This window comes from Dromiciops gliroides, chromosome 6 (genome assembly GCF_019393635.1).
Source record: "Dromiciops gliroides isolate mDroGli1 chromosome 6, mDroGli1.pri, whole genome shotgun sequence".
In the NCBI taxonomy this organism is placed as follows: Eukaryota; Metazoa; Chordata; class Mammalia; order Microbiotheria; family Microbiotheriidae; genus Dromiciops; species Dromiciops gliroides.
In genome coordinates, this window is record NC_057866.1 from 167986124 (window position 1) to 168130302 (window position 144179).

Consider the following 144179-nt stretch of genomic DNA (forward strand, 5'->3'; position numbering starts at 1 on the left):
CAGATTATAAGGAAATTTAACATGATCTATATGTAAAGTCACTGGTTTTTTTCCTTAGCCCAAGACCTTGAAATCCACACCTCCCTTGATGGAATGCCAGATAAATGATACTTACCGGGCACTACCTTGTAGTGGTCCTTATAGAAACTCATATGCATAAAAATGCCAAATTGAAGAAAGGTCTTGAAACAAAAGAGAAAACCACAGTTAAGATTAAAGGACAAAATTTTCCTGGTTTGAAAGTCCCAGATTTGACCCCAAGGAAACCTCCTTTTGTTTCTTTTCTATCCCCTCTTCCTCCCCCTCACTCCACTCCCATAGCCTCCAGGCAAAGAGAGATCCTAATGGGTAGTAATTGCAATGGTAAATATTTTGGTGGGGAGGTCCTTTTCTGCCTAAGGCCATCACTTGTAAAGTAAATTTAAACTGGCAACCAGAATAATTCTCCTTTGCCAAGAGCCAAAACTTGTTTACCATCTACTTACTATCTTAGTCAGGAAAATTATCCTGACTCCAATTATTAATATCGTTAGCATCCCATTTCTTGTTCAATTCTATTCAAGAAGCATTTATTAAATGCTTATTACGTATGCCCTGTGGAAGATGGTTGTTGTTGGTCCTTCATTCTTGAAGAGGATATCAGGAGGTGGTGTCATGACTTGCTGTGAATTGGATTTAAGTGAGGGAGGGCTGAGCAAAATCACCAACCTCAAGATATACATCTGGATGCTTAAAGCAATTAGGATTAAGTGACTTGCCCAGGGTCACACAGCAAGTGTCTGAGGTGACATTTGAACTCAGGTCCTCTTGACTTAGGGGCCAGCGCTCTATCCCCTTCACCACCTAGTTGCCCTTTCTTTCTATTTAGGGTACCTGGGATGAAAAAGCAATGAAACTGCCTCTGTCCTCAAGAAGTTTACATTCTACTCTGGAGTTGGGATAAAGTGGGGTACACTCTGGGATGGAGCTTCAGCATCTACGCCAATTAAAAAAAAATCAAGCAGTTTCCAGAGAAGAGCATTACCAACCTCGAGGATTCTGGGACCCCCCAAGGCTTGCCTCAAAGGAAGGTAGGATTTCATTGTGGTAGATAGAGAGAAGTTTTTGTTTTATTTTGCTTTTAAAGAAATACCAATATAACTAGTCCTGTGCTCCCAAAGAGTTCAGAGAATGAGGGAAAGGACACATAGGAGACCAAAAATATTTGGAACAGCTCATTTCACAGTAGCTCAAAGCTGGAAGAGATGGGGGGTGCCCACCTACTGGGGATGGCTAAACAAAGTATGGCATATGAACGTAATGGAATATTATTATGCCATAAGAAATCAAAGGGACCGGCTCAGAGGTAACTGTAAAGACCTATATGCAGTAATGCAAAGTGAGATGAGTGGAAGGAGACCAAATTATACGACAACATTACAAAGAAAAACAACTGGGAAAGACACTTTAGAACTCCAATTAATGCAATAATAAAACAAAAATCCAGAGGACTGAAAATGAAATAAGCCACCCACCTCCTGATAAAGGGGTGATGGACTCCGTGTGGAAAATGACACGTACATTTTTGGAGAGAACAAATGTGAATTTGGTTGCTGGACTATGCACATTTGCTATGTGGTTTTATTTTTCTTTTTTATTGATTTTTAAATTTGCTTTTGGTTTTGGGTTTTTTAGCCACAGCAATTCAATTAAGGCAGCAGTTGAGGTCTACATCCGTAGAAGTACCCATCAGTGAAATCACTATGTCTTGATGCTAAAATATAATGATAATAGCTTGTATTTATATGGTGGTTTAAGGTTACAAAGTACTTTACATATTTTATCTCATTTTTCTCTCATAGCAGCCTAAGGGAGGTAGTGCTATTGATGTGGGATGAAATTAATTGACTGTGAGTTGTCCCAAAAGAATTACAAGACTCTGTGACTCAGTTTCCCAAGTTTTATTGCAATACTGTGAGTGATCACAGGGAGAGCACTATGGAGGTGCCTCTCAAATAAGGAAAGAAAAGACAGCTATATTTATAGTATGGATAAACGACCAGTCTCATTATAATCATCTCCACCTTAGGGAGGTAGAGGGGAGGGCTTATTCTAATTTGGAGTTCCTGGGGGCTTGCAACCCCCCCCCCCCCAGGAGGGTAGCTATTTCCATGGAGGTGTGGTTTTGGGGTTTACATGTCATAAGGTGAATCTGGGGACAACTTTGGCCTTTTCTGTGCATGTCACCTTTTCATTCCCATGCCTAGTTTCAAAATATTTTCTTTTATCAGAATTTCTATACCCTGTCTGTGTATCATTGTTATAGTTAAGGTCTCTATGACCTGCCTCTTTATGTTCTTGTTATGAGTGCTGATTAATGTGGGTAATGAGAACCTAGGCTCTGACTTGTATTAATTAATGAAGACTCAAGCCTTAAGTTATCCATTAACTGGGGTCTGAATCTCTCTTAGAGCTCAGATCTAAATTAGAGCTTGGGTCTTAGGTTTTTCTGTTAACCCCTTTTTTGGCCTCCTACATCTCTACTATTATCCCCATTTTGCAGACTAGAAAAGTGAATGAGAGAGGTCACTCAGCCAATAAATGTCTGGGTCAGGAGTTGGGTCTTCCTGATTTCAAGTCCAGCACTGTGCCACTTAGATATCAAGTATTTAGCCCTTATATATGTACTCTGATCGATCAATCAATAAACACGGATTATGCATCTACCATGTGCCAGACACAAAAGACAGTCCTCTGCCTTTGAAGAATTTACAATCAAATGTGAAGACAACATGCAAACAAATATGTTCAGACAAGCTATATAGAAGATAAAATGGGACTATCAGTATCAGAGGGAAGGTGCCAGAATTAAGAGGGGTTAGGAAAGGTTTCCTGTAGAAGGTGGAATTTCAGATGGGATTTAAAGGAAACCAAGGAGATTAATTGGTGGAGTTGAGGAAAGAGATTAATCCAGGCCTGGGGACAGACGGAGATAAATGCCCAGAGGCAGAGAGATTGTCTAGTTCTTGGAACTAGAGGAGACCAGTGGATCAAAGAATCCATGTTTGGGAATAGAGTTTAAGAAGAATAGAAAGGTTGGAGGGGATTGGGTTATATTTGATCCTAGAGGCCACTGGGGATTATTGAGTAGGGGGAGTGACAAGGGTGGACCAGTGTTTCAGGAAAATCACTTTGGTGGCTGAATGGAAGATGACTTGAAGGGGGGAGAGACCACAAATGAAGCTGTGACCCAGCACATTCATCCTCTAGAAGTTGCGTGTTTTTCACTCATTTCAGTGGTGCCTGATTCTTCATGGCCCCATTTGGAGTTTTCTTGACAAGGATATTGGAGTGGTTTTGCCATTTCCTTCTCCAGCTAATTTTACAGATGAGGAAAGGGAGGCAAACTGGGTTAAGTGACTTGTCCAGGGTCACACAGCTAGTAAGTGTCTGAGGCTGGATTTGAACTCAGGAAGATGAGTCTTTGGGATTCCAGGTGGAACATTTATCTACTGCACCACCTACCTGCCCTTATATAGTACCACCAGGTTTACATCTTGCATTTGACATTTACTATGTACTTTATAATCTTGAGTGCCTTTCTCACCTCCTCCAATTGAATGTAAGATCCATTAGGACAGAGACTTGGTTGTGGTGGTGGTGATGATGGTGGTGGTGTCCGTGGTGGGGACGACTCTGTATTTCCAATGACAACCACAGTGTGTGCCACATGGCGAGAGCTCATCAAACGCTTACTGAATTGTCCAGATATTGAAGTTTGGTTTATTTTAGACACAAATGTCCTCCCTCTTCTCCCCGCCCCTCCATTTTCTGTTTTTTAGTGCAAAGATGCCCGCTGACCTTCTCACTAGTTAGGGGATTGAAAGGAGAAATACTTAAAGCAAAACAAATCCCTATATGTAGCTGCAAAGGGCTGAAGGGATGTTAATGAAACTGATTTCAAAATCAGGTTAGTACATCAACCCTGTGCCCCAGGCAGCTATTTTAATGCATCCAAAATGGCTCCCAGAGGGCCAGGGAACAGTGTGAAGTCAGGTCATGGGTTGAGGTTCATCCCTGAAGCAAATTTCAGACATGGTGATAACACTATTTCAGGATTGACAGAGCAGTCTTAAAAATAATGGTTATCATTTATAAAGGACTGTAAGTTCCACATACACAGATCTTGATTTATTTCACTTTGACAGAAGCCTTTGCTTAAGTTATTTTTGTAGGCAAATTTAAAAGTAAAATGCTTGCTATAAGAGGAATGGAAGGATATGGGAAGAGAGGCAGCAGCATTTGTTTAGAACCTGTCAAACCAGAAGACTTGGGAATGAGAAATAAATGCCTTAGAGAGTAGAGCAAGAAGAATTTATAAATTTGTTTTTCAATTAGCAAGTATTTATTTTCTTTCCTTCATGTCCTATCCCCTCCCCCACTGAATAAAAAGAAACGTAAAATCCTGGCACAGAAATACAAAACAAATATTCACATTCCCACATCTAAAAATGTGTCTCAATCTATATATTTAGATGATCACTTCTCTGTGGAGGTACACAGCATGTGTAATCACTGGTCCTCTAGGATTGTTGTTGGTTACTGTGTTGATCAGAGTCCTTAAAGTTTTCCAAATTGTTCCTCTTTGTAACGTTGTTATACTATAAATTGTTCTGGTTCTGCTTACTTCACTCTGTATCAGTTCATTAAAGCTGTCCCAACTTTCTCTGAAACTGACCCCTTTGTTGTTTCTTACAGTTCAATAGTATTCCATTATGGGGCAGCTAGGTGGCGCAGTGGATAGAGCACTGGCCCTGGAGTCAGGAGTACCTGAGTTCAAATCTGGCCTCAGACACTTAACACTTACTAGCTGTGTGACCCTGGGCAAGTCACTTAACCCCAATTGCCTCACTAAAAAAAAAAATAGTATTCCATTATATTCATTTCACATTATTTGTTTCATTAGTTTCCAGTTCTTTGCCATAACAACAACAACAACAACAACAAAAATGCTATAAATCTTTTCTTTGTGTGCATTTAGGATGTTTCCTCTTTTTAATTTTTTTTTCTTTGGACTATAGGCTTAGTATTGCCAGGTCAAAGGGTAAGCATAGTTTAGTCACTGGGGTCATAGTTCCAAATGAACAGAAAGAGATTAGATTTAATATGCAGATAGGGTGTGGGTGTTGGGGAGGAACATCTTCCAAAGAGCTTGGTTAAATGTCAGTGCTGATGCTGGTATCCAGTGAGGTGGGCAAGAGTTGAGGCCTTGGAGTAAGGCCTTGGAGACTGGTTTGATCCATAACTAAGTTAGGAATAGCAAATGTGATTATCTGTATTTTTTTCATGTGAATATAACTTTAATTAGCATCATCCATCTGTACCAACAAAATAACTTCTCCTGAAGATCCCAGCTGGCCCTTGTAGCGGTGATGACAATGCTTTAGTCTTCATCATCAGGGGGAATACCCAATTCTTCATCTGTCCATTTAGAAGGATCTGGATATGGAAAATGACCCAATACACCATCTGAGTCATGCCCAAAACGCCAGAGAATCCAAAACCACATTGTAGCACTTAACAGCTCAGCTTGGAACACTTGTCAGTTGGGGATACTGCGGGTAGCGAGGTTGAATGTGGACACCACCTCCAGCATGCTGGACTCCTCCGATGCAGCGACCAGCAGTCCGCTCGCTCAGACCCTCCAGAAAACAGCGACCTCCCTGGCGAAGGAAAGGGCCCAGCCGCCTCAGCGCCGACACGACCGCAGGAGTCCGCAGAGCCGGAGCCCGGACACTGCGGAATTCGATTATCTGTATTTTATAGAAGTGATGCAGCTAGTCCTGGTAGGCTGGGAACCCTGTTCCCCTGATTCCAAATCTAGGGCTTGCTTCACCATACCACAGATAAGGCAAGAGGGATGTCTGAAGAATTTGGAAGCAGAGGCTTTGTTAGGTCAAAAGGACCAGGACTAGTGGAATGACCAGTAGAAGGGTGTTCTAGCAGACCGGCAAAGACAGCTACAATATTCATCTAGCAATGGATAGAGGTGCAGCCAGGCAGTGTTACTTGAATGCATAAAATAAAATACATAGCATTAGAAAGGAAACTAAGGGAGGAGCTAGGTGGCGCAGTGGATAAAGCACTGGCCCTGGATTCAGGAGGTCCTGAGTTCAAATCCAGCCTCAGACACTTGACACTTACTAGCTGTGTGACCCTGGGCAAGTCACTTAACCCTCATTGTCCCGTCAAAAAAAAAGAAAGGAAACAAATTCTGCTGAAATACAGTTAGAATATATGCATATATCTCTGTATATCCATATACATCCATATATGTGTAATAAATATATATAGACATATACACACATGAATATATTTAATTTACAAAACCTCAGCTTAAGAGACCCTGGACACTGAGGCAAAACTACCTTCCCTCTCCCCTTTGGTGAGTTTCTGGGTGAACCTGGACAAGAGCTGCATGGGATGAGTCTCAGACTTTGTTGTTGAGGGGAGTGCCCACGTGGATGAGATCCCAGACCCATCCAAGTATGGAAGTGACCATACATAGGGTATGCATCTGTCTTTCACTCTCCTCAAGCTTTAAGCACAGGCTTTGAAAGGATAATTTTTCAGTAGTACAAAATACAGTTTGGTGCTTTGGGGCAATACAGGAAAACTATAAGATCCCATCTCTGCTGTCCTGGAAAATCTGGTTGAGGAAGCAAGCCATCCAGCCCTGCATTGTTCCTGAACTATCTCATGTGTGTACAAATGCCAAAATGAACAAAGGCCAAAATGAGTGGTACAGACAAAAATGCTATCAGAATGAAAAGGAGGGGGAGATCAGTACGGACAGGCCGATGTGGTTGGGGATGGCCTTGTCACAGAGAAAGGTGGAACTTATTCTGTCCTCCAAATATGGGTAAGATTTGGATGGACACATAGGTGAGGGAAGGGACCTCTGGATGGTAGGCTGCTCTGTGTAATGAAAAAGGAACTGGGTTTGGAGAGAGAGCTGAGCTCACTAACTTGCTGTATGAGTTTAAGCAAGTCATATTGACCTGGCTTCAAATGATAAGAGTGTTAAATTTTCAGTGTGAGTATTTGTACCTTGGGCAAGTAAGTGGGGTGGGGGCAAAATGGCATGAACAAAGGTACCAAGTTAAGAATGAATTATTGGTATAATCTATGGCTCAAGGCCCCTGGCATTCAGCTTACTTGTACCTGGTCCAATCCTGGGTAAGTCCTAAAAGATCACTCTTACTCATTAGGACCCACTCATAATTTACTCCGAGAAATCTCTGAATATAGTTTATATCTAGATTTCACAAATATGGTTGAAAGGGGACCTCAGCTTTCATATAAGCAGTGAGGGTAGGGGGCAGCTAGGTGGTGCAGTGGATAAAGCACTGGCCCTGGATTCAGGAGGACCTGAGTTCAAATTTGACATCAGACACTGGACACTTACTAGCTGTGTGACCCTGGGCAAGTCACATAATCCCCATTGCCCTAAAAAAAAAAAAAGAAGCTAAAAATAAATAGCTGTCCCAAACCTAATTCCCCAATACTTTCCTAATCTTCCCAGGAGATAGTAGAAGTGAGTCAAACCTAAGAATTAAGTAATTTTTCCTAGAGTTCAAGATCTGATGTTCTAAGAGCCAATGAGACAACAAAACAAAAAACAAAGAAACAAAAGCCTGACCTCCTCCCTCTCTTTGGAATTTCTGTTAGTAGCATGGAGGGTGGATTCTAAATAGGAGACACTGGGGGCAGGGATAATTCAAGTAGAGATATTCTCTGGGCAGATAGAAGTTTCCTTAAGCTGGATCTCTAGTGAGAAGTCAAGGCATGAGCCATTGCCATGGAGATGCTAGCAGAAGCTGTGAGAAAGGATCAATTCAATAAATGAAAGAGAAAAGAAGAAAAAAGACAAGAGAGGGAATTGTTACAAAGAGGAAGGTTCAAGGAGGCTGGAATGGAGAGGGTACACAGCAGTATTCAATGCTGCAAAAAGGTCAAGGAAAATTATATTTAGAAAAAAAGTTCCTTTGCAGAATCAGGATGATGAGGGAGACATTCAGAATTTTGAGGGGTGTGGAGGCAGAGACAATGAGCATAGGTAGGTTTAACAGTTAGGTGTATGTGGAAAGGGTGTGACCAGGAGGAACTAGGTCAAGATTTTAGTCTTGAAGATATCTCCAAGTACAATATATGAACGTTCCACAGACACCACATTTGGGACTTTGTCACCTGTCCTTGCCCTGTGTGTCAGCAGGTTAAGAACTCCTGGTTTAAAGAGTTTTCTGGAGGCCTGGCTGGAAGGAGCCCAGAGGCCCAAGGTTGTTGGAAACACAAAAGTCAGCAATAAATGGCACCAGAGAAAGGAGAAGCCCTTGCTGCTTATCTGGACTCACAGGGATAATGTCAAAGGTAGCAATGACTTCATCACAGAATTCCTCCAGTGGGCATTGTTTCCTTTTGAACAGCAGGTTGCTTCGGGGTTAGTAGTTTGCACTGAACTGCTTCTCACTGACTGTTATCAGAAGTCATAGTAATAAGGGATAAGAAATTGAGCTATCTCCCCCTCCCTGTCTGAAGAATGTTTCAAACACAGTGGCAGAGTGAGGCTGCTAATACCTGGATTCTCTTGTACTTTGTTGTTGTGTTGAAAAAGGAAACATTCTGCCCCATTCCACCTGAAGCCCAGCCATCAATTTGGGGAAAGGAATGGGAACCACGAAGAAGTAACCTGACATGGTTATAGGCTCCAACTCAGGCAGGAATTGCTTTTTGTGTTAGGTTATAGAAAGAGCATTGAATTGGGAATCAGAGAACCTGGGTTCAATTGTTGGCCCTTCCACTTACTACCTATACATCCTTGGACCAATCAAGAAACTGAGCCTTAGTTTCTGCTTGGATTTGGTCAATCAATAAACATTTATTAAGTACCTACTATGTGTCAGAGAAGGGCAGGTAGGTGGCACAGTGCCGGACCTGGAGTCAAGGAAGACTCATCTTCCTGAGTTCAAATCTGACCCCAGACACTAGCTGTGTGACCCTGGGCAAGTTACTTAACCTTGTTTGCCTCAGTTTCCTCATCTGTAAAATGAGCAACCACTCCAGATATCTTTGCCAAGACAATCCCAAATGGGGTCATAAAGAGTCAGACATGACTGAAAAATGACTAAACAACAACAATGACAACAAAAATAACAATATATGCCAAGCACTAGGGATACAAAGAGAACCAAGATAGTCCCTGTTCTCTGGGAGCTCACAACCTGATGGTGGAGACCACATGCATGCAAACAATTATGTACAAAAAAGTTATGTAGTAAATAAACTAAGAAATGATCAACAGAGGAAAGGCACTAGAATTAAGAGGGCTTGGGAAAAGCTTCCTGTAAAAGGTAGGCTTTACACTGACACTTGAAGGACCCCAGGGAAAAAGCCAGGAGGCATAGTTTGGGCATTCTTAACTGTCATGTTCCCTGTTCCATTGGCAGTCTGCGGAAGTCTATGGGCCCTTTCTCAGAATGAAATTTTCAATGAATAAAATAAAATACATAGGGGGCAGCTAGATGGCGCAGTGGTAAAGCTTCGGCTCTGGATTCAGGAGTACCTGGGTTCAAATCCGGCCTCAGACACTTGACACTTACTAGCTGGGCAAGTCATTTAACCCTCATTGCCCTGCAAAAAACCAAAAAATAAACAAAAAATAAAATACATAGGATTATAAAAGAAACTAAAGGTTAGTGAAGATAAAAATGTATTCCCTCCCCCCCTTCAAAGTTCATGAACCAGGTTTAAGAAGTCTGGGACGGGGGCGGCTAGGTGGCGCAGTGGATAAAGCACCGGCCTTGGATTCAGGAGTACCTGAGTTCAAATCCGGCCTCAGACACTTGACTTACTAGCTGTGTGACCCTGGGCAAGTCACTTAACCCCCATTGCCCAGCAAAAAAAAAAAGAAGTTAGGTGGCGCAGTGGATAGAGCACCGGCCCTGGAGTCAAGAGTACCTGAGTTCAAATCCGGCCTCAGACACTTAACACTTACTAGCTGTGTGACCTTGGGCAAGTCACTTAACCCCAATTGCCTCACTAAAAAAAAAAAAAAAAAAAGAAGTCTGGGACCAGATTCCCCCCCCCCCCATGAGGGTTAAGTGATTTACCCAGGATCACATAGCTAGCAGACTATCTCTTGAGCTCCTTGACCCTCTGAACTCTACCAGCCTGTCGTTCTTTATAATGCTAGACCTCTTCACCGGTTTCAGTGCATTGGCATGAAATAAACATTAAGAGGAAGAGAGAAGAGGGGGAGACTGATTTTTTTTTTGTAGTGCTTTGGGTAACGTTTGTTTATGTCAGGAGGAAGGGGAGGACTGAACGGCTTCAATATCACTGGTTGTATGTTTTGAGTGGCATGTCAGGGTGGAGCTCACCTTTGTCCCTTCCATGGGGGCACCTTTTCCTTGTCTCTATTAATAACTAGTCTTTGTTTCCTGTCTCTGTCTCTCCCCGTCTCTAAGTCTGTGTGTGATTGTCAGTGCTACACGCAAAGCCAGCTCCAACTCCCCTCAGTGGAAACTGAGGCCCAGAGGCAGGAGGCCAGGAGGCAGAACCTGGTCTAATCCAGGTCTTCACCTGACTCCAAAGCCAGTGCTTCCTGTAGGCAGCTTCTTTCCGGGAGCCTTTTTCTCATCCTAGGTCTGTCTTTGTGCTTGTACGGTGTGGCTCTCTGTGCCTGGATCTGTATGTCACACACACACACACACACACACACACACACACACACACACACACACACACACACACACACAGAGGCAGGGGCTTTCCTCCACTCTTTGTGTCCCTGTAATTTTTCTTCTGAGGCTTCAGATCCTTCTAGGCTATCCTCCAAGGTAAAGATGCCCGCCGAGCTCAGCAGGATGCAAACGGGGAGGTCGGGGAGAAGAAAACCGGTTAAAAAAAAAAAAGGGCGTTCTGCCCTTCGACAGATCACTTGGGAAAAGAGGGAGGCGTATTGTTACCTGGAGAAGGGAAGGAGGCAGGCTGGCAGCCCCGCCCATCGCCTGCGCCCTACCCCCCCCCCCCTTCTCTCCTCCCCTAGGCTGCCGGGTCCCCGTCTACTGGGAAGCTGCAGTGACATGGGAAGAGCCGGCCTCGGCGGTGGGAGGTAGTGAGTGAGACGCTAAGCTCTACGATCCGGGCAAGGGAAGGGGAAGGAGGAGGGAAGCCGATCTGCCGGCTGGCTGCCGAGAGGGTAGAACTGCATCGGAGAGGGGAGCGTTGGCGAGGTAAGTCCAGGCTGCCGGCGGCGAGCCGGCGACTGTGCTTGGCTGGGGGCGGGGGTGAGGTGGAGGGAATCCAGGCTGGGAATGGAACGACCCTGGGAATTCACACCCCACTGCCTCCCAGGAGGGGCCAAACTCAGGTCAGGGCAGCGCAGCGCAGTGCGGCTCGGGGCGGGAATAGGGGCTGGTTTGCGGCCAAGACAGAAGGGAAATAGAGCCCTGGAAAGTGGTGGCGGGGTCCCGGCCGTCCTTCAGTCCCCGCCCGGGTGGGCAGTAGGAGGGGGAAGAGTCTTTGGCCCTAACTTGACCTGCCCCCACCCCACCAGCTCTGCGACTAAGGCTTTTTCCACAGCCGTCCCTACTGTTCCCCAATCACCGGGAGCAGGAGTTGGAGCTCGGAGCTCCCCCGAGGGCTGTTAATCCCTGTGGCTGCGAGGCATCTAGCTTTTCTTTACACTCCACCTCCCTCCCAAAGCAGTGATAGCTACGCGGCGGGGGAAAAGCAACCGTGCATCTGCAGATTGGAATCTAGTCCCATCTCCTCCTCCCTCCACCTTCCCTTTTCTGGAAAGAGAGAACAAACAAAGACGCATTCTTCCCGAGTCCGAACATCATTTCTTTCTGCTGCCAGACTAGGTTTAGGTTGGTTGTGTTTGGCTTTAGATTTTGGAGAACGCTGTTCCCTTCCACAGCCTGGCCTCCCTCTCCCCGTCCTCCCTTGCATCCCTGGCCAGTCCGAAAGATTTGGGTTGGAGGGGAGATGGGAGCTCTTCCGAGCGCACGGTGCAACTTTCTGCGCGGAAATCGGCAGTTACACTTGACTCTCCCTTCTCCCTGGAGCTGCATGCCCCACGCTCCCGGCGCCGCAGTGCCCCGACGACTTCCATTCTTGGAAGTGGGTGCGGGAGGCGGGGGCGGGGCGCGGGAACTCTGTCCTTGGGATATTGATGAGGCGACGCACGCTTTTCTGGATTGATTGGGCGGCGCGGAGTTCGGATTTGGAGTAGTAGCTTACGTTGGCAGAAGTTTGGGTGAGGAGGAGGGTGGGGGTAGGAAAGAGGGTGTGTGTGTACGCGCACTAAATCGCCACCCACTCCTACCCACCCAGCAGTGTTGGAGGAGAACAAGCTCTTTATTGATTCCTCCTCCTGATTCATCCGTTGCGAGCTTCCCGCGGGTATTGGTCCCCTGGCTTCCTTCTTCCCCCAGCTCCAGCCCCAGCCGAGCCCCATAGTCAGGGATGCTGGAAGTGCTGTCTGCTGCTCCCTCGGAGGAGCGAGCCTTTCTCTCGGCTCCGCGAGCCATCCGAAAGGAGGTGGGGGAGGGGGCCGAAGGAGCGAGGGGCGGGGTAGACGCGGCGGTTAGCTCTGCGGGGTCGGCACAGCCCGGGAGCTGCAAAGCCGCGTGTGGGCATTGTTAGAGAAGGCGGGGAGAGACCCTTCACCTTCCCCTCGGCCAAGGAGAAAGGGAGACGAACACCGAGCCTTTGCCCGCCTCCCTCACGCCCCCACTACACTTCACGTGGCGCTTGCTCCGGACTTGGTTGGGGGGGGGGTGCTGCTCCCACCTGGTGCTTAGTCATGCTGGTCTCTCCCCCCTTTCCCCGCTGGCAGGACGGCTCCGTGGTGGGCTCTCCTTGGGATGAGGAACTAACCTATGGGCCTGGCCCGGTTCGACTGGGAGGGGAGGTGGAAGCGAGGAATCCCGACCCTTCCCCACGCCACTGCCCCCTCCCCCAGCCCAAGTCCGCCAATTCCCTGCGGGCACGGTGGGAGGTTGCGATGAGGAGGAGCCCCCACGCGGCGAACAGCTGCCCTCCCCCCTCCCGTGCGCCGGGACCCAGGGGACCCAGGGCTCGGGGAGGCCCTTGCGGCTAGTAACGGAGAGAGCTGCAAGGGCAAGACAGGAGGCCATGAGCGAAGAAAGTTCTTCCCCCACCTAACTACTGCTGGGACTCCCACTTTTGCCTCGGGGTTAGGGGTGTCTTCTAGGTTTTGCCCTCCTACCCTTACCAGAGGTTTTGAAAGATAGCGCTTTGCAAACATCAAAGCGTGATAGAAATGGTGTCTGTCTCCCCTCCCCCCCCACGCCCCCGAAACGCCTGCCTATACGAGGGCGATCATCCCTGGAAGCCGGGGCTGCCCGCTGACCCCGAGCGTGATCGCTACCCCAAATTGGCCCTGCGCCTTCCTCTGAGCGTGTGTGTGTGTGTGTGTGTGTGTGTGTGTGTGTGTGTGTGTGTGTGTGTCTATCTCTGGAGCAAGGACTCCCCCACCCTCTGCCACCCCTCCCACGTGAGACCTTAACGCCTTGGAGGAGCGATCCGGCTCCGCCAAGATAACAAACCCGAGGAGGGGAAGAGAGAGGGACAAAGTTGACATCATCGGGCGAGCAGCCGCCATCGCTGGGGTCCTCCCTGCCCCCGAGCGCTTGGCCGCGGGGGGAGGCTCCGTGGAGGCAGGCTCTGTCCAGTTTGGGTCACCAACTAACTCTTAAGCATCCCATTCCTCCCTGTTCCCCGGATTCAGAGCGCCCAACTTTTCCCCGTGGTTATCTATCGCCCAACAAGTTATGTACGGGTCGGGGCTTGTGCCCACCCACCAGTTGAGTGGGGGTTTTATCTGAATGAGTTGCCGGTGTTTGTCGCTGCTGCCTCTGGGATTGGTCACGAGATGCTTCATTGATTCCTTTGTGTCGCTTTTATTGAGTTCCATGCTTCGGAACACTGCTGTGCTGGGGTGGTGAGTGAGCCGGGAGGGCAGGTAGCTAAAAGCGCCACTCTTTGGTGCAGGAGTGGTATGCACCTGACTGACTCCGAGAATTGGAAGGATTGAGGGAGACAGATAGCTAGTAAATATGGATCACCTAGGAAGGCACTGGCTTTCCAGAGTGGCTTCCATCAAATATCCGTGATTGCCCCTACTTGTAGATTTCCTTTCCAGCAAGCATCTGTTTTGCTCAGAAAGTACCTCTCTAGTGTACTTCCTTTGGGGACCGCTTTTTATTGACAAATAGGCGTTCTAGGAATTTTTAAGTAGAGTTTTCTTTCCATTCCCTTCCTGGGAAATCCTTAGAGTTTCATTCCGCATGCTTTGTGGGATGGATCTCTGTAAAGTTGAGACAAAGAGAGAAATGGGAACTGTAACATTCAAGTACAGACGTTTCTCTTTTACTCCTGTTTTGCTCTCAAGCCATTAGCATTTGAAAAATGTTTATGTTGTATATATAGGTTTAATATGTTGACCAGAAACACACATTACCTTTAGTTAAGTTCTTTCATTGCTGAGCAGTGCAGGTTTTTGTAATTATGCCAAGAAAAATTGGACATTGGCAGCCCTGTTGCAGTTGTTGCAGTTGTAGTGAATGGCATTCCCTGCTTAAAAAGTTGTGTGTGAGAGGGACTTTTTCAGTATAAATTGGAATAGAATAGGAGCAAAAATTCTGCTTTTTATTGTTGCCCAGTTTTCTTTCACTTCCTTTCTCCCTTATCTATAAAACCCTAGAGCTGTGTTTTTATGCACATGAATCCTAATGGATCTTTCCTTTCCTCTTCTGCTCAGATTTTGTTCTTTTTCATTTATCTTCCAAAGGGTGTGAGCTGACCCTTTTTGCCACCCTCTGAATCTGTGACTCATTTAATGAGATGATGGTGCAAGGTTTTCTGATGGATTTTTTTTTTTTGGCACTGCTCTTGATCCACCATCTTTGTAGTCAGAGGATAGATGATAGGCCCAGCCTACTGACCCTCTTGGAGGAAAGCCTTTGAACTAAACTGAGCATCATTAACACTATATTATGCTTAGCCTCTCTCTTAGCCTGTATATTCCCTTGGAAATATGATCACTTCACAAAACATTATTGGCCCAAAGAGTTGTAATGTGTGGTATTGGCTCAATAAGTAGGTGAGAACATTTTTTCTTGGGAAGGTAAAACTTAATGTTCCCTGAAGACGCTTCTAGCAGTATTTATTCTGAGGCCCTTTGGTGGTTTTTTGTGTTTTTTTTTTTCAATCTAACCAGAGTCTAAGTAAAACTATTTTTTAATACTCCCTAAGTAAAAGTTGGCAGAGCTGAAAGTTATGATCCTGAACTCTAGGCACGATTGCAGAGTAGAAGAGAGCTGGGCTTGGAGTCAAGACAGCTGGGTTTGAATCCCTGTGCAGACACTTATTAGCTGTGGGCAAGTCAGAGCTTCTCACAGCCTCAGTTTCTTTATCTATGAAATGGGGATAATGATACTTCACAGGGTTGTTGTGAGGAAAGGGCTGTGCAAACTTTTCCATATAGATGTGAATTATTATTTTTATCACACTAAGAGGGGCCACTCCTAGAAATTGCCTCTGTGTGATGGCTAGTATTCAGGGTGTTAGAAGAAAAAATGATCATCTTGCTTCGAAGACAATCAGTGGCAGGCTGAAGCTTCACCCTGTTCTGTGAGTTGCTTTGTAAACATAATGGGCAGCCTTGGTGAGATTCTTCTCTGCTTTAAGACCCTAAACTGTAGAGGCGATATCATATACAAGTCTTTCAATGTGTCTGGTAGAGATACCTCACATTTTCCATACCAGTCAGCTGCTGGTGTGTTCCATTTTCATGATGAGCATTCCTTAGCACAGAAAAATAGGCGATAATACACTGTCTATATAGAATCTGTTCTTTAACGTGTGTGTGTGTGTGTGTGTGTGAGTGAAAGAGGGGTAAATGACTTGCCTAGAGTCAAACAGCTAGTAAACGTCCAGTGTCTGAGGCTGGATTTGAACTCAGGTCCTCCTGAATTCAGGGCTGGTGTTTTCTCCACTGCACCCCACTCTAGCTGCCCCCAAATGTTCTTTCAACTTTGGCTCTTGTTAAGATTTTTGAAGCCTGGTTCTCAGAGTGCCCGGGTGCCTGATTGCAGGGCACTTTACTCCTTCCCTTCTGTATCATCAAAATCTAGTTCTCCTAAGGTCAGTCAAGGACCCACAAGCAAATTAGTACGTCATAAAATAGCCTTCAGGTTTTAGCTACTCATTCCTGGTGAACTAGATTTATGAGAAGGTGCTGGGATTCATGTGTGTGGCCCCGGGGAAAAAAGAATCTAGGCAAGGTGGTGCTATGTTGTAAAAGATGGGAGAAAAGTCATGCTTTGTCAAGTGTGGGACCAGGGAATGACTCCAGCCACCTGACACCTTTTATCCATCCCTTTGGGTCCTTGATGGTAAAGATGATTTCATTCTTTGTGCCAGTGCCTGGAACATAGGCTATGCACTTAATAAATGCCTATGGAACAACTGGTTGACCATAGGTATTAGAAGCTGTATATGTGTGCATTCATATTTCTGTGTGTATTCTTTCTTGTTCTTTTCCAGTTCTCTTCCACTGCATGTTTGTATGCGTGTATTTTAATATCATAGTTGTGCAAGTAGACAAAAGTAAAGGAGCTTTTGATTTGGGGGTGTCAAGAATTGCATTATATATTATTTTTTAATTTATTTTTTATTTTTGTATATTTTTTGCAGGGCAATGAGGGTTAAGTGACTTGCCCAGGGTCACACAGCTAATAAGTGTCAAGTGTCTGAGGCTGGATTTTAACTCAGGTACTCCTGAATTCAGGGCTGGTGCTTTATCTACTGCATCACCTAGCTGCCCCCCCCCCCAACTATTATATCTCTTCTTTTTTTTTTTTAAGTATCTTTGTTTGTTTGGGTTTTTTTGCAGGGTAATGAGGGTTAAGTGACTTGCCCAGGGTCACACAGCTAATAAGTGTCAAGTGTCTGAGGCTGGATTTTAACTCAGGTACTCCTGAATTCAGGGCTGGTGCTTTATCTACTGCATCACCTAGCTGCCCCCCCCCCCCAACTATTCTATCTCTTCTTTTTTTTTTTAAGTATTTTTGTTTGTTTGTTTGGTTTTTTTTGCAGGGTAATGAGGGTTAAGTGACTTGCCCAGGGTCACACAGCTAGTTAAGTGTCAAGTGTCTGAGGCCAGATTTGAACTCAGGGAGTCCTGAATCCAGGGCCAGTGCTTTATCCACTGCGCCACCTAGCTGTCCCCTTTTTTTAAGTATTTTTAAAAAATTTTTTCCAGTTACATATAAAGATAGTTTTCAACTTTTGTTTGTACAAGCTTTCCAATTTCAGATTTTTTTCCCTCCCTCCCCCCTCCCCTAGACAGCAGGTAATCTGATATAGGTTTTAAATATATATGTGTGTGTGTGTGTGTGTGTGTGTGTGTGTGTGTATGTATATGTATATCTAATCTTAAGGACAATAAACTCTATACAAATAGAGGTACATGTGGCATATATCAAAATAGATGGCACAACTGCAATGAATGGGATATTTTCTATGCAAAATAGCTTTAAACACATTGCAAGGATGATCTGCCAAAATTGCCTGTGCTTTCTTGAAAAAAGAAGAGTTCAAATATAACTATAAACTGTAATTGACAATGAGTCATTTGCTTTAGGGGTGCCAACCATGAAAATAACATAGCTAACATCTTTTATTTATTTATTTTTTTGGTGAGGCAGTTGGGGTTAAGTGACTTGCCCAGGGTCACACAGCTAGTAAATGTCAAGGGTCTGAGGCTGGACTTGAACTCAGGTACTCCTGAATCCAGGGCCAGTGTTTTATCCACTGCGCCACCTAGCTGCCCCATAGCTATCATCTTAATGATAATTCAGAACACTTTATTAAAGAGTCAGATACTTTTCAAGTGACCTATAAGTATGCTTAGAATCAATGTTAACAGTTTTGTCCATGTAAAGAAATTAGTTTGAAATATTTTCAAGATTGACAATATTGTGGTCCTTCAGGGTAGAGGTAGGACTTGGGCCATAGACTGTCTAAAAAAACTTTATATTCAGATGGTCTTATAAAAACTTATGTTTGTGATATATGGAAAATCTGATATGTAATTATAAGCAATGAAGGAATAAAAAAAATCTAACATCTTCTGATAAATTTAGATATCAGATGCATACATCTAGTTGCCAGGGATGGGGACAGTCCTGTTTTATATTTGTAAACATAATGAAGTAGCTTGGAATAGAGGATAGAGGAGAGGTTTCAGGAATCAGGAAGAACTGAATTAAAATTCTTCCTCTGACATACACTGGCTGTGTGACCTTGGGCAAGTCACTTAATAGAATATCTGATCTGCCTTTGTAAAAAGAACTTTCTCACTTGTAATTCTCTGCAATGAAACAAAAAAAAACCCAGCAAACCATAAAGTGCATTTTTAAAGCAAATGAAATTCTTGTAGAGAAATGATACATAGGAACCAGCTTAAAGATAATATTGTATAAGCATTGTATAAGTATAATATTGTATTGTTGGATTAAATGACGTGATTTATCAATCTGAAAATCAAAATAGAGCTTATACTACTACATGTGCCTAACCAAATTACATCTGACAGCATTGATTTTGATAATTGATGCATTAGAAGTACAACTTTCTCTTATTTGTCTACTTTAAACATTCATTTAAAAAAAATTTGAGTTCTAAATTCTCTCCTTTCCACCCCTCCCTTAGCCATTGAAAAGACAAGCAATATGATATCATTTATACATGTGAAGTCATCAAAAACATATTTTCTTGTTAGCTAGAAACATAGCTCTTTAATAACAACTCAGATTTACATTGTGCTTTAACCTTTGCAAAGCCCTTTACTCACTGGGGAAAAATCAAGTGTTACTAATCTCATTTTACAGATGAGGGACTGAGGCCAAGAGAGGTAAAGTGACTTGTCAGAAGTAAATTAGGGAGCTGGGTGGGGTTTGCACCCCGGTCACCTGACTCTAAATCCAGGGCTTTTCCCACTGTAACAGATTATCTTTCTGTCACAGTATGGGGATGAAAATTTAAATTTAAACTAAAAAAAAAAAAAAAGATCACATATAGTTAGTTCTTGGACATGATTTATTTTGAAGGAGAAATAGCATGCCGAATAATAATATTGAAATCCCGTCAAGTACATTTGACTTACTTATCTCAATTTTTTTTTTCACATCAGAGTTACTAGTAATGGAAATGGAAAACAAAAATCTAAAAAAAAAAATAAGATAATGCCATTAAGAATTGGAAATGAAAGGAATGCCCATCAATTGGGAAATGGCTAAACAAGCTGTGGTATATGATGGTGATGGAATATTATTGTGCTATAAGATGACAAGAAGGATGATTTTGGAAAGTCCTAGAAAGACCTGTATGAAGTGAGCAGAACCAGGAGAATGTTGTACATAGTGACAGCAATACTTTTCGATGAAGAACTGTGAATGACTTAGCTATTCTCAGCAAAAAAAGATCCAAGACAATCCCAAAGGATTAATAATGAAGCATACTATCCACCTCCAAAGAAAGAACTGATATTGAACACAGACTGCACCATGCTGTTTTTCTCTTTCTTTCATTTTTTTATTCAAATTTCCTTATACAAAATGACTGATACGGTAATGTTTTACATAATTGCACATGTATAACCTATATCTGATTGCTTACTGCTTCAGGGAGTGGCAAGGGGAGGAGGGATAGAATTTGGCATTCAAAACTTTAAATAAAAATCTTTATTATTAAAAAAAGAGATAATGCTAAATGAAAGTAAAGGTTAACAAGATAAGTTTAGGAAAGCATTTGCTACAGTGTTAAATGTGCACTATGCTATTTGTGGTATGAGTGACTGTGCCCTGCTTTCTTGTAAACTTTTTGAAGGCAAAGGAATTGAGGGAATTTCCTAACTTGAAAGGACCTTAGAGATTATCTAGTCCACTGTTAATTGTATCCCTGATTGTATCACACTACTAACCCCGAACCTTTGCCTTTTGATGGTTTCAGGGGCCCTCCACAACCTGGCTTCCAACTCTTCCATCATCCCCTTTGATATACTTTGTATTCTAGCCATACTGGGTCCTTAAACTAAGTTCATCATGTCATTTCCTGACTTCATGTTTTCTTAGAAGCCATTACCTATGCCCAGGAGTGTACACTTTCCTCATCTCTGCTTTGTGGAATCTTTTTTTTTAAATTGGATTTGTTTTAAATGATAACCTCTCCTATGAAGCCTTTCCTGATTCCCCTTGAATGAAAATATTTTGTACCTCTTCAAATATTCCTTCAGCACTTTGTCTGGACGTGTACTTTCTTGCTCCAGCAGTCATTTCCCACCTCCCCACCTCCCTCTGCAAAGGAGACCATGAGCTCTTTGAGATCAGGGGCCTGATCCCTTAAAAATCTTTGGACTATTGTGCCTTACAAAGAATAGTTGCTAGGGGCAGCTAGGTGGCACAGTGGATAGAGCACCGGACCTGGAGTCAGGAGTACCTGAGTTCAAATCCGGCCTCAGACACTTAACACTTACTAGCTGTGTGACCCTGGGCAAGTCACTTAACCCCAATTGCCTCACAAAAAAAAAAAAAAAACAACAACAAAAACAAAGAATAGTTGCTTAATAAATATTGTTTTTTTTTTAAAGATGAATATCCAGTATATTTCAGATGATTTAAATATTGACTATCAAGTGGAGGGAAAAGGGCAGGGGTCAACATCCTGATGGATCTTAAAAATCGTGCTCTTGAATCATAGACCCTCAGAATAGGAAGGGACCTTAACCTTAGACCTGGAAGGTTCTGACTTCATTTTAAAGTTGAGAAAACTGAGGTGGCTCAAGTTCATCAGGGGTTCCCACGTGAAAGAACCAGGACTAGATTTGGATCTGTTCACTCTCATACACCAAGATGGGTGAAGGGAAGGCAATGTGGGCTTGAAGACTGGCCCCTTGAAGCTAAGCTGGTCAACCTAGTATGGAGTCTTTTGTATACCACTTAAAGGTGCCATGTTCCCCATGGATCATTATCGGGGAACTGCTGTCTGTCTGTCCATCTCTGTCTCTGTCTCTGTCTCTGTCTCTTTCTTTGTCTCTGTTATGAAAAGTAGATGTTTTCTGTAGGCCTAGGGCCTACATACCTTCCCTGAGATTCTAGAGCAGATGATGAGCATAAGTAAGTTATAAGTCATATGATGAGTAATAGGGCCCTCCACACAGTAGGCACTCAATAACTATTTGTTGATTGATTAAGATCAGGAGTAATGAATGAGTAAATGGAATTTATTGCAACACCTTTGGCAGCATGCCTAGGGAACTAGATTCAATTCACATCAAGGGAATTACTATTCCTAGTTTATATATTTCTTTTTGCCATTTGGGACTTGATCATCAGGGATCTTGATGTCAATTAAAGGACAAACAGACAATTTAGGGAGGGCACATATTTTCTTCTAATAGTGTGGGGGGTGCTGTTGTTAATCTTTTCTTGTACTGACTCAGATACTGTTTTTTTATTGCTGCAGATTTGGAAGATGACACCCCAGAATTTGTGCTTTTCTCATGGATAGTTGATTAGAGTTTGGAAGAGTATGACGGGAGTGGCAATTCCATTGTTGGATGTTTCAAGCCACTCCTCCAGAGCCAAGAAATTACCTCCCTCAAAGGCTACAATACGATGCATGTTATGAATTGTGTCTCCTTGGCCAGTGAAAAAGAAAATGGGGATCTCTCTGCTGCAGCTGGATTAATGATTGGGCAAACACCCCCACCACCTCCACCACCCCCGCCACCACCCCCTCCACCATTACCATGTTCAGACAATGGGTGTCCTATTCCTCCCCCTCCACCTCTGCCAGGGGGTCCTCCTGTACCACCACCCCCTCCAGGACTACCTCCTTCTTATGTGAATGGACACGGCCACCTTAGTAAGAAAAAGAAAATGAGGAGTTTTTTTTGGAAAACAATTCCAGAAGAGCAAGTTCGTGGCAAGACTAACATCTGGACAATTGCTGCAAGACAGCCACAAAAGTATCAGATTGACACAAAGACTATTGAAGAACTCTTTGGGCAGCAAGAAGAGAACAAATCACCGGTTTCTAGAAGAGGTGGATCTTTAAATGCTTCCTTCAAAGACACGAAAGAAGAGGTAAGAATGGAGCCTGGAGGAATTAACCTTCACTAACCCCCACTGTGGGCGTGCAAGCATATAGTCTTCCAACTTCTGCCATGATTCTATAATTCCACTAGGGAAAAGGTAACGTTTGGCTTGGTGATTTCTCTTCCTTGTGGATCCACTGGTGACTTTGGCCTTAGTCATTGATAAGTCCATTTTGTAGGTGGTGATTTTACCCTGCTACCCTGTAGCATCATCACATCATGGAAAGAGTATTGCTTTAGAAGTTAGAAGTGCTGGGTCCTGGGCATTTTCATCTGTGAGATCTGTGAGATCATGTGGGATCTGGGTCTCAATACCCTCATCTGTAAAATGAAGGGGTTTGGCTAGACAGCTTCTAGGGTCCCTTCCAGAATGAACCTTCTGTGTTCCAGTGGCTTGTAGCCAGCCTGTGCTTTAGTCAATAATTTCCTTTCCTGGAAAGTGCTCTTCTTCCTTTCTCATGTGTCTGTCATGTATCGTTTTGTATCATGACTGCTTGTGCACATAGGAGATTCCCCTGCTGTATCGTGGATTTTGCAAGGACGGAGACTGTGGCTTCTTTCAGTTTTCTGTCTTTCCTAGTGCCCAACTCGGTGATCTTAGGTAACGGGGACTTAGATGCTCCTTGAAGGGAACGTTGGCGAGATCCTCTTGCATTCATTTCCATTCACTCCAACATGCTTTAGGATTTTGCTATGATTTCCCCCTACCCTTCTATTGCTGGCTTTAAGGCAATTTAAGTAACACATCAGTGTGCAAACAGAGCATGTCGCAAAGAGTGAATTGCCTGAAGAGGAAACATGATGAAGGCTAAGAATTTTAAGGAGGCAAGAACCTACAGCAGCCTTTAGATGTCTGTTGCAGATGCAGAATTGGGAATTGTATGTCTAGGTACACAGCTAGTCATAAAAAAAGAATGAAGAATTCTCCTTATTAAATGGAATGGTAGGGTAATTGAGAATATTGCATCTTCACTAAGGATAAACATGGGTGATGTCAAATCATTTCACCTTTTATCCATTGTAAACAAGGAAAATGGGTCAGAGATGGGGCTGGCAAGATAAGGTTTGGGTAGGGCCTGGAGAATGCAGCAGGAGCGATGTAGATGTACTGTGTATGCATTATTGAATTTTGGGGCTAACAGACTTGACCTCTTTCCTTTCTGGCCCAGGAACTCGTTAACTCACTATAGCCAAGCCCATACTAGGCCAGCAATTCACTTGGGAACTCTTGTGTGATTCTGCTCTCTGACTAAGATTTAAATAAAAATGCTTTATTACAAATTTGTTATTGAACATCAATACAACTCATTAAACTTGCTCTGTAACTATTGACATTTAAATTAATTTCAAAGAATCAAATATCATAACTTTTCAGGCTCTCCCTTGAGGACTCCCATCAGGATTCTTTGTCCATTCTAATTTATTTTTTCTCTTCTCTTCCCTTGTGGTAGTTAGTGTGTACTCTCATCTCGTTCTGCTTTTCCTCTTTTGCATTATTTCATCAAGGTCTTTGCAGGTTTCATTATAGACCTCATATATGTGAGTCTTAATTACATAATAGTATTCCATTACATTAACGTACCTTTCCCTTATTTTTGGACATTTAGGTTGCTTCCATTACAAATAATTCTGTGAAAACCTTTGAACAGATTGTTCTTGTTTAATTTTTTAATAACAATTTCTTGGTTTATTTATGGTAATGGAACTGTTTGGTCAAAGGATTGTTTTTGTAGCTTTTTCTGTGGTCAAAGATTTTTTTCTTAAATTAGACTGTAAACTATACCAGAACTGTGACTGTTTATACTTAAAGTAGATCATTGTTATTTGTAAGAAACACCCACATAGTAAAACCAAGAGACTTTTGTTTGGGTTAATACAGGCTAACAGACCAAATTAGGCATCAGGAAATTTCTAGGAGAAATCTTTTCATTTTTCTTTTTCATTAGATTGTAAGCTCCTTGAGGGCAGAGACTGCCCTTTTTTTGTACCCTCAGTTAAGACATAGGGTTAGGCACATAGTAGCACTCAATGTTGATCGACTAATTTATTGATTTTAATTTTGAAAGAACAAGTAAGTTATTTCTTCTTCAGTTCCCTCACCCATGCTTCATCAGGGAAACAAAAATACTGTAGCCTACAGTATCTCTGCACCTGTAGATCTCCTCATCATTTAACAAATCGTTCCCTGGCTCCACTTATCAGCCAGAGCAATAGGAAAACACCAAAGATTGGATCTGTACCATGTGAAAATTAGAGTGTACATCCCAGGGAAGCACATGATTGGCAGAAAGGGCTAGAGAAGACACAGGGGCCACTACTATCTCCTGTGGTTTTGCAAAGAATGTGCCTCATTGTTTCTGAGGGGTGACTGCCAGTTGAGTCAGATTGGGTGGTGGCCACTGTGGATGGGAAAAGACTTGCCAATGTTGCTCCCACAAGGACTTGATTGATTCTAGCCTATGGTGACTCAGGAAAAAAGGAAGTCAAGCATTTAAGCAAATAAAAACTAAACTTTCAATGGGTCACCCTTAAATTCACTCTCGGTATCAAAGCAGTAGGAGCCAGGGTTTCCATCAAAGATTAGATCCACAAGTGATCTTCTGGTGGTGTGTGGACTGGTTTCTTTTATCATTGATGCTTATGATATGATGGTGCCTGTGTTTTTTGTTCCTGGTACGAGTGAAAATTTGCTTGGGATATATGCCCAGCTCTAAAATTAGGATCATATTAGTGCCTATGTTGGCATCTTAAGAACAGCAGTGTTTTTCTTATTAATTTTGGGGGTGGGAATCATCAGAGACAGTAGACAGGTGAGGAAGTTCATGGGCTCTTTTGTCCTTCTGTGTTCCAAGGTGTGATGTTTAAAATCTATATTGTGTGATCGCCTTAAATCAGAAGCTTCAGCACCAGTCTTTGGGCATTAAACATTTATTAAAGCATACAGGTATTCACATGGGGTTCTTCCTCAAGTCCTCTGCCATGAGCCTGCTTCAATCACAAACTCTCTAGCAAACTGATTGTAAAAGCTTTTTATAGATCCGGAGCATGGGTGGTCCTCGGTTAGCGTCATCCAAATCCATTGGTCATTGGACTTGAAGGTGGTCTCAAGTTCAAAGTCTAGCTTCTGAGAATAATACCTTCTTAAGGGCTAGCCAGGTGTAATTACAATCTAGTTAACTTGAAGTAGGCTAATGAGCAGTCAATCACTCTCACTGAATTTAGTTTAGATTAATCTCCAGGTGGGCCTTTGAGTATCTGCTAAATCCCATTATTTCATCACATTCCCCCCTTTGTTTCTTCTAGGAACAGGTGTTCCTTGATGAAACAATAAAAAATATATAATGTTTTTTAATATAAAATATATAAGGGAAAAGTTAAAAGAAGTTTAATGCTTGTATATCCAATTTTAAATCTCACAAAGGATAGAAAAGTTTGGAGAACCACAGTATTAGAAAGAAGAAAAGAGGAGTTGTCATGGATGGAATAGTAGCATAAACACCTGCTATCCCAGTGATGGCCAATGCAGAAGTATCCTTTGCAAGACAGAGCTTGAGGAGAATTGACCCTCATTTCACTTCTTACTTTTTGACAGTTGCTTGTCATAATTTGAATGAAAGAAGAAACTTCATGGGGTGATGGATAAAATGCCTCTTAGAGTCAGGAAGACCATTGTTCAAAACTCACCTTTCACGTTTACTAACTTTGGAAGCATGAGCAGGTCTTTTAACTTCTTGTGTTTTCTATAGCTACAATAAGAAATCTCAGGTCAGAACCTCTCTCACCCCAAAGTTTTGAGTGAAAGCAGTACTTGAAAAGGGAAAATGGGGCTCTGATTGTGTAGTCAAAGAACACATAAGAGGCGACTTATCAGATGGCCTAAACTTAATCACATTATTTAGCCAGATACAACTACTCCATTTATAGTAACTCTTTGAGGAAGTGACAGGTAGGGTCTGCTGCCAGATTATAGATCCTTCCTAAAAATAGTTTCCCCACAAATATGACCTCTGACAAATACATCAAAGTTTTATGTACTTTGTTTTTTGAATAACATAATTATATATTTAGACGTTCTAGAAGGTACCTTAGAGATCATCAGAGCCAACATCCCTCTTTTTACAGGTGAGGGAAAAGAGACCCCGAGAGGCAAAGTGATTTGCCTAAAGTTATACAGCTCTTATGTGGCAAGACCCAAGACTTGAATCTACTTTCTCTAGCTCCCAATCCAGTGCTCTTAATAGTGTACTTAGAAATTTTGAAGTACTTCCTATGTTACTCTTAGGGAGAGATGTTACATCATCATTGCCTTAGAAGTTGTAACTTAGCAAGGATAGGGAGCTAGCTGGCTCGCTAAACAAAGTCATTATCAGCAATCAATCTTCCTTCTCACATGATAAGCTATCAAGTGGAGTCTAGGGTTGAAAAGCAATAGTTCTTAATCACCTGTACTTGTGACCTGGAGAATGTACTGAGGAACATGCTGAGAAAAGGGACAGATTCTGAAACTGGAAATACAATTCTGACACGTTATAACATAGCTCATCGTTACCCAGATTTGGATAGATCATCCCTCCCTATGGAAAATATATGGTATTTGGGGTTTAGCACGCACTTTTAAAAGGTTCTAAAGTATAACAAATGGGTTCAACTATACTTCAAAGAGAGAAAAGGAGATTTTTCAGCCTGTCAGAACATCTGATTTGAAGAAGCTTCATTGCATACTAAAAGGACAATATATCTGAAATTCTAAATGAGAAAATGTTTAGGTAGGAAAAAAATGAGTGTTGAGATATGTTATTCTGTTCATTGTATGTTTGAAAATTCACAAGAAAAGATGCCAGGTGTGGTGGTACACATGATAATCCCACCTACTGGGGAGGCTGAGGCTGGGGCTGATGGGTCACTTGCCCTCAGGAGTTATAGTAGGACTGGAGCTGATCAGGAGTATGCACTGGTGGGCATCAGCATGGTGAGTGTGGCTGCCAGTGAACTGGTCCAGGTTGGAAATGGAGCAGGTCATAGTTTCTTTTTTTTTTTTTTTTGTGGGGCAATGGGGGGTTAAGTGACTTGCCCAGGGTCACACAGCTAGTAAGTGTCAAGTATCTGAGGCTGGATTTGAACTCAGGTACTCCTGAATCCAGGGTCGGTGTTTTATCCACTGCGCCACCTAGCTGCACCGCGTGCCCCCCCCCTCCCCGTCATACTTTCCATGCAGAGTAAGGAGTGGGTTCTGGGAGGTATAGGGAGATCCATTCTCCAAGAATGGGAGAAAGAGAGGGAGAGACATTCAGAGACAGACAGACAGAAAGGCAGAGAGACATTAAAAAGGGAGGGAAAGAAAAAAGATCATAGTTGAAAAGAGTGAGAAGAGTGAATATAGAGCATAAGAACAGAGTAACATCCCCAGAGTTAAAGCAATTGGGATTTATGAAAGAACAAAACCCCCAAATATCGAAGGTTACATCCTATGAGGACTAAGGTAATTTGAAGCTGATCACGTAAGTAATTGTAGTAATAAAAATAGTATACTGCACAAGAGGCTGGTTGTTGATCTGTGTGAGACAATGTGTTTATTTTTTCCCATGCTGCTCAGTGGTTAGCAGTGCTGCTCGGAATCCTATATGCTCAGATTTCATTTTATACCACTCCTAGGTATAGATTCATAGTCTAGGATTTTTGGATGAAGGAAGGGGAAAATTGAAACTATCCTTGATCTGGATTTTCCAGTTTTTGTTTATTTACCTTTTGGGGAAAATGTATAATTGTTTCACTTTGCACTTAGCAGACTGCAAAATGCAGGATCACATCAGATTTTCAGAATCTAAGGGGAAAGAGAAGAGGACAACCAAATGCCACTGTTACTAGGAGTCAGGGAATGAATAAACATTTATGTGCCAGGTGCTTTGCTAAGTGCTAAAAATGGACCATGTAAAAAGGAAGTCCTCATTTGGTTAGAGAGGAGTGGTTAAAAATACTTTTTCCCATTTCTTCTCCTAACGGTATGAGACAGATTTTTATGCATCTATAGAAGTAAGGACTGGACCTGAGATTTCATTTGTATGTGAAACTTCCAAGTAAGGAAAATCCTGCTATCAATATAGGTTGGTACCTCCTCTGCAATTTCTGATCACAGTTGATTAAAGCACTGAAATGTTAAGTGATATGCCCAGGGCCACACAGCTAGTATGAGTCAGAAATGGGGCTTGGTCCTCCCGTGGAAACTCTTTCCAAACCAATTGAAATGCCTTAAGAATAATTAAAAATTTATTTATTTATTTATTTGAAGCAATTGGGGTTGACTTGCCCAGGATCATACAGCTAGTAAGTGTCAAGTGTCTGAGGCAGGATTTGAACTCAGGTTCTCCTGAATCCAGGGCTGGTGCTCTATCCTCTGCACCACCTAGCTGCCCTCAAGCCTGCCACTTTCTATCTTCACTATTCCTGTTAATCCAGAATAGTTTATCCTCTGCTGTTGGTAGAATTCAGGCTAAATAAAGAATTTATGCAGATAATACTATAGAGACACAGGAAAGCCTCGGCTGTTACTTGGGATTTTCACACTTGGCAATGAGTAACTCCCTCAAGTTTATGTATAGCTAAACCAAATCGGAGACTTTAGACAATTCCTATTCTGTTCCTCATTTCCTGGGTTGATCAGATAATATCAGCTGCTTGGGTCTGCTTCTTTAGTGACATTGTTGCACTGGTCCATGTGTAGGTAATAGTCCAAGAGTCATAAAGGTACCCAGAGTTCAAGGTCCCCTTCACAAGAAGTCAGGGCTGGTTCTGACAGTGACTCCCTGGGGTATTTAGCTTGGAGATTGCCAAGCATTTAGAAAATGAATTAACCCCATTGACAGGGGTAGCAACCCCCTCCTTTTCAAGCACTTCAAGCACTTTCATAACTTAGTTTTGGAAATAGTGACATTCGTTGTTATTCAACAAGTATTCATATCTACAATGTATAAATATTCTGTGCTACAAAGATAAGCAAAACAGTTATCCTCAGAGAATTTACATTTTCCTGAGAAAGCAGTATGTGCATATGTGAATGGCTAAAAGTATATATCAAATAATTTTGATGGAATCACGAAAGGCCTTCCTCACTCCCATTGAGAAAACAATCAAAATCCATTACAAGTCTGTTCAGGCAAACAAAACAAATTTCCCAACTGACCATATCACACACACATACGCACACTTATATATGCCTCAATCTGTACTAATATACATATATATATATATATATATATATATACACACGTATAGATAGATCAGATACATACATACCCATGCCTCAGTCTATCTGATACATATCTGTATGTATTATATCCATATTCTTATCTATATCTACATCTATCTTTCGGCCTCAATCTGTATCTGAATCCAGCACCTCTCTTTCTGGAAATGGGTAGCATGTTTCATTATGAGTCCTCTGGAACTGTGGTTTTCATTTTATTGTTTAGAATTTCTAAGTCTTTTAAATTCGTTTGCCTTTACAATATTGTTATTGTATAAATTGTCCTCCTAATTCTTCTCACTTCACTTTGCATCAGTTCATACAAGTCTTCCCGAATTTTTCTGAAACCATTGCCGTCGTCATTTCTTACAATGCAACAGTATTTTTATTGTTGTTGTTGTTGTTTTTCTTTTTTAAACAGTATATTTTTTTACCACATTCATATGCTGTAATTTGTTCAGTCATTCCCCAATTGATGGGCATCCCCTCAGTTTCCCACCCTTTGCCACCACAAAAAGAGTTGTTATAAATATTTCATGTATGTGTGTGTTTTTCCTCTTTTCTTTTATCTCTTTGGGATATAGACCTAGTAGCTTTATCCCTGAATCAAAGGGTACATATACAGTTTAATAGCTTTTGGGGCATACTTCCAAATTGTTTTCCAGAATGGCTGGACCAGTTCATAGTTCCACCAGTAGTGCATTAATGTACCTGTTTTCCCACAGTCCCTCTAGTATTTGTCATTTTCTTGTAAGGTGGCACCTCAGACTTGTTTTGATTTGCATTTCTGTAGGTAGGTGGCACAGTGGATATATGGTGCAGGATCTGGAATCTGAAAGACCTGGGATCAAACCTGACCTCAGATGCTAGCTGTGTGATTCTGGGCAAGTCACTTCACCCTGTTTGCCTCTGTTTTCTCATCTCTAAAATGGGCTGAAGGAAATGGCAAACCGTTCTACTAACTTTGCCAAGAAAACCCCAAAGGGGATCACAAAGAGTCAGACACAACTGAAATGACTGAACAATAAATAACAAATTATTAGTGATTTAGAACATTTTTTCATATGGCTATTGTTAGCTTATATTTCTTTTTCTGAAAACTGTTTATTCGTATCCCTTGACTCATTTATGAATTTAAATCCATTTTGAATTATTTTTCTTCCTGGTGGTTTTTTTAAAAATGTATTACTAGATTTATTTTAGGCACCACAGATACTTAACCAAACACCCAGACACTCCCTCTACAAAATATATTTCCTAATCTATTGTTTTTTTAAGAACAAATTTCAATTGCTCCCCCCTTGTTTTTATATTACCTACATTTTCCACTGAATTCCTTTCCCTATCCCATCTCAGAGAATCATCTCTTATAATAAAGGACCAAAAAAGAGGAAGGAAAAACGATTTGGCAGAACAATCCAATATGTTGAAAAAATCTGGTGTTAATATGCACAATTCCAAGTAAATGGTCACCCACTTCTTCAGAGAAGCAGAAGGGAGAGGTGTTTTCTTATATCTCTTCTTTGGGGTCAAGCTTGGCTATCAAAATTTTGTAGCATTCATTTTCTTTTTTGCAGGGCAATGAGGGTTAAGTGACTTGCTCAGGGTCACACAACTAATAAGTGTCAAATGTCTGAGGCTGGAATAGAACTCAGGTCCTCCTGAATACAGGGCTGGTGCTTTATCCACTGCACTACCTAGCTTCCCCCAGCATTCATTTTCAATAGTTTTGTTGCTATCATTCTTTTCATTTATGTTAGTCATTGTATATATTATTTTCCTGGTTATGCTTACTTCACTTTGTTTTAGTTCATGTAAGTCTCTATTTTTATTTCTCTACAGTCATTTCTTACAGCACAGTAATATTCCATTACTTTCATGTACCACAATTTGTTTAGCCATTCCCTAGTTGGTGGATGTTTGTTTCTGGTTCTTTGCAACCACAAAACTTGCTACTATACATATTTTGGTGTATATGGGGCCTTTTTTTCCCAGACAGACTTCCATAGGGTAAATGCCTGGTGGTGACATTTTTGGATTAAAGAGGACAGATATTTAAATCACTCTTCATATAGTTCCACGCTACTTTCCTCAACAATTGGACTAATTCACAACTCCATCATCTTTCTATAACCTCACCAACATTGACTATTTCTTCTTTCATTATTGCCAGTTTGCTGAGTGCTAGGTGTGAGTTGTTTTGATTCACATTTATTTTATTACCAGGGATTGGGAGCATTATTTCATATTGTTGTTAATAGTTTACAATTCTTCTTTTGAGAACTGTCCATATCTTTTCATTCCTTTCCCTTCATCTACTGTGACAGTGCGGTTTGAGTCTTTACTGTTGTGTTTGACCGGAGTTTTGTTGCCTTTCCATGTTGACACTGTTATAGCAATGATTTGTATTGTTCTCCTGGATTCATTCTGTCCCAGTTCAGATGAATTTTTCTATATTTTTCTGAATTCTTCATGTTCATTATCCTCCATAGTGCAGTAATATCCACTTCATTAACATAGCATAAAGTGTTTCACTCTAATAATTGAGCATATATTTTGTTTCTAGCATTTAGCTGTCACAGATGCTGCTGCTGTGAACATTGTTGTACATGAGGGTTTTTACTTGCTGTCAATAACAACCTTTGATATGGTCCCAGGAGTGGACTCATTAGGTAAAAGCTATAAACAGCTTAATAACTCTTACGTAATTTCAAATTGTTTTTTTTTTTCCAGAACAGGTGACACAATTCATAGCTCTGGTAGTAAATTAGCACTCCTGGATTCCAACAGCTGCTCCAATGATGAGTTTTTCCCATCTTTTAGAATTTTTACTAGCTTGATAGATGTAAGATGGTGTCTCAGAGTGGTCTTAACTCCCAGGTCTCTGATGATTAGTGATTTCGAACATATTTTCAAGTGGTTTATACATCTTATTTTGAAAGCTTTATGTCCATTTAGAAGCATTTTACTTTGTCTTGTGCCTTTGTCACACATTAGGAGAATTGAGTTAATGTTACTAAGTCAACTCTTTGTTTATGTGAACTCCCTATTTTAGGGGAGCAGAGGGGGGATGGATTCATTTTGTAGGACAAACCTGAAGAAGGCAGGAGCAGTTCATATCAATAGGGACAAAATTGTGAAATGGAGTATTGGGGGAAGTATTCTACAAAGCATTCAACCCTCTGTTTCAGTGGTTTTTGGTGGAGAAAATAATAGAACAATGGAGAATTAAGGGATGAGGAAGATATTCTTGGTATTTGAGGACTGGGCAACAGTGAATGGATAAATTAGGAGCTGATCTAGTAATCTCAGAGAATCAATCAACAGACATTTATTAAGCCCCTATTACATGGCAGGAGCTATTATGCTAGGTGTTATGGATACAAAGGTAAAAATGGAAATTGTCCCTGTCCTCAGTAAACTTACAGTCTATTGAGAAGTGAAAAAAGCATAAAGGCAGAGGATTGCATGTGTTCTTTTCAGTAAATTAAATACAAATGCACACTAAAACTTGGTAAATTAAGGTGTATGTTGTTGTTTGTCCTTTGTTATCAAAGAGGACCATAACAGATGTCATGACTTTCAATGAATTGGATTTAAATGAGGGAGGGCTGTGCAAGGTCAGCAACAACCTCCCTTTCTCTTCCCAAGCCATCTGGGTCCAGTGGCAAGATATACATCAGGATGATTGGAGATGGCCTCAGTTTAAGGCAATTGGGGTTAAGTGATTTTCTCAGGGTCATACAGCTAGTAAGTGTCTGAGGAGATTTGAACTCAGGTCCTCATGACTCCAGGGTCAGTGCTTTATCTACTAAGCTACCTAGCTGCCTCTATCTAGTGTATGTAGAATAAATATGAGTGTAGTGGAAAGAGCCCTGGACCGAGAATCAGAGGATTTGGGTTCAGATCCTGGCTCTACTATTTGTTTGTTCGTTTGTTTTATTTTTGCGGGGCAATGAGGGTTAAGTGACTTGCCCAGAGTCATATAGCTAGTGTCAAGTGTCTGAGGCTAGATTTGAACTCAGGACCTTCTGAATCCAGGGCCAGTGCTTTATCCACTGTACCACCTAGCTGCCCCTCTACTATTTATTAAGTAGTATGATCTTGGACAAGTCACTTCACCTATCTGGGACTCAGTTTCCTCACCTTTAAAGTGGGAAGATTGGACTAGATTAGGGATTTTAAAGCTGGGATCCGCAAGGACTGTGAATAGTTTTCAAGGAATCTGTGAACCTGCATGGGGGAAAATGACATCTTTATTTTTACTAACTTCTAACTGAAATCTCTCATGTCTTTCAATTATGAATTTAGGCCAAAAACCACGACTCTGAGCAGGGTCAATAGGCTTCATCAGACGGCCAAAGTGGGGGTTCCATGGTACACAAGAGGTTAAGCAGTCCTGGACTGGATCATCTCTTAGGTCATTTCCTCAAAATTTATGATCCTATGATCCTAAATTCCCATTCTTTTTTCTCTTCATCATGCGATCTTTCTTTGTGACAAGGGAATAAGATTGTTTTTGAAATTCCTCTTTCTCATTCTTTCTCTCCTTCCCCTTGCCTCCCTTCTTTAACTCTGAAATCAGACCCAAAGTTCTTGGTGGGAGTACTACTAAGGAGTCATCTGCTGTTGCTTTTTTATGACTAATAGCATGATATGATAGCAATGAAATGAAATATATGACTTGGCCTTATAAATCAAGAGATTGTTTATTGCCTGTCATCAGAAAAACTCCACCAAATTCAGTCTTGCATAGAGAAGAAGGTGACATGCCATTGGTTAAATTGGTTTTGTATCTTCTTAGAGAACTACATAAGGTCACCGACAGAGCCAGGAAACTTTAGTTTGTAATTGAATTCTCTTTTGTTCAGAATGAATAACATCCATCTGGAAAGGAAAAGGGTTAAAACAACATTCTTATTTGTAGCAAGTCTCCACTTTATTAAAAAACAAATGGAAAAAATTGTTTCCCCTAATCTTTCTTCCCTGCATCCTGGATTTTTACTTCTAGAGAAATTAAAGACTGCCGCCCCCCCTTCCCCCCAAAGTTCAATTCAGCCTGTTTTCCAATCTGATTAACCTTATCTAATTAATTACTTATGGTGATGCATTTGAAAGCAAACCAATGACCCTACCTCAAAGGAAAAATGTGTCAAATGAAGAATTTAAGCACCCTGGAACGCTGTAGGATTTCAAAATATTTCTGCCTGAGGGAGACATATGAAACAGGCGTTTGCATTTCAATAATACAGCAGAGTAACTGTGGAAAGAAATCAGTGTTTGCATTTTATGCTATGTGGGTTATGCTATTTCCAACCTTTTAAGAACTTCCACAGTAATAAATGTATTTGATTTTGTGATACCTCCCTCCCTCCCCTTTCTCTCTCTCTCTCTCTCTCTCTCTCTCTCTCTCTCTCTCTCTCTCTCTCTCTCTCTCTCTCTCTCTCTCTCTCTCTCTCTCTCTCTCTCTCTCCTTCCTAAGTAAGCTATTGGACAAGTATTTATTTTTAAATAAAAGAAAATTTAACTTATTTTAGGGAGGAATGAGGTATGGAATGGAGAATTTCATGAAAATCCTTGGAATATTTAGAGATTTCCTTTACCATCTCCCAACCAGGATTGGGAATCACTGTTTATTATAAACCTCCACTATTAGATTTAACTCTCTCAGTTCAGGCCTTACTATAGCATAGACTCAGACATCTGTTTCTGAATGAATTGTGGCTATTAATAGTGGGTGGGCCGTATTGTTTCCAAGAAAAGACCACTTCCTCCCCCCTTCTTAAAAAGAAATGGATAATCCTTCATGTTGTAAAAGAGAGCTGTCTAGACCATCAGTCCTCACACTTATGTGCTTGAAATTGGCTGAAAAACTAATTTTGTTTGATAGGTTTTAGTGCTTTCTTTTTTTGTTGGTGTTCTAATAATCTTGTGGGTTTTTTCTCCCCCAGATTTCTGTCTTGGATGCAAAACGGTGCATGAACATTGGGATATTTCTCAAGCAGTTCAAAAAGTAAGATCTCTTGTTGGCATAAATTGCATGTTGACAGCACTGCTGTTATTAAGGAAAGTTTCAAACCTAGGGTGTGACAGAGGGATTAAATTTTAATGAGTGAAAATCCCTTTTTAGATGGGGTAGCTGATAATGTTGCCTGAGTATGTCACTGCTGTTCCAGCCCATGAAAAAATAGGCTAGTGACTTTAGACGCTGTAAGAATTTCCCTGGGCTATACTTGAATTCCACTGTGTCAGTAGGTTGGCAGGCTTCTAGGTACCCTTGCCCTTTAAGTGTATGTTGAAACTGGGGGTGCAAAAATCTGTTAAATACAAGAGATCTATTTAAAATGAAGTAGTCTTGAGTCACGTTTCCTTACCACCACCCCACAAAAAAAAAGAAAAAGAAAAATGGAGTTTGGGTAAGAAAGGTCAAAGAAGTTTTTACTTAATGGCCTTTTTCAGAACCACAAGAAAAAAGGGGGGGGGAATACACAACAGCTGTGTCTGCTTTGAGGTTCCTTGGGTGGCTAGCGGCTTGTTTTCTGTGTAAAGGCAACATTGAACGTTGCATTAGAAAGAGTCACGCTGTTTCCCTGGCAATCTATGCTGCTGTTGGGAGCACTGGTACAAAGTAGCTTGTCAAAATGGGGAGGTTGTGGGCTTGAAAGGGTGTGTGTTTAGTTTGGGCAGGGGAGAGGGGTGTCTGTGTCTCTCATTTCCCCTGGATTATACCTACTGTTGCTACTAGCAAACATGTAATAGGATTTGGTCCACTATTTCTTCAAGGTCTCCCCAGTCCATAGTCGAAGATATCCACCAAGGAAAAGGGGAACATTATGGATCGGAAACATTGCGAGAATTTCTTAAGCTTTTGCCAGAGTCAGAAGAGGTAACTTGGTTTTGGGGGGGGAGGGAGGGGTTCTGGATGTGGGCGTTGATTGCACTCACTCTCCTCTTAGTGTGATGGAAGTAGATTTGATATTTCAGGAGTATCTCTTCTCATGCTGAAAGGTCTCTGTACTGATCACTCTTTTGTCCACATGAGGACTGCTGGTACATGGGAGCTACCCAACAAATGCTTACTGATGATTAGTGTATATACTAAGAGAAATCCGCATTCCTCACTGGTAAAGACCCAACATAGTTAAGATCCAGTATAAATTATGTGACACTTTAGAGTTCCTTTTACAATCTCAAGACGCTACAGATATTAATCTTACCCCATGTAAATTCCCCTTTAGTTTACCATTGGGTACCATTCTGTACCAAAGTACAGAAAGAACTATAGGTTGTTAAGATGAATTTAAAATGCTAAGTTATGCATTAAAACATAAAGAATATAAAAATAAAGAGGATAGGCTTGGTTCATCAGATTATGGTCTCCTTTGCCTCAGTTACAGGTTTTTTTTTCCTAATAGGAAAACATTTGAGAGAAGCAGAGTGGAGTAGTAGAAAGAGGGACGGCCTCAGAGTCAGAAAGATGTGAGTTTAAGTCCCACATCTGACACATACTGGCTGTGTTACCCTGGAGAAGTCACTTAACCCCTTAGTACTCTGGGTAACTTTCCAAAACTTTTAAGCTCCAGAGAAGCCCCAGTCTGCATTGATAAGTTCTCCTAGGGAGTTCCCTACAGCAGTAAAAATCACTGGCCTGGTTCCTGCTCCCTCAAAAGAAAACACTTTTGGGTTAGTTAGGTGGCACAATGGACAATACACCAGCCCTGGACCCAGGAGGCCCCAAGCCCAAATCCATCCACTGTGCCACCTAACTAACCCATGATGACATCTTTAAAATAGGGATGAGGTGTAGGAGGAATAGACTGGGGGAAGGGGAAGAGGAGAGATGGTCTGGGGAGAGGTAGTTCACATGAAGGAAACAAGAAAAAAGCTTATGGAGGGGAGGGAAGAGGGGGAAGGAATTGGGGAGTGAGTGAACCTTAATATCATCAGAATTGGCTCAAAGAAGGACTAACATATATACTCAAGTAGGTATAGTAATATATTGTTGCCCTTAGGGAGGGGAAGGAGGGAAGGGCAGATTGGGGGAGAGAGCAGTAAAAAGCAAAATTGAAGAAGGTGAAGATGTTCTGCATTACTTCACAAGTATGACATATTGAATTGCTTGATTTCATAGGGAGAGTTGAGGAGGGAGGGAGGAAGAAAATTTAGAACACAGAATTAGCTCAAAGACCTTAATCTCATCAGAGTGGGTTCACGGAGGGAATAACATTCACACCCAATTGGGAGGAGTAATCTATTTAACCCTACAGGAAAGTTGAAGGGGAAGAGGATTAGGAGGGAAGGTGAAAGAAGGGAAGGCAGGAGCGGGGGAGGGGGGCAGTCAGAAGTAAAAACACTTTTGAGGAGGAATAGGTTAAAAGAAGATAGAAAATAGAGTAATATCATGGGAAGGAAATAGGATGGAGGGAAATAGTTATGATGATTGATTATAATGGCAAAATGTATGGTACCTCTTTTGCTGGGCTATTTTGAAGAAAATTCTCTGTCAAGTTTAAGGTACTATATACAGGTTATGATGAACAGGATACTATCAGAAAAACCTGGAAAGACCTACATGAACTGAAGCAGAGTGAAATGTACTGTATACAAAATAACAGGAATAGTGTAAGATGATCTGCTGGGAAGCATGTGGTTATTTTCAGCAAGGAAATGATCCAATATAACCCTGAAGGACTTATGAAAATGGCAACCCATCTACAGAGAAAGAACTGATAGTATCTGAAAACAGATGGAAACACATTTTTTTTTCCTCCTCTTTGACAATTTCTCAATCTGAAGTTTTAGTTTTTTTGACTGTTTTCTCTCGCAACCTAGCTAATGCGGGAATGTTTTCCATGACTACTCATGTATAACTTGAAATGCTTGAATTCTAGTGGGTGGGTGGGGGGGTGAGAATGGAGGAGGAAGTTGGAACACAAAGTTTTTAAAAAATTGATGTTAAAATCTGTTTTTACATATATTTTAGAAAATAAAATTCTATTCAATATTTAAAAAAGAAAAAATAAAGAAAACACTTTTGAAACTGAAGAAAGAAAAGCTATAGAGCTATTTGTAAATAATCTACCAATCCAAATGACTGAAAAGTGAAAAAGAATTCGGTGTAACAAACTGTCTAGTCTGAGAAACAAAACTAGATTGATTAATTTTCAGAGTAAATTGAGGGAGTAGGGCACAGTGAATTAACAAACTTTACAGGGTGATCAAAAGTCCTGTGACATAACCTCAAATTATAGAGAAAATCCAACTTGTGTGATCTACCTAAATTATGACACTTCCTCTTTTCTGCCTTTTGTACAACTGGCTCTCCTAGTAATTCATTAGCAAGCCCATTCACACATTCTGATGGGATCAGTGAGAAACTAGCTTAAAAGGTCAAGTTTAAGGACTTAATGGTAGCTTGGCATTTTAAATGCATCTTCACATCTAGAATTCTTAGAATTCCCAATTATAAAATAAAGAGTAGTTTACACAGGGGAAGATGAATTTTAAAAAGCTTAGTTAATATTTGAATATTTGTGAAGAGTCTTGAAATAGTAAAAGGAACTCTAAAGGTATCATACTATAATTTATACTGGATATTAACTATTTGTATGTTTTTATTGGTGAGGAGTGTTTATGCATTTCTGTTATGACGCACATAATCTCATTAATTCACACAGTATCAGTTCTCCTTTCTTCACTGTGCAGTCCTCCCATGCCTGTTGACAGGAACTGTGGCTACCAAAACATTCATTACTTGGTATTCAGCCTTCTAGTGATGTCTCTTTCTGACCTTAAGTCGGCTGGTTCTTGGATCCCAGAGTCAGCCACAGACACAGTCTGTCCCCTTGGCCATACTTGAAGCTTTTCCAATTGACTTAGTGGGAGCTGTCAGAAGCCTGGTATAGTTTTTGAGATGCTCAGATCACTACCACTTCTCAGTGAGGCATCAGAGTAGAACTTCAATGTGGGTACTAGTTTATACATGTTATTTTGGCCAAAACAAATAAATAAATAAAGCGTGATTTTATCATAGCTTTAGCTCATATTTAGGGGAAATCAGAGCTTTCTATGGGCTTTTCTTTATCTCAAGAGGATCTAGTAGAGAGCTAAATAAGTGAGTCACTTATTAAGTGCTTACTATATTTCAAGCACTCTTCTCCCTACTGGTGATACCAGTACAAGAAAGTAAGATGGTCTCTGGCCTCAACAAGCTTCTATGTTAGCAGAGAAAGACATCACATAAAGGAGAGCTAGAGATAGTGGTGCTATTGATATTACTGGGAAGTGGGGAGATGCAAAGATAAATAGAGACTACATTTTGAAGTCCTGTGTTCAAATCTACCTCTGATGCCATGTAAGCGTGGGTGTATCTCTTAACTTTTCTGAGCCTCGACTTCCAAATGTGTAAATGAGATCATGTGTATAAAATACTTTTCAAACCTTACACTACACAAACTTTACAACTATAACTGTCAGTTGTTATGATTGTTGAAGAGCCTGAAGGTTACAGAAGTCTTAGGGGGGAATAAAAACAAAAATAATTGTCCAAAACATTTTATTTTAAAGTTTGTTTTTCTCCCCAGAACACCGTGAGGACTGTCAGCTTTGTCTAGAATCATAGTCATTGGATCTTAGATTTAGAGCTGGGAGGGACCTCACAGGCTGCATAGCCCATTGCCTTATAGATGTGGAAAATGAGATCTGAGGAAGTTCAGTGACTTTCCCCCAAACCACACAGGGACCAAGCATCAGAGCATCCTCTGGCTCTGATTTCTTACCTTAGGTGGTTGGGTTAGCCCATCCCTGGCCTGGGAGCAGAATCCTTAAATTCCTTCCCCAACTCTGAAATCAGCAGCAGCTGTCTACATTGCTTTCCCTGGTGCAGGATCATTAGCCTTCCAATCTGACAAGCCCTGTCATACTCCTTGTTTACAGTACTTACTGTTGGTTCTAACTCACCACACCCTCCCCACTCAAACTGTGAGCTTCCTTCATCAGGAACTCCCTGACAGTCCCTGGACTGACTCCCCATGCCTCCCCTCCCTAAACAACTCCAGCATATCTATAGAAGAGTAGCAGCGAAAGGCTGGTGACTGATGTCCTGAACAAGAATGAGTTTTTGTTGGGGGCCTTAGTACCATGTGGCTTCGGTACCACAGGACCTGAAGCTCATCGTACCCTTCCTTTTTCTGAGGATTAGGGTGGCCATGAACTCTCAGTGCCAGAAAAACTAGAACAGAGGGTTGATTGTTTTGTGGGGGGACGGAGTGGTAGAGGGATAAGGAGAAAGGAGGGAAGAGTAAAATAGAAGCAGTGCCCAAAAGAGAAGGTGAAGAATATGAGAGGCATGTTAGTGGTGGAATGAACCATCGTTGACTGGAGCGACGATGTCTGTGTTCATTTGTGGAATAAAGAATAGTGAGCTGACGTGGCATAGTGGAGAGGGCATAACTGGGTTCAGATCTCATCTTCCTAGCTATATGGCTCTGTGCAAGATGCTTAATCTCTCCGTGACTTAGTTGCCTCATCTGTAAAAGGAAGGGATCTGGATAAATCTATAATCCTAAGTATAGTATAGTATTGGATAATACAAGATTTACAAAACATTTTATATGTATCTTCGTTTGATACTCATAGCAACCTTGTTTTTGTTTTGTTGTTTGTTTGTAGGGCAATGAGAGTTAAGTGACTTGCCCAAGGTCACATAGCTAGTAAGTGGCAAGTATCTGAGGCTGGATTGGAACTCAGGTCCTCCTGAATCCAGGGCCAGTGCTTTATCCACTGTGCCACCTAGCTGCCTCCAGCAACCTTGTAAAGGACTACAGTTGGCCCCATTTTTTAGTTTGCTTTTCATACTTGTGATTTTATCTCGTCAGTGAACTCCCTGTGTGGAGACTGCACCAATGTTGATCTGCAACTGTAACTTGAAATCTGAGAGAGTTGCCTAAATGCATTGAAATTTTAGGCTTGCCCAAGGTCATACATACAGCTAGTATGTATCAGAGTCTGATCTTTGGAAATATTTTTTAGATTTATTTTAAAGTATTTAATAAGACTAACGTGTAGTTTTCAAAACTATTCTGCCTGTCTGGGCTTCTTTCTAGCCTTTGATTCTCTTCTTTGGATTTAAAAAAAGAGATGTTTCAATGACTTTTTTTTTAAACCCTCATCCCTATATCCCTCCTCTGTCTCGCCCTACTCTTCCATTTGAAGAGAAAAAGAAAACCCACATCCTTGTAACAAATATGCATAGTCCAAATGAAGAAATATGAGAAGACACAACTAAGCTATCCCTTCATGGAGGTGAGGGGGGTCTACTACAGGTGTTAAACATTGTACATATTTCCAGGACTTTCCAATGTATCAGTCTATTGTAATAACTCCCTCCTCCCTCTAAAAAAATAAGTTTGTCATATGGAATGGTTTTCTGGGAGGGGGAGAGGAACATAATATAGTATGCAATGGCAGTGTAAGAAACAAAATATCATAAAAAACTTATTGTTAAAAATCAAACGTAGTCAAGCAAAACAATTCCCTTATTTGCTTTATCTGAGTCTCATTATGCATTTTGAGTTCATTACCTCTCTGTCAGGAGGTGGATAGCATACATCGTTAGTCCTCTGGAACCATGGTTAGTCACTGGATTGATCAGAGTTCTCAAGTCTTCCAAAATTGTTAAGTGTCTGTGGCTGCATTTGAACTCAGGTGCTCCTGAATCCAGGACCGGTGCTTTATGCACTGAGCCACCCAGCTGTCCCTAAAGTTATTTTTCTTTATAATGTTATCATTATATAAATTGTTTTCTTGGTTCTCTACTCTGCATCAGTTCATGCAGGTCTTCTCAGTTTTTTCTAAAATCATTTTGTGACTTTTTTATACAGTACAATAATATTCCATTCAGTTGTTTAGCCATTCCCCAGTGCATAGGCATCTCCCCTTTAATTTCTTTTCTGTTCCAGAAAGAAGCGTTGTAAATATTTGGGGGCATATAGGCGGTTTTCTCTTCTTTGATCTCTTTGGGGTATAAGCTTGTAAGCTTGATAATGGGTCAAAAAGTGTGCACAATTTAATGACTCTTGGGGCACAGTTCCAAATTGATTTCCATAATGACTGCATCAATTCACATCTCTAACAATTCATTAGTATCAGAGGTAGAATGTGAGCCCAGGTGTTCTTCCAGTCCCTATGCTAATCCTAGATTAGGAAACTCAAGCTTAGCAAGTTTAAATCACTTCTCATAGTTACAGATCTGATAAGTATCAGAGGCTGGCATTCAGACTCAAGTCTCTTTTGACTTTGTCCTAAAGGTGGCCTGAACCAGCACTTATCTCCCTCCTTACTTTTCTATCGCCTTTGCTATGAGAACACACTCATAGGAGTAATTGTTGCTTGGATAATTTAATTTTCCCCCTATTATGGAAAAAAAAAACTAGTTGAAGAGCTGGGTTTTATTATTTGTTTTTCTTCTATCCAGTCTATTAATCTTCCCTCAAATGAAGATAGAGTGAGAATGTAGCCATTAGGACACCAAGAGTGCATGCATGGCCTCTGTATCCTGCAGAAAGCTTTGTTCTATAGGGAGAGAAAGGGGGGCTTGGGCAGAGCTCTCAGGCAGGGCAAAGGTCTAAGAAGTATTTCCCTTAGTCCTTTTCTTCCACCATACCCCTCTGTTGAAGTCCCCTTCTTGTTCCATGCCCACTCTATCTGGTCAACATTACTACATGAATAGAAATGAGGCAGAAAATCTACACTGAGTTAGGAAGCAGATTGGTTACTGTGGTCACCTCTGGTTTCCTTTTCCCTTCATTCCTTTCCATGTTCTGCTTCTCCTAGGGGAATGACAAGGAAGGAACTGCAGGGCTTGGGGTCTGATCAGGTCGGGGACGGGGGAGCATTACATAGGTGAGGGGGAGGAAGATTGATTCCTTTATTAAAGGATGCAAAAGTCTAGGCTTTCCTTTTCCCATAGATCTGAGCAGAGTAGATAAAGGCCCCTAAGGGTCTGAAAATGTATTTTTTTTTGGAGCATTCACAGTTTAAATTTATGGCCTAAAGAAGCCCCTTGCCCTTAGCTAACACCATGCTTAACATTTCTTGATAAATGGTGACACATAACTGTAATGGAATACTACTGTCCTGTAAGAAATGCTAAATTTAATGACTGTGGAGATGCATGGGAAAACTTATATGAACTGATGCAAAGTGAAGTCAGCAAAGCCAGGAAAATAATGCATGTAACATATGCAGTAACATCAATGAAAAACATATTTTAAAAATGAGTGTTATGAAATTAGAATCATCAAGCTTGGTCTCAAAGACAAGTTATGATATGGGACCTTCCCTCTTTCTTTACAGATGTGCAGGACTATGGGTGTGGGATACTGCATATATTTTCAGAATTTTTTAATATGTTGGGTACTTTTGCTGAACTCTCTTTTTCCTCCTTTTTTTTATTCTTTGTTATAAGGGATGACTCTTTGAGAAGAATATATTGGGAAATGTAGGTGATATAAATACAAAAGAGAGTAATAAAATGTATTATTTAAAAGATTCTTGATAAGAATGATGAATTATTCATAATTATAGGCTTGTTCCCTGTAAACCTGGTTCACTCCTCTGATTCACATACTATTGCTATGGTGCCTTTTCTTGACTTGTCTCTGGGATTTTACTATGTCATTCTACCAGCACAGGTCAGCACCTGCTTGAGGCCCAGAACAATGTGAGGTTAAATGATTTGTCTGGTGTTTCTGACCCAGGTGTCAAGATGCTGTGGTTCATCCACCATAGATGTCAGCACTGGGTGTGTCTCATTTTTTGACATGGGGGTGGCCAGGTAAATGAGGTTGAGAAAGGGAAAGGGGAATGATTGGAGGAAAGAGACAAATGTACAGGACACATTGGTGGCTGGACATGGAAGACATGTGGATGGATGTCCTGTGTGCCTTACGAGGACCAGAGATGGGCTACCTATTGAAAGGATCAGGAAATGCAGGCATACAGTAAATCACTCTGAGCCTTTCTTCCTGGCTACTAAGTGTTTAGGATGAAAATTAACTTTAGCCCATTGCAGGAAAAAGTCTTCTTTTCTGTCTTGCATCTAGCCCAACTTAGGGGGTGTAAATTTGGCTTATTATTTCAGAGAAGTCATTGACTTGAATCTTTTCAAAATGTAGTTTGTATTATGTGTTAGTTTTTATTTCTCTTTCTTTCTTTCTTTTTTTTGCTGGGCAGTGAGGGTTAAGTGACTTGCCCAGGGTCACACAGCTAGTAAGTGTCAAGTGTCTGAGGCTGGATTTGAACTCAAGTCCTCCTGAATCCAGGGCCACTGCTTTATCCAGTGCACCACCTAGCTGCACTAGGTTTTATTTCAAATCCTCAGAAGTCAAAATATTTTGATTCTCAGTAGTCCCTCCCACAAAATTGGTGGGAAGTAAGAAAAGGGTAAGAATTTGTAAAGTAGATGAAAAACATGATCAAAAAAGGAACATTGCTTTACTGGGGACATATGATAGCACGATGAGTTGTACTTTTTAGTATTATTAAAGTATTACTTACACATGTAAGAAGATGTTTTCAGACACAAGACTTCCTTTCTGTAGTAGTTGTCTTCCAAGTGGTTTTGCTAATGAACTGTAGCAAGCTGGTTCTCTGAGTATGTGTTGGGGAATGGCGCGTCTGTTGTCTAGGAGCCCTTCTGTGGAACCCTGGGGCCCATCCCAAGCTGTTGGACCTTATGTTTACCAGAACTGGTTGTTTTTGTTTTTCTCCTTCAGCTTATCCTGGGGAGAAAGTTTTGAAGAACTTTTCAATTATTAGATGAATTTTCCTTTTTTTTTCCCTCCCTCTTGTTTGTGAAGCATATACCAGTCCCTTTCCATACAAGTGTTTCTTACAGGCATTTGGTACAATGTAGATGTTAGATCTCACCCAAGAGTGTTTAGTTCCTAATCTATAAAAAGGAGCATTGTATAAATTTTATCTGGAAGGCATGGACCCTAGGCTAGTGTTGGACTGATGTTCCAGTCTCCTATTTCCTTCTCAAATGGTGCCTTTCAGAATATTCCCTTGAGACTCAATTCATCGTCTATCACTTCAAACATTAATTTAAAAAAATTTTTAAAAATTTAAAATCATTTAAATTTGACAATTATTAAATGCCTACCATGTGTCAGGCAGTGTGGGAGGTGCTGGAGATATAAAAGAGTTTATATTCTCTTCCATTTAGTATATCCTAATGGTGGCAGATCAGAATGTTTTCTACTCTCATTCCAAGTCCTTCTATTTCAAATCTATGATCATGTGAAAAAAAATAGAATCCATAGAGGACAAGCGTGCGTATGAGATCATAAACACTCTCATTGTCTGTACTAGCTCTGCTTTTGTAGTGATTTTATTTAGCTCTTTAAAATTAAAAAAAATTCAGGCAGTGCTAAAGTTTTGATTGTAAACTGTTATTTCTCTATTCTCCTCTCATTTGTCTTTTAGGTAAAGAAATTAAAAACATTTAGTGGAGATGCAGCCAAGCTGTCTCTGGCAGATTCCTTTATATACTTCCTAATTCAGGTGCCAAAGTAAGGATATATTAGTTATTCTTTTCATAGTGAGTTCTTTGATGATTGATGGTTTTGTGTAAAGGTTTTTTCCTTTTTTCTTTTTTTTTTTTCTTCTTTTTGTCTCAGCTATTCACTTCGGATTGAAGCCATGGTGCTAAAGAAGGAATTTTTACCTTCCTGTTCTTCTCTATGGGATGACATGTCCATTTTAAGAGTGGCTACGAAGGGTAAGGAACTGATTCTTAGCAACTAATGCCTGCCTCCTCTTTGTGCTTGTATTTACTTCATTCACTTGTGTTTACTTAATTCACTCTGTCTGAGGTCAGATTTGAACTCAGGCTCTTCTGAGTCCAGGGCTGGTGCTTTATCCACTGTGCCACCTAGCTGCCCCCTTAATTCACTCTTATCAAGTGCTTTGTGCCAGGCATTGGGAATAAAGACAAATACGAAATCCCCTGCCTACAAAGAGCCTATTTCTTTTTTTTTAAGAGCCTACTTCTTTATGTAGCATTTTAATTATTACTATTTTAAATAAATCTTCAATACCTCAAAAAAGAGCCATTGATTTTATTTTTTAAAAATTTATTATTATTTTTTTGGTGAGGCAATTGGGGTTAAGTGACTTGCTCAGGGTCACATAGCTAGTAATTGTCAAGTGTCTGAGGTCGGATTTGAACTCAGGTCCTCCTCAATCCAGGGCCAGTGCTCTATCCACTGTGCCACCTAGCTGCCCAGAGTCACTGATTTTAGTAACGTGGGTCCTTCCTCCCCCTATGGAATATAGCCCCTCTGTGCTCTGGTAGTCTGTTTCAAGAGTTGTTGCCAAAAAAATTCACTGCCTGATGGCTCACATTCTGGCCATAAGCTTCTCTGATCTTAGCTAAGGTGATCCTTGGATGAAAGAAGGCACTAACCCATTGCCAGGTCAGCACTTGAAACCTTTCCAGATTGAGTAAACCAGGCCAGAGCTTAGGCATAGCCTTGGAGCCCAGGGTCACCTCCAAGCCATGATAAGGAATTGAACTTGAATGGAAGTTGGATGCAGTCCAATTGCTGATAATGCCCTGAATGTGAGATGGGAAGGTCATAGGGTCTTGGCATTAGAAAGGACCTTAAGGATCAAATAGTCCAGGGTTTCTGAACCTGGGCTCTGTGAACTCGTTTTAATTGGTTTGAAAACTGTGTTTCTGTAATATTGGCTTCCTTTGTCATCTTGTGTATTTTATTTTATGTATTTAAAAACAGGATTCTCAGAAGAGGTCAATAGGTTTTCCCAGCCTGCCAGAGGGGTCTTAACACTTAAAAAAAAGAGAGAGAAAGCAATTGATCTAGCCCACTTCCCTCATTTTGCAGATTAGAAAATTAAAGTGAAGTCACTTGCCTCAGGTTCCAGGAAGCATCTTTTTTATTTTTTTAAAGTTTGTTTTTAAAAGGTTGTGTTGATGCCTCTTTCTTCCTCCTCCTCTTCCTCCTCCTTCTTCTTCTTCTTGAGACAACCAGGCTTAAGTGACTTGCCCAAGGTCACACAGCCAGTACATGTCAAGTGTTTGAGACCAGATTTGAACTCAGTTCCTCCTGAATCCTGGGCCAGTGCTTTATCCACTGTGCCACCTAGCTGCCCCCTGTTGATGCCTTCTTTTTGGGTTTTTTTTTTTTTTTTTTTAGTGAGGCAATTGGGTTAAGTGACTTGCCTAGGGTCACACAGCTAGTAAGTATTAAGTGTCTGAGGCCGGATTTGAACTCAGGTACTCCTGACTCCAGGGCCGGTGCTCTATCCACTGTGCCATCTAGCTGCCCGTTGATGCCTTCTTAAAAAATACCAACAATTTCTCTACATATCCTCCCCTTCCCTCACTGAGTCCTCCCTGGTAACAAAGAAATACAGCAGTTAAGTAAAAACAGCTGAACCACAGGTCTGATGGCGTATACAACATCTTTTTTTTGTTTGTTTTGTTTGTTTTTTTGTTTTTTAGTGAGGCAATTGGGGTTAAGTGACTTGCCCAGGGTCACACAGCTAGTAAGTGTCAAGTGTCTGAGGCCAGATTTGAACTCAGGTACTCCTGAATCCAGGGCCGGTGCTCTATCCACTGCGCCACCTAGCTGCCCCCGTATACAACATCTTAAACCCTCAACCTTCCACCTCTTATATTCTGCCCTCCTTGACCAAGGAGAGCTCATCACCATCACAGTTCAGTTGCCCTTCAGTATTTGTTTCTTTTACGTTATTATTGTCATTATATATAGTCTTTTCGTGGATGTTCTTTCTTCATTCTCTTCAGCTCCTGGGCTTCAGTTGCTGTATTTCTTTGCATGATGTGCCTTCCATTACAAAATAGGGATTCTTGTCAGATATGGATTGGAGTAGATAACCACTGAGATGGACGGATCCCCTAAAATTCTGTGATTCTGTAATTCATACTGGCTCATATAAACCTAGGACTGAAAGGGTCTCCAGACACCCCCCACTCATTTACAGGTTACACCCACGGAGGTTCCGTGACTTGCTCAAGATTAAACAGCTAGCAGCTGTCTGAAGCAGAATTTGAACCCATATCCTATAACACTCAAGTTAGTGTTCTTTTTTTTTTTTTTTTTGGCAGGGTAATGAGGGTTAAGTGACTTGTCCAGTGTCACACAGCTAGTAAGTGTCAAGTGTCTGAAGCCAGATTTGAACTCAGTTCCTCCTGAATCTAGGGCCAATGCTTTATTCACTGCACCACCTAGCTGCCGTTAGTGTTCTTTTCACACATGCCACAATTTGTTAGAACAGCCCCTAGTTGTGGGGCATCTATTTTGTTTCTGATTCTCCCCCACCCCCCTTTAACCTTGGAACCAGTATGGGGGGGGTCTATCTTTGTATTTGTCTTTCTTATTTCACATTGTTATGACTTGGTTGTCTTGTTGTGGTATGGATTGACCACTGGATTCAGAATCAGGAAGTCCTGAGTTTAAATCCTGCCCTGGACACTTACTAGCTGTGTGACCCTGAGCAGGTCTCTTTTCCTCATCTATAAAATGGAGATAATAGCTACCAGGGAGGAATATACTGTACATAAAACACTTTTCAAACCTTAAAGTGCTTTATAAATGTCAGCTCTTATTTTTTTTGTTGTCCATGAACTTTTCTGCAATTCATCAATACCACCTAGATTTCCTCTTTGTCACCCTTGAGGTTTCTAGTTATTGTTTTATTTGAATTTAGATTTCCTGTTTGTTCACTTTTCCTTGTTGCTGAGTTAATGTTTGTTTTTTTAGACCATTTATTTGACTTTTTCTTAGAAAACTAAAAAAAAGACTTTTTCATCTTTTCATATAATATTGTTTTCTTCTCCCCTTGCTATAGCAACACCTGTAGCAGCTTTGGAAGGATTTATGATTTTATTTTGCTTTGGTCAGAAAAGGTATTTTTCCCCTTTCATGTCTAGTAGGAGTCTAGTTTAATATTATTTGCAAATTAGTGGGCATGATAGAAATGTCTCTTATCTGTTTTCTCTTAGAGAACTGGCCTACTTAGATAACATAACGTAGGCCGGGATCCAAGTATAAGTCAATTGAAAGTAATTCCAGTAATACCAAGCATAGAAGGAAAGAGTAGGAATGTCAAAGTATTATGGGTGATTTATAACTCTTAAAACAAGAGATTTTTCAGCTTTGTATGCATATTCAAATTAATTTAAGATAGGCTAATTTACAACTTTTATAGTGCTATTCATCTAACATTTTACAAAGTCATTTTGTAGAGGTATAGGGCAGATAGGTTGCATAGAAAAAATGGTCACTTTGTTGCAGACCTGAAATATGTATCTTTTTTTTTTTTTAAGTGAGGCAATTGGGGTTAAGTGACTTGCCCAGGGTCACACAGCTAGTAAGTGTTAAGTATCTGAGGCCGGATTTGAACTCAGGTACTCCTGACTCCAGGGCCGGTGCTCTATCCACTGCGCCACCTAGCTGCCCCTATCTTTTTGTTTTTAAAGAAACCATCAGTTTGAAATGAAGGCAAAATGTTGACAAGGTGGCCATATTGTGGGCATGGTACTTTGCAAATTATTTGCATGTTCTCTTGGCATGATTAGGAAGAAAAAAAGCTTTTTTGGAGCTCATTGGAAAAACAAAATACCACTTGCTTTTTAATCCTTCCTATTCTTTAATCCTTCTTTTTTTTGGTTTTTGTTTGTTTGTTTTTTGCAGGGCAGTGGGGGTTAAGTGACTTGCCCAGGGTCACACAACTAGTAAGTGTCAAGTGTCTGAGGCCGGATTTGAACTCAGGAACTCCAGCATCCAGGGCCGGTGCTTTATCCACTGCACCACCTAGCCGCCCTAATCCTTCTTAAAGTAAATTTGAGGAAGAAAATTAAAGAAAGTTTATTTCTTTCTAGAACACATAGCCTTTACCCTCAGCTAAAATCTTAAATTTAGAACTAAAAGGGAGCTAACCCAATTGTTTTTTTTAATTTTTATTTTAAAAATTTTTTTCAATTGTTTTACAGTTGAGCAAACTGAATTCTTTAAAAATGTCTTAAATTTGTAAAAATTCTGAACTTAAACACCAAATACAATGAGCATTTTAATACATATAGTAACACAGAAAAAAAAGGATTGTACATGAAACTATGAATCTCTGTACAGCTTTCTTTTCTTCTTCTTTTTTTTTTTTTTTTTGCACGGGGCAATGGGGGTTAAGTGACTTGCCCAGGGTCACACAGCTAGTAAGTGTCAAGTGTCTGAGGCCGGATTTGAACTCAGGTACTCCTGAATCCAGGGCCGGTGCTTTATCACTGCGCCACCTAGCCGCCCCCTTTATTTTCTTTTAAAGTATATCATTTCAACATTTAGCTTTCAATGCTATCCTGCTTGTCTGTGCTTCTGTTCTTCCTTCTGTTCTCTTCTGTACATTAAAAAATTACTTTAGTGACTCTTTTTGGAGGGCTGAGGGTGAGGAACGTTATCGCTGGCTATTCTCTGTCTCACTTTGAAAAAAAAAAAAGAAAAAATCTTATAACAAATATACATAAGCAAGCAAAATAAATTTCTGCATGATAGGACATATGTCTTATTTATGTGTCCATAAGACATATGTGTCCATAAGACATATGTCTTATTTATGTGTCATCTCTCTCAAGAAGTGTGTAGCATTCTTTGTCAGTGGTCCTCTGAAATTGTGACTGGTTATGGCATTGCACAGAATTCTTAAGTTTACAAAATTTGTTCTTACAATGTTATTGTTATTGTATAATTCTCCTGGTTCTGCTCATTTCATTTCACTCTGTATCCATTCATAGGAGTCATCCCAAATTTTCTGAAATGGTGTCTTCATCATTCATTATTTTGCAATAAGGTGACATTTCATTCATACCTTAATTTGTTCAGTGATTTGCCTGTTGATAGACAGACAACCCCCATTAGTTTCTAGTTCTTTGCTATAACTAAAAGAAATACTGCATATGGCTCCCTTTTCTCTTTATTTGATTTCTTTGAGCTATGGGCCTTGCATCATTGATTGACAGGGTGTATGCTGTTTAGTAATTGGGCAAGGGGGAGGTTGGAGGACCAAATTGATTTCCAGAAAGGTCGGACCTTTCTAGCTTTATTAACAGTGCAACACAATGGTACCCATTTCCCCAAAGCTCCTCCAGCACTGGTCGTTTTCCTTTTAGGGGGGTAATTTTTGCCAATTTTATGGGTGTGAGATAGAGTCTCAGTGTTATTTGAATCTGCATTTCTCTAATTAATGAGTTGGAGCATTTTTTTAAAAAGTATGCTTGATTATTTTTTTCAAATATGAAGTACTAATAGTTATTGATACCTTATGTTTCTTACTTTGAAAACTGCTGCATCTCCCAGGGATTAAGTGGCTTGCCCACAATCCCCTAGATGTATTCCTGTGCAGAGCTAAAGTAAAACCTGTGGTTTATTCTTGTTGGATACTCCTTCAGCCAATGTGGATCAAAATCCTTCCATTCTTTGTTTATAAGGGGCAGTCTTCAAGAGCTGCTTTACCCAATATTTCCCTGTGTGGTGGCCAGCTTTCTGGTGAGGGACCCCACCTGCACTCAACCGAATGGGTCCTTCAGATGAAGAACTCATAGACAATTGCCTCGGCATGTCCTTGAAACTTGGCAGGACCTGTCAGAGCTTGTGCTGCACTGGTACGGCTTTGGAGGACCCAGTGTTACCTTGAAACCATGGCGAGGAATATGAGTAGGACTCCAGTTGAGAAAACCACATAGCACTTGGTTCTTATCCATTTTGGACATTGTTTTCTCATATTTGCAAACTGTTGGTCGAGTATTTTGTAGGTTACTAATTGTAGTCTCGAACAAATCCTGGTATGTCTGCAGTCTAAGCCAAAGGGTCTGGTGGATGACTAGTGGTGGTTGGGGAGATGAATTTATAATACACAGAAATACGTCGTTGCGTGGATTGTATGTGCTTCAGTCCCTTTCTGGTTTTGTTTGTGTGTACACTTTAGAACCAGTCTGATCAGGGTGGTGGAGGGATCAGGCTTTAAGCTCAAAACCTTTCCAAGACCTTCATTCTCCTCCTTTTTTCCAGAGCTGATGTCCTGTGAGGAGTTGCATTCTATACTGCACTTGGTCCTCCAGGCTGGAAATATTATGAATGCGGTAGGTCTGATTCTAAATGGAAATAGGGCTTTTCTTCTCTGATGTGGCAGTCTACAGAGGGGACATGCCTTTTCTTCTGATTTTCTCTCTTTAGGGAGGTTATGCTGGCAACGCAGTGGGGTTCAAATTGTCATCATTGCTCAAATTAGCAGACACGAAGGCAAACAAACCAGGGATGAATCTGCTCCACTTTGTGGCTCTGGTAGGTAAAAATGACTGCTGGCGGCTGCTTGGGGCCAGGATGAGATGCATCGGTTAGGTGATTGACCTGTCAGAGAACAGCTATTGTTTTTGTGGGAGGGGGAGTATTTCCCTGCAGAGATGTTTATCAAAGATCAGTGCTTTGTAGGCTACCGTACTAGGCAGCTAGAAAAGACATATTAGGATTGTAGTTCTTTTCTTTTCCCTGGACACCTGTGTCCTCCCCACTCTTCACCCAAGTTAAATATCCTTAAAAATGAGTCTAAGTGAGGGATGTTTTCTGGTTTTAGTTACAAACATATTGTTCAGAGGTTTCAGTCCTGTCTGATTCTTTGTGACCTCATTTGGGGTTTTCTTGGCAAAGATACTGGAGTGATTTGCCATTTCCTTCTCCAGTTCATTTTACAGATGAGAACACTGAGGCAGACAGGGTAAAGTGGCTTGTCCAGGTCACACAGCTAGTAACTGTCTGAGGCTGGATTTGAACTCAGGAAGAGAGTCTTCCTGACTTTAGGCTTAGCACTCTATCTACTTTGCCACCTAGTCACCCAGTAAATCAGGTCATCAAGTCCTTTGACTATCTCTGCCTAGATAGGGTTAAGACCGAATACATTCCCTCTTTTTTTTTTTTTTTAAAGTTTTATTCTTGTCTTTTTATTTTTAAATGAAAGCCATTTCTTCTTAACCCTTGCTTCCCCTAATGAATAGGTCCTCATTACTACAGAAAAACATTCACTGAAAACTGAAAACTCAAGTGACCGCCCCTGGTAGTATATAACCAGGGTCTTTTCATTTGTTTCTCCGATGCCAAGCGACCTGCTTAACTCCTTTCCTCCCACTAACTTGAACTAGTTTTTGAGGTCAAAAGCACAACTTTCTTTTTCAGAGGACAGTAATTCATCTTAGCAACATACTTGGTTGAAAAGCTCATTTTCAAGCCCTTTGAGATATGTTCTTCTTTTAACCACAAATGGTTTGCACATGGAGGTTTCTGTCAGAGTTCTCTTGTTTCTCTTTCCTACTGACATAATCGAGATGGGTCTCTGCCCATGTAGGGTGAAGTTTCATTAGTCAGGAATTGTGCCCCTCCCACCTCCCATCCTCCCATCCTCCAAATAGGCACAGAATCCAAACACCTCCATGGTGTGCACCTTCTGATTCAGCTCAGCCTGCAAACTGGTTTAACAGCTGCCAGATAGCTCTATCATTTCAGGGCAAACACTTAGGTATGGGTGGCATTCAGGCAGGAAATATTGGATTCTCTTAGAAACAATGGACCCTGCTCAACTGCTCCCGCCTCCTCCCATTCAGCTGTAGGACCAAGGAATTGTATTCCATGTCAGGATAAGGGGGCTGATTGCTCTGGAGTGACAATTTATTTGAAACTTGAGGTGCTTTGATAAATCCTGCTTAGAACATCATAGTTCACTTCTTCAGCAGAGTCAGAGGGTACATACCAAGGAGAGAACTGTTCTAGTAAGTTTTAAGGTCTTTTTAGATATTTAGAAAAAGTCCCTTTCAAATGGTCCCTCTAATAGTTATAGGTCTGTAAAGAGAATAAATTGTATTTTTTGTTCTAGGAAGCCCAAAAGAAAGATGTTATTCTTCTGAACTTTTCTGAAAAATTGCGTCATGTTCAAGATGCTGCCAGGTAAGCAAGGAAAGTGGGAAGATTCTTGGAAAAATTTGGGAATTATTTTTTTTGTGTGTGTGAGAAACAGAAGCATGTTCCCAGTTTTTTACCATGCTTTTAAACTTTCATTTGATTGACCTATGGAGGTGTATTTCCTTGGCACCCCCCCCCCTTTTTAAATGAATCAATGTTGAAATGTTTGGAGTTTTTTTAAAGGAAGGTAAGCTTTATCTTTTAAAAAATGATCAGCTTTAAAATCGGATTAAAGAGAAAGTGGATTAAGAACTTCAAATCCTTCCACACCCAAAAGAGATCTCAGACTACATCATTCTTGTTTATACCCAAATAAGAGTAGCAGCTTGGTGTAACACAGCATTTAAAGTCAAAAGAACTTAGGGTAAAATCCCTTTCTACAATACTACCGAATTTAAAACATTACATTAGAAATGTGAATTTCTGAAAGAAATCTGTGAGGAATTTTTTTCTTCTGATTAATAAGAAAATGTTACAAAGAACATTTGTAACAAGAAGAAAGAAGCAGTAGCAAATTCATGAATTAATGTTAGGTTATAACTCTATGTTGAAGGATACCAGCAAATTAGCTTATTAAAGATCCCAAGCTTCGATGATGGGAAGAAATATGTGAAAATATTTAGCTAAAGTTGGTCTGTTAGAGAAGTTAAGCAGTATTCTTAGCAAAATGATGAAACTTGAAAAAGGTGAATAGCACTAATAGCACAAATGATTGAAAGGAAGGCCGAAATCTTGAGTTCAAACCCATGAGAGTAAACAGTAGTAGGGAAGTAGTCCTCTGATGAATCAGTTACTTTAGTCTCCTTGCTAGGACCTTAGCCCTCCTCAGCTAGCATGCACATGACTTAAAGTCACCTCATCCATTATAGTAAAAATATGAATAGTTTGTGGAGTCTTATGAATTAGTGATCAATTTGCTATGGGCTAGAACTCTGAAACGAGTCAAAATCTAGACATTGTATATAATAGTTGTGTGACCCTGGGGAGAAATTGTACCTCTCCGATCCTTCATTTCTTATCTGTAAAATGAGCACATTACCTACTTCATTCACAGAGCTGTTATGATCAGGAAAACACTTTTATTCCTTCAACTACTAGAAATTATGAGTGGTCAACATTATTGCCTCTTATTGGAACCTAGCATGTGGTTCTTTTCAGAATACCATTATGGTACAGAAAGTGCTTGACTGTCTTATTTCTCAGCATTAAGTTCTTTCTATTGTTTGCTTTTAGTGAGTAGAAGAAAGCATGAATATTTCTCTCTGTCTTGGTCTTTCCTATTCTCTCTCTCCTCTTCTCTCTTTTCCTCCTGTCTCACTCTCTCTCCTCCTCTCTTTCTCTCTCCTACTCCCTCTTCCTCTTGCTCTTTCTCTCCCTCTCTCTTTCCTTCCATTCCCTCCTGCTCCCACCACAGGGCTTGACATATAAAAGATTTCAGCTCTCTCTGTGAGCAATCATACCAATAGATCAATGCAGTAGGCTCCTGAGTTCCACATTTCTGATTGTTTTATCATTAGAGAACAAAGTAATGACATGATCTCTTTGAACCAGTTTATCACTCTTTTGGATTTGTGAGGGAGTCATCATCTTTTCTTTCTCTCAAAAAAAACCACCGCTACAAAAAAAGCCCCACAACAAAGTATGAAAGGAAACCCACACAGCACTAACCATGGGGAAGGCTATTGTAATAACTCACCTTGTTTTTGGATAATGTCAACCCACAGGGAAAAGTCTTGTTTGGTGTACCCCTGGGACATGTGATAATTCCCAAACAAGATATTCTGGACTCATTTCCTCATCCTAACTGCCACTTCTGCCTTTCTTCTTGTAGATTATCTCTGGATAACACAGAATCAGAACTTCACTCACTGTCTGCACGGACAAGATCTCTAAAGGAAAATATCCAGCGGGATCCCGAGCTTTGTCAACAGATGGAAGCCTTTATTAAGGTTTGTTGTCAGTGGATCAAAATGATATTTCCAACACTTCAAAAGGTCTGTGATTAAGCAAATGTAACCAAGATTATAAGGGAAGCAGAAAACTTGGAAAGAATTGCTGAAATAATAAAGGCCTCATTTCTCAAATATATAGAGAATTGAGTCATTTATAAAAATACAAGGCATTCCTCAATTGATAAATGGTCAAAGGATATTAACAGGCAGTTTTCAGACAAATAAATCAAAGCTCTCTATAGTCATATGAAAAAACTGCTCTAGATCACTATTGATCAAGAAATGCAAATTAAAACAACTCTGAAGTACCACCTCATACCTATCAGAGTGGCTAATAAGAGACAAAAGGAAAATGTTGGATGTTGGAAGGGATGTGGCAAAACTGGGATGCTAATCCACTGTTGGTGGAGTTGTGAATGGATTCGACCATTCTGGAGAGCAATTTGGAACTATGCCCACAGGACTATAAAACTGTGAATACCCTTTGATTCAGCTAGGTGTATATCACAAAGACATCCCCCCCAAAAGAAAAAGACCTATTTGTATAAAATTATTTATAGCAGCTATTTTTGTGGTGACTAAGAATTGGAAGTCAAAGGAATGCCCATCAATTGGGGAATGGCTAAAGAAGCTGTGGTATATGGTTACGATGGAATATTATTGTGCTATAAGAAATGACAAGCAGGATGATTTCAGAAAGGCCTGGAGAGAATTATATGAACTGATGTATAGTGAAGTGAGCAGAACCAGGAGAATCTTGTGCAACAATAGTTTGTGATGAAGACCTGTGAATGACTTAACTATGCTCAGCAATACAATGATCCAAGACAATCCCAGAGGACTAACGATGAAGTATCCTATCTACCTCCGAAGAAAGAACTGATATTGATGGAACACAGACTGCAGCATGCTCTTTTTCACTTTCTTCATTTTTCTTTTATTCAAGTTTTCTTACACAAAATGACTAATATGGTAATGCTTTACATAATTGCACATCTACAACCTCTATCTGATTGCTTATTGCCTCAGAGAGGGGGAAGGGGAGAGAAGGAGAGATACAATTTGGAACTCAAAACTTTAAATAAAAATGTTGGTTATTTAAAAAAAAAAAGCCTGTGATTTTAATTGACTTGGGTACTCCCTGAGCCAATATAAATCACAGTCCTTCCAGGCTTTTCTGACTTTTCTTGAGGTAACATTACTTCATCACCTGGTGTCCAATTCATTTGGTGATAAGCTGAATTTGGTGAGCCTGGTACTCAGGCGGTAGTAAGTAGTCTGTTCCCAGATCCATGTTCTAAAGAGCATTAAATCTGAAGTGAAAGGACCTGGGTTCAAATTCCATCTCTCTCACTTAATAGCTGGGTGACCTTTGGGCAAATGACTTGACAACTCTGGGCCTCAGTTTTCTCATCTTTTAAATTGTAGGAGGGTTTAGACTAGATTGTCTCCTGAACTCCTTCCTATTCCTAAATTTCATTCTAGGTTGGTGCAGGATTTGCTAGAACCTACATATATTTTGAAAATCCAGGGTCATACCCACACTTGGATAAAGCTTTGGAGTAGGATTTTAGTGGAGGATTCAAAATTAAATCTCTGAATTTCAGAATGCATTGAAACTGGTCAGAATTGTATAGGTGTTTGTGGAAGCAGGAGGTTTCCATTAACATTTCTTTTTCTAGGGCTGGAGAGAGAATGTTTATTCCAGTGCCTATTGACAGTCATGCCTTAGAAAAAAAGTTCTACCTCTCTTCCCCCTCCTCAGGGATTTTATTTTCTCCCAATAAAAAGTACTGGATATGACAGTAATAATAATAGCTTACATTTGTATAGTACTTTAAAGTTTGCAAAATGCTTTACCAACACTATCTCATTTGATCCTGAAAAAGCCTCAAAGAAGTCAAGTGACTTTTAAGAAAGATTTGTCAGAGATTAGATTTAAACATCAATCTTTGCATGAATCTACTGCTTTAAATGTAGGTCAGATTTCAGTGTTCCTGCCACATCTGTGCCTGGATGTTTTTGTCTTGGTTTGGTTTGTCAGCTTTTAAATTAAATCACAGACCATAGAATTGTTGTGTGTTTTTTTTTCTCTCATTTCCTTTTAAAAATTCAGAACTTTATAAAAAGCAAATAAAAGCAGGATTTCCATATGCATTGTATAACAGAAAGGGACGGTTAAAACTGCAAAACTCTATTGTGGAAAAAAGAATTTGGAGTTGGAAAATGGACAACAGAGAGCATCTAGCCTGACATCTTCATTGTGCAGAGAAGGAAATGGAGAGGCCAGCTAAAAGTGGAGGCTTATACTTAATGCCACTCAGGTCTTAGGCAGAGGAGCCAGGATCGGAAGCCAGGTCATCTGCCTCCATGTCCAGTATTAATTCTACCTAATACTGGCTGTAGGCTAAGATTTGGGACCATAGATGAAGAACTAAAGGCATCTGAGAATTCAACTACTCCTGACTTAACAGATCAGGAAACTGAGGCAAAGGAAAGTTGGTTAAATTGTTTAGTCACTAAGCTTAGGATATTGAATTTGAACCCAGTCTTATGGACAGAGAGTGGTAGAATTGGAGGGAACTTGAGGTAATCTGGTCCAGTGCAGATGAGGAAATCACTTTCAGAGAAAGGAAGTTGTTTGTGTGTTTTGTTTGTAAGATAAAAAAGGTGAGAGCTGGATGGTTTCATGCCACAGAATGCATTGGGATTGACTATTCACACCCTCAGTACAATAGCCTAATTGGGTGTGTCCGATGAGCTGATCAGAATAACATAAACAAAAAAAATAGCAGAGTGGACATGTTTGTGACAGCTCACTGTGACTCATTAATTATATAGTCTGACATAAACCTTTTATCTCCCCTAGTGAAAAACAAAAGTGGCAACTTTTCACACTGGAGTAAGGTTCTAATGCCACTTACTCATGGGCTGTTAGCGCAGTGAGATGTGGAGTGATCCTAAGAGGATCCACAAGGGTTTTTATGGTCATTGGCACTGGTTGGCTTCAAAGGTGGGTGGCCACAAGCCTCCACAGCTAACAGTCAATTTTGATGACTAGTGAAAATCAGAATCTTACCTTCTATGTGATTCTCATTCACATCCTTTATTGATGCACCCAATGTAGCTGCTCCTCATTCTTTAATATAATAAACTAATCATAATAGTAACTATAATGGGTGTTTATATAATCCTTTAAGGTTTGCAAGGCATTTTTTACGCATTACATTATTTAATTCTCAGAACAATTTTGGAGGTTTGTGGCTATAAGCATTCTCTTAAGTTGTAGAGAAGTTGCTTAACCTGCATTGGTAAAGGGAGTTTCCTCACCAGAGAGTCCCCTATTCCAGTGAAATTACAGGTCAGTTCTCTACCCCACTGTTGTAAGTGGTGTTTGAACCCAGGTATTCTTGACTTCAAGTTCAGCCCTCTGTTCATTAATGGTGTCCATTGGACACTTCTCTCACTTTCCTTATGTGATCTTTTCTTGTCATAGACACCTTTAATGAAGGTTTTTTATGTTATTTAAAAAAAATTGCAAGTAAGGGGAATTAGTAAGGCCTTCATATTCATAAATCTATTTTTAGATTTGAATTTTCTTTTTTTAAAAAATAAATTTATTTTTAGCATTCGTTTTTAGGTAAAATTGTCATTTTTATTATTGGTTTGACCTACCCATGAGTAATTAATATTTTTCTAGTTGTTTAGACCTGACTTTATTTGTATGAAAAGCATTTTGTAGTTGTGTTCATATAATTCCTGGGTTTGTCTTGGCAGGTAGACTCCCAAATATTTTATATTGTCTACAGTTTCTTAAATGGAATTTCTCTTTCTGTCTCTTGCTCCTAGGCTTTTTTGGTAATATGTAAAAATGCTGGTGATTTATGTGGATTTATCTTATATCTGCAACTTTGCTAAATTTATTTCACATAGTTTTTTAGTTGATGTTCTCTTAAGCATACCATCATATCACATATCTACAAAGAGTGATAGTCTTGTTCCCTTATTGCCTATTCTAATTCCTTTAATTTCTTTTTCTTCTCTTATTTCTATAGCTAACATTTTAAGTACAATATTGAATAATAGTGGTGATAATGGGCATCCTTGCTTCACCCCTGATCTTATTGGGAAGGTTTTTAGCTTATCCCCATTATAGGTGATGCTTGCTGATGGTTTTAGAAAGGTACTACTTGTCACTTTAAGGAAAGCTTCATTTATTTCTATTTAGTATTCATTTAAAAAAATTATTTTTGAGTTCCATATACTTTCCCACCCCTCCCATACCCATTGAGGTGAGAAATGCATTATCAGTTATATATGTGAAATCATGTAAAACATTTATTTCCATATTAGCCATGTTGCAAGAAAAATAAAGTGAAAAAAATATGCTTTAGTCTCAGGCTTCATCAGTTCTCTTTCTGGAGGTGGACAGCATTTTTCATCATGAGTCCTTTGGAATTGTCCTGGATCACTGTATTGATCAAGTAGCTAAGTATTTTGCAGTTGAACATTGCTAGAATATTACTATATACAATCTTCTGGTTCTGCTCACTTCACTCTGTATCAGTTCACATAAGTCTTTCCAGGTTTTTCTGCAGCCCACTCTATCATCATTTCTTATAGTACATTACTATTTCATCATAATCATATACCATCCATTCCTGATAGATGAACATCCTTTCCGTTTCTCATTCTTTGCCACTGCGTGTATCTTTCCATTGTTCTCCATGTCACATTCAGTTTTGATTGTTTGACTTAAATATTAATTCATTAATGTGCCTGTTTATGTGATGAAGGTCTTCATCATTATTTATGGTAGCATAGACATTTCCAAACTAGTACCAGTCTAAGTATCTTGGCCTTTTGGTACTGAAGTCTGTTCAGTGTCCCAAGAAATTAAAGAGTTAAGTTTTTTTCTTGGCTGTTCAAATGCTAATTTGTTGGCATTTGTGCCAATAAACACACCTCTCTTAGTGGACCTCAGTTGGTTTTTTTGTTGTTTTTTTGTTTTTTAGTGGGGGGAGTTGTCTTTAAAATTTTATTATTTATGACAGTTAAATACAGCCCAGAAAATAAGCCTTGGTTACATAAAGGATCACTCCAAACTTGCATTACATTTTTTTTTTAATCAATATTTTCTACGAAATTTCTTTCCCTAAGCTCAGGGAATGACTTTGGCTTTGTCTTCTTCCTTATATTATATTCCCAGGAATGAGAGAGCAGACCAACAAGGCGGAGCTAACCTGCCATGTACGGTCTTGTCAGGAGGCCTATTTTTATTCGATTGAGTTATTTTTTGGCACTAGTCCATTTTCATCCCCCGTTGGGAAAGTGACATGCAAAGATTTATTCCCTCATATTCATACTTTCTCTCCCTAAAGATACGTGCACACACCCTCAAACTACATTGCCTTGGGCTGCTGGTTCAGATGCATACTTTCTCCAGTATTCAAGTTTACTAAATAGTTTTCATTTTCCCCTTTCTTTTCTGATATCTTTTTACAAAAACAACAAAAAAAGAAAACCATTGTTCATGTTTGGGCAGAAAAAGGACCTAATCAAGAACAAAATTTCATTGTAGTAGGAGAGGGTGAATGTTATTTTGGTGTGGGTTTTTGTTGTTATTCAACTCCTTGCCTTGCTTTTTTGTTTTTGTTTTGTTTTATTTCAAAGGGCAAAGGGTGCTAGCTTCCTTACTACATTTCAACAGCAATTTATCTTAAGGTCATCACCTATAACTTTAGTCTCCCCCACCTTCTACATGTTTCAGCAGAGCAAGAAACATACACACAATTTGGAATGTAATTTTTTCTAGAAAGGTACCATAGTATAATGGAAAAAATATCTGAACGACTTGGTCTCTACTCCTTCCCCTTAGTTCTCTGTTTAAAGAGGAGCTATCAGTTTGTATCAGGGAAGAAGTTTCCACATTGGGAGGGCCACGTACTGATAGAGTCATAGGTCAGACACCCCCCACCCAGTTTGTTTTTGTTTTTGTTTTTTTTCCTTTTAAGTATCAAGCTAAAGGAAAGATGACATGCAGCAGGTGGGGGTAAAAGGAGTCAGCAAGTACAGTGGATTTGATATCAAGAAGACATGGCTCTGCCCCTTAATACCTTTCTGACCCTGGGCGTCTCTGGGCCTGGGTTCCTCATTTGTAAAACAAGAGGGTTGCGGGGCAGCTAGGTGGCACAGTGGATAGAGCACCGGCCCTGGAGTCAAGAGTACCTGAGTTCAAATCCGGCCTCAGACACTTAACACTTACTAGCTGTGTGACCCTGGGCAAGTCACTTAACCCCAATTGCCTCACTAAAAACAAAAAAACAAAAAAACAAAAAAAAACAAAAAAAAAAACCCAAGAGGGTTGGACTAGTTGATTTCTGAGGCCCTCCCTCCCAGTGAGAAGTCAGTACCATTCATTCTTCCTTGGGAGCTACAGGGAGCAGAACATGCAGGCAGCTTCTAGCTAGGCTGCTTTTAGCTAGAAGAGAGCCTTTCCTTTCCAACATCCTACATCCCTGCCTTGTTCTGGGGGATGCTGTCACTGGAAGGAAGTGGAAAGCACTTGAAAGTGTCATAGAAAAAGATGGGGGGGGGTCATAGAAAGTGTCATAGAAAGTGTCATAGAAAAAGATGGGGGGGGGTTCTCCAAGTGGAGACTGGAGCCACATTCTTTTTTAGTGGAAAGTATCAGAACCTACAAGGTTTTATCCTGGAGAAAGACAACCAGCTCAGAAAGAGAGAGAAGACTGGCTAAGACATCAGTCAGTCATTGGGAGCTGAGCTCCTGTCCTTCAGCAGGTGGTTTAACTAGCCTATCACGGCTGGTTGAAGGACTCTCCAAGTCACTTGGAGCTGAGTTTAAAATTCTCTCAACCTTCTGAATGAATTGATTACTTTAAAAAATTTACTTAACAGTGTATGGCAAAGAATAACAGATCACTGGGGTTTGGCTCACTGAGAACTGACTCTGCTATCCCAGTCCGGAGCAGTTTGAACACTTCTGATAAATGCTTATGAGTCACAAGGAAGGACAGGTGATGATAGAGGTCGTGAAGTGACTTGATGGATATGTATAGGGGCAGCCCTTGGAGAAGGCAGCCCAATAATTTGGAGAGGGTCCAGATCAGGATTTTGGGATTAAAATATAGAAAGGGTCACTAGCTGTGAGCCTGTGCAGTGTTCTTCAGTGGCCAGAGAACAGAATGATAGCAGCATATTAAGAATGAGAGCTCTTTTACATCTCTTTAGTTCTTTCTAATTCTCCCCCTCCACCCTCCTCCCAGATTCCGCTTACAGCACAGGGGTCCCATTTGAGATGCATTCTTTTCCTTTCTGCATTAGAATTTTCCAAAGAAGCAATAAACCTGACCTCTTCCTGGCCCAAGTATCATTCAAAATCAGGAAATGTCAACTTGGAAGGGACTTTCAAGGTCATCTCTTCCATGATTCTCATTTTACAGATGAGGAAACTGGGGCCCCTGGAAGTGAAAGAGACGTGGGCTGAAGCCACACAGCCAGTTATCGACAAAGCCTGGTCTCAAACCTAGGTGTCGTGTCTTTTGATGAACTTACTGTCTGGTTCATTGGAGATGTCAGGATGTTGTGAATCTCAGACCTGAGCACCTCATCAGCTCGCGTTATTTACTGAAGCCTTTACCGTTTGTCTTCATCTTTAGTTTGCTCTGCAAAAATTGGAGGAACTGGAGTGTTTGAGAGGAGAGCTCCAGAAGGAAGCCCATAACCTCATAGACTTTTTCTGTGAAGACAAAGAAACCATGAAGCTGGATGAATGCCTTCAGATCTTTAGAGACTTCTGTACCAGATTTGATAAAGCTGTTAAGGTAAGGAGCATGGGGACTTTTTTTTTTTTTAAAACAAATACCTCCAAGTCCATTTTGGGCTGTCAGTAAAGCTCATTTATGCCAACAGGGAGCATTGGCAAAAGGCATCTTCAGGATGGGTCCTTAATATCCATCCCACAAACACACAAGCCTCCCCACCGCCCCCGCAAAGAGGGACTTATTGGAATGTGTCCATGGTGTAGCTGGACTTCTCTTTCTCATCTGTTTCAGAATCTACAATCAGGATCTGGAGGCCTCAAAGGCAGATGCATTTTGTCCTTTTGCTGTGGACCGGTCTTACCTTTTTATTAAGCACTCACACAGCACAGCACTGTAGGTTGTCCTAGAGAAAAAGTCCCATTCCCTGCCCCCCCCTCCCTTTTTTTTTTGCAGGGCAATGGGGGTTAAGTGATTTGCCCAGGGTCACACAGCTAGTAAATGTCAAGTGTCTGAGGTCGGATTTGAACTCAGGTCCTCCTGAATCCAGGGCCAGGGCTCTATCCACTGCCCTACCTAGCTGCCCCTCATTCCCTGCTCTTTGAAAGCTCATGTTCTCATGTTAGGGGCCAGGCCCTGGAGCAAGAACATCCTGATAGATGCCTGCTAATTCAGGAGTAGTTTAAAAAAACAACAAAAACACAGTCACCCTGCTTAAAAAACCAGCCATCTTTCCTTCTTCCATTCACTTCACAGAAGGTTAGAAGATGAGTTTGCCATTTTTCCCCCTTCCATGTAACTTGGAAAATGGAATGATTCCTAGTTTCTGGGAGTGATGCAAGTTCTCTCAGAAGTGAGAAGAGCCTCTTCCAGTGAAGTTAGAGGCACAGGCTTTCTTTCCCTCACTACACCTTCTCGGCTCCTTCCAGCTCAGAGACCATGTACAGCTTGTGGCCACGTTGACTCTCTCTTGTCCAAGCCATGAGCTCAGCAGTAAGATAGACGAGGAAACACCAGCATCGGCTTTTTCAAAGGGCCCCTATTCCCGGCTGGAATCCAACAGCTTTTTTTTTTCCTCTTTAAATGAGGCCACCTGCTTAATAGTCTCAGCACAGCTGTCTTGGGAGTAGGGAGCTGGTCTCCACCCAGTCACAGCTGGACCAGGAGAAGGGAGGGGGAGGGGAGACAGCCAGAACTACAGCCTCTTCAGGAAGTACCAGGACCCCTAAGGGGAGGGCTGAGGAGGACGGGGGAAGTTCAGCCAGAGGGCCCTATGCTGAAGGGGAAGGGAAATTCCAATCATTGTCATTGTTGATTTTAAGGGGCTAATGATGAGTTTTTCTTGGTTAGCAAGAGCCATGAATTTACATGACAGAAATAAACTAAAAGCTCATTTCCCTTTGGGATTGCTTGGGGGTTTTGACTGGGAAGAAGAATACAATAGTTTGCAAAGGGCTGGTGTCTGACTTTCCCTTCTAGTGAGAGAGGCAGGATGGGGAAGGGTGTCAGGGGGCACATTTCTGCAGAAGCAGAAGGCCTGGTCCAAGAAGAAAAGGTCCTTTTTTCTGTGGTGGTTTCTCTCTTGGTATCCATGAAGACTATTACTTTTTTTTTTTAATTAATAAAGTATTTTATTTTTTTTCCCGTTACATGTACAGAAAGTTCTCAATTTTTGTTCATACAAGCTTTCCAATTTCAGATTTTTCCCCCTCCCCCCTCCCCTAGACAGCAGGTAATCTGATATAGGATATATATACGCATAATAACATTAATCCTATTTCTGCATTAGTCATGTTATAAGAGAAAAATCAGAGCAACGATGAAAAACCTCAAAATAGAAAAAAACAACAGCACCCAAAACAAAAGAAATAGTATGGTTCAATCAGCATCTATACTCCACAGTTCTTTTTTTTTTCTTGGATTTGGAGATCCTCTTCTAGCATGAGTTCCCTGGAACTCTTCTGTACCATTGCATTGGTGAGAAGAATATAGTCCATCACAGTAGATCCACACTCAAAAAGAGTATTACTTTTAGAAGGAGCTGGGGGGGGAGGGCTAACTTAAGCCCACATTTAAAAAAAAACACAACTATTTATAAGCATTTATTATCTCTCCCTCTACCTGCATTGAACAATTTAAAAAAAAAAAAGAAGCATAACAAATGTGCATAATCCAGCAAAACATTCAGAAATGCCTGTCTTATTTTGTATTTTAAGGCTTATCACCTTGCTGGCAGGAGGTGGGAGGCATATGACATCTTCAGTCTTCTTGAGTCATGATAAGTGTTGAGCAAACCTTGAAGCTTTATATGAACATTATCTATGTAGAAGGAACACAGACTTAGAATGTGTGGGAATTTAAATGGTTGGCACTTAACCCAAGTAGGGATGAATGAGTGTCATTTTAAGATATTAAGTTCTGGAAACTGTAAACATGTCCACAACAGGGGGTAGAGTTCTGGATTTGGAATGGGGAAGACCTGAGTTCAATCCTGATTTAGACATTTACTGACTGTATGACCCTGGGAAAGTCACTTGCCTCTCTTAACTTCAGTTACCTTTTCTGTAAAATAGGAATAACTATGTCATCAACTCACCAGGTTTATTGTGAGGATCAAATGACATAATATTGTTAATATTGTTGTTGTCAACTGGGAGATTTGAAATTGGATATTAGATCATAAATCTCCCCTCTTTAACCTTTCCCTTAATTTATCTCCCAGACTAGTAAATGGAAGAAGCTTCTGGTTTTCTAGTTAGAGCTTTATCGTGTGGTAGTTACCAGGTGATGTTGATTAGAGGGATAGGAAAGTAGAAATACAAAACAAATAGTCTTAAGTCTAAGCTTAGTCTATATTCCATATAAAACTCACCAAAAGCCCAAGGCCACCTTTGGGGAGAGAAAGAGAGACCAAGTCAAGCGTGTGCTGCTAACCGCGAGCCGGGCCGAGCTGAACTCCAGTCAGCGTCTGTCTGTGCAGCGCAGTCAGGAGACCAACAGAGCAGGAAAAAGCTCTCACTTCCGTTCTCTCCTTGCCTTTTAAGCTCGCACCCCGGAAGTGGAGTGCTAGCAGGCAGTCTGACGTGCGCAGCTCATGGCGTTGGTCTCCTCCCCGAAAGGGTGGTCCTTAAAAACCTGGTGTCTCTCCATCATCCCTAACCAATTGTTAAAACTTTTTACCACACATCCTTCATGGGGTTTTCCTCTCTATTCTGTAGGACAACAGGGACCGAGAGATGCAAGAACTCCGCCAGCTGCAGAAACTGAAGGGGCTGGAAGAGAAGAGACGGTCTTGGGCAGCTGGTGAGATTGGAGGCTTTGGGAGGAGCAGCAGTGAGAATGATGTGGAGCTGTTGACAAAGAAGAGCCTAGAAGACTGTCTCCCCTTCCTGCACCAGAGGCCCATTAGTCCTTCCCGACCCCCCAACTCCCGCCGCTCCCGGCTCTCCCTGGGCACCTCTGCAGATCGAGAGCTGCTCACTTTCCTGGAGACCTCCACAGGGGAGGACCTAAACAAATTCAACAGCCTGCCTAGGACGAGCACGAGGCAGGCCAGGCCGTCCATGGCCTGGATGGAATCCACAGGGCCAAAGGATGTGAACTCTAACCACTTAAGCTTCCATCAGTCCCCAGAGGCTGAGAAGGACAGCAATAACCCACCCCTGATTCAGCCTGGGCAGTTTTCCAGTGCGTGTCTAGAGAATTCTAATGCCATCCTTTACCGTACGCGGAGCCATGCCAATAATAACAACTTACAAAGAAATAGTGCACCTCCATTGTCCCCCTTGACCACGGGGATCGAGGAACGAGAACTTATTCATGGCTTGATCCAGTTTGACCTCCAGGAGCCAACGAACCAAGTGGAGCCACCAGCATTTATCTCGGAGGACTCTAGCCCAGTGGAATCAGAATCCCTGGATGATGCGAGCTTGCCATCCCTTACTGCTGCTGATGAAATCCTGGTGCCCATTGGCAAAGGCTCTAAAGAAGTGACAGGAAGGAAAAATGACAGCTCGACCCCAAAGGACGTGGCAGTTGATGTTACAGTACCCAGCAGTACAGTCTCTGCATCCACAGACACAAGTGAGTCTGAAAATAAAGAGGCAGGGATTATTTTCTACATCTCAGATACCACCGACTGCTCCTTGACTTTGGATTGCTCAGAAGGAAATGATCCCAAAATGGGAAGCGGTGAATCAAAGGAGGGAAAAACAGTGAATGGCATCATGACTTTGGGTGCTGGTGACACGGAGGGAGAGACCAAGAGTAGCAGACTTCCCTCCATCCCAAATTTCAGTCCCTCCGGGGAAGACTGTGCTTTTGCTGTTGGGAAGAATGAGCCTGGCTACAAATGTGGCCTGTCCAAGGATAAAGCAGCCAAAGGGAAAGAGGCATCAGGACCAAAGAGAAACTCCCTGAAAGACACCCCTCCAAGTGCCTCCAAACCTGGGACTGTGCGGCGTAGCCTGGGGCCTTCTTCCAAGCCAGTGCGGACCCTGAATGCCTCCGAAAATGAGAATATGCGCAAGGTCGTTCCCATCTCCAAATCCAGCAGAGGTTCAGGGAGCTGGAAACGGCCTGAAATACCAGCCCGGGTGCCCCCTCGGGAGGCCGCCAGCAGCACGGATACTCGAATGTCCCGCCGGAGCTCTGTCCGAGGCACTTCGGACACATCCCCTCGAAGGCCTTCTGGGTTGGCGGTAGCGGCAGCTGTGGCCGCAGAAGAGCAGAGACTGCAGAGAGGAACCGTGACGTCCAGCAGCATCCGTTTGGGGAAGGACTCTCCCTTGCAACACAAGACCTCCCTCAAGAAACCCAGCGCTAAACCCATCAGGAATCTCCCCAAACCAAAGGCAGATGAAACAAAGATCTGCCGTACCAACCCTCAGGAACCAGAGGATGCTGAGGAAGTGCCCAAGCCCCCCCCACCTGTCAGCATCCCTCGGGCCCCGCCCCCCATTCCTAGCTTTGCCAGGAATACGGTCGCCTCCTCTTCTAGGCGTTTGAAGACAGATTCACCTCCTATTTCCAAAGGACCAGGTATCACCCGGGCAGCCTCTCAGAGGCAGCTGAGGATAAAGATGGCTCCTGAGGATGCCCAGAGTAAGAATGGCAGTACCTTGAGGCGAACCAGCAGCGCGCGAACTGCCCCAAAGTGCCCAGAACACAGTGAGAACAGCAGCGGGAAAGAGGAAGCCTCTTTGAAAGGGAGAGGCACTGTGGAGAAATCTTCTCTGAAACGAAGGGATTCCAATAGGACCACACTGGGGAAAATTCTGACTCCCTTATGGAAATGAGGGGGGGGGTCTGTTCTCCTCTTAAGACCACCACGCTGGGCTTGGGGGGCGCATGGACAGATTTTGGCAGTGGGCTGTCAACATCGGATGCCTTTGTTCCGCATGGCCCACTCCATGTGTTGACTTCGAAGTCTGTTTACTTTAGAGTCTCTAAAGGGACAGCCTCCAAGGACCAAGCAGCGTGTCAGGGCTCCACTCTCCGTCCCGTGGTGAAAGAACAACACGAATGTATGGATTTCATGCTGCTGTGATGGAGCTGAGGGCCTGGGACCCAGCCGAGCTGTTGGTGCGGGTGCATGTGATTAAATGTTCCACCTCTCCAAAAAAGGAAAAAGGAGAGAGGACTTTGGAAATAATAGAAGATGAACTTTTTATATGACAAGTTAAAAAAACAATAAACTTTTGGCCAGTTTTTGTATGACAGACTTATTTTATAAGATGATATAAGTTAAATATTCCCAGTTTCCTTTTCTGAGTGAAATGCCTCCCAAGGAACAGTACAGGGAAAAAAATGATCTATTAATATGAAGATCTTTATTGTCTTCCTTTAATCCCGTGGCCTCGGGAGTCTGATGTGCCTCTCTTGGGGTCCTTTTGCTGGCAATAGGACCTCTTTGGCCTGCAAACCCCCAAGGTGATGATGTTTCACAGCATGGTTCTAGCTCCAGGTGCATGGGCCCAGTGTTTTTGGTGCATGTATGTTTATATGTATGTGTGAGAGCGAGAAAGAAAGAACACATGGGTAGCAATGAGGGAGAGAGATCTCTGCTGGACAGAAAGCCACTCTTCCCTGTGGGCTGCAGTATCCTCTATTGAAAAACTGAGGTTGGTGGAAAACAGACACCGTGAGTGTTGGGCAGGCCTGGCCTCTCGGGAGCAAAGTCCACGGCTGGGGGTGTAACAAGTGGCAGCCATGTGCACAATTGCCACCTGGTTTTCTGCCCCATGTTTAAGACTTCCGTAGATCCAGACCTCCAGGGGTTAACTCAGTGCTAAGTACAGAGTGTGTATTCTTTGTCTCTCCCCAGTTTGTTCTTCTGCTGTAAAATGCTGTGAATGCTGCTATCATTTGTGTAAACTCTGGTTAGAGAGATGGGGGAGAGTCTTTTGTTGTCCAGTCTTCCTTTTTTCTGTGATTGCATGGAGAGATACTGTCTGTCACATGGCGCTCTATCATCTAAGCATCTTCCTTTTGGTATGGTTTTTGAAAACTGAAAGAGGCTTAGTCCTGGATTTAAAAGAAAAACAAAAACCAACTTCTTGATAGACAAACATCGCTTTCAAAAGTATTTTTATCGGCAGGGACAAAAAGGGAGGGGGATCAAAATCAGGCTTAATGAAAGGTTTGGGCCTTAACCAGCTTTACCAAAATGCCCTTTTCCTACTTCCCTTTGAGAGTAATTTATGTCACTAGGGACCTAAAGGTAATTCTTATTTTGTTTTTATTTTATTTTGTTTTTAAGTTACCTTTTTATTTACGTCTTAGTGAAATCTTATTTTTCTAAATACAGTGGCAAGTGTATTTTGGTCAAGTATGGCTGATTGAGTTATTCACTCCACCACATGTTACTCTTTCCCTGTTCCAATGGAATGTGTTGTTGGTCAAAATGAATTTTATTACCTTCATACTTCCATAAACCAGCCACGTGGGACAGGATGAATTTTGTGACTTAAGTAAGACCGCTGACCACCAGACTTGAAGAAAAAAAGATATAGTCCCACTGAAGTCTCTCGCTTCCCTGGGGCTTGCTTTTAGGAATGGACCCAGAGCATCTGAAAGTGTGGGCCTTTGGTGAACAAGCTAGGTGGAGAAAAAATACACCACTTCTAAGGGGGATTTTGCTTGAAAATCTTATAAGCTGTTTGGGACTTCCCGTGCTTGGACTTGCTCTGAAATGGGGTCTTATTCAGCCCTGTCTTCTGTGTGTTCATCTGCATGAGCAGGTGGTTGGTTTTTATTACCTTTTATTGGTAGTAAGCGTGGAAAAAAATAATTTAAGTGAGTTTCAGAAAATGTAAATAAGTTTCCATATGAATTTGTGTAAGATGAACTGAATGTATTTAATGGACCATTTATACGTTCTTCAGCATTATGTAGTTTAATAAAGTTCCTGTTTAGGGGAGTTGTATCTCACCCTGAGCTTTTTTATTTGGTGTGATTGGACCGCGGGATGTTCGGTTAGTTTTGGCAAAGCTAACGGAAGGTGGGTCAGATGGAGCTAGTCACCATGGTTTCCGATAAGGTGATACGGGGGTATTTTTTGGCAGTACAAACCCAGGTTTTCCTGGGTGCTCATTGAACCCTCTCCTCAGTAGTACCAGGAGTGGGAGCCAGGCCAGATTTGGGAAGGCAGGCATTCATCTGAAATGAAAGACAGTCAGTGGAATGCTCAGCATCTCTTACGTGTTCACGCTATTCCGTGTTTTGGGGCCAAGCTTTGTAATCTCCGTGGGGCCAGCAAGTCTGGATCTGCTACTGGGCGTCCTCATGTGTTCTGGCTCAGCTCACCTCTCAGTCTGACTCAAGAAGGAAATGCAGCTCAGTTTTCTCTTGTCTCTTAGGTGTGGGGCTGTCTCGATGTCAGAGCTTAGTTCTCAGTTACATTTCTGTGTTGTTTTTTTAAATTAATGATGCTTAGATAGGGAATCAGAAGGAACATGTTGCTCCTACAAGATCATAGAGCTAGGACTGGAAGGGATGTTTAAGGTCATCTAGTATAACTTTTTAATTTTACAGATTGGGGAGACTGAGGTCCACACAGGTTAAGTGACTTGCCAAGTGACCAAGCCAATATTAAAACTTGGGCCCTGGGACCCCTCTTATTCAGTGTGCCCTCCTCAGCCTCTGGTCTCAAAGCTCAAGGAATTGGACTTACTGCTGCAGTTTTCCTCAGATTTTTCCCTTCACGTATTTACATTTCATCTCTGACTGCTGACCCTCAAATACCTAGATTCCTGCTGTGGTGGGGTGGGGGGTTATGGATACAAACAACAAGATGTACCTATTTGGGGGGGGGCGGGGCAGGGCAGTGAGGGTTAAGTGACTTGCCCAGGGTCACACAGCTAGTAAGTGTCAGGTGTCTGCGGCCGCATTTGAACTCAGGTCCTCCTGAATCCAGGGCCAGTGCTTTATCCACTGTGCCACCTAGCTGCCCCAGAAGTACCCTTTTTTCAGAGTGGTTCTCAAACAACCGATTTCCTTCTTGAATCATGTTCATAAGGAGGCTGCCTTCTAGCCCTCTGTTTAGAAGAGGTGGGTCCCTGATGATGCCAGCCAAGGGATTTGTGTGCTCCGGGCAAAGTGTGAAGTTTTCTTCTCCCTACTTCCCCTTCGAAAACAGTACCCTTGATGATTTACCATCTACTAAGAAATAACTGATGGCGATTTAGGATTTCGCTTGGAAGACTTTAGAGATCATCTATGTTAACCTCATTTTTGCAGATGGTGAAATGGGTCCAGACGATGGAAGATGGAAGCAACTTGCTTAGGATACACACACAGCTAGTAAATAGAAGAGCTAGGATTTGAATCCAGAACTTCTACCTATAATAATAAAACCTAACATTTGCATAGCACCTACCATGCACCAGGCACAGTGCTAAGCATTTTACAAGTATTGTCTCATTTGATCCTTACAACAATCCCGGGAGGTAGGTGATGTTATTATCCCCCTTTCACAGATGAGAAAACTGAGGTAAATAGAGATTAAATGATTTACCCAGGGTCACACAGCTAGTAAGTGTCTCAGGCCAGATTTGAAATACAGGGGTTCTCGACTCCAAGCCTAGCACTCTAGCCCCTACACCATATAGCTTCCCATGTGCTAAACTTCCTTCCATCTACTCCCTCTAGAAAGCTGATCTCTGAAGGGGTCCTCCAGAGCAGCTCAGTCTCTTATGTCCTCAGTTACTTTAGAACCTGCTCTGGGGTTTAGGAAGGGCTTGGATTATGTAAAATATAGAGAGGTTGGGGCAATAAGACCCAGGCTTGTTTTATCACAAAATACCTATAGCTGTAGAGAAGTCAGCTGACTTGTTCTAGATCACAGAGGTAGAGGGTTCAAACCTAGATCTTAACTCCCCAGTCCAGTGTTCTTCCCACTACAAGGAGTCCGTACAAGGCACCAATTATGTGGTCTGTCAGTAAGAACCCACTGACCATGAATATGAACAAAATTAGATACCACCTGGACAATAGATTTACCAAATTGTACTTGTTCCTTACTTAGGGGACTTGTGCATCGGTAGGTGGTGGGTTAGTCTTACTGAGTATTAGAGTTGGAGATATACCAAAAAGACTTGTCTCTCCCTTGAAGTTGAGACCATTTCATTTGAAAATGTTTCCTAGTAGGGGGAGCTACTAAATACTCTGGACTGTGCTAATTTTTTTTTTACAAATATCTCATATAATCCTCACAACAACTCTGTGAAGTAAGTGCTATTATTATCTTCATTTTGCAGTTGAGGAAACTGAGTCAGAGATTAAGTGACTTTCCCATAGTCACACAGCTAGTAAGTATCTGAGGCCAAAATTGAATTCAGGTCTTCTTGACTTTAGGGCCAGCATTCTATCTACTGTGCTACCAGCTGCTTCATTGGGAAAGTTCACTAGATTACTTTCTTTCCTTTTTTAGGTCTTTGAAAATATTTTAAAGTTTTATTGATGTTTTTGTTTTTAGACCAATCATTTTCCTATAAATCATAGCCCCTCCTATTCAACCCTTGTTTGTAACAAAGAAAATTAAGCAACATCAATATTCCGTGTTATGTCTAACAGCACTTTTCAGCTCATTTTCTACTTCGCTACTGAAGGGAGGGTACATTTGTTTATCGTTTGTTCTCTTGGGCCTGAGATTGGTCATTATAAGTAACCCGAGTTCATTTCTCTTTTAGTGTTTCTGTTCTACATATTTGTAGTTACTGTGTTTACTGGTCTCCTTCATCAGTTCATACAAGTCTTATTTTTCTCTGAATTCTTCACATTTGTTGTTTTTACACCATGACAATATTCCATTATCTTCACGTGCTACAATTTGTTCAGCCATTCCCCTACTGACAAGAACCTATTTGGCTTCCAGTTCTTTGCTTGTTCAGAAAATTCTACTTTCAATAGTTCCATATACATGGGATCTTTCTGCCTTTGGTGTCTTTTGAGTATGTGGCCAATGACTTTTCTTACTTATCTCCAAACTCTTGTCCCCAATAGTCAAACCAATTCTCACCTCCACCAACAGTGTATTAGTGTGCCTGTCTTCCTGGGATTTTTGTTGTTGTTTTTTTTTTATTTTGTTTTTGGTGAGGCAATTGGGGTTAAGTGACTTGCCCAGGGTCACACAGCTAGTAAGTGTCAAATGTCTGAGGCCAGATTTGAATTCAGGTCCTCCTGAATCCAGGGCCGGTGCTCTATCCACTGCACCACCTAGCTGCCCCTGTCTTCCTGTTTTTTATTGTCTTTTTTTTTTCTTTTTCATCTGTGCCAATTTTCTGGGTATGAGGTGAAAACTGGATAATTTGAAATTATTTCTAGAGTTGCATATCAACTTTCTACCTCCGGAGACCTTGTGACTTTGTTTTCAGAAGCCATGAAATACATGAAAACTGCAGTTTTGAGATAGGATGCACCAAAAAAAAATCTTAATAGTCCCCGCTGAATTCTGCTTTTATAGACTGGAAGAGGGGCCGCATCCCAGAACAGTATTCACAATTCACTCAGACGGTAGCCATTCACCAAATGCCTACCAGTTGCTTGGCACTGTGGATCGGGGAAGGGAGGGGTGCACCATTCTTTCCATGTGGGGCATTTGTCTGAAATTCCCCTTATTGTGATTCATGTAAAGCTCTTGAGGTTCATTCTTGTGGTTTTGCTCCCATCTCTACCTCCACAGAAATTGCCAAAGTTCTGGACTAGATCAGGCAGGTCTCCATAAGGAGAGGAAGCTCAAGCTAGCAGAAGCCGAGTTTAGAGATAAACAATAACACAGGGAGTCTACAATACATGAGCCAGGAATGTTCATAAATAGCTGGGCAAGCTGAGTCTCCTAGAATCAAGTCAAGTCAAATCAACAAGCATTTATTAAGTGCTGACTGTGTACAGGCAAAGCCCTGGAGTTAAGAAGAAAGGTAAAAACAGTCCCTATTCTCACAGAGTCCCCAGTTTATGTTGAAAACTATCTTTACATGTAACTAGAAAATAAACTACTTTTATGATGAAAAAAAAAGTTCCCAGTTTAACGGAGAGACTAATACGTAATAGAATGTAGAGTCGGAAGGGACCTCAGAGGTCAGCTAGTTGAACCTCCAGACAAATCACAGATTATTTCTACAACATCCTTATCAAGGGGTCACACAGCCTGTTTAAAGACCTTCAGTGATGAGGAATTCGTTACTTCTCAAGGCAGTCTATTATTCCATATTTAGGCACCACATAGCTAGGTGACACTGTGGATATAGTCAGGAAGACAATTCAAATTCTCACTTGGATACTTACTAGCTTTGTGATCTTGGACATCTCACTTAACCCCTCTCAGCCTTTATTTCCTCAATCTGTAAAATGAACGTGCTGGATGCAATGGTGTCTTTTCTAGATATAAATATATGATCTTAATTGTTTGCAAACTTTTCCTAGTAATAATAATAATAATAATAATAATTATGGCACTTTAAGAGTTACAAAGGGCTGGATATATTATCTCACTACATATTTATATCAACTGAAATCTGGCTCTGTTCAACTTCCCGTGGAGCCTGGTTTTGCCCTCCATAGTAAAGACAAACAATTTTGAAAGGCTTCTGAATTCTCATGAATACAACAACCAACCAAAATTCCAGAAGACCCATGATGAAACATGCTACCCACCTCCTGACAGAAAGGTGATAAACTCAGGGTACACACTGAAACGTACATTTTTTTGGACATGGCCAATATGGGAATTTGTTTGGTTTGATCGTACATATTTGTTACAAGGGTTCCATTCATTCATTCATTCATTTATTTATCTATCAATCCATTCATTCATTCATTCATTCATTTGTTTGTTTTGTTTTTTTCCCCAGTGAGTTGGGGCAGGGAAGTATGTGAGGGAGAAAATAGATTTTTTGTTAATTGACTTCAAGACTATTATGTCCATCGGAAATCCTGATCAACATAATGACCAGTAACAATTCCAGAAGACTCCTGGATGTAACATGCTGCCCATCTCCTGATAGAAAAGTAAGGAATTCAGAGTGTAGATTGAGAGATATTTCATTAGACATGACCAATGAAGGAAATTGTTTTGTTTGACTAAGCATATTTTCAATAGGAGTTTAGTTTTGCTTGTTTTTTCATGGGTGGGGAGGGAGTGAAGGTGGGAAGAAAAGAAGGCAGATATTGACTTGAAAATGAAATAAAATTTAATTAAAAAAAAGACTATGTCTATTCCCTCCCCCAATGTGTACTATCTATTTTGTATATACTTTATACCTATCTATTTATTTATATGTTGACTCTCCCATTAGAACATAGGCTTCTTGAGGGTGTAGACCATATTTTTGCCATTCTTTGTATCCTCCACATTAGGCAAAGTCCTAGGTACATAGTAGGCACTTACATGTTTATCGATTGACTTATCTATATAAAAGTTGTATCCTTCCCTTGAAGTGTAAGTTCCTTAACATCAGGGATTTTTTCTTTCATGCCTTTGGCTCCTCAGCCCTAATACATAATAGGTATGATGAATGTTTGTTAGATTGGATTGAGAAATAACTTTTACAGAAATAATTATAATGTGAGTGTTTGGAAGGAGTCTGGTACAGTAGAAAGAACACTGGCTCTGGAGTGAGAGAACCTGGGTTCAAATCCTACCTCTCTTGATTTCTGCCTGTGTGACCTTGAGCAAGTTAGTTTACCACCCTGTGCCTCAGTTTTCTCATTTGTAAAATGAAGAGGATAGACTGGATAGCCTTTGAGGTCCCTTCTAGACCTATTATTCTAGGATCTTATGTTAGTATAAGTTCAAAGAGGAGTTTCAACCAAAGTTCTGGGAGAGACTTGAGAAGGAAAACATCATTTCAAGTTTGAGGGATTGAGGAAGACTTCATAGAAGAGCTAGGACCCAAGCTGGGCCTTAAAGGAAAGGAAAGATTTTAATAGGTAGCAACTAGAAGAGGAATGAAAGGACACAGAGACATGTCTTCCCATAAATCCTCCACATGGACTCTACCCCACTTATGGGGGAGGGGGGAGGCTTCCTCTTGATCTCTTGGCCCTTACTTGGATGAGTACTAATGCTGCCCATCATCTATCCATCCATTATTCCTCAATCTCCATACGTGATAGACCCTTCTCCTTTTTGAATCCTTCCTCCTTTTGCTGATATCTTTTGTGCCATTTTGTATTTGTAATTCATCACTGGTAATGTGCCGTAGTCCATTTATGACAACCATGGGGATTGTCATTGTCCTTTGGATGACCCATAATTTTGACTTCTTGAAGATAGTGGTGTTCCTTTATTTGAAGCCAGATAGTACCCTTGGGAGACTATTGGGCTCATTGAGATCCTTGCACAGTTTCCAGAAAGCAATCCAGCCCCTCTTCTTTTCCTGTTTAATTTTGAGTCCAGTGGACTGTCCATCTGTGGTGTCTTTCTTAGTCATGTACTGATAGGCTAATTTAGTGGGTTTTAATCCAACTGTATATGCTAAGTCTAATACAAAAATCATTATTCTATGCACATTTTTTCCTAGTAGAAACCAAAATAATTTGAATAACTTGTGGAGGCTCATTTAGGAGGCTCTACAATGTTTCTAGGCTTAAATTCAATCAGAACAATGTCTATCCATAAACAAGAGTATCTGAGGGGCCTTTTGAACTAGAGGAGGCTCTTGCTTTGGACTTTAGGCTGGATATCTTCTATAAGAGAAACAGTAATCTAGGTTTCTATATTGTGTTAGAGAGGTTTAAAGTGAAAAGTTGTTATGACCTGAGGGAATCTGGGAAGTGCTGAAAGAGATGGCATTTGAGTGGAAATTTTTATTTATTTATTTATTTATTTATTTTGGGGGTGAGGCAATTAGGGTTAAGTGACTTGCCCAGGGTCACACAGCTAGTAAGTGTCAATTGCCTGAGGCTGGATTTGAACTCAGGTCCTCCTGAATCCAGGGCCAGTGCTTTATCCACTGCACCACCTAGCTGCCCCTGAGTAGAAATTTAAAGGAAGGGTTGAGAATTACAAGGGAGTGAGAGGATTCTGGGAAGATAGAAAAATGAGTTGGAAAATTACTTGGCTCTCTCCAGTTCCTTATAATTTAAAATCACACTTCAGACTGAACTTTGAGTGGCAAACATAATTAAAAGTCAGGGTAAAGCAGTTGTCTAGCCAGAGACAGCTTGACAGGACATTAGGAAAGACCCATTCTCCCAGGAGGTGGCTTGCTCTCATTGAATTGCACATACGTCTATGCAGATGCCAATGAATAAACAAACAATAAACCCTGCAGGCAGCTGGGTGCTGACCCAGCCTCAGCTTCAGCAACTTTTACTCCACTGACAATGTTGGGGTCAGAGACTGATCAGAAGATTAAAGGGCCCTCCCTGGTGTTGGATACCAAACCCAAGTACCCTGATGAGATGGGGTTTAGACTGTGACAGTGGCCAAGGATAAGGGGCACACAGGTGAGAGCAATTATAGAGGGAGAGACCTGCTACATGTGGGTACTTGCAGGAGAGCTGAGTCCCTAGTTTTGGAGACTCTGGTTGAGCCTGAGAAGCAGAGAGGAATACCTGAGGCCAGACCTCCAGATAGAGCTCAGAAAACAACAGCATGAAAAATCAGAAGGCTGAGACATTATCCCCCACACCTCAGGACTAGAGCCTGATTCGAACACAAAGTTAACAGCCAAGAAATAAACTACTTTTTAAAAAGTAAGCAAAAGAGAAAGAACCTGACCATAAATAGCTACTATGGTGATAGAGAAGATCTGGATTCAAACTCAGAAGATAGTGAAGTTAAAACAGCTACTTCTACTTCAAAGAAAAATTGTCAAATGGTCACAGGCCCAGAAAGAGTTCTTGGAAGACCTTAAGAAGGACTTTGCAAATCAAAAAAGTGAGGTTGAGGAAAAGTTAGGGGGAAAATGAGTCATGCAAGAAAAGTAAAAGTCAACCAAATGAAAAAAGAGATCCAAAAACGTACAGACAAAATAACTCCTTAAACATTAGAACTGGACACGAGGAAAATAATGATTTCATAAGGCCAAAAAATAAAAAAACAAAATCAAAAGGATGAAAAAAATAGAAGAGTATGTGGTCCCATTAGAAAAACAACTGACCTGTAAAACAAATCAAGGAGAGACAATATAAGAATTGTTGGACAACCTGAAAGTTATGATTTAAAAAAGAGCCTAGACACTATGCTTCAAGAAATTATTAAGGAAAGTTGCCCTGAAGTTTCAGAACTAGAGGATAAAATAGAAAAGTAAAAAAAATATACCAATCACTACCTGAAAGAGATCCCAAGATGAAAATCCACAGGAACGCGATAGCTATGTTTTGAAACAATATTACAAGCAACTAGAAAAAAACCCAGCACAATACAATTTTAAAACTGTGAAGCTACAGTCAAGATAACAAAAGATTTAGTAGCTTCTACATTCAAAGACTGAAGGGCATGAAACATAGTATTCCAAAGAGCAAAGGAGATGAGTTGAAACCAATAATAACTTAGCTAGAAAAGCTGAGTGTAGTCCTGTCTGGAAAAAAAAATGGATGTTTAATGAATTAAAGCACTTTCATGTATTTGTGAGGAAAAGACCAGAACTGAATGGAAAATTTGACCAACAGGAATATGGAGACACATAAGAAGGTAAACGTTAAATATCAACTAAAAGGGATTTAATAAGGTCTAACTGTTTATTATTTATATGGGGAAATATTATCTATAATGCTTAAGAATGTTATTATTGCTTAGGTAATTTAAAACTGCATACAAAAATAGAAGGCTTGAGATTGAGTTGAATATGATGGGATGATCCTAAAAAATAAAATTGGGTAGGGAAAGATAAAATGGAGCAATTATCTCATACAAACATGGTGCAAATAGAAAAACTGTTACAATAGAGGGCAAGAAGGGGTGGAGGGCTGGTACTGCTAGAACCTTATTCTCATCAGAACTGGGTTAGAGGAAATAACATGTACATCTAGAAGGGTATGAAAGTATTCTTAACTTACAAAGAAATTGGATGAGGGGATAGGATAAAGGAAGGACTCTTCTAGGGGTGCAAGAACAAGAAATAGGAGGGCAAGGAAAGAAGATAAGGGAAAGATTCTTAGAAGGGGTGCTGATTAGGGAAGCAGTGGTTAGAAGTAAATTAGATGTTTGAAGAGGGACAGGGTAAAAAGAGGGAGAGGAGGATAAACATTAAGGAAAACAGAATGGAGGAAAATACATACTAGTAATTATAACTTTGAATGTGAATGGGATGAGCTCACTCATCAGATGGAAATAGGCAGCAGAACGGATTAAAAACCAGAATCTGACAATATATTGTTTACAAGATACACATGAAGTAAAAATAAAGGGCTGGAGTAGAATGTATCATGCTTCAGCTGATGTTAAAAAAAAATGGGGGTAGCAATCACGATCTCAGACAAAGTTAAAGTTTAAATAGATTTTTTTTTTTTTTTGCAGGGCAATGGGGGTTAAGTGATTTGCCCAGGGTCACACAGCTAGTAAGTGTCAAGTGTCTGAGGCTGGATTTGAACTCAGGTACGCCTGAATCCAGGGCCGGTGCTCTATCCACTGCGCCACCTAGTCGCCCCCTAAATAGATTTTAATTAAAAGAGGTAAACAGGAAAACTACATTATGATAAAAGGTACCATAGATAATGAAGTAATATCAATACAAAAACTATATGCACCAAATGCTATAGCATCCACATTTTTTTGTTTGTTTGTTTTGTTTTTTGGTGAGGCACTTAGGGTTAAGTGACTTGCCCAGGGTCACACAGCTAGTAAGTGTCTGATGCCGGATTTGAACTCAGGTCCTCCTGACTCCAGGGCCAGTACTCTATCCACTGTGCCACCTAGCTGCCCCACATCCACATTTTTAAAGGAAAATCTAAATGACTTACAGGTGGCATTAGATAGCAAAACTATAATAATGGGTGACTTCAATCTTCCCCTTTCAGAACTAGATAAATCTAACCAAAAAATAAAAAGGTCAAGGAGATGAGTAGAATCTTAGATAAGCAAGATATACTAACTATCTAGAAATAATTGAATGTGAACAGAAAGGAATATACCTTTTCCCAGTGCTATGTGGTAACTTTGCAAAAATTGGACATGTATTAAGGCTTAAATCTTCCTAGTTAAAGGTAGAAAAGCAGAAAGATTAAGGACATCCTTTTCAGATCACAATATAATAATATTATATTCCATATATAATATAATACATAATACAATATAATATAAATATATAATGTTGCAATTAAATAATATTATATTTCATAAGGGACCATAGAAATACAGATTAAAAAATTAATTAGAGACTAAACAGCCTAATCTTAAAGCACAAGTGGGTTAAAGTACAAGTAACAGAAACAATAAACAATTTTAGTTTGTTTTGTTTTGTTTCTTTGGTGAGGCAATTGGGGTTAAGTGACTTGCCCAAGATCACACAGCTAGTAAGTGTTAAGTGTCTGAGGCTGGATTTGAACTCACGTCCTCCTGACTCCAGGGCCAGTTCTCTATCCACTTTGCCACCTAGCTGCCCCAACAATTTTATTAAAGAGAACAACGATAATGAGACAGTATACCAAAACCTATGGGATGCAGCAAAAGCAGTAATCTGAGGAAAATCTATATCTTTAAATTTTCATATCAATAAAATAGAGAAAGAGCAGACCAATGAATTGGGTATACAATTAAAAAAACTAGAAAAAAATTTAAATTCTCAATTAAACACCAAATTGGAAATACTAAAAATTAAAGGTGAGATTAATAAAATTGCATGTAAGAAAGCCATTGAATTAATAAATAAAAGTAGGAGTTGGTTTTATGAAAAAGAACAATAAAATAGAAAATCAAAACATTAATATGAAAAGTGAAAAGGGTGAATATACAACAAATGAAGATGATATCAAAGCAATTATTAGGAATTATTATTATTATTTATTTTTTTTTTTAGTGAGGCAATTGGGGTTAAGTGACTTGCCCAGGGTCACACAGCTAGTAAGTGTTAAGTGTCTGAGGTCGGATTTGAACCCAGGTACTCCTGACTCCAGGGCCGGTGCTCTATCCACTGCGCCACCTAGCTGCCCCTATTAGGAATTATTTTGCCCAATTATATGCCAATAAATTAAATGGAAGAATATTTTCAAAAATATAAATTACTTAGATTAACAGAAGAAGAAATAGAACATCTAAATAAACCTATTATCGAAAATAAAATTGAACAGGCCATAAATTATCTTCCTAAGAAATAAGCATCAGGAACAGATAGATTTACAAGTGAATTTGACCAAACATTTAAAGATCAACTAATTCCAATATTAAATAAATTATTTGGAATGATAGGCGAAGGAGTCCTACCAAACTCCCTTTATGAAACAAATGTGTTGCTGATACCTAAACCAGGAAGAACAAAAACAGAAAGAGAATTATAGAACAATTTTATGAATGAATATGAATGTAAAAATCCTAAATAAAGTACTAAGTAGGAGACTACAACAATATAGCACAAAGATTATATGTTGTGACCAAGTGGGATTTATAACAGGAATGCAGGGATGCTTTAACATAAGAAAAACTACTAAATAATCGATTATATCAATAACAAAAGTAAAAAAAAAAGTATGATTATTTCAATAGATACAGAAAAAAACTTTTGACAAAATACAACACTCATTCCTATTAAAATACTTGAAAGCATAGGTATAAATGGATTTTGCCTTAAAATCATAACAAGTATTTACCTAAAACTATTAGCAAGCATTATTTTTAATGGGGATAAGTTAGGAACCTTCCCAATAAGATCGGGAATGAAAACAAGGATGCCCATTATCACCAATATTATTCAGTATTGTATTAGAAATGATAGTAATAATAATAAGAGAAGAAAAAGAAATTGAAGGATTCAGAATGGGTAATGAAGTGATAAAACTATCTCTTTTTACAGATAATATAATTACATACTAGGCAAATTGTAGAGAGTCAACTAAAAACTTAGTTGAAACAATGAATATTTTTAGCAAAGTAGAAGGATATAAAATAAACCCACATAAATTATCAGCATCTCTACATATCACCAATAAAATGCTACAAGAATAGATAGTAAGAGATACCCTGTTTAAAATAACTGTAGACAATATAATATACCTGGAAGTATACCTTCCAAGACAAACCCAGGAACTTTATGAACATAATTGTAAAATACTTTTTATACAAATAAAGTCAGATTTAAATAATTGAAGAAACATTAAGCATCTGTGGATGGGCGGAGTCAACATAATAAAAATGACAGTTCTATCCAAACTAATCTACTTCAATGCCATCCTAATTAAATTACAAAAAAAAAAAAAATTATTGACCTAGAAAAAATAATGACAAAATTCATTTGGAAGGACAAAAGGGCAAAAATATCAAAGGAATTAATGAAAAAATATAAAGGAAGGAGGTTTAGCAGCACCAGATCTTAAACTATAATATACAGCAGTACTTATTAAAACTATCTGGTACTGGGGGCAGCTAGATAGCGCAGTGGATAGAGCACTGGCCCTGGAGTCAGGAGGACCTGAGTTCAAATCCGGCCTCAGACACTTAACACTTACTAGCTGTGTGACTCTGGGCAAGTCACTTAACCCCAATTGCCTCACTAAAAAAACCAAAAAACCAAAAACCAAAACCAAAAAACTATCTGGTACTGGCTAAGAAATGGAAAGGTGGATCAACAGAACAGAGTAGACATACAATATACACTATTAAATAATTATTGTAACCTTGTGTTTGAGAAATGTAAAGATTTAAGCTTTGGGTATGAGAATTCACTATTTGATAGAAATTGTTGGGAAAACTAGAAGGCAGTCTGGTAGAAATTGAATATAGACCAATATCCTGCACCAATTACCAAGATAAGGTCAAAATGGATACATGACCTAGATATAAAGGGAGATATCATAAGAAAATTAGAAAAACATGGAACATATTGCCTATCAGATTTGTGGATAAGAGAAGAATTTACAAATAAAATAAGAGATATCACTGTGAGATATAAAATAGATAATTTTGATTACATTAAATTTTAAAAGGTTTTGTACAAATAAAACCAAGGCAGCCAAGATTAGAAGGAAAGCAGAAAATTGGGGGAAATTTTTTATAAGTACTTTCACAGATAAAGGTCTCATTTCATATAGAGAATTTTGTGAAATTTATAATAATGTGAATCATTCCCCAATTGATAAATGGTCAAAGGATATGACCATTTTTTCAATGAAGAAATAAAAACTATATATAGTCATATGAAAAATGCTCTAAATCATTATTGCAAATTGCATAAATGCAAATTAAAACAACTTAGCGATATCTCACATTGATTGGATTGGCTAAAATGCTAAGAAGGGGAAAATGACAATGTTGGAGAGGATGTAGAAAAATTTGGACACTAATACACTGTTTGTGGAACTATGAACTGCTCTAATCATTTTGGAGAGCAATCTGGAATTATGCCCCAAAAGCTATAAAATTGTATACCTTTTGATCCAATAATACCACTATTAGGTCTGTTTCTCAAGGAGACCAGGAAAAAGGAAGAGAACCTATATGTTCTAAAAATATTTATAGCAGCTCTCTTTGTAGTGGTGAAGAACTAGAAAGCATATACATAATTGTGATGGAATACTACTATGCAGTAAGAAATGATGAGCAGGTGATTAGGAAAACATGGAAAGACTTGCACAATATAATGAAGAATGAAAGGAGCAGAACCAAGAGAATGTTGCATACAGTAACAGTCATATTGTTTAAAGAACAACTATGGGGGGGCAGCTAGGTGGTGCAGTGGATAAAGCACCGGCCCTGGATTCAGGAGGACCTGAGTTCAAATCCGGCCTCAGACACTTGACACTTACTAGCTGTGTGACCCTGGGCAAGTCACTTAACCCCCATTGCCCCGCAAAAAAAAAAAAAAAAAAAAAAAGAACAACTATGAGCTAGTTAGCTATTTTGAGTATTATAAACAGTCAAACCAGCTACAAAGGACCCATGAAGGGAGAGGCTATCCCTTCCAGACAAAGAACTAATAAATGAAAGTATGCATAGTATGGTTTTACATATATCACATACACACATATATGCATATAATATATGTATACACATGCATGTATATAAGTATAAATATGTATATATGCACATGTATAGTACAAACTTTGGGCAGGTGGGGCTCGTTAACCTTGGTAGGCAACCGGCCTAGGGGAAGGAAACCCTGATTTTAAACCTCCTCTGCCTTGCGGCTATACCCATATGTGGGAAAGGCTTCGGGAGTTAACCCCAAGGAAAAATCAGGAGTTGGAGTCCCTTAGGAAGTTGGATGTTAGACATCACATTCCTCTGGCAACTCCTGCACTGGTGCTAAACTGTATTGGCTCTGCCTCTCCTTTGGATCCACCAATGTCTCGGAGAGGGAAAACCTGCTGCATGGGCAACAGCTTGTTTTCCATATTGATCTGCCCAGGCCAGCGCCCTGGAGAGGATACTCCAGCTACTCCTCATGGGGTAGATACAACACGGGATGCAGCAGTTACCCGTTATAAGTCACTCAGGAGCTGTGGCTCCCATATCGGGCTGCACAGCCACACTGTGGCCTGTGGCTCTTCAAGGCGCTGATCCATGGTCGTCCGTGACTGGTGGAGGCCTACTACAGTACAAACATACATCCATAAACACATCCATATACATCCATCCATCCATACATACATATGTCACACATATTATGTCAGATTGTGGCCTTCTCTAGTGCAGAGCAGGGAGGGAGACAGTTCTGAACTTAAAAAATGTAACAAATAATAATTTAATTTAATTTAAACAAAAGAGAATTATAAGGGAGGAAAGGTAGTAGATTGAATGGATAGAGAACCTTCTGAGTTAGGAAGGCCCGTTTAAATTCTGCCTCTGAAACATAGCAGTTGTGTTGCCCTGAGCAAGTTAGCTAACCTATCAATGCTCCTAGGCAACTGATTAAAACTATAAATTAAAGAGAAAGTGCGAATCTACATTAGCAGAGAGAGCTTCTTCACTGGGATTCCCCTGCACCTATGAAGTCACAGGATCAGTATGAAAAGAAATTAAACATCTGGAGAATGATAGTTTGGGGCATGGGAAGGCATTTGTGAAATCATGAGCAGCATGAGCAAAGTCACTGAGGTGGGAAAAATGCAGGTTGTATTAGATTAGATGAAGTATTGGCTAGGTGTTTGCTATTTTCCAGGCACTGTACTGAGAGGAGTCCAACTTGGCAGGAATATAAGAATATGGAGAGGGGATCAGCGTGAAACAGCCTAAAGGGGTAAAGTGACTCCACGTTGTGGAGACCCGTGAGTGCCAGGCAAAAGTTGTGGTCAAATGAGTCTTTTGGTTACTGGGGACTCTAATATAACTAGAAATACCACTTGATTAGGAAGGGCCTCTAGTTAAAAGTCTTAAGGAGGTGACAATGGACTTGGTGCTTGCTCTTGGACCGGGTCACATAATCAAACCTCTGCTCAGTCAGCTCATGCTCTATTTCTCTCCTGAAGTCAGACCTGACAAACATTTTGAAGGCAGCTGCTCATTCCATGCTGAGGCAGCTGCTATGTAGGTCACATCCTTATTAGAGAGTGAATTGCTAGCCCCTCATCCAGACTGAGGAATTGGTCTAATTTGTACCTTTTCGAAAAGAACAGCATTGCCAATCATACAGGTGGCTGATCAAAGAATTCGCCGTGTTTCATAACACTTCTATATCATCAGAGATTCTGGAACAAGAGCCTGGGGAATAGAGGAAGCAGCACTTACCTAAAGCTCTATCATAAGAGCTGCTCATTTGAGAAGCTGTAATTTAGGGATCAGGGTGCTCTTCAGGAAGTAACTGCTAAACAATGCTGGCTGCCCCCCTGAGGTGCTAAAGACCATGCTGGTTTATGCCCTATGTGTCTTCTCCCAGGGGTTCTTAATGTAGGGACTGTGAGGTTGGGTTTTTTTTTAAAGTTGTGATAACTATATTTCATGGTTGACTTTATGCACTTAAAAACATTATTCTGGAGAGACACCTTTCTACTATTCTGGTTCTCTCCCCGTGATCACTCACAGTATTGCAATAAAACTTGGGGGGAAAAACCCCCCAAAACCCCATTATTCTGATATGGGTCCATGACCCAAAAAAAGTCAACCAAAAAAGGTTAAAAAATAATTGGATAAAACTTCAGGCCTTGGATGTCCTGGGTCTGAGGGATTTTCATGGAGATTCAAACTCCTTGACAATTTCATGTAGCTCCTTCCTTCTCACTCTGTGTTGGAGCCAAGAAAGCCAGGAGTTGGGGCTGACTTTGTCATTTAGGAAGGAGATAGGGTGAAGTTCTTTAGGGTGGTTCTGATTCATTTCAGAGATAGGGACATGTATCTATATATATTAAGGACCAAGATGAAGGGTAAAAAGCTCTGAGCAAATCACTTGATTTCTCAGAGCTTCAATTTTCTCATCTACAAAGTGGAGACAGTAATAATACCCACCGGGGAGGATTGTTATGAGGATCAAATAAGATAATGTATATAAAATACTTTACAAACCATAAAGTGCTATATAAATATGAATTCCTGTTATTATTGTTATTGTGAATGTAACCTAGGTTCAAGCCTGAAACATTTATGTAAGACTCCCCTCACTGGTGGAAAGAAATGATGAATTGGTGTTAGCATGTCTGCATGAGGGGCAGAGACGTGAGAATTTGGGAAAGGAGAAATTTCTTTCCTTCTTCCTTTGAGATAGAATGCATATGATTACAGACTTGCTCTGGGGAGAAACCTATGGAAAGAAATAACAGACTTTTGAAGACAAACATACAATGATTGTTCTTAATTCCCAGCTTACTTCCCTAGAGACTTTAGGGAATTTCCCCTTGAGTTAAGATTGAGCATTCATTCTCTCTCTCTCTCTCTCTCTCGCCTCTCTCTCTCCCCTCTCTCCCTCTCCTCTCAGTCTCTCTCTTCTCTCATCTCTCTCTCTCTCTTTCTCTCTCTCTCTCTCCCCCTCTCCCTCTCCCTCTCCCTCTCCCTCTCCCTCTCCCTCTCCCTCTCTCTTCTCTCTGTTGGACTGAGATATCTCATTTCCAGTAGAACAGCTCATTCATTCTGTGTGTATTCTAATCCATATAACTTCTCTGATATATGTTTGTTTGGATAGACAGGTTTATTTATTATTTACTATTTATGATGATCTTTTGTGTAGCTAGCATTTGGTGAGAAAGAATCAAGATGACATATCTATAAGCTTGGCATAGCCTTTCCTCCTTAAGGGATAGAGACCAGGAAAGCAGCTGGAACCTAAGATAAATGTCATTTCCTTAGGTCATCAATATTTAAATGTATATTTTAGAAGTTAGGCATAATTCTAATCTGGTACCCCTCTCTCAGAGGAAAGCCGTATAGCCCTTCCCCTATCCCTTTCATTCAGGAATCAGTCTCACTTGGAGACTGATGGGCAAGATTCCAGGGAAATCTATTCATGCTTCTACAAGAGCCACACTTAGACAATCAATGTAGACATACACATAAACTCCATGGTCAACCAACACACCTCCTAATTAAAGAGGAATCTAGGGGCAGCTATGTGGCACAGTGGATAGAGCACCAGCCCTGGATTCAGGAGGACCTGAGTTCAAATCCAACCTCAGACACTTGACACTTACTAGCTGTGTGACCCTGGGCAAGTCACTTAAGCCCAATTGCCTCACCCCCCCCCCAAAAAAAAGAAATCTAGAAGACTATTTCTGCTTCTCCCTAAGCTCTAAAAACAGTCTTGTCAAGTGTAAAGAGAACAATGGACATGGAATCAGAAGATGTAGGTCTGCTCTGGTCACTACCATCCAATTCAGTTCAACTCAACAAGCAGTTGCTTTGCCTCCCTGAGTCTCTATTTCCTCTTCTGTAAACTGAAGGGTTTGAATAAGATGATCTCTAAAGCCCTTCCCAGATCTGAAAAGCATCAGAACCCCTTCTAGATCATCCTGTTTCTTTTGAGGACACTATCATCGCGCTAGTCTTACAAAGGTATAATTTTGTAATTATCCTTAACTTCTTTCCCTTCTTTCCCATATAGTCAGTTGGCAAGTATTGTTAATTCTGTTTCCACAACATCTTTTACACTAGTCTCCTTCTACTCATGTAATCACCCTAGCTCAGACCTCCATCATCTTTTGTTTGGATTTTTGCATTACCCTATTAACTAATCTCTACCTCCAGATTCTCCCCCTATCCAATACATAGTCCATACAACTGTCAAAAGTCATATTCCTAAAGAACAAATTTTACTATGTCACTCCCCATCTCAAGAAATTCTGGGGCAGCTAGGTGGCGCAGTGGATAAAGCACTGTTCCTGGATTCAGGAGTACCTGAGTTCAAATCCGGCCTCAGACACTTGACACTTACTAGCTGTGTGACCCTGGGCAAGTCACTTAACCCCAATTGCCTCACTAAAAAACAAAAACAAAACAAGACATCTAAAAAAAAAATTCCAATGGCTCCCTATGGCCTCTGAGATAAAATACAATCTCTTCTCTTAGCAGGGAGGAGAATAAGCATTTATATAGAACTAATTATGTGCTAGGCACTGTGCTTTTACAAATATTATCTCATTCGCTTCTGGGTAGTAGGTGCTATTATATCTCCATTTTACGGATTAAGAAACTGAAGCAAAAAGAGGTAGAATGACTTGCCCAGGGTCACAAATTAGAAAGTTTCTGAGGCCAGATTTGAACTCAGATCTTCATGACTCCAGGCCCCAGCACTCTATCCATTGGACCTCCTTGCTGCCTCAAAATAAACAAAGAATATGGAGCAGCTAGTTGGCGCAGTGGACAAAGCACTGGCCCTGGATTCAGGATGACCTGAGTTCAAATTTGGCCTCAAACACTTGACACTAGCTGTGTGATCCTGGGCAAGTCACTTAACCCTCATTGTCCTAAAAAAAAAATAAACAAACAAATAATAAACCAACTCTTTAGCATTTAATGTACTTTACTGCCTGTCCTCCACGTACTTTCCTAGTGTTGGACATGATCTTCCTTCATACACTCTATAGTGCAGACAAAGAAGCCTCCTTGTTCTCTCTCATACAGAAACCTCCATCTTCATCCACATACTGTTATATTGGATATTCCCCCATATCTGGATTGTTCTCCCTTCTCGCCTTTTAGAATCCTTAGCTTTTACCAACGCTCTTATATGCCAGCTCCTAAATGATGTCTTTTTTAATCCTTGCAACTACTAATGTTCCTTCCTTCTCCAGAAATTTCCTTCTTTTGGGTTTACCCTTGCATATCTGGTGTAAATACTTCTATGAGCACATAGAAAACAAGCTCAGATGATGGATGATTTTATGTCTTTGTATCCCCAGTGCCTAGTGAAGAATCTAGCACATAGTGGGTCCTTAATAGGCGCAAATTGATTTGTTGGTTAGGTCCCCTGTTGCATCTATAAGATAATTATGACATTACTGATTCAGTACTTATCTAGGTCTGGGACATTGGTGGTCTGAGAAATTTACTTTTCTTGGGAAACCCAAGTGGAGAGAGAATATGTTTCAAGTTCTTTCTTTATTCAAAAATTTTCATTTTTCCTGGGTTGGTCAAATGGATGAAAGAAGTTGGGTTTATATTTTATTTCAATAAATCCTATTTGCCTCTGGAATATTTAAAAATAGCATGTAAATGAATGAGTGGAAAGGGTGGGGATAGAATGACAAAATCTACTTATTGTGATTTTTTAAACAACACCTATTTCTTTTATTTTTTTTAATAATAAAAGTATTTTATTATCTTCTAGTTACATGTAGAGATAGTTTTCAACATTTGGATTTTTGTTGTTGTTGTTGTTTTGCTTTGTCTTTTGCAGGGCAGTGAGGGTTAGATGACTTGCCCAGGTGCACACAGCTAGTAAGTGTCAAGTGTCTGAAGCCAGATTTGAACTCAGGTCCTCCTGAACCCAGGGCTGTTGCTTTAACCACTGTGTCAACATTTGTTTTTATAAGATTTCTAGTTCCAAATTTTTCCCACTCCCTCTTTTCCCTCCCCCCTCCCCAAGACAGCAAGCAATCTGATATATGTTATATATGTTATTGTGATTCTTAAAACACATGTTACTTTTCAAATTTTGAAGTCATATTTGCAACAAAAAATTGATAATGTCAAGAGAGCTAAATAGGGAAACTACATTATGCTTAAAAGCATCACAGACAATAGAAAAATACCATGTGTGTATATATGTGGGTATGCCAAATAATATAGAATCTAAGTTCCTAAAAGAAAAGCTAGGAGAATTGAAAAAAGACATGGATGAAAACACAATAATAAAAATAACAATAGCAATAACTTTAATAGTACATAGAGTTGAATAAATCCAATGAAAAGATACATAAGAAAGAAAATATAGATTTGAATAAAATGTCAGAAAATTAGATTTGACTGACCTATGGTCTTGTTAATGAGAATATTAAAGACATTTATCATGTTCTAATGAATAATGTAATTATAAGCAAATGTAAAGAAACAGAAATAATAAACCTATCATTTGTAGGCCATAAAATAATAAAATAGTGACTATCGTAGACAGTATGAATTTAAAAATATAGATCTAAATGGAGTTTAAGTAATGACATGGTGAATAATGAGTAGGTCAAAGAACAACTCAAAAATCAATGAATAATTACATCAAAGAGAATGGTATCAGATTTATGAGACACAGCTAAAGAAGTACTCAGAGGAAAATTTATGTTAACAAAATAGAAAAGGAGAGGATTAATAAATTAAGCATGCAGTTTCAAAAGCTATAAAACAAACAAAGTAACAATCTCAAAGCAAGTACAAAAGAATAAATTTTGAAAGTTAGAGAAATGTGAAAATAAAAAAGATTATGGAACTGACAAAACAAAACTCAAGAACTGTTTTTTAAAAAGACTAATAAAATCAATAAACCACTAGTTAATCTGCTTAAGAAAAAAGAAAGGAAAATCAGATAACCAAAAGAAAAAATGAAAAAGGTAAATACACACAGAGAAGAAATAAAAAGAATGATGTTATTAAATATGAGTATATACCAAAAACTGCGAATTAATCACAAATGTCTGAAAGTCCTCCTTTTCACTGATGTCCCATTTTTTCCCAGGAAAGATTATACTCAGTTTTTCTGGTTAGGTGATTCTTGGTTGTAATCCCAGTTCCTTTGCCCTCTGATCCCTTAATGTAAAAGCCACTAGATTTTGTGTTATCCTGACCGTGGCTCCACAGTACTTGAATTCTTTCTTTCTAGCTGCTTGCAATATTTTCTCCTTGACCTGGGAGCTCTGGAATTTGGCTATAATATTCCTGGAAGTTTTCATTTTGTGATCTCTTTCAGGAGGTGATTGGTAGACCTTTCAATTTCTGTTTTACCTTCTGCTTCTAGAATATCAGGACAAATTTCCCTGACAATCTTTTGGAAGATGATGTCTAAGCTCTTTTTTTGATCATGGTTTTCAGGTAGTTCAATCATTTTCAAATTATCTCTCCTTGCTCTATTTTCCAGGTCAGCTTTTTTTCCCCCAAGGAGACATTTCACATCACCCTCTATTTTTTCCATTCATTTGGATTTGTTTTATTGTGTCTTGATTTCTCATAAAGTCATTAGCTTCGATTTGCTCTATCCTAATTTTTAAGCAATTTTTTTTCTTCAGAGAGCTTTTGTACCTCCTTTTCCATTTGGCCAATTTGGCTTTTCAAGCTGTTGACTTTTTTTTTCATGACCCTCCTGCATCACTCCCATTTCTCTTTCCATTTTTTCCTCTACCTCTCTTACTTTTCCCTCTACCTCTCTTACTTTATCTTCATAGTTCTTTTTGAGTGCTTCTATGGCCTGAGACCAATTCATATTTTTCTTGAAAGCTATGGATGTAGGAGTTTTGACTTTGTTATCTTCTTCTGAGGGTGTATTTTGATCTACCTTGATACCAAAGAATTTTTCTAGAGTCAGCATCTTTTTCTGCCTGCTCATTATCCTAGCCTATTTCTTGGCTTAACTCCTTCTTAAAGTGGGGCACTGCTTCTAGGGCACATTGTCCCAAGCTTCAGGGGGTCACAGGTGGTATGATTTAAGGAAAGGCTAGTTCTCAGCTCACCTGACCTGTAAATAACCATGGGCCTACTTGCTCTTTAACCCAGAAGCAGAAATATGGTTCACTGTGGTTGCAAGCTTGGTGTGCCTGTGCCCCTCCCCAACTGGGCCACTGCCAATCAAGTCTGCTTCCTGATTCTGAACACAGGCAATGCAACAGCGCTCCACCTCAGCTCCAGCAGAGACTTCTGCTATCTCCCCTCGACCAACCACTGGACCCCCTCAATGGTCCATTACCTTACTTACAGAAGTAGCCACTCATGCTGATTTTTCTGAGGCTTTGGAGAAGCAGCCAGCCTGGGGCTAGATTTGTGTGGCACGGCTCCGCTTCCCACTCATCCCACTACAACAGACCTTCCCTGCTGCTTTTTTAAGTTGTCTTTGGCTGGAAAATGATCTCACTCTGTTCTTTTGTGGGTTCTGCTGCTCCAGGAATTGTCTTATGGCATTAGATAGAAGTATGTGGATGGATTGTGGGGTGCTCCAAAAATTTACTGCCTTTCTTCTGCCATCTTGGTTCTACCCCCTCTTGGTTTCGTTCCCCCCCCCAACTGGGAATACAAGGGGAAGCAAATTGTACATATAAAAAATACAAATATCTAAATTAACAAATAAATTATAGAAATCTTAATAATAATAGAACCTCAGAAAAAGAAATCAAATTAGCCATAAATGAAATTCTACAGGAAAAACACTGGTGACAAGTGGATTTATAATGAATTTTAACAAACATTTAAAGAGCAATGAATACCTATAAGACAACATTATTCATGGAATAATGACGATATTCTAAAAAAACTCTTTTTGTGACTTAAACATATCTCTGATATCCAAATCAAGGATAGACGGAAGAGAAAGGGGGTGGGTCAGGGACAAAGTGAGTGAGGGAGGGAGAGAGAGAAAAAAAAATCTACACCAATTTTAATAATAAATACAAAAAATTTAAATAAAATGATTGAACGGAGATGATAGCAAACAACCTAGAAAATAATTCAGTATGACTAAGTTGTGTTCATACCAGATATGCAAGGATGGTTCAACATTTAGAAGATAGGAAGCATAATTAATAATGTAAGTAACAATGATGACAATACATGATAATTTCAGCAAATGAAAGAAAAAGGCTGACAGAATGTAATATTCATTTATTGTTAAGAATTCCAAAAAGTACAAGTATAGAAAGGTTTTTCTTTAACATGATCAAAAGTCTATCCCTAAAACCAAGAATTAATATTATTTACAATGAAGAAACACCAGTTTTCCTAGTACAAGCAGGGGTAAAACAAGAGTGCCCCCATATCTTACCTTACTTGATACAAGTTTTTGGTTTTTTGTTTTGTTTTTTGTGGAGCAATGGGGTTTAAGTGACTTGACCAGGGTCATACAGCTAGTAAGTGTCAAGTGTCTGAGGCCGCATTTGAACTCAGGTCCTCCTGAATCCAGGGCTGGTGCTTTATCCACTGTGCCAACTAGCTGCCCCCTTGATACAGTTTTTAGAAATGCTAGCTATTGCAATAAGACAAGAGAATAAAAATAAAGTAATAAATACTGGCAAATAACATATTAAAATTATCCTTTTTTATAGATGACATTATAGTGTACTTAGAAAACCACAAAGAATTAGTGAAAAAACTAGTTGAAATGATGAACAGTTTCTGTAACAATACAAAATAAATCTACAAAAATCTATTCTATTTAGTGCTAACAAAAGTGAGAAAGAAATGATAATAGAAATTCCATTTAAAATAACTACAAAATGCATAGAACGCCTATGTGTTAACCTATTAAGACACATACAATTTATGTTGATTTAACTCCGAAACACTCCTTATGGAAATAAAGGATAATGCATAATTGGAGAGACATTGAAAAGACATGGTAGGATCAAACCAATATAGCAAAAATGATGCTGCCTAATTTATTTACAGATTAAGTGTTATACCTATACCAATCAAATTACTGAGGGGATATAACTAGAAAAAAATAATAAAATTAATTTGCAGGAGCAAAAGGCCTAGACTGAGAAAAAAGTATTAGTAAAAAGCACATAGGCTTATTACACTTTAGATAATATTATAAATCAGGAAGTATCAGAACTATTCGACACTGTATTGTGAGGGATGAGGCAGTGGTACAAGACCTGTAACCTCATAAAGAAAATTCCCTCTATGAAGAAGGTAAGTGACATGCCCAAACCAGTATAGGTTAAAGGCAAAACTTGGACCCAGATCTTCCTGAATCTCAGGCTGGCTTTCTATTTACTGGGACATACTGTGTTTTCTTGGTACTAGTTTTAAAAAATAGAAAGATAAATCAGTAGAACAGACTAGATAAATAACAAAGAAAGGCAATCAGAAATAGTCTAGTGTTTTCTGAACCTGAGAACATAAAATACTCGGAAAAGGACTATCTTTTTTTTTTTTTTTTTGCAGGCAATGGGGGTTAAGTGACTTTGCCCAGGGTCACACAGCTAGTAAGTGTCAAGTGTCTGAGGTCAGATTTGAACTCAGGTACTCCTGAATTCAGGGCCGGTGCTTTAACCACTGCGCCATCTAGCTGCCCCAAGGACTATCTTTTTGGTAAGAATTGCTGGGAAAATCACAAAGCAATTTGGTAGAAATTAGGTTTAGGTTGGTATCTTAAATCCCATAGCACAATAAGATCAGAATTGAACTGAAATTGTAATATAACCTTTTATACAGAATTGATAAATGAACTGGATATAAAAGTTTATATTTCTATTTCAGTTATAAAAAATTTAAAAGCTTTTGCATTAATAAAACCAATGAAGATAGAATAAAGGAAACTCAAGTGGGAAAAATATTTTCATCAAATTATCACTGATAAAAATCTTATGAGCAAGAGATATATGGAACTGACATAAATATATAACACCAAGAATCATCCCCCAATAGATAAATAGAATAGATATATGAACCAATATTTTTCATGCTCTTTTTTTGAACCAATATTTTTAAAGATAAGAATTGCAAGCTACCAATGACTACCTGAAAATATTCTCCAAATCACTAATAGAGGAATGCAAATTAAGACAACTCTGAGGTTTCGCTTCACAACTGTGTGAAGCGAAACCTCAGAGTTGTTTTAGCCTTACAAAGTTCTATAGTTTCTGTTTTCTATTTTGCTTAGATAAATAGGTTTACTCACTATTCACTATTCACTATTCATGATGGTCTTTTGTGTAACTAAAGTTGGTGGTGGAAAGTAGTTAAGCTGGTAGGAATGAGCTAATGGCTAGAAACTAGAAAAGGAGTTTTTATTTTGAACCATTCATACTCTATACTGGCAATATTTTTTAGGGGGGAAGGGCTGATATAATTTTAGTCAGTCAACAAGCATTTATTAAGCACCAGGCACTAGAACCGCCCTCACCCCCACCTTGGAAACTGGAGAAAAGGGTGCCCAACATCAAAGTGCATGTGGGAAAGGTCTGGCTGCTATTCCTCACCATCCTTCCCCTGCAGATGTTGTGCTGATGGTAGGATAGGTACTGCCCTGGGCTCTCCTCTTCCCAAAGCTCAGGTCATATCTTTTATCTTTAATTTTATTCTTGGTTCCAAATTCCCTCCTTGCCGCTACCCTCTTTTCTACCCATTGTTTCAGATTATCTAATTATATTCTCTTACTATACAATTAGACAACCCACATGGAGGCACATCCTCCCATCTTACACCTACAAGGGAGGGAGCATTCTAGGTAATCAGGGAGGACCCCCCCAAATGGGGGCAAAAGACATTAAGTAAACGTAATAAAAACAAGAATAACAAGAACTACAGTAGGAAAGAAGGTTGGTTTCTATCTTCAAAACGAATGGTCCAGGGGCAGCTAGGTGGTGCAGTGGGTAAAGCACCGGTCCTGGAGTCAGGAGGACCTGAGTTCAAATTCGGCCTCAGACACTTGACACTTACTAGCTGTGTGACCCTGGGCAAGTCACTTAACCCCCATTGCCCAGCAAAAAAAAAAAAAAAAGAAAAAAGAATGGTCCAGCAAAAGCTGGTGAGTGGTGAGCAGGTTATTCCCTTTTTTAAAAATCGTGTCAGAGGTTCCCACTTGCTACTGCATTTATTTCAAATAAGGAATGGGAAGCTGGCTGGGTGCCGATTGAGCAGGGGGTCTGCACCTGCTGAGAGGTCTCCAAGAGCACCCTGCCAAGCCCTCCGGGGCCTTCCACTGAAATACAAAGAATTCCCACATAAAACAAATCAGAGCTTCCTTGATTAAGAACTAGATGAGGTAGGCCTAATTGCTTAGACCTGGCCCTCAGACTCTTTTTTTCTAGGCTGCTAAGAATTCTACTTTGAACCTCAGTGGATGCTTGCTTCCCCCTCCCTTCCAACATCCCCATCACTTTGCAGACATTTTACTCATACGTATTCACACCCTCTCTGGGAGCACAGTGAGCCATGGGCCTTGTCATCTCTATTTGGCCGACAGAGGAAATGAGGGTGAGTGGTTAAAAGGCTGGCCCGGGACAGCCCGAGCTGCTTGATCTATTGAGTAGTCACTTCAGCAGGCTCTGTTCCTTCATGGTAGGCCAAGTTTTGGGGCTTCCTAGCTACATTCCCATGATGTAAAGAGGCACCTACCTCCCTTAGGAAGTTATGGATCAGCCAATGTTGGTAATAAGCATTTATTAATCACTTGCTCTTTATCACCAGATCAAGCACTTAATACGTTCAAATAAAAATAATAAATTCTTAATAAATAAAATAAAAGAAATAAAAACCCCACCGTCTATTTAGGCAATGTTGGAGTACGTTTCCTGGGAGAGTTCCTTTGTGAGGGTGGAAAGAGCAGGGTGCTGGGATACATGGGGTCTTTAGAATAATTTTGGCTTGAAGAGAGTGCTTGAGTATGCTTCTGGAAAGCCTCAGCCTGGAGAGAATTAATATCCTAATGATCAAGCCCTGCTGCCCAGGATGGGATAGAGTATTCTTGGAGACAAGGACTGTTTTTGTCTTTTTATCCCCAATCTCTAGCAGAGTTTCTGGTATACAGAAGGTGCTTAATGAGGTAAATAATGGCTCACTTCTGTGCATAGCGAATGAACTCTGCCTTGAAGCTAGGTATATGATGCCCCTCACCTCCTTCCTCAATTAACCCCAGTGCCTCCCAAATCCTTCAGGATCAAATACGAAATCGTTTGATTTTTAAAGCCTTTCCCAACTTGGATCCTGCCTGCTTTTCTGTGTTTCTTTCTGTTCACTGACCCCCGGGTATTCTCTGGGCCAGTGACCCTGGCCTTCTGGTTCTTCTTCGGATGGATAACTATGACTTTTCACCAGCGGTCCCCTGCTTACCAACTGGCTGGGCTTCCTCAAGGTTCAGCTCAAACCTCACCTTCTACAAGAGGCCGTTCCAGACTCTCCCCATTATCAGTATCTGCCCTCTGAGATCACTTTCCACTTCCAGTGTGAGTGTCTTATAAAGACATAGGCATTTGCATGGGGTCTCCCCCTCCCTCCTTAAAGACAGGAGCCATTGTCCTATCCGGGCATGGGGGCCACTGCACTGCCTCGAATGGTGCACTGCTCTTACCGTTGTTTTTCATCTGCTAGAACCTATTTTGCTGTGGTGGAATAGCTGCTGGATCTGGGGTCAGAGATCCTGGTTCCAGAGGCCCTGGGTCCAGGTGCTCCTCCTGTGTGACCTTGGCTATGTCACTGCACACACAAAGAGGGAAGTGTTTTATAAACCCTGTGATTGACATTGCTATTTGTACAGATATAATCTCTATTGAATTGTTTGCCTTTACAAAGAAGGAGGGAAAAATTTGGAACTCAACATTAAAAAAATGAATGCTAGAAATTGTTTTTACATGTAATTTGAAAAAAAATTTCACATAAAAAAAGCAAACATTGCCATTTGTAAATCGATGCTGCCCATTTATTGAAAAGACTCCGGGGAAAAGGTGAGGGTCTGACTACAGCTGACAACTGCCCCACATTTAGATAATCATTTTTTTGGGGGGGAGAGGGAGAGGACTGAAGGGGGTCCAGACCTGTGATTTCATGTTATAAGGCATACAGGCACAGAAACTCCCTCTAACCAAGAAAATCTGACTTGTTCAGTCTTGGAGAGCTGCCTGGGGGGCACTGAGTTTAGACGATTAGCCGGGGATGACGCAGTCTGGGTCAAAGGTAGAATTAGAACCCAGATTTTCCTTCTTTTTTTTTTTTTTTTTTTTAGTGAGGCAATTGGGGTTAAGTGACTTGCCCAGGGTCACACAGCTAGTAAGTGTTAAGTGTCTAAGGCCGGATTTGAACTCAGGTACTCCTGACTCCAGTGTTGGTGCTTTATCCACTGCGCCACCTAGCTGCCCCTGATTTTCCTTCTTTTTAAGGCCATGCCCTGCTCTCTTTCCAATGGGCCAGGCTCTCTCTGTCTCTGTCTCTCTCTGTCTCTCCCTCTCTCTGTCTCTGTCTCTCTCTCCTATGTCATCTTTCTGAAGAATGAGTCAGGCGGCAGCTATGTGGTGAGGCCTCCTTTTGTCCAGCCAGTGAAATGATGTGTACCGGATTTAGGAGCTGATTTGCCTATAGTTGGTTCAGAGCTGATCTCCAGACTGGTCCAGGGGACTCTGGGAAAAGCCTTGAATTTAGAGTCCGGGGAAGTGGGCTTCAATCCCAGCTTTGCTCATGTTCCCATTAGGACTTGAGGCAAATGACTTTCCTGGTCTGTGGCTCAGTTTCCTCCTCTGTAAAAGCAGATGGAGAGAGTGGTTTCTGAAGTTCCTTCAGGCTGATTCTATAACCTCTCTGTCCTTTTGGTCCTAGCCTGGGGCTGTGCCTTTTTATCCAGGCATTGCCCCTATTTTGCTAGGTGATCTGGGCCCTGAGTTGTGCCCAGCTGTCAGAGGACTCCACGATTCAGCCCCTTGAGGTATAATTTGTCAGCTCCATAAAATGCTTTTTCTTTCAAGGCCTCCAAGATCACCTGTATGACCAAAGTCTGAAATGATATTGATTCCCCTGCCCTAGAGAGATTCTGGGCGTCATTCAAGATGAAGTAATGTTTGTTGAACACTCATATAGGAGAAAGGTGCTATAGACACACACCAGCATTGTGCCGGATTATCATTCAAGGAAAGGTCAAAGGAATACTTTAGCATCTCGTGTCCTGGCACTGGGCCTGCTCTGTGTACAAGGGTCGCGTCCTGTTCTGAGCCCAAGGCTTGGCTCATTGTTGTCCTAGGCTGAGGTAGAATGGTATTTGGGGGTTTGGTCAGACTAGGGATTTGGGGGACTAGAGGCATGCGGATGAACTGAACTCCTTTACCTCCCCCAGGAAGCCTTCCCTGATTTCCCCAGTTGGCAATTATCTTACTCCTTCAAATGCATTTATCATGGGTTAGCAGGTATTAGAGTTATTACTGTGTGTGACTTATCCCCTTGTGAGATGAGAAGGCTGAGGCCTAGCGAGGAGAAATCACTTGCCCAGGGGAGCACAGAGAATAAGTAGATGAACCAGGATTTGAACCCATTTCCTGGTCTCTGCAACTTCATGTTGCTTCCTTTTCAAATGCTCTTCTTCTGCATATTTGCCTTGAGAGGTAAGAATTTTTTTTTCACCAATGTTACCATTGAATCATGTCTTTTGGAGTTCCCTCAAAGGCAGGTTATAAGCCATGCAATTAAATTAGTTTCTTGAATTTATAACACACACATATTCATGTACATGTACATATGGATATAGATGTGTCTGTATATATGCAAATACATATATGTCTATCTCTCTCCTTTTCTCCCCCTCTCCCTTCATTTCTTTTTCTTTTCTTTTTTTTTTTTTTAGTGAGGCAATTGGGGTTAAGTGACTTGCCCAGGGTCACACAGCTAGTAAGTGTTAATCTGAGGCCGGATTTGAACTCAGGTACTCCTGACTCCAGGGCCAGTGTTCTATCCACTGTGCCACCTAGCTGCCCCTCTCCCTTCATTTCTCTCTCCTTCCCTCCTTTTGTCTTTCTCTCTTTCCCTGTCCCCCCTTTCTCCTTTCCTTCTCTCCCTCCCTCTTTTCTTTTTCTCTCTCCCCACTTCTTCCCTTCCTCTCTGTCTGTGTCTCTGCCTCTTTCCTTTCTCCATTTCTCTCTCCATCTTACTATGTGACCCTGGGCTAGTCACTTAATGTTTCAGTGCTCTGGATATGTCTCTAAGGCCTTAGTTGCTGAGAAGTTGTTGTCGTACATTTCTTGAGGGGTTTCCTCACTGGAAGTTCAGTCATTGATAGAATCACAGCTCTGGGTAGATATGTGCTCACTTATTAATTATACATCAGCATTGGCTCCAAATTTGTCTAAAATACACAAGGATAAAGATTTACTGTTGTTGGGGACAGCCAAAATAATCAATCGATCAACAAACCTACAATTTGCCAAACACTGTGCTAAATTTGGGGGGAGAAACAATTAGAGTTAAGTGATTTGCCCAGGGTCACACAGCTAGTAAGTGTCTGAGACCAGATTTGAACTCAGGTCTTCCTGGGTTGGTGCTCTATCCACTCACTGCGCTAAATGTTGAGGATACAAAGATAAAAATGAAACAATCCTTGCCCTCAAGTAGCTTACATGTTATCAGGTAAGGCAATATGTATGTGTATCTGTGTATCTCTCTATCTCAATAAATAAAAAAAATCTATGCAAAGGTAATTGGTGAGGAGGCACAAACAGCAGGTAGAATCAAGGAAAGCTTCGTGTGAAATGTTATGCTTTTGTGAAGAATCTAGGTGGAAGATGTGAGGTGGGAATGCCTCAATGGACGCCTGTCTTGTGGGAGGGATTGCTTTGTCACAGGGGCGACTTTCAGCCCTCTTATTTGCACAAAAGAGCAGAGCTGGCTGATGTCCTCTGCAGATGGAGTGGTGGAGGTCAGACGATGTGGGAGGAGGCCGGGACTTAGCCAGGGGCCTTGGCTCCCACTCCCAGCCCTTCCACTGACTCACTTTGTGACCTTGAGCTTATCACCAAATTCTCTTTGTGCTCCCAGGGTGGGAAATTTGCCCGCCGCCTGCCCAAATCACTGGGGAATTAGGACGGCGAATGAGTTCACGTTGGAAAAGGGCTTTGATCTCCAATGACAGGAGCTAGGTTAGAGAGGAGCAGCTTTTCTAACCACATCAATGCACTTGTCTGGAACGGACTCAACATCAGACTTGGCTCCAGATTCACCCAAAGAGTAGGCACCTCCTCCCTCCTCACTTTCTCAGCAACATTTCTTTCCTTCCTCTTTTGCCTCCCAGCCAGACTGACTGCCTTGGGAATAAATGCTTTCCCATACTTTGGTGGCAGAGCTGAACTTCAGTCGTCACCGCCAAAGTCCTTGGTTCAGTATCAGAAACGGCTTGAGTTTTTTCCAGTGGAAATGACATGGAAGAAGCATGGCCAGTTGCCTTACTGCTGTGTCCTTAGGACCACTGGGCCTTTCTACACGACTTGTGGCTGAAGCCTTCTATATCTGTGGACTCCTTCTATTAGGATGAGCATTCCCCTTGAGAGCATGGACTTTTTTGCTTTTCTATTTGTATCTCCAGGGGGAAGGAAAGAAGGGAGGAAGGAAGGAAAGAATGAAGGAAGGAAAGAAGGGAGGGAAGGAGGGAGGAACAGAGGAAGGGAGGAAGGAATGGAGGGAGGGAAGGAGGAAAGGGAGAGAAAGAGGAAAGGAAGGAAGGAGGAAGGGAGGAAGGAAGGAAGGCAGGCAGGAAAGAATGAAGGAAGGAAAGAAGGGAGGGAGTGAGGGAGGAAGGAAGGGAGGGAGAGGAGGAAGGAAGGGAAGAAGGAAGGGAGGGAGGGAAAGAGGGAGGGAAGGATGATAGAAGGAGGAAAGGGGGAGAAAGAGGAAAGGAAGGAAGAAAGAAGGAAGGGAGCGGGGGAGGAAAGAAGGAAGGAAGGGAGAGAGGTGGGGGGAAGGATCATTTATTAAGTATCTACATTGTGCCAGGCACTTACGACTCATTTTACAAATACCTCATTTGATCATCATAACAATCCTGTGATGCAGGTGCTGTTATTATCCCCATTTTACAGTTGAGAAAACTGAGGCAGACAGAGGTTAACCGATTTGTCCAGGGTCACACAACCAGTCATTGTCCAAAGCCTGATTTGAACTCAGGTCTTCCTGATTCTAGACCCAGTGTTCTATCTATCACAGCACTCAGCTGCTTGGTACAATATTTTGCACATGCTAAACATTTAGTAAATGCTTTCTTTTCCAGTCATTTTCCCTTCATTCATTGTGGGCTGCAGCCAAAAAAAATTCCCTGCTCTTGAGGCCAAATTGCTGGTGATGAATATTAGAAGAATCCAATTTACCACAACCAAAAGGACGATGGAGATAAACACGGGTGGACGGCTGCAGCGTGTCAGCAGTGATGACTTATTGGAAGAAGTAACATAAAAGACATCATGGGGCGGCGCTAGGTGGCGCAGTGGAGAAAGCACTGGCCCTGCATTCAGGAGGACCTGAGTTCAAATCTGTACTCAGACTCTTGACACTAGCTGTGTGACCCTAGGCAAGTCACTTAATCCTCCCTCATTTCCTTGACCAAAAAAAAAAAAAGACATCATCGAGGACATTGTTGACCACAAAAGAAGACGGGCTAGTCATATGTTAAGGACGAGAGACAATAAGTATACTGCTCAGGATTCTGTCTAATCAACCTGTGACATGAAAGGAACCCAGCGGAAGGTCCCCTCTGAATTAGGTTGCTGCTCTGCAGAGGATTTATAGACAGACACCCAGATCAAGAGGGCCTGGAGAGGTTGTCCCTTGCAAGGAGTGTCCACAGTGATCAAACACTGGCTTCAGCTAGAGAGCCATGAACTAAAATTAGAGACAGCAGCAGCCTGACATTGGAAGGCTTGGGGGGAGATACCTAAAGACCACATTGCTTAAACTGATACTTTGCAATATGCATTGGGATATAGACTGAAGAATTATCGAGTAGCCCTCATGCCACTCAGTCAGCATCTCCTTTTCTCCCTGAGGCAGCAGCTGAGATTTAAAGATGAGTAGATTTAGAGTGGAAGGGATTAGAGGCTGTCTAATCAGCCTCCTCAATTTTACAGATAAAGAAACTTAGGCTCGGGAGATAAAGTGACTTGCCTAAGGACACCAAACATTGGAGTCGGAATTTAAACTCAGAACCTCTGACTCCAGAGACAGTGATTGTTCATTACAGGTATGTTAATATTCTATTTAGGGTACAGTTTGGGGGGTAAGATTTATTTCTGACTTTTGTTTCTGTACCAGGATAATTCCCCTATGGTGGCCTCTGACTCATTGGAGCTTCCCTTGTAGCAAAGAAAAATTAGTAAGTAGAACCATCTGAGTCAGTAACCACATCTGAGAGCATAAACCAGGTTCCTCAGCTACTGGGCTGCCTACCCCTCTAACCTCTGTACAGAGAGGGATGTGTGCTTCACAAACTGTTCTCCTGACTTCCTTTTTTTTTTTTGGGTGGGGCAATTAGGGTTAAGTGACTTGCCCAGGGTCACACAGCTAGTAAGTGCCAAGTGTCTGAGGCCAGATTTGAACTCAGGTCCTCCTGAATCCAGGGCCAGTGCTTTATCCACTGTGCCACCTAGCAGCCCCTGACTTCTTTTTAACTTGATTTTCCTTTCCTTTATCCTAGTCATTACTAAATTGCTCTCCTGGTTCTGTTTATGTCACTCTGTTGTCTGCCATATTTCTCTGAATTCTTCATATTTATTTGTTACTGTACAAAAATATTGGGTTACACGCATATGACTTTGTTTAGTCATTTTAAATTTCATGTGAATTTGTTCCTTTTACTATCTTTGTTGTTCACTCAATTTTCAGTCAAGTCTGATTCTTTGTGACCCCATTTGGGGTTTTCTTGGCAGAGATACTGAAGTGGTTTGCCATTTCCTTCTCCAGCTCACTTTACAGATAAGGAAACTGAGGCAGAGAGGGTTAAGTGACTTGATAAGGGTCACAAGGATAGTGTCTGAAGCTAGATTTGAATTCATGAAAATGTGTCCCGATGACTCCAGGACTGGCACTCTAGCCACTGTGACACCTACCTGCCTATCCCTTTACTATACCCCAGTACTGAGCCATTTCTAGTCATCTTGACCTATATCTTGCCACTGGACTCCAATGACTCTGGAGGACAGAGTGAGGCTGGTGACTTTGCCCAGCTCTGTCTCACATAAATCCAATTCACTGGAAAGTCAAGACATTACCCTTGTGATGTCGCTGGTCTTCTTCAAGAATGAAGTACAAACAACAACACTCTGTTTTTTTCGTTTTTGTTAATCTCTTTTAACTCCTTTTTTTTTTTTTTGCAAGGCAATGAGGGTTAAGTGACTTGCCCAGGGTCACACAGCTAGTAAGTGTCAAGTGTCTGAGGCCGGATTTGAACTCAGGTCCTCCTGAATCCAGGGCTGGTTCTTTATCCACTATACCATCTACCTGCCCCTTAACTCCTTTTTTTTTTTTAAATTAATAAAGTATTTTATTTTTTTCCCGCCCTTAACTCCTTCTTAAAGTGGGGCACTGCTTCCAGGATAAACTGTCCCAAGCTTCCAAGGGTCCAAGATGATACAATTTAAGGAGGGGCAGGTTCTTCACTCACCTGGCCTGTGCTCTGGTCTGTAAATTACCCCAAGCCTACTTGCTATTCAACTAGGAAACAAAATTTTGTTTGCTGTGGTTGATAGTTCCAGCGAGTCTGCTTCCCTCCCCAACCTGGACTGCCACTCAAGATTTCCTCCTGCTTCTTAGCTGGGGTAGAACAACCAAATTCTGCCTCAGCTGCAGCAGAGACCCCTGTACTCTCCTCCTGGCCAACCACTTGATCCTTTCACCAGATCATGAGCTTAATTCCAGAAGATGCTGGTGCTGCAGCCAATTCAGAGGCTCCGGGGAGGGGGGGGGGTAAATTTCTTTTCTTTTCTTTTTTTAAATTTAAGTGAGGCAATTGAGGTTAAGTGACTTGCCCAGGGTCACACAGCTAGTAAGTGTTAAGTGTCCGAGGCTGGATTTGAACTCAGGTACTCCTGACTCCAGGGCTGGTGCTCTATCCACTGTGCCACCTAGCTGCCCCTGGGGGTAAATTTCTCTGGCGAGGCCTACCTGGGACTGGATCTGTGACAGCATGACACTGGTCTGAGTGGGCAGCCTGGAGCTAGATCTGTGTTGGTGTGATGTTGTGGTTGGGCTCCACTCCTGCCCCAGCACAGCAGCCCCCTCCTGCTGACCTTTTAAGCTGTCTTTGGCTGGAAAATGATCTCAGCCCATTCTTTTGTGAGTTCTGCTGCTCCAGGAATTGTCTTATGGCATTATTTGGAGTTTTTTGGAGCTATTGTATCAGGAACTCTGAGGGGTTACTGCCTTTCCTCTATTATCTTGGCTCTGTCCCTAACCTGTTTTTGCTAATCTCAAAGTATTTTTTTTTGCCCAGTGTCATATAGCTAGTAAGTGTCAAATGTCTGAGGCTGAATTTGAACTCAGGTCCTCCTGAATCTAGAGCTGGTGCTTTATCCACTGCACCACCTAGCTGCCCCAATCTCAAAGTATTTTTGCAAATATTTTGGTGTCTATGTGACTTTTATTCCTCTTTTTCATCAACTTGGAAAGTATGCTCAGTATTTAAAATCCAGCCTCAGGGGCAGCTAGGTGGCGCAGTGGATAGAGCACTGGCCCTGGATTCAGGAGTACCTGAGTTCAAATCCGGCCTCAGACACTTAACATTTACTAGCTGTGTGACCCTGGGCAAGTCACTTAACCCCAATTGCCTCACCCAAAAAATAAAATAAAATAAAATAAAATAAAATCCAGCCTCAGATACATCCTAGCTGTGTGACCCTGGATAAGTCACTTAACTTCTCTGTGCCTCAGTTTCCCTACCTGTAAAATCAGGAATATAATAACCCCTACCTCCCAGGGTTGTCTTAGGCTCAAATGCAATAATATTTATAAAGCACTCTGTAAACCTAAGTGTGCCATATAAATGCCAGCTCTGATGATGATGATGATGACCGCTGACTCAAAGCGTATATATGGTTTAGTGGCTTTTCTTCCATATATCTAAATTGTTTTCTAGGTGGCCCAGCTTGCAACTCTACCATGCATTTTAGTGTTCTTGTTTTCCTACGGCTCCTCTATCCTATTTGGCTTTGTTGACAGAAGTTTTCTGGGAGAGGGTCCCAGCATTTGCGTGGCACACACTAAGCATGCCACTGGAGGGGTGTGGAAGCTGAGTGACAGCAGTGACTCCATATGAGATAACCTAGACCTCTCCTGGAACGTGGTGGAGATGAGTTCAGTCCTTGGAAAGGTTTCGCTCTTCAGAACCACTGATGGTATCATTTCCGGTGGCTGGCAGCCCAGGCTGTGCTGCTATGAAAACCCTGTCCAGGCTCTGTGCCTACCTGCCCAGGTGGTTTAATGAGCTCATCTGAGGTCTGAAGTGGTTGCCCCGGAAGGAGGAACAATACATAGCAACGGAGAGAGAAGTAAACTGGCCTCCCTTCCACCTGAGCTCCTCCCCACGTGGCCTTGAGCTCAAACTCTGTTGTAGAACATTGGATGCCTTCGAACTTTGGCAACCCGGGCTTCTAAGTGTGAAAGTAAACACGGCAGTGCCCTTTAAATCAACACTGGATGAACAGCAGTCAGAGATTTTCTAAAAGGAAACCAGCTTGAGCCCCCACTACTGAAATGCTGCTTGGGGTGGGGTTGGACCATCGGGAGTCAAAGACATGAGGTCGTAAGATCACGGATTTAGAGACGGGAAGGATTTTAGGGGTCATCCAATGACCAACCCCATCCTTTTACAGATAGAGAAACTGAGTCCCCCTAGAAATGAAGTGATCTGCCTAAGGTTGCCCAAACAGTAAGTGACAGAGACAGCATTTGGACTCAGGTTCTGTGACTCAAAAGCCTTAGGTTACAATCCATGACCTAAGGAGCTGTGTGACCTTGGGTATTTCACCTCCTCTGGACTCCAACTTTGTCATCTGTAAAATGAGGCCCTTTCTAGTTTCTCTAATGTTTTGTGGGTTCCTAAAATGGATCTGGCTTCTCCTTCCCGGTAAGTTGTGGTAATGGCAAAGCTATGCTGAAAAATACAAAGATGTTTGGAAGAGCACCTTACTGGACAAAAAATTGGATTTGACTCAGAGGTTGTGGTGGTTGTTGTTTTAGCATCTCTACCTTCCCTTTCCTTGCCTGTGGAAGCTTGAGCAGTTCAATTCAGCCAGTATTCATGGAGCATTTTCTTAGGGAAAAGCACTGTAAACACTCCCAGATTGACCGATGTCTGGCGGGAGCTGTGTATTTGGCCTGGGGAGGAATGGCAGTGAAGCAGCAGACACAGTTCTTGTCACAGAAAAGTTTCTCATATCCAAAGAAAAGCTTTAAATCTCTGGAGGCTGTGGTCTTCTGTGACCTGTCACCATTTTATACCTCTGGAAGAATGTTGGTGCCAAGATATAGGCTTTGTTTCAAGGAGAAACTTGGGGTTTTTAAAAGCACTGTATAAAGGCAAGTCATTTTACCTCATGGAATCAAAGACTGAGAACTGGAAGGCACCTAACCCCTTCTTTTTTTTTTTTTTTGGCGGGGCAATGAGGGTTAAGTGACTTGCCCAGGGTCACACAGCTAGTAAGTGTTAAGTGTCTGAGGCCAGATTTGAACTCAGGTCCTCCTGAATCCAAGGCCGGTGCCTTATCCACTGTGCCACCTAGCTGCCCCAACACCTCATTTTATAGAGAAGGAAGCTGAGGTCAAAGGAGTATAGGTGACTTACCTGAAGTCATACAGGTAGTAGATGTAAGAGGCAGAATTGGAACTCATGTCCTCTGCTTCTATAGTTAATGTTCATTCTCCTGTACCATGCATGATGCTTCCCTCTCTCTGGGCCTTGGTTTCCTCATTTAGAAAATGAGAGCAGATGGACTAGGTGCTGGGTGGCTTAATGGATAGAGCTCTAGGTCTGGAGTCAAGAAGATCTGAGTTCAAATCCGACCGTAGACATTTCCTAGTTGTCCCCCCCCAAGTTCCTTAATCTGTCTGCCTCCGTTTCCTCAACTGTAAAATGGAAATAATAACATTACATACATTATGGGATTGTTATAGGGATAAATGAGATATTTATAAAGCACTTGGCATAGTGCTTGTTGCAGGGACATTGTTCAGTTGTTTCAGACTCTTTGTGACCCCATGTGGGGTTCTCTTGGCAGAGATACTGGAGTGCTTTGACATTTCCTTCTCTAGCTCATTTTGCAGATGAGAAAACTGAGGCAAACAGGGTTAAGTGACTTGCCCAGAGTCACACAGTAAGGAAGTGTCTAAGGCTGGATTTAAACTCAGATCTTCCTGACTCCAAGCCTGGTGCTCTATCCACTGTGCCACCTCACTGCCCTGCCTGGCACATAGTAAGTGGTTAATAAGTGCTTGTTACCTTCCCTTACCCATCTTGGGCTGATGACTTCTAAGTTCCTTAGCTCTAAATCTAGGATCCCATAATCCAAGTGGTTCTCCTATTCACTTCTAGGTCCAGCTCATTTTCCTTTCTTGGAGTTTGTTCAGGATTTGTGTGTGCTTATGTCAGCTCTATCGACCCATATCGATAAGCCTGCATAGTCTAGACCAAGGGTTCTTTACCTTATTTGTGCTGTAGACCCCATGGATAATCTGGTGAAGCCTCTGAACTCCTGCTCGGAATAATGTGTTTAAATGCATAAAATGAAATGCATGTTTACAATAGAAACCAATTACATTGAAATATAATTATAAAAAATATTCAAAACAAAACAAAGGATCAGACCCTGGGTTAAAAACCCCTTATGTAGACAACAGGTATTCTTCATGGACTTGGTTTATACCCTAGTGACAGCATTGGTATCCCATTGGCCCATCCCATAATGGTGGCAAAATGTCTTCAGTCAACATCTCTGTCCTTGAGCTGGCAGGAACCTCAGAGATGTATGGGCCCCTTTGATTTAGAGTTGAGAGAACCCCAGGTTACTTGTTCAAGATAACACAGCTTCTTCTCTACAGAGTTGAGACTAGAACCCAGGGGTTCTGACCCCCACTCGAATGTTCTTTCTAGTCTCCTAAAGTTCAGCACCCATCAGTTACACAGGACAGGTATTTGATTATTACTTGTTGAATGAATGAATAAATGTATGAATGAACGAACGAACGAACGAATGAACGAATGAATGAATGAATGAATGATCAATGAATGGTCCTGGTTACCCAGAGACCCCAAGCTGATAATGGTGGTTGAGGTCTTGTTGGAGTACACAAAGAGTGTTCTTAGAATGTCTGAGTTGGAGGAGAACCCAGGGGTCATCTAGCCCAGCCTACTCATTTTCTCACTAAGGATGCTGAGGCCCAGAGAAGTCACACAGTTATTAAGTGGCACTTGAATCTTCAGATGCGCACTCCTTTTTCTATTTCCTGTCCCTATGTTACATCTTCACAAGCAGGAGGCTTTTTATCCCTCTTCTTTCCTTTCTCCTGTTCCATCTTCTGCCAGAAGACATATTGTCCCTTCAAGCCAACAATTGTTCTTATAGTTGTTTTTCAGAAACAGAAAGGGGTAACTGGGCAAATTTGGGGGCCCTGAAATGGAGATGAAAGATATATCTCCGGCCCGTGCTGATGCAAGGAAAAGTTACCCTGTCTTCTCAGAAGACCTCGTCCATAGTGGAGAGGGAACATGTATCCTCTCATGTAAAGAAGGCATAAGTAAGACCTGCTGGCTATGTTCAGTCTTTGACGAATGCCCTTGGGTCTGTGTAGGTGGGAGAACGTCTATGCTAGGTCACACCCTTAGATATCTTTGCATTTTCTTTTCTTTGCCCACAGATGCCCACAGAGTGTGGTGCTGAGCATCTCTTAGATTCAGATACTAAAATCTAACAAGCCATTCTAAAAACTCCACATGGAAGCTGCCTCACCCAAGGGAGAAATAATTATCTTTCTGCTTACTTCAATTTTCAGTTTGCCAAAAAGAAAGCTTCCTCCTTTCTCCACCCATCACCAAACTGGACTTTCAAGCTACTCTGCCTTTTGGGGGAAGAGAGTGAGGGTTTTCTACTCTTTATCTTTGCCATTCTCACCGCTCCCTTTCCCAACTGGTGGGCGTTTTGTTTGAATCTCTCCTTTACCTCCTGACCTTAGATGGCTTGTCAGATGGCAGAGATGAAGTTCAGGTATAACCTGAGGGGCAGGACCCCCAAGTTCACCAGGAGTGACAAAAAGTCAAGAGAACTCAATCATTTGGTGTTTATGGGAATCCAGTTAATAGACAAGATGGCCCAGTAGGAACTTCAAGATATAGAAAGGTGTAAGACACAGTCCCTGCCCTCAAGGAGCTTATGGTCTAGTTGGGGAGATGAGATAGGAACACAAAGTAACAAAGATACATATGAATATAGTAAGGACATAAGAAAGGTCCAGATAAAATGCCATGAGAAATCTTGAAGGGGAGAGATTACTTTTTGTGGGGACATCAGGGGAACTTTGTGGAGGAGGCAGCACCTTGAGTTGGATGAAAAATATTTTAATAGGCAGGGTTGGAGCATGAGAAGTGGGGTAACACATTCAAGACACGGGGAGGGGGACGTGTGAACACAGGTGTAGAGGTAGGACAAGTTTGGGTAACAGTGAGTCATCCATTTTGACCTGAAAAGAAACTTCATGAAGAATAGTAAGGGAGTACTTTACTTTCCTCTCTTAAAATATGATCGTTACACTGGCCCTGGATTCAGGAGGACCTGAGTTCAAATCCAGCCTCAGACATTTGATACTTATTAGCTGTGTGACTCTGGGCAAGTAACTTAGCCCTCATTGCCCCGCAAAAACAAAAAACAACAAAACAACAAAAAAAAAGATTGTTGGACATTTTGGAGGGGAAAGAAAGACTGTAGAATTTTAATATTTTAAACATGATTTATTTTAAACTATCTTCAGAATTTGAGAAAAATGTTATTTTATGGTTTATAATTATTACACAATATTTGGTTGTTGTTGTTTGTCCTTTATTCTTGAAGAGGACCATGACAAATGTCATGACTTGTAGTGAATTAGATTTAAGTGGGGTAGGGCTAGACAAAGTCACCAGCCTCACTTTTTCCCCTGGAGCCATCTAGGTAAAGTGGCAAGATATATTATTAGGGTGACTGGAGATGGCTTGATGTTTCAGGCAATCGGGGGTAAGTGACTTGCCCAGGGTCACACAGCTAGCAAGTGTCTAAGGTGAGAATCGAACTCAGGTCTTTCCAATTTCAGGGCCAGTGCTCTATCCCCAGTGCCACCTTGCTGCCTCTACAATACTTGCTAAAATGTAGTGGATGCTGTGTTGGACGTGGAGTTAGGAAGACCTGGGTTCAAATCCTGCCTCAGATGCTTACCAGCTATATGACTCTGGACAAATCATTTGACCCTTCTGGGTTTTAGTTCCTCATCTATAAAATGAAGGGATGACAATCGATTAAGTCTTCTTAACTTGGGATCTGTTAGTTTGCTTTTTAAATATTTTCATAACATTTCAAGATAATTACTTTCTTTTACAATCATGTATTTTATGCATTTTAAAACCATGATTGTAAAGAGGGGTCCTTAGGCTTCAGTAGACTGCCCAAAGGGTCCATGGGAACAGAAAAGGCTAAGAACCTGAGGACCAGAAGGTCTCTAATGCTTTCCACCTCAACATCTATGATCTCATGAATGTGCAACATATTCATATGCATCCCATCCCTGAACTGAACTACTGGAATGATTTGAATTTGCTTCTTCCTGAAAGAAATTTGTTGTGTTAAGGATTGTGAAAGACATTTTGTAACAAGGTCAAGGGAAGGAGGATGCATGTCTGAACTTGTTGAAGGATGCAGTCCTCTGTTCTTTCAGATTTGATTTTTGCTTCAAGGCAGACAAATAAGAGGTGCCAGTAGATGGATGTGCGCCTTTGGACAAATTTGCTAGTGAGCCCTGATTGTTTACCATTGAGTGGCTAGGGCAGAGAAAGTATTGCCTTTGAGATAAGTGAAAAGGTGAGCTGGAGTCACATTATAGAGAGGCTTAAATGCCAAGCAAACACTGCAGAGTCCTAGGATTATTCTGAGACTTTGGGGCAGCACAATAATTCTCAGACCAGGAAAACTTAGGTCACCCAACCAGCTTGCCTGGTGCAACGCGGTTCCCTGAACTTGTAGATGTAGCATAACAGTTGACCTATATAAAAGTTTGTTATAATTGTTCACTCCTATCCCAGTCATCAGATGTCCCAATGCTACATCAATCAATCAATCAATCAATCAATCAAGGTTTGTTAAGTATGTGCCATGGCGGGAGGCACAGCTAGGTGGTACACTGGATAAAGCATCGGCCCTGGATTCAGGAGGACCTGAGTTCAAATCTGACACTTGACACTTATTAGCTGTGTGACCTTGGGCAAGTCACTTAACCCTCATTGCCCCCCCCCCCAAAAAAAAAGTATCTGCTGTGGGCCAGGCATTGTGTTGAGTCATTGCAACATTTTCATAGCTTTTCTTAAAGTGCTCTGGAACATACAGAAAGGGAAGCTGCAGCAATCTGGCCCAACTGCTTGGGCAGAAGCACATGGTTGATTTGTTACTGGAACCCCTGCTGCTTCAGATGGTCTGGGTTACTTGGAGAGAGAGACAGAGACAAAGAGACAGAGACAGAGACAGAGAGAGACAGAAACAGAGCAAAAGAGGGGGAGAGAGAGACAGAGGGAGGAAGGGAGAGAGACAGAGAGAGGCAGGGAGGGAGGGAAAAAGAGGTGGAGAGAGAGAGAGAGAGAGAGAGAGAGAGAGAGAGAGAGAGAGAGAGAGAGAGAGAGAGAGAGAGAGAGAGAGAGGTGGGGCAGTGGGGCTAGGAAAAAATGGAGAAAGGAAAAGAAATTAGCTTATTAGTTTCCACTAGACAAAGACAAAACATTTTAAAAATACTTATTCTATATATTGAAGTGAAAATTATTTATAAAAATAAAAAAATATGAAAACAATCCTGTTGACCTTCCCCCCCCCCCCCACCAAGCGGTAGGGCATGCATTTTGAGTTGTATTTCCAGGAGAGGTAATGGATTTGATAATGTGAGTTGAAAACACTTTGAACATTAAAGAATGTGGGGCTGCTAGGTGGTACAGTGGATAAAGCATTGGCCCTGGATTCAGGAGGACCTGAGTTTAAATCTGGTCTCAGACACTTGACACTAGCTGTGTGACCCTGGGCAAGTCACTTAACCCTCATTGCCTCGAAGCAAGAAAAAAAAATTAAATTAAAGAAGGCTATATGAGTGAAGCTGTGTATTATTATTATTATTGTCACCATAGTTGTTATCTTTCTGTTCTCTTCCTGGTGGCTCTCTATTATCTTCCTCACACAGGGAACTCCATCACCATATTCATTCTCTTGCATTGGTTGGTTGTCCTACCAGGCTCAGAATGCACTCTCTCTCTCTCTCCCTCCCTCCTCCGCCTCCCCCCCCCCCCTCCCCCCCGCCGCCCCAGGCCTTGGCCCCTGAGCATGTGATCCTGTTGTTACCTCTGTCTATGTTGTGTCTATTCTTTCCTTATCTTAGGTTATGGATTATTGGTGATGGTTGGAACCTTGGGAATTTTGAAAGTCTGAAGTCCAAACTAGAGTCAGCCAAGCAACCTAGCCCGGTGTGGTGAAAATGACCCTTCAAAGGTAAGCCACCAGAGGTCCAGAGATGGAGTCCACACCACAGTTTTCTGTCAGCCCAACCCTGGTGAGGAACACCTGCTGGTTCTAGCAGTGAACGGAGACTAGCAGCCAAGATGCCATTTTGTTGGGGCAACTTTGTCCAAATTCAGAAGTGAACCTGGCTTGGGGCTAAATCTTTGAAGAAACCACCTAAGTTTGAGCCTGCTCTCCCAAGGGACCACGGTGGTAGAGGGGAGAGGGTGCTCCTACTTTAGGAAAGAAGTGGTTTTTAGCCACTGCTCTTACTACACCATCCTGGTAAATACCCCTTCCTAAAAGCTAATTAAGTCTGGTTGACTAATTGATAACAACTGATAATCATGGTGAGAAATATACTGGTCGGGGTTTGTGAGTTATATCATTAAAAAAGCAACCCCCACCTCCTTGGGGCTAAACCAAAAATCCTAAGGGCATTTCCCCCACCCTCTGGGAAATGCAAGATGCTATGGATCATAGATTAAGAGCTAGAAGGGATCTCAGAGGCCACTGAATCCAACCTTCCCATTTTACAGATGAGGAAACTGAGGCTGAAATGATTTGCCCAGGGTCACCCAACTAGTGAGGGTGGGGTTTATTTCCCTTTTCTCCCTAGTGTCAGCACAGGGCCTGGCACAGAGCAGGTGTGTAAGAAATGCTTTCTGATTGATTGATTGAATAATTTCCACCCCCACCCTGTTTCCCCTATCTTCCTTTCTTCCTCCTGGAAATCATGTGGGACCTAAATCAGGAGACCTGGGCTTGAACCTTGTCTCTTGACCTTTTGAGTCTTGATTTTCTTATCTGCAAAAAGAAAAAAATGGAGATAATAGGATTTATAGGGGATTGAGTAATAACTTTGTAAGTCTTAAAGTGTCACAGAAATATGAGAGATCACATTGCTAATGACACGTGTTTGCAAGATGGTTGGTCCAGGTTTAGAACCCTTATTTGTCAGCACTTCTCTCCATTCACATAAAATCATCATGCATAGGCCCATTTGCATACAGACCTTCCAGCAGAATTGAGGACAGGACTTTCTTTTGTTTTATCTTTGTTTCTCTCTTTATATCCCATAATGCCTAGTACAGTACCCTGAGCTTACGGAATGCTGGTTGGATTGGATTGAACCATGGAAGCCAGCAGAGTTAGCAGCCCACTTAGGCAGTGAAACTTTTCATCCTGATTAACATAGTTCTCCAAGCCTTGAAGGTATATGGTGACCTCTCAACAACTGACTTCCCTTTTCACTGATGAGTCCAATCATTCTGTTAGAGATAATTAGACAGTAGGATTGCTTTTCCACTTGGTCCAACACACAGGTAGAGTGAGAGGAGAAAGGAGAAGAGGAAGAGGAAGAGGCAGAGGTGAAAAGCAGGGCAGTCTAGTGGGGCCACTATTGAATTCTCTGAGAGAATATTCTGCACGCAGACTTCTTACCTCTCTCACCAGATGAGTAATCCTGCAACTTTTCCTGCCTGGAGGTAGAGTGAGGTAACTTCTCTCTATTCCAATTTCAGGAGTCTGGAAGAATGAGTCATACTCACTGTTTTCCTTAATTGTCCACTTTGTGAGTAGCTCAGTCCTTTGAAATGAAAGGGCCTTCTGATGGATAATTTCCCCATCCCTTTTTGTTTCATCACCACTTTGATTTTATGTTTTCTGTGGTCAGACTTCATTTCTACCATCATATGATTGGGAGTTGGAAGTGACCTTAGAGGTTATCTAGAGAGTGACACCCTAATCAGGTTAAATAACTTGTCTAAGATCACAGAGGCAGTAAATAGCAGATCTGGTATTTGAATCTAGGTCCTCTGACTCAGCTAGGTAAAGCCTTGGATAGAAAGCTGGGCCTGGGAGACCTGAGTTCAAATCTGACCTCAGACATTTACTAGCTGTGTGACCCTGGGCAAGTCACTTAACTAACCTGTCGGTGCCCCCAGGCAAATCTGGTCTACTGGATTTCAGAGCAGGTGTTTATTTGCATGGGAAGAAGAAAGGCCTCACTGGAAGGTCTCTTCAGTGACGTCCTGTCCACCCTGTTTTGTCCCTTATATCCCAGAGGTTGTCCATGTAGTGTTTTGGATAGAAAGACAAGAACCAAACGGTTCTTGTTCTCAAGCAGCTTGCATCCTGCTGGGGAAAAGGGGGTGCAGTGTCTGCCAGGGAAGTGAGCAGAAAGGAATTTCCAGATGGGAGAACGCAAAGACCCAGAGGGAACAGGAAAGCCTTCTTGTGGGAGGTGACACCTGAGCTCAGATTCCAAGATGTGGAGTTGAAGAGGGAGAGAATTCCAGGCATGAGGGACAGACAGCTGCTAAGGCACTGGAGGTGGGAGGGGTGGAATGTTGTAGATGGAGGAACAGTAAACGGACCAGTTTGGCTTCTTAGAGTGTGATTATGTGTGGAACTTTGGGTCTCTTCATTGGGAACCTGGGGTCAAGAAGACCTGAGTTCAAATCCAGCCTCAGATCCTTTTTACTAGTCAGGTGATCCTGGATAAGTCACTTAAACCCTGTCTACCTCAGTTTCCTCAACTTTAAAATGGAGATGATAATAACATTTATTTCCCAGGGTTGTCGTGATATTTGTAAAGTCCTTAGAACAAGTGCTTGGCACATAGTAGGTGCTTTTTTTTTTTTGGTGAGGCAATTGGGGTTAAGTAACTTGCCCAGGGTCATACAGCTAGTGTCAAGGGTTTGAGGCTGGATTTGAACTCAGGTCCCTCTGAATCCAGGGCCAGTGCTTTATCCACTGTGCCACCTAGCTGCCCCAATAGTAGGTGCTTTTAATACATGCTTGCTCCAAAATGACTAATATGGAAATGTTTTACATAACTGCACATGTATAATCTATATCTGATTGTGGATAAAGCACCAGCCCTGGATTCAGGAGGACCTGAATTCAAATCTGTCCTCAGACACTTGACACTTACTAGCTGTGTGACCCTGGGCAAGTCACTTGACCCTCATTTCCCTGCTTCCTCTTCCTCCTCATCCCCCTAGTTATTAGTGGTAGCCTTTTCCTGAAATTATTTACTTTTCACCTATATAGAAAATTAGTTCTCTGAAGGCAAAGACCAGAGGAAGGAAGCAAAAATAAAAATATGGCATTGTAAGAGCAGCCCATTGGACTTGGGGTCAGGAAGCTCTGGTTTCCAATCCTGCCTTAGACACAATAGCTTTTTGACTCTGGGCAAGTCACTTAACCTCTCTTGCCTCAGTTTTCTCATCTGTAAATTTAACTCGATGACCTCTAAGACCCCTTGCAGCTCTAAATCTATAATCCTATGATCCACCCTAACAGGGTAATATGAAGTCTTTGGGAAGGAAGGTGGCTTGTCGACCCAAGGTGTCCCAGGTTAATGGGGAACAGAGCCTCATTCAGCACAACCAACCAGTTCTTGAGGCTTCCTGGTCATCTGTCATAATCGTAGCTCCACCAAGCTAATTCCTCTTGTCACAGCGCAGTCACATACTGGGTGTGAGGATCTTGTTCCCCGAGCTCACTTTAGGAGTGATTGTTTTGTTGTTTAAGTCATTTTTCAGTCGTGTCTGACTCTTCATGACCCCCTTTGGGGTTTTCTTGGCAGAGATACTGGAGTGGTTTGCCATTTCCTTCTCCATCTCATTTTACAGAGGAGGAAACTGAGGCAAACAGGGTTAAGTGACTTGCCCAGAGTTTCACAGCTAGGACGTGTCTGAGGCCAGATTTGAATTGTCTTTCTAGCTTCAAACCTAGTGTTGTATCCACTGTACCACACAGCTGCTCAGTAGTGATTGTACTTTTCAAGAAACAAAGGGGTCAGCAACAACTGAGAAACTCTTGCAGGAGAGGGTTGGGGAAGGGCGTCCTTCTTCCCATCTCCCCTGCCCCTGAAGCTCTGTGACTCATATAAATATCTATTCCGTTTAGGTCAGGCACAGACAAACTCAGCATGAGACAGGACCACTGTGGGCTGGAGGAGAGATGTCCTCTGGAGGAGAGTGATGTTAAAGTTTGTTTATCTCATTTTGATCCTACAAAAAGGCCAGAGAAAAAGGATAGCTGGAGGGTGTGACCCATCGGGGAAGGGGAAGACTCTTGGCAAAACTCCTTTAACTTGACTCACTCTACTGCATAATGTAGGCGGCTTAGGAACCGTGAATAACCTATTAGTATGGGAAAGAAAACTATGAAATGAGCAGCATACTTGTGGCCATGAGGACACAATTGCCCACATTGGTGACAGGAGCAGAGAGAGGGCAAAGGGAGAGGCAACAAATCAGGCAGCTTGGTGAGAGGTGGGGAAGGGCTGAAATGAGCAAACTTGGCTTTCCTATTCTTGTTAGGAAAAGGGGTCTTCTGCTTTCTTCTCAACCCTTTATGGTCTGGCCCGGTGTTTGCTGTTATTACTCAGTCAATTTCAGTTATATGCAATTCTTCGTGACCCCATTTGGGGTTTTCTTGGCAAACATAGTAGAGGGGTTTGCCATTTCCTTCTCCAGCTCATTTTACAGATGAGGAAATGGAGGCAAACAAGGTTTAGTGACTTGTCCAGGGTCACACAGTTAGTAAGTGTCCGAGGCTAGATTTGAACTGATAAATACAAGTCCTCCTGATTCCAAGCCCAGTGCTCTGTCCTGTGCACCAGAATGCCAGAGCGTGACTAAACTCTTCATATGTAGGGGGGTTAGGATGGTGACATCCCAGCACAATCATACTTCAGAGCCCCAAAGGATCTTGGGGATCATCTAGTTGAACCCTCTCATTTTACAAATGAGGAAGCTGAGCTAGAGAGAGGGAAGTCACTTGCTCAAGGTCACTTCGATGGGTAATAACAGAGCTGAGTTTTGAAATCAGATCCTCTGACTCAAATTCAGACCTCATTATACTACCTCCCAAATTGTCCTCTGTGCATTGAATCTGGTCATAAGAGGAAAGAGAAGAAAGAAGGGAAGCAGGTGATTATGAAGCCAGGGCTTAGTCCTGGAGAAGAGGGGTGAAGAACAGCTGGAAACACATAGGGTCAAAGACGTGGGGGTTAAAGGGGTCTTTTATAGGCAAAGACACCAAGACCCAAATGAGTCAAGTGACTTATCCAAGGCTTTCTATATGTAGAGGGAGCTTGATGTATTGGAGACACTGTAATGGAGACAATTCTCGCAGCTTCCTTTTCCTCATCTGTAAAATGGGGATAGTAATAGTCCCTACCTTGAAGAGTTGTGATCTTGTGAAAATCAAATGAGATAAAATGCATAAAGCACAATAATAGAAATGTGAGCTATTATTATTAGGTGACTGAGGCAGAAATTTAAACCCAGGTTTTCTATTTCTAAATCCAGTACATTTTTGGTATTTAAAAAAATATTTTCTTGCTAGCTTTTATTTTTTATTTTAAAAAATTTTTATAGCACCTACATTTTCTAATATATCCCTCCAAATCCAGTGAGACCTCATTTTTAAGCTTCTCTTGCTTAGTCCACTCCAGTCCATTACAGGGAGAAGAAAGCAAAAAGCAAGTGAGATATTTGTAAAATACTTAGCACAGTATCTGAACCATAGTAGGTGCTTATTATTTTTCCTCCCTCCTTTCCTTCCTTCCTTCCTTCCTTCCTTAGCAGTGGCCTCTCAGCCATGGCATAGGGCAGTGGTGTCAAACTCAAAAAGAAATGGGGCCACTAAACCCTACATACAGATCCCTTCTGGTACCCGTTGACCTCAAAAACCACACATTAACATCATCTGTGTTCTATTGTATTTTATTGCTTTTATCAAACATTTCCCAATTCCATTTTAATCTGGTTCCTGGGCACTCAGGAGTGTTGTGGGTTGCAATGCAGCCACAGGCCTCATGTTTGACACCTCTGGGTGTAGGGGATTTAGCAATTCCTTCAGGTCCTTATCAGCCATAGGACCCGGGGTAGGTCACTGAACCTCAAAATCCTTGTTTGAAAAGTGATCGTGCTGAGATAATAGTATACAAATTATCTACCATGCAGGGTTTTGTGGAAAAAGCACATTGTAAACTCCAAAGTGCCACATAAATGTGAGCTAGCGTTATTACCCTGCCCAATGTGCCAACATCCGGGGAACTTGCCCAACCTGTTCTGTTAAGGTAGCCCAACCCTGTCTCTTGGGTAATAGGCCCTTTGCCTGGTTCACCCTTGTAATGTGTGAACTATCTTGCCATCTAGGGACTCTCTCTCTGTCTCTCTGTCTCTGTCTCTCAGAGGGCTCCAGGGGTCCTGGAAGCAAGAAAGAGTTGGGAATGTGTGCTGCCATCTACCTTTACTCCTAGGGTGCCACCGAGAGGGGATACTATGGGTATATCTTCAGCTGCTCAAGGTCACTATTGACTGTCACCTTCAGCTCCTCTAATATACCACAGGATTGCATTATATGCACCTGGTGCCGAGGGGAGGTATGGCAGAGTGGAGAGAATACTACATCCAGAGTCACGAAGGCCTTTATTCAAATCCCATGGGAGATGTTTCCTCAATGTGTAGCATCTTCCTTGATATGATCTAACATCTGAAGTATTGCACTTAGAGTCAGGAAGACTGCCACTCACGACTTTGTGACCTTGGACGATCAAAACCAACATTTCTGTAACTCTGATAATATTTACATGTTATCTCATTTGGTCACCATAACAACTCTGTAAGCGAAGTGTTATTGTTATCCCGATTTTATGGACAAGGATATTGCAGCAGACAGAGGTTAAATGACTTGCCCAGGGTCATAAAACTAGTAAGCACCTGACGTCTTCCTGATGATATCTTCTGGGCCACCCAACTGATCTACCTCTCCTGGTCTTAGTTCCTCCTTCTTTAAAATGACAAGCTTTCATTAGCTGACCGTGGAGTGCCTTCTCAACTCTAAATCTGTGATCCTATAATCTATAATACACAAGTGACTCACTCATCCTTAGTTTTCTTATCTGTGTAATGGAAGAACAATTCCTTGTTGGATCTACCTTACAGACTTTTTTTCCTCCCAAGCCTCAGTAAGAACATGGAGATCAAGTTCATTGTAAAACTAAATGTGCTATGTATAAAAGCCAGTTGATATTATCAATATTGCCCAGTTGGCTTGAGCGAGTATGGACTTTATCCATCCTTGCTCCTTATTTTTATTTGTTGCCATTTAGTTGTTTTCAGTTGTGTCCAACTCTTTGAGACCCCATTTAGGGTTTTCTTGACAAAGATCCTGGAGGGATTTGCCATTTCCTTCTCTAGCCCATTTTACAGATGAGGAACTAAAGCAAATAGAGTTAAGTGACTTGCCCAGGGTCACATAGCTGATGAGTATCTGAGGTCAGATTGGAACTCAGGAAGAGGAATCTTCTTGCCTCCAGGCCCTGAATGCCATCCACTGTGCCACCTAGCTGTGACCCCCACCCACCCCGCCCCAATTCACCAGAGTTGTGGGACAACTTAGAAAATGCCCCAGTTCTCTTTGTGATGGAGAGCTAGGATTAAGGGGATGGGGCAGATGCCTTGGGATTTTTTGGGGGTGGGGCAGGGCAATGGGAGTTAAGTGACTTGCCCAGGGTCACACAGCTAGTAAGGGTCAAGTATCTGAGGCTGGATTTGAACTCAGGTCCTCCTGAATCCAGGGCCGGTGCTTTATCCACTGTGCCAGCTAGCTGTCCCTGCCTTGGGATTTAATAACCACACACACACACACAAAATATTATACAGTTTTGTGTGTGTGTGTGTGTGTGTGTGTGTGTGTGTGTGTGTCGGTAAGACATGGGACAGGAAGTGTCCTTCCTTCAGGTCAAAAGACCAATATGTATATATCCTAAGACCCTAAAGTCACTTTAGATTGATGGGCTCAGGTGAAGGGGGAGTGGGAAATTATGAGGAAAAAACTGTCTTGACAAGTCCTTTCAGACACCTAGTCTACTTCTCATCACCATTTTTACTCTTCCTCCTTACCCAGGGCTCCAAAACTAGGTCTCCCAAGTCTTTTCCCAGGGAATGAATGGTAGCAAGGAGAAACTTCTGAAAAAAGTAGGCTGTAAGCATAGGAATAAATGGAGCTTCCTTTAAAATAATAAGCAATATCTATCTAAAAACCATCAGCAAGCATTGTATGTAATGGGGATAAATTGGAAGCATTCCCAATAAGATTGGGGTGAGACAAGGATGTCCAACATCACCACTATTATTCAATAAAAATTGGACTAGAAATGTTAGCTTTAGCAATAAGAGAAGAAAAAAAGAAATGGAAAGAATTAGAATAGACAAGAAGAAACAAAACTATCACACTTTGTAGATGATATGATGATATACTTAGAGAATCAACTAAAAACTACTTGAAACAATGAATAACTTTAGCAAAGTTGCAGGATATAAAATAATCCCACACAAATCATCAGCATTCCTATATATGGCCAACAAAGTCCAGCAGCAAGAGATAGAAAGAGAAATTCCATTTAAAGTAACTGTAGACAATATAAAATATTTGGGAGCCTACTTGCCAAAACAAACCCAGGAACTATATGAACACAGTTACAAAACATTTTTCACACAAATAAAATTAGATCTAAACAATTGAAAAAACATCAATTATTCATGTGTAGGTCTAGCTAATATAATAAAAATGACAATTCTACCTAAATTAATTTACTCATTCAGTGCCGAACCAATCAAACTACCAAGAAATTATTTCATAGAGCTAGAAAAAAATAATAACAAAATTTATCTGGAAGAACAAAAGGTCAAGAATATCAAGGGAAAGGGGGCAGCTAGGTGGTGCAGTGGATAAAGCACCAGCCCTGGATTCAGGAGGACCTGAATTCAAATCCAGCCTCAGACACTTGACACTTACTAGCTGTGTGACCCTGGGCAAGTCACTTAACCCTCATTGCCCCATTCCCCCCCCCCCCCCAAAAAGAAGAAGAATATCAATGGAATTAATGAAAAAATGCAAAGGAAAGTGGCCTAGGCATATCAGATCTAAAACTATATTATAAAGCAGTGACCATCAAAACTATTTGGTACTGGCTAAGAAATAGAGTGGTGGATCAGTTGAATAGGTTATGCATACAAGACAGAGTAGTAAATGACTATAGTAATCTACTGTTTGATAAACCCAAAGACTCCAGCTTCTGGGATAAGAACTCACTATTTGACAAAAACTGCTGGAAAAACTGGAAAATAGTATGGCAGAAACTAGGCATAAACCAATACCTTACAACATACACCAAAGTAAAGTCAAAATGGGTACATAATCTAGACATAAAGGGTGATGTGTATGGTTTGGGATATAGATTTGTATATATACATACATACATACACATACATACATGCATACACACACACATATATAAACACCTATATCAGATTACTTGCCATCTTGGGGAGGGGGGAGGGAAGGGAGAAAGGGAGAAAAATTTGGAACTCAAAATCTTACAAAAAACAAATGTTGAAAACAATCTTTACATGTAATTGGAAAATAAAATAAAATGCTACTGAGGAAAAAAAAAGGTAGGCTGTAGATCAGAAGTCGGAAGCCTAAATTCTTCCTTCCTCTGCTAAGTCCAGTGAGATGTCATGAAGAAAAAACCAAACAAACCCAAAACACTGAATTCGGAGTCAGAAGACCAGGTTCTGGGCTGGACTGATATATCCTTGCTGTGTGATCTTTGGGAAACTACTCCCTGAGCCCCAATGTCCTCCTCTATAAAACGAGGAGGTTGGTCTAGTTCCGTGTTTCTTAAATTTTTTCCGCTTGCAACCCCTTTTTGCCCAAAAAATTTTTATGCAACTCCAGCTACCTAGGTATACAAAATAGGTACACATAACCTTTTACTGTTGCCAAGTTTTTCACAACCCCCATATTCAGTTACGCAACCCTATATGGGGTCTTGATCCACAGTTTAAGAAGCTAGGATCTAGACAATCTTTAAGGTCCCTTCTAGATTGAACGTTCTGTGATACCTCTGTGGGTGTAGCATTGCTTGAGCTACCTCCGTAACACTTCAAAGCTGAAAGGGTTCTCAGAGGACAGTTGGGAAAGGCAGGGGTCCCTCACTTGCTCCCTGGTGTTGCTAAGTTATCCTGATATATTTCTAGGATTGGCAGAAGTTTCCCAAAACACTGCTCTGCCCTTCGATACACATTCTGACCCCGTCTTAACTTGGAGGAACCTCAGTGTACTCAAGAGTCAGCAACTCAGCTAGATGAGAGTTAATTATTCACATGACTTTCAGCTGCATGGAGAAACAACTCAGGGAGTGTGGTCACTTAAGACAACTCGAGCTTTTTTCCCCCTTCTCCAATGGCTCGTCAAGTTAACAAGCATTTATTAAACACTTGCTATGTTCCAGGCATTGTGCTAAGTGTTGGTTTAAGTAAAGTTTGCCCAAGTAGCCCCTGAAATTACAGGAAAAACTGGAGAACTGTTTCTTTTACATTTCAAAAAGGGCAAAGTGACCCTATAAAAATATTATATTGTATTTTATAGTATATTATATATTAATATATTAATTGTATTATATATTTATTGTATGATATGATATGATATGACAACATATTAAAAATTACTCTTTAAAAAATAATAGTAGAACAAGTGTGAGTATGTGAAAGGAAATAGTAAGAAAGAAGCCTGGAATGGTAGGCTGGGGTCAGATTGTAAAGAGTTTTAGATACCAAATAGAGGAGTTTGTATTTTATCCTGAAGATAACTGGGAACCATTTAAAGTTCCTGAGCAGGGGAGTGACATGACTTGCTCTTTGGGGAAAATCATGTTGGCAGCTGTGTGCAGGATGGATTAGAGAGGGGAGGGATATAGAAACTGGAAGAATGTCTTTGAGAAATTGATATCTTTATCTTTTTAAAACCATTTAACACAGAGGACTTTCATTTTTGCTCCCAGTCTACTGTTTAAAGTTAGTTCTTCTCATAGACATTCTTTGATTTGCTGGGGAGAGAGCACATCATCAAAGGAGGGCTTGGTTTATAAGGGTGGGCCAGGGGCCTCCTCTGTTGTGGGGGAATAAGCATATATATGTATATGTCTACATATTCATATATATGGCCTGCTATGTGCAAGTCACTGTGCTAAGTACTTTACAAATATTATCTCGTCTGATCCTCAAAACAACCCAGAGAAGGTAGATGCTATTATCACTCCCATTTTACAGTCGAGGAAACTGAGGCAGGCATAGGTGAAGGGGGTGTAGGTGGGAGCAAATAAGTAGCTTGAGAAGCGACACTGCTGGGTGGATCTAGGCTGGCCTGCCCTGGATTCCTTTTCTCTCTTCATGGTTTTTCTTTCCTAATTGAAAGGACCACCTTGGAGGGGGAGAACACTCTAAGAAGGGAGCAGGGTGGTCTGTCTGCCAGTTTTGAGGGTGGCTATTGGTATGGTACAGTGGAAAGAGCTGAACCCAAAGTCCTTCAGTCTCAAATCCAGAACTTTTCTCACTATAACATAATGTCTCCAACAAGTAAAAGCAAACTACATACAAGGTAATTTGGAGAGGGAGGGGATACTGTCAACCGAGGTGCATGTTGGGGGTGGTGTGGGGGAGTAGGGGGTGCCACGTGAACCAAACCTAGAAAGGACTTAGGGATTCCACTAATGTTACTGCCTGACTGTGTTGTCAGTTAGCAAGGGGCCAGCTTAGATGGTTTATGATTCAACTCAATAAACATTTATTAAGCACCTACTGTGTATAAAATTCTGAGCAGGTTGGAGGAGACTTTAAGAACAACCAGATGTGCCTAAAAGGAGTTTATAATCAAGTGGAGAGGGGGAGAGAAGGAGGATACGTGTGCATGAATAATTCTAATGCCAAATCAAGGACATCAGCTCTTGGTAAAATCAAATGCTCTGCAGGAAAGTGCCAGAGACTCAACAGAGGGCCCCCTCAAAAGTTCCTAATTGGAGGGCAGTGACAGGGGGTGGGGGTAGGGGCTTTGGGAGGGCGGAGGCCCCAAATGAGGCCATTGTCCCATTGTGGGTTTGGCCCTTCTCAGTGCATTACTTTTGAAAAGTTGCCAAGCACCTATCCTAGTCTTTCTGTCTTCAGTAATTATGCGGTGTTTAGAGTGAAAGCATGATTTAAACAAGGAGTGTGCTTGTGAGAAGGTGATGAAAATAATTGAAAGGTTGTGTTTATATTTAGGATTTGTTTTTTGGGGCAATAGGCCTCCTGCTAGCCGCAGTCCTCCCCCTTCCTCCAGGCAGCCAGCCTCAGTCTTGCTCATCGTTGTGTCCTAGGTTTTAGCTGCCTAATGGTCTTTCTTGCTGGGTCATCAATATTGAGTCCCCTTCTTTCCCCAACCCTTCCCTTGCTCCCTGATAACAGGAGATTTATGGGGAAAAAATTACAGGGGAACATACAGTAAGGAAGCAGGGATGAGGACAAAAGAACAGCTGACTAGTTTTAGTTGGCAAATGTTTTTTTAGGATTAATTTTGATCGTCAGCAGTCATAAGGCAAGCCCTATTCTCCTTAGTTCTCTCTGTCCTGCCTCACTTTTTTCTTTTCACTCTGGGCTTTATAACTAGCTTCCATCCTCAAAGCCATAGATTTAACTGGCCAAGGCTGATATTTCAGCAACCTAGTTCTCCAGCTTTCACCCTCAATATGGGCTAGGCACCTTGGACTTAGCTAGGACCATTCTCCTATAGAGTCTCAGAGAGAAGATTCACAGAATCTGACTTAGAAGTCAAGAAGACCAGGTTCTGGACTGGACTGATATCTCCTTACTTTGTGATACCCAGGACCATCTGATTTAACCCATACCTGGACAGAAGCCCCAACTCCAGCTCCCCCAACAACTGGTCATCCAGGCTCTACTTAAAGACCCCGCAATAAGGGGGAACCCACCCTCTCTTTATGTAGTCTCCCTCTATTTACAGACAGCATTATTTTTTTGGAAAATTTTCCTAAAGTCAAAGTTTTTACCCATTGGTCCTAATTCTGCTCCAAGGCCAAGAACAAAAAACCAACCCCATCTTCCACATGACTGCCCTTTAAGTTCTTCAAGAAAATCATTTTATCCTTCCCAGGTTTTCTTTCCACCCAACAACCCCAGTTGCTTCAACAGAGCTTCACACATCCCCTCCCCACCCCCCCCTTTTTTCCTGGATGGTTCCTTCTTTTCAAATGTTCTTCCTAAAATGTGGACTGAGCACAATATCCCCAGGGTGGTCTCTCTGCAGGACATCCTTGAACAACTCCATCAGCCCTCATTCTGGAAATAATACCTTTCTCAGTACAATAGCATTCTTTCTTTGTTGGCTACTGCATCACTTATTGACTCTTTAGAGATAGCTAGTTAGGTGGCTCAGCGGACAGAAGACAGGGAAGGGAGTCAGGAAGACCTGGGTTCAAACTCAGTTTCAGTGTGACCCTGGGTGAGTCACTTAACCTCTGTTTGCTTTAATCCACTGGAAGAAGAAAATGGCACCCCCTCCCCGCTCCCCGCCCCCCGCCCCCCGCCAAACCTCAGTATCTTTGCCAAGAAAAACTCATGGACGGCATTGGTGTGTTATGGTCCACCGAGTCATGAAGAGTAGGAAATGACTGAACAACAGTTAGGTTAAGCATACCTTAAATACTTCAATGTGTTAAGCACTAAGGGATACAAGAAGTTTCACAAGACAGTCCCTGCTCTCAAGGAACTTACATTCTAATAAGAGAAGATAACAGTAAAGGAAGCTGGAAATTTGGGGAAGGGTGTACAGCATAGATTGGAGTAGGGGGCTAGGATGTGAGGAAGAGGCTTGGTCCCAGTAAGCTAATGGGTGGTTCTAGGAATTGGAGCTGAGTGGGATGGTTGGAATAGAGGTGGTATTTTTGGAACTGATGTCCAGAAAGCGTCAGTTCACTAACAGCACCCCCACCCCGTTTTTTCCTACAGGAATTGTTATCTGACAGGTAGGTGGTTCAGTACATAGAGCACTGGGTGTAAAGTCAGGAAGACCAGAGTTCAAATCCTACCTCAAATACAGGTTAGCTGTATGACCTTGGGCAAGTCACTTAACCTCTGTTTTCCTCACCTTTAGAATGGTCATAATAAGAGCATCTACCTCCCAGTGTTGTTCTGAGGATCAAATGAGATAATAATTATAAAGTGCTTAGCACAGTGCCTGACACATAAATGTGCTACATAAATGTGAGCTTTTTTTTTCCTTTTTCTTTTTATCTGGCTGCACCTAATCTGTCTTATACTAGTGAAGTCGATTTTGGGGGCCCTTGTAGGACTTTACATGGGGCAGCGAGGTGGTGCAGTGGTTAGAGTACAGTGCTCAGAATCAGGAAAATTCATCTTCCTGAGTTCAAATTTGGCCTCGGACACTTACTGGCTGTGCCACCCTGGGCAAGTCACTTAACCCTGTTTGCCTCAGTTTCCTCATCTATAAAATGAGCTGGAGAGGGGAATGGCAAACCACTCTAGTATCTGCCAGGACAACCACAAAATGGGATCACAAAGAGTTGGGCATGACTGAAAATGACAACAGGGTATTATATGAATACTTATTAAACATCATCGTATGTGATTTGGCCCATCAGTCCAGGCTGTTGATTATGGTTTTTTGGTTTTGGTTTTTTGGGTTTTTTTGCAGGGCAGTGAGGGTTAAGTGACTTGCCCAGGGTCACACAGCTAGTAAGTGCCAAGTGTCTGAAGCCGGATTTGAACCCAGGTACTCCTGAATCCAGGGCTGGTGCTTTACCATTGTGCCATCTAGCTGCCCCCGTTGATTATGTTTTTGAACCCCAATTCAGTCAGATATTGTGTTAGCTATTTTATCCAGCTTTGCATCCTCTGCAAATTTGATAAGCATGGCACTTGTGCCTTCATCATTTTAATGAATGAAAACATTGAATAGCTCTCTGGCTGTGCTATAAGAGACCTCCCTCCGAATGACTGTTTATCTCTTAGCCCGCCCCCATCCCTCTATCTTGTCCATAAGGACTCTTGCTAAAATGCTTGGTGAATTCTGAGATAAACTCAAAGAACCCATCATCTTGTTGATGTGATTGCTTCTGCCAATGCTTCAGATCGCAGCCCATCCATGACTGACCATTCTGAGCTGCTGTGTCTATGTCCTCCCTTAGGGCTGTTGCTAGGGACCTATTTAACATGATGAGAACATACCTTGTATATTCCCAGCTTCTTAGCTATCCCTTGGTTTTGCCAAGTGATCAACACAGGAATGCTATGCTTTAAACATATTTGTTAAATTGAATTGAATGGCATTCCCATGGTCTGATTGTCTGATTACCCTAGTGACTAGACTAATAAAAGGAAATTAAATTTACCCAAAATTACCTAAATTTTCTAAACGATGACAAATCATTCCCCCTGCCTCCTTTTTTGGCATCCTAGAATTTTTGTAACAATCAAACATGGGTTTTCTGGCCTCTTTCTTGTTTTGAAAAAAAAAAAAAATCAGGACAGCATTTGTTTATCACCAGTCTTGCAGCAGCTGTCCCATTTTACATTATTTTTCAAAGATCACAGATAATACTTTGGTAATAATATCCACTATTTTATTTTTTTTTTTACTCTAAAATTTGCTTTACTTGGTCTGCGTGACATGAACTAATTGAGAGTAATTAGGTGTTGTCTCACCATCTCCTCATATATCTTAGATGTCAGTTCCCTATGAACCATTTTCTTCTTTCTATTCTAGTCTAATAGTCAGGCTTTTTAGCTGAGAAAGCAGATGTTTCAAGATTCTAGCTTTTCTCATCCTCAGAATCATGTTTTTGTGTTAAGAATGTCATTCTAGGGGGCAGCTAGGTGGTGCAGTGGATAAAGTACCAGCCCTGGATTTAGGAGAACCTGAGTTCAAATCTGACCTCAGACACTTGACACTTACTAGCTGTGTAACCCTGGGCAAGTCACTTAACCCTCATTCCCCCTCCCTCCCCCATGGAAATTTAAGAACGTCATTTCAAAGAGATCAAAAAAGAACAAAATTTCATGCAAAAATATGTACATAAAATTACATACAAAAATATTAATGTAGCTCTTTTTGGGGTGATAAAGAACAGGAAACTATGGAGGGCATTAATTAGAGATACCTGTAATTCAATTATGGTATATAATTTTAATGTGCTGGGAAGTATGCTAAATTCTTTAAAACATCCTTTCTTTCTTTCCTTTTTTCTTTCTTTCCTTCTTTTCTTTTTCTTCCTTCCTTCCTTCCTTCCTTCCTTCCTTCCTTCCTTTTCCTTCCTTCCTTCCTTCCTTCCTTCCTTCCTTCCTTCCTTCCTTCCTTCCTTCCTTCCTTCCTTCCTTCCTTCCTTCCTTCCTTCCTTCCTTCCTTCCTTCCTTCCTTCCTTCCTTCCTTCTTTCTTTTCTTTCTTGGCAATCAAGGTAAAGTGAATTGCCCAGGATTACATAGCTAGTAAGTGTCAAGTGTCTGAGGTCAAATTTGAACTCAGGTCATCCTGACTCAAAGGCCAGTGCTCTATCTACTGCACTACCATACACACACACACACACACACACACACACACACACACACTCACAAAAACACTGGTAGGCAGTCGGTATTATCATGCCCATTTTAGAGTTGAGGAAATTGAAGCAGACAGGTTAAGTGATTTATTCAGGGTCACATAGCTAGTTAAGTGTCTGAAGTCTTCCTGACTCCAGGCTCACTTCTCAATCCAGTGTGCTCCTGATACAAATTTTTTAAAAAATTAAGTCCCTTAATTTGTTGGTGAGTCAGTCGTTTCAGTCACGTCCAGCTCTTTGTGATCCCATTTGGAGTTTTCTTGGCAGATACTGGAGTGGTTTGCGATTTCCTTCACCAGTTCATTTTACAAATGAGGAAATTGAGGCAAACAGGGTTAAGTGACTTACTTGCCCAAGATCACACAGCTAGTGGCATTCAGGAAGATGATTCTTGCTGATTCCCAGGCCAGTGCTTTAGTCACTGTTGACACCTAGCTAGCTGCTCAAGTCATTTCGTAGCAGATTTCAATTTTCTAGGGCCTGTTTACCAGACTTAATTTCCCTGGACGTAAATTTCCTCATCTATAAAATGAGAGGCTTAATGATGCAGACTCGAGTGAGCAGAACTAGGAGGACAATTTGTACATTCACAACAAGACCGTAAAAGCAACTAACTTTGAAAGACTTAAGAACTCTAATCAATGAGATGATGGCCACAGCTTTTCCCACCTCCTGCCAGAGAGCTGACAGACTCATGATGCAGAATCAGACAGACATTTTGTACAAGACCAGTGTGGGGATTTGTGTTGCTTGACAAAACATTGTTCTTACATGGGTTTTGATTGTCTTTTTTTCCCTTATTGGTGGGGGAAAGTGGGAAGGAAGGACAGAGGAAGGAGAGAAAATAAATGCTTGACAATTGAAAAAATAAAATTTTAAATTAAAAAACAATTTATTTGTATGGGGGAGGAAGTACAGAGGGAAGAAGACTAGCAATAGTTTTGCCACAAAAAAAAGAAAAAGAAAAAGAAAAGAAAGAATAGTGGGTCATTGATACATTTTTTAATGTATGGAAGAAAAGAGGAAGACCAGAAGGAAACACAGATAAGCAGGACAGCTTTGAAAGTTACATGTTGATTTTATTAAATACTTAAAAGGAAAAACAAGCTCTGTGGAATGGATTTGTAGTTGAATGCACCATCCTCTTTTTATGTTTTATTTTATATATGGAAATGGTCATTTTGTTTAGTGTTAAGTTCAGAATTTTAAAAAATGAAAATGTTTAAAAATAAAAGTTATTCTTGAGAGGTTTCCATCCATCTTGAGTTAACTTTCCCTGTAGTAATTTTAGCCATAGTACACTCCCTATTTTTTACTTAGAATCCTTTCAAATCTATCGTCCTATAGAATTCATATCCAGCTATATCTGGTTTTCCTTTCCTCCATGACAAATTCAAAGATGGAATGGTGTCTTCCTTCCTGGATAGTATTTACCATTTCTCCTATTTCTACTTTTGCAACCAGTTTTTCCTAATTGGTCAGTATTAGGCCCAGAATATAATTTCACCTCAAGGATCGTTCCACATTTCTTCTATCAGGAAGACAAATCAACAATTTATCACCTGCTCCACTCTTGGTGGAAATAGAATAAGATCCCCTTAGAAAATGGCCTTTTTGCCCTGGTTCAGGTCCTAATCACCTCTTGCCTGGTCTATTGCAATAATCTAATTGGCCGCCATGTCCCAAATCTCTCATCTTCCATTCATCCTCCATCCAGCTGTCAAAGTGATGTTGCTATTGAACAAATCTGAACCTGCTACTTCCCTGCCCGAGAAGCTCTGGTGACTCCCTATTGCCCTTAGGATTAAGCATAAACTCTGGCATTCAAAGCTGTTTACAACCTAGCTCCAACCTACCTTTTTCTTTTCTTTTCTTTTTTTTTTTTTAGTGAGGCAATTGGGGTTAAGTGACTTGCCCAGGGTCACACAACTAGTAAGTGTCAAGTGTCTGAGGCCGGATTTGAACTCAGGTACTCCTGACTCCAGGGCCAGTGCTCTACCACTGCACCACCTAGCTGCCCCCTACCCTTTTCACCCTTATTGCACATCACTCCACTCAACTTCTCTCTGGTTCAGCCAAATTGTCCTCCTTCTCTGATCCTTACACACATCATCTCCAGTTGCTTTGCTTTTGCACAGGCTGTGCCTTATGTCTGAAATGCACTCCCTCCTTAGCTGCAATCATTAAAACCCTTTACTTTTCTTCAAAGCACAGTTCAAATACCACACAGGAAATCTTGTGATGCCTTGCAGCTGCTAGGGCTTCCTCCTTCCCTCCTCCTCAAAAAAATGACCTTCCCTGCATTTTGTACAGACTGGTGTAAAAAGAGTTAATGGCTCTGTCTGGCCACTTTTAAAGAAGCAGAAATGCAATCAAATGTGTTCCATGGAAGGCATTTGGGCATGCTCAAAAAGGCCCCTCAAGGGTGTGTCTGTGTTAGAACTGGAGAAATCCTGGGCAGCTAGGTGGCGCAGTGGATAAAGCACTGGCCCTGGATTCAGGAGTACTTGAGTTCAAATTCCGCCTCAGACACTTGACACTTACTAGCTGTGTGATCCTGGGCAAGTCACTTAACCTTCATTGCCCTGCCAAAAAAAAAAAAAAGTCCAGGTTAGCTTGATATAGATACAAGCTGTTGACTCCATATGTATTATTCGAGAGCTGGGCTTGTTTTATCTTTGTCATTGTATCCCTGTAGGCCACAGCACAATGTCTGGCACAACAGCAGGAATGGTGATACTTACCCAGATCCCTAACTTTGGGACCGCTGAAGGGGGAAGACCTCGAGGTTCACTTTGCCTCCTCCCTTTGTTCCCTGATAGCAATATATCGAATCCTTTGGAATTTTAGAGGAGATTTATCATAGAGCATGTTGGGGAGCGTCCCCGTCAGGTGGGAAAATAAGAGAAGAAAAGCACAAACATCTTTATGTAGGGTTTCTTAACTTGGAGGTCCATGAACTTAAAAAAAAAAAATTTAGTAAATGTATTTCAGTATAGCTGGTTTCTTTCTTTCTTTCTTTCTTTTTTTTTTTGGTGAGGCAATTGGGGTTAAATGACTTGCCCAGGGTCACACAGCTAGTAAGTGTTAAGTGTCTGAGGCCGGATTTGAACTCAGGTACTCTCCTGACTCCAGGGCTGGTGCTCTATCCACTGCGCCACCTAGCTGCCCCGCTGGTTTCCTTTTAAAAGCCACATGTTTATGTTTTATTTTATGCATTTAATAATATTATTTGGATGATTGTAATGGGATATTATTATGCTATAATAAATGATAAGCAGGATGATTTCAGAAAGACCTAGAAAGACATGTATGAACTGATGTAGAGTGAAGTGAGCAGAACCAAGAGAACCTTGTGCACAGAGACAGCAATATCATTTGATGAAGAACTGTGAATGACTTAAGTATCCTCAACAATGCAATGATCTGGGACAATCCCAAAGGACTAATGATGAAACATACTATCCACCTCTAAAGAAAGAACTGATATTGATGGAACACAGACTGAAGCATGCTAGTTTTCACTTTCTTTCATTTTTTTCTTTTATTCAGGTTTCCTTATACAAAATGACTGATATAGTAATGTTTTACATAATTGCACATGTATAACCTGTATCTGATTGCTTCCTGGCTCAGGGAAGGGGGAGGAGAAGGAGGGAAGAAGGGATAGAATTTGGCACTCAAAACTTTAAATAAAAATATTTATTATCAAAAAGAAAAAAAAGAAAAAATATCATTCTGAAAAGGGGCCCATGGACTTTACTAGGATTGTCAATGGGGTCCATGATGATGATAACTAACATTTATATAGTTCCTAGTATATGCCAGTCATTGTACTGAGTGCTTTATAAATATTATTTCTTTCAATCCTCACAACAACCCTGGGGGAGCAATGCTATTAGTACCCCCATTTTACAGTTGAGGAAACTGAGGCAGATAGAGGCTAAGTAATTTGCTCAGGGTCACATAACTAGTAAGTGTTTGAGGCTAGACTTGAACTCGGACATTCCTCAGGCCTCAGTACTCTGTGCACTAAGCTACACAGCTGCTCCCTAACCCCCATCCCACCCCCAATCCTGTTAAAGAGTCACACTCTCTTGCTTCACAGAAACAGGTGGGAGACACTGCCCTTTTCTCCTTAGCTTCCTCCTTCCTGGCTAACTTTCCTCTTTCTCAGTCTGAGCTTTGGCATTTTCTTGGTTCCATCTCCATTGCCGTGGACTTAGTTGGCACAGCAGCTGTTGGGAACCTGCTTCTCCAGTCCTCAGTGTGCCACAAGAGCTGGAGGGCCAGGAAGGGCTCTCTCTTCTTCCTAGAAACTCTGGGTGAACAAGACCTGGGCCCCGGAGGCTCTTTGCCCTTGGGGGGCAGCTCTTGGCTCTGCTCTCTCCATCTTCCACACCTTCAGAAGCTGCTCATCTCCTCCCCTTGCCCAGTCTTGGGTCCAGCTGACTCTCAGGGGCAGATTCTACAAGCTGACTTTGTCAGTAGATTCTGCCTTTAAAGGGCTAATGGCTCCTTCCACCTACACCATGTGGCCATGGGCCATCGGGACCCAGCCCACACTGGGGCCCTCACAACTGAGCCTCCACCCCATGGTTACTCATTCCAGACTAACTTGTTCTCTTGTTCCGAACTTGGGCTCTTCTGTGCCTTTACCCTCTTGTCTCCCTCTATCTGATGAGGTAAACTGATAGACCTTTTCTCCTCCTTAACTTGGGATCCAATCAGATTCTTGCTTCAAGGGGATTAGTTATTGGCCTTGCTTTTGATCCATCTTCTGGGGTGTGTATCTCACCAACTACTTACTTTTATTCTAGTTTCTCTTAGTATTTTCCCCAAATTTCTCTTTTTTCCCCTCATTCTTCTTTCATAGTTATTTATGTAAATAATCATGTATATATGATCCTGTGAGAAGATAAGTAGCTTTGAGAGCTTGTTATCTTTAGTCTTTTTTTTTTATTAATTATTTTTTTTGTGAGGCAATTGGGGTTAAGTGACTTGCCCAGGGTCACACAGCTGGTAAGTGTTAAGTGTCTGAGATCGGATTTGAACTCAGGTCCTCCTGACTCCAGGGCCGGTGCTCTATCCACTGTACCACCTAGCTGCCCCTAATTTTTTTTTTTATCTTTATGGTCTTTTTTAACATTTTTGTTTTTGTTTTTTCAGGACAATGAGAGTTAAGTGAATTGCCCAAGGTCACACAGCTAGAAAGTATCAGGTGTCTAAGGCCAGATTTGAACTCAGGTTTTCCTAAATCCAAGGCTGGTGCTTTATCCTCTGCGCCACCTGGCTGCCCCTATCTTTACAGTCTTAATACTTAAAATATTTCATATTTTCATTGTAGAGTATCATTGTGAGAAAATAATTGTTAATAATGGATTTCTTGGGGGACCCGGGCATCAGTCCTTTTCCCCCCCATTCCAGAAAGTCCTGTTCTCCTTGATCTTATTTGGGACAAACCCAAGGGAACAAAAGAAATAGAAATAGACTCTTGTCTAGCTCAGTGAAGGACCACACCAAGATAATGGAGTTTGCCTTAAGTAATTTGAGTGAGGGTCTTCTCCCTGAAGGTCGTCTCTAGAGTTCATTTTAATTTAGACCACCCTCAAGCCATGTCAACTAGTGGAATTGAAAGGTCATAACTAGTTAATTTTGATCGATGGATAAAGATAGGAGGAGGCCAGGGTCACTGACTTGGCAGTGTTGCTTGGCTGGTGCTCGGCTCTCTCTCAGGACGCACTCTCGGCTGTCAACTCTCCCTCTCAGGAAAGTACAGGTTTTGCAGATCTTCTGAAGTCTTCTTGAAACCACATGCTGTCTCTCTGAGAGACAGCAGGGGTCTCTTGGGGCTTTTCTCCTGCTCTTGCTAACTGCTGCATGGTCGATTCTTTACTGCTATATACAATATTAATGAATAACAAATGCTTACCGCCAAAAGTGGTGGAATAGCAATCAATTCATTTACAAAACACAGTTTTAGCTAAATTATTTAAAAAACCACATCCTTAATAATTATTGATTGAACTGGATGGAATTGTAAGTAAGTATTAACAGGCATACCACTATAACAACATATTCTCATGTCTCCATTTCCCAGAGGTCCTCCCTTCCTTCCAATCAGATAGGGTCATTTAGTCATACTTTTCTTTCAGATTTCATATTTGTTTATATCACCCACTATTCAGGGCTCAGTCTAACTCAGGTCAGTTCCTTGACACTTTAGGTTTGATACTGGAACAGGATGAGAAATTCATAGACCATTCAGCAGTTAAGAAAAAAGAGATATGCTTAGCTATAGCAGGAAAACGATATTCAACAAGGATCAGCATTAGGGACACCCTGAGTTAATTTGCCTAAGCAAAGCTCCCTTGCCTCAATTATCCATTGGGAAGCAATAATCAGGGGAGCTCCTAAAAATTGCTTTGTAATCAAACAATGAGAAAAATGACACCAGCAATCCAATTTCAGGGCCAGTGCTCTATCCACTGTGCCACCTAGTTAACCCTTAGCATATATTAATACATATCAAAACCATTTAAAAAATTACATTGTAGAGGGGGCAGCTAGGTGGCGCTGCTGAGGATAAAGCACCAGCCCTGGATTCAGGAGGACCTGAGTTCAAACCCAGCCTCAGACACTTGACACCTACTAGCTGTGTCACTTAACCTTCATTACCCTGCAAAAAAAATTTACGTTGTCCCAGGAAGTAAAGGTAATTTTGTAGGATTGCTGTCAGATATTTCACATTCGCTTTGGACCTGCCCTGTCTAAGCAACTTGCAAAGTTCAGATCATCTGGACACTTAGGCCTTTCAAGTTCTAGATGATTTTGATAGTGGTTATTTTCTCCTCCAAGGGAGGGTCTAGCGGTGCTGCAGAGCTCTTGTGAGGTTATATCCGGGGCTGGAAATGTCCATACCTGGGGATAACCGTTTGGTGATCAGGGCTCAGGAAAAGAAACGCAAAGCAGGCAGCTGGGAATGAAGGTCTAGTCCCAGGCTTTCTTGGTCAAAGACATAGTCTCACTGCCAGACCCTCAAGTTGTGGTCATCGTTGCAACTCGCTTTGGGAGGTGGAAGAGAACCACATACTCTATGGTCCCCTCAGTAGAAATCCAAGGGATGATCGGTTCTGAATCTGTCCCAAGATGGGAAAGCCTGACAGAGGAAGATAGAATCCTTCTTATAGGCTACCAAGTGAGTGGCTCTTCTTGGTTCAGTCTCCAACAATCCCCAAGTCACAAGGACCATGGGACCAATCAAAGGCTGCCACCTTAGGTCCCTTAGCAAAAGGCTCCAGTGCAAGGAGCTAGAATTCCACACTTGGCTTCTTGGGATGTGCTTGAGCCCAAAAAACAAAGGGCTTCCTCATTTCTCCTAATTCTCCTGGGTGAAAAATGTGGCTGATAATATTTTCCTTATGTCAGAGGGTTGTTGTGAAGGAAAGACTTTGCGAATGGAAAACATGGCATAGTGGATTGGGCACTGGACTTTGAATCAGGAAAACCTGGGTTCAAATCCAGTCTCAGATGTGTGCTAGCCATATGACCTTAGGGAATTCATTTACCATCCCTGGGCCTCAGTTTCCTCATTTGTAAAAGGGAAGGGTTGCACTTAATCGTCTCCAAAGGTCCCTTCACAGCTCTAAATCTAGAAACCTATGAACTTTCAAGCGCCGTATATTGCGTGATCCTGGGCAAGCCATTTAAGATGATTTCAGTCAGTTCCCTGAGTCCATAACATTGTAGAGCAGGTAGTGATCTTCCCCGGTAGAGAGAGTTGCCTCATGGGGAATTCCTTAGGCCAGTAAAATCCTAGGCCTAGTCCCATTCCATCCAGAAGTGTGATTGGTAGAGGCACTAGTGTCTGGGCAAGGTCACAGGCTCCACTCCACAGATCTGTAACAGCTTTGCCTACAGAACGGCTCAGTGTCCAACTGGCAAATGAATCCTATTCAAATCCAACCACAGTCACTGAATTCTCCTTTGTACAATGCTGGAAGCACTTTGTATCCAGAGAAAGACATGACACAAACCCTGCTCTTAGGAAGCTCGTGGGCTTGTACTCTCACAAAGACGATGCGAAACAGAGTGGGATAAGTAAGGGAAGAGAGAGAGAGGTATCCCGGCCTAGTGGATAGACCTGAGTGCTGGTTTATAGCCAGGAAGACTTGGCCCCCGGTCCCTCCTCAGACACAGACTGGCTGTGTGCCCTGGACAATCCACATAACCTCTCCGTGCACCAACAGCTCTCTAAGTAGATGACCATGTATATTTACGATAAAGATTATTTGTTATTTTTCCCCCCACTGGGGGAGGGCAAGGTGAAAAGATAAAGGCTTGTTGGTTGGGGAAGAAATAATTAAAAAGAAAAGAAAAGAAGCAGAGAAGTGAGAATAATTTTTTGGGGGGGGTGGGGCAATGAGGATTAAGTGACTTTCCCAGGGTCACACAGCTAGTAAGTGTCAAGTGTCTGAGGTCAGATTTGAACTCAGGTCCTCCTGACTCCAGGGCCTGTGCTTTATCCACTGTGCCACCTAGCTGCCCCTAAAGATAAAATTTGATAGAGTTCTTATAGTGAACTCTCTAAACTGATAAAATCATAGGTTGGGTTAAAAAAAAAAACTGAGGAGGGGATGTGTAATATGGTACAATGACCATTAGACTTGGGTTGAAGAGATCTGGGTTCGAGCCCAGGCTCTTCTATTTACTACCTATGGCACCTTGGACTTCTCACTTTCCATACCAGGTCCTTGATTTCATAATCCATGCAAAGAAAGGCTTGAATTCTAAGTGTCTTTTTAATCTCTAGCACTTTGAGCCTCTATGAGGTGGTTAATGGAGTTAAAGTCCTAGGAGAGTTCTGAAGGTAAGGGGACCCAATGGGAGACTGCACAGAAACCTCACTACTTGCTCACTACTAAGGAAACTGCTGCAGAATATGGGCTCATAGGTCAGGCATCACCACGCCCAGCTCTCCCAGCATTAGCAAGAACATCCTCTTCCCGGTCTCCAGGAATCTTGTTTACCGAAGCTTTGTCGAGGGTCTGGGTAATAGAGTCATTTACTTGACTTCCAGGACTACGATACCTCCCAAATACTGGCAGCAATGGGCCCATCTCAGACCCATTAGATTCCCATTGATAGTGCTTTGCTCTGGACACACCATCTTTTCCTATCTAACCCCTCCTCCTCCCTGACATCCTCTTTATGGAAACTACCTCAGCCCATGCCTTCACTCAGTCATTCCTCCCCCGGTCCATACCTAGCGTTTTCATGTTTGTGGCATCAGAGAGTGAAGGTAACATCCCATACACTGAATAAGAGAACTTAGTCAAGCTCTGGGTGTGCCAGTCAAAACTGTGGCCCCTCTGAAGGACCATTGCTAGTCTCAACCTTCCTCTTGCTATGGCCCAAAGACCATGTACCTGATGTTCTGAACTCTTTGGTCTTTGAGACCCAGTTGTATCTACGCTATTGGGTCACTGATATCCAGTGGTACCCTTTGTCCTAAATGCTTTTTCCTTGCTACCCCACCCCACCCCACTTCTATCCTCTCAAAACATACCCCTGCCCCAGGTATTTTATTTTAGGCATTGGGCCTTTCCTTGTATGAATGAAAACAAGCCAAAATTAAGGGCTCTCGCTTTATCCAATACTGACTTATCTGTGAATTCTTTTGTGAAAATTTTCTCTGGGTTCCATAAATGGAGATGAACCAAGGAAGTCTGATTCTGATAAACATACACTTTAATCAAGCATCTTCATGAATTCCAAAATGAATAAAGAACCGCCTTTTCTGGGACACAAATGATCAGTCTCAGAGATAACTGTGTTCTGTGGCAAGGGGGATGGATTAGCCTTAGCTCAAAGAAAAGTGACTCAAAAAACACCAGGTCTAACCTGGCTCTCTTCCCAGGTTGACTTTGGTCCATTAAGAACCATATTCCTGGGGAAGCTAGGTGGCACAGTTGATAGAGCACTGGCCCTGGAGTCAGGAGGACCTGAGTTCAAATCCAGCCTCAGACACTTGACACTAGCTGTGTGACTCTGGGCAAGAAACAACTCCAATTGCCTCACCAAAAAGGAAAAAAAAAAGTTTTCAGAACCTTATTCCTGATGCACAGTCCTCTCTAGTAGTTGTGGATGAAAAAAGCAAACACAAGGCTGCTACCAACTTAGTAACCTGACATAAACTTGCCTTATATATGATTGCTATAGTCAGAGATTCACCTCTTCACCAAGGCTGCTAATCTTTCCTTCCCTTGTTGCCTTTGATGAGGATGCCTGGGATATCCATCTATTTATTCTCTGCTACTGCTGGGAGTCCCTGGGAGTCTCCCTGGTGCTACTGAGGGCATTACTATCTCCTATTTTCATTTCCCTTTCCTGCTATTGCTAGAATGTCAGAGCCATGACCAGTGCAAGAAGTAGAAAGGAAGATGGTCACCATTCCCACTCAGGGCTGCAATTAGGGAAGATATGCTGTTCAGGTAGATCTGGGTAGGGCTTGTAGGTTCTATGACACCCATGGTATTTAGGTTATATAGTTCAGTTACAATATGGAATAATCGGGCTTTCATGGGCGAGCCTGGGAACATAACTCAGATGTAGTATCGGGAATGTCCTTTTGGGTATCTCTGCCCCACTTTGTCCTGTCTTTATGTATTTCATTCTAGAAGCTTGCTTTTATTCTAACAAATTGCCTTTCATATTAGATGTGTGCCTTTTTTCCTGGAAATTACATTGTATATATTTTGATTTAATTTTCTATGTGCATATTGTTTTCCCCAAGAAAATGATAACTTCTTCAAGGAAGAGATTGTTCTGTTTTGCCTTTGTATACCCAGAACCTAACACAGAGCCAGGAACATAAGGGACAAATAAATGCTCATTGAATGGGGCTGTCTTGAAATAAAGACTCATTTTCCCATAGAAACAAACATAGAAAGGGAAAGTGCCAAATATCGGAGGGGATGTGGGAAAATTGGGACACCAATTTATTGTTGGTGGAATTGTGAACTTATCTAACCATTTTGGAGAGCAATCTGGAATTATGTGCAAAGAATTATTAAACTACCTCTATCCTTTGATCCAGCAATACCACTATTAGGTCTAAATTTTTTCTTCCCTCCTCCCTGCCCAATCCCAAAGATGGCTACCACAGACCCAGACACACAGACACACATATATTTGTGTCTAATGGTAGCCATCTTTGGGATTGGGCAGGGAGGAGGGAAGAAAAAAATTATATGATAATTTTGCTCTATATTTGAAAGGAATAACAAGTTGTACATAGTAGATTTGAAGTTTCATGTACTATGATCTTTTTATTATAATATGGAAATTCTTGTTTTATTCTATAAATTAAAAAGAAGATTTAAAAATTTGAAGAAAAAAAGAAACAAACTATTCATAAATTTTTGGAGCATAGTTGTTGGGGTCTGTCTCAAATTCCCTTTTGATTTGATGTGATTGAGTTCTGGCTCTGCCGTTATCATCTGTTTGATTCCTATAAATCACTCTAAACATAATACATATATATAATATAATAATGTAATATATAATATAATCATTAGAAAATATAATAAATATCTATAAAGAAAGAGAAGTCACCTTTCTGCCTCAGTTTCCTCATCTGTAAAATAAAGATGGGAGAGTTAGGCTTTATGAGTTTTAAGATCACTTCTATGATGTCTATTTTCCAATTTTTTGGGGGGGTAAATGATGAGATTATCCACCTTCCTTGCCTTCATTCTAATCAACTCCACAGCAGCTTAGTCTGACCGTTCTTTACATAGCTATCCAGGAAGTGTCCTAACATGCACCTGTTTTCTAGGTGAGAGTAGAAGATGGGGGTGGGGGGGTGGGGCAGCTAAATGATGCAGTAGATAAAGTACCAGCCCTGGATTCAGGAAGAACTGAGTTCAAATCCAGCATCAGACACTTGACATTTACTAGCTGTGTGACCCTGAGCAAGTCACTTAACCCCCATTGCCTCACCAAAAAAAAAAAAAAAAGAGAGTAGAAGATGGGCCTCAGGTAATAGGGACTCTGGACAAGGAAAGAT

General features: G+C 41.2%; 1 protein-coding gene and 1 pseudogene across 1 annotated transcript; one reads left to right on the top strand and one right to left on the bottom strand.

Annotated features, from left to right (window-relative positions):
• Positions 1 to 5357: 5357 nt before the first annotated feature.
• Positions 5358 to 6012, bottom strand: LOC122732135 (annotated as a pseudogene).
• Positions 6013 to 11093: 5081 nt separating this feature from the next.
• On the top strand, positions 11094 to 71662 carry FHDC1 (FH2 domain containing 1). The gene is made up of 12 exons (XM_043973211.1): positions 11094 to 11273; positions 21598 to 22220; positions 35423 to 35484; positions 36255 to 36357; positions 45960 to 46045; positions 46154 to 46254; positions 52580 to 52650; positions 52745 to 52852; positions 54432 to 54502; positions 56349 to 56466; positions 64149 to 64313; positions 67469 to 71662. The coding sequence occupies exons 2-12, from the start codon at positions 21750 to 21752 to the stop codon at positions 69545 to 69547; spliced, it is 3435 nt and encodes a 1144-aa protein (XP_043829146.1). The 5' UTR covers positions 11094 to 11273; positions 21598 to 21749; the 3' UTR covers positions 69548 to 71662.
• The last annotated feature ends 72517 nt before the right edge of the window (positions 71663 to 144179 follow it).

What these genes read in the sequence shown, in the direction of transcription:
- FHDC1 (XM_043973211.1), top strand. Translation starts at nt 21,750, where the DNA reads ATGCATGTTATGAATTGTGTCTCCTTGGCCAGTGAAAAAGAAAATGGG. An exon ending in TTTTGCCAGAGTCAGAAGAG is followed by an intron (nt 36,358 to 45,959) that starts GTAACTTGGTTT and finishes TTTGTCTTTTAG; the next exon opens with GTAAAGAAATTAAAAACATT. An exon ending in GATTTGATAAAGCTGTTAAG is followed by an intron (nt 64,314 to 67,468) that starts GTAAGGAGCATG and finishes TCTATTCTGTAG; the next exon opens with GACAACAGGGACCGAGAGAT.